Below are 144,179 nucleotides of genomic sequence, written 5' to 3'. Positions count from 1 at the left end.
CTTTAAAAAACGCCATATGTGTCAATTGTATACAACTAGAAAAGGAATATCAAAGCACAATGTGTTGTTATTTTCGTTAACTTTGTTTCTTAAATTTTTAAAGACATCACAGATATTTGAAACATTTAAACACATTTAACATGTATGTATATGTTATCAAAGCGTCATTTCATTATTTTATGGATCATTTTATACTTTTGAATTATAATTATATATATATATTGGGTTTTTATCATAAGTCGTGTCCATTCTATTCATTGATACAGGTTATTTGTTTAACGTCCCGCACATTTTATGGGATATTATTGTATATATTTCTTATTTAATAATAATAGGATAGCAGCTCTTACAAACTATTTCTTTTGTTATACTTCACACGTAGGTCTTACTTTAGTATTCTTTCTCATATCAACTTATATTTCCGAATAAGCAAAAGTCTTTTGAAATCATAGAAACCACTCAATAACCAAAATAACTAGAATTTTTTCTAGAAGTTAATATACAAAAATATGTTATCTCCGTACAATATGACAAGCAACACATCGTGTCCTTTCTATAAGAATATGGAATAATATAAATTATACGCTTCCAAATTTACAGCTATACCTAATTCTCCATATAATAAAAAACATTGAGACATGAAGAAATACCAACTTCCGAAGCAAGGTTGTCGGCTCTCCGAACATTCGCGAAGTCCTGCGTTTAAATTGATTGCCGAGTTTATGAGCTTCGGTCCTTGCTTGGAAGTTGGAAGAAATACATCCACTGACACCGGAATATATTTATTTCTGTTCAGAGATTAAATGTATTTGATTAGAGATTATTCTAGTATATAAGTTGAGTATCTCTGAACAGGTCGAGAACTCTAGATTTTCTGACGTCAGAATATATTTGCATAGTAATTTCCAAAACACAAGGCCAATATGGCCTTGAAAAACTTACCAATCGACTCAATGAACTACAATGCATTGTGGGCTACTACGAGTAAACTACTACTTAAAACACGTGGAATTAGTGGAAAAACAGTCAACTAATATATTGTCTGGGACTCTAATTACCATTGTTTTTATTCTGCAAATATATTTAATGTAAAATATATAACGTAATCTTAAATTTGCATGATCAGATTAAAAAAAAATTGTTTACTGGCTTCACGATTCGACTTTTTTGTTGTTGCCTTGCATTAGTAGTTGAACCGGTTTTGTGCATTGTTATGAATTGAACCTGCATTAATTTCACAACATGAAACAGTGAAATATCCAATGAAGTGACCACTGTCCAATAAGAAAATCATTTGAGCTCTTTTAAACCGGTATAATGTCATTCCAAAATCATTTCTGCCTAGAAAAAAAACACGAATACTTTCAATGAAACTCTTCTTTCTGTACTGAATGTGTAAATTTTTTTATCAGGACCTGAACTAAAAGTAGGAACATCATAATCTTCAGTATGCTAAAAACAAGTGTTATGAAAGCGGCAGGGGTGGATCCAGCCATTTTAAAAAGGGTGGTCCTTACACTCACTACAAACCATTAAAGTCTGAAATGGCCTATATCTGTACTCGACTGTACTGAATTTTACTCGACCAGTCTGAATCGGTCTGACTTTTACTTGACATTACTCGACCCCAGTCTGAACCATACTCAACTGTACTGAATCCTACTTGACCTTTTATCTTTGCCGTTGAAAATAGCCTGAACTATTACTCGACCAGTCTGGAACAGTCTTAACCCATTCTTGATCTGTACTCGACATATTTTTCCAGTCTAAACCATACTTAACCAAAGGTCTGAACAATACTCGACCAGTCTGAACCATACTAGACCAAATAACCTCTACTTTTTTAACTGTTAAAATAAATTTCTTTTTAACTGACATTTATAACAACAGCCAACAAAATTTATAAATTGTTTAACTTTATATAAGAAATATATCTATGATTCTATTTAGGATAAGAAAATAATATATTATATATAATTTATATCAAAAAGGGATTAAATTAAATAAATAAATAAAATTGTTTTTCTGAGTAGTGGTGAAATATTAAGTATAACCTCTGCTTGGGGCAAACTCATAAATAAGATCACACCTGGTCAGAGGTATTAAATTCTAAATAACATTTATTCAAAATTGCAACATCCTGTTTAACTTACAAAAAAACCAAGGCCTTTCGAATATACAAGATAAGTAATAAATGAATTTAAGAAAATGGGGTTTTCTTTTTACCTACTGTAGGTAAAACACACATGTACTGAGGCAATAAGACCATATTAAAGTGCTTAATGAATGCCACGTCTTTAATTTGACAAAAATACTTACATTAATTGAAATAAATTTTTACTGTTACTTTGGAACACATTTCCTTTTTTAAAAATGCTATTAAGGATCGATATGGAAATTCTATTATCATGATTATATTAAATTCTTGGTTTAATAAAACAAAACAATTGGGGTCTCATTTTGTTTTTAATTTATTAAGTTGTTTTATATACTATTTTATATAAATATTAATTAAGAAAAACATTCACTGCATTATTAAAGTCTAACTGACAACATAAATCTATACTAGGCTTAAGTTAATGGTGAAAATAGTCCAGTTAGCATCAAATACTTCAGAAATATTCATAAAATTTTGAATAATATTGAAAATATTAGTCACAATTCATTGTTTAGATTATTTAATCACCTTGTTTTATTTGTATTTTAAGGTTGATATATATTATAATGCAAGTGTTGATTAATATTGTGTTGAAGTTATTTTATGATTGATTATTGTGAAATTTTAATTTCAATACTATATTGAATACATGTACATTTTTAATATCAAGTTGTTGTTCAAATTTCATTTTTATTAAAAATATTCCCGAAATTGGTAAAATTCAGTTGATAGATACAAAGAATAGGTCTAGGTTGGTTAAGACTTGGTCGAGTATGGTTCAGACTAGGTCGAGTATGGTTCAGACTAGGTCGAGTACGGTTCAGACTAGGTCGAGTATGGTTCAGACTAGGTCGAGCATGGTTCAGACTCGTATAAAATTGTTAAGAACTGGTCAAGTACAAATTCAGACTGTTAAGTATGGTTCAGACTGTAGTCGAGTATTATCAAGTAAACTTCAGACCAATTCAGACTGGTCGAGTTAAAATCAGTACAGTCTAGTACAGATATAGGCCATTTCAGACTGTTACTGGTTTGTAGTGACTGGAAAAAAGGGGAGGGGGTTCCAACTACATGTCCCCATCCAAATGCACTGGTCGTCCAAAAAAAAGGGGGTCCATCCCCCGGAACCCCCGCCCCCTGGATCCGCCACTGAGCGGGTACGGTATATAGCTCAATACATTTTTTTTATAGTTTCATCCATCGATAATATCCGTTTGTTGCTAATTTTATCACAAAATATGCCTCAGAGGTTTGTTATCGTTCGGCTGCTGTCCTGTTGACATATATAAAATATCTCCAATATTAAAAGTCTCTGGATCGATTCATAGTAGGTGCCATATTACCTATTATTTTTTTTCTAAAACGTGCTTTGTATATATAAATAAGAAGATGAGGTATGAGTGCCAAATGAGACATCTTTTCAACAAAGACATAATTTAGTAAAGTTTTATATAATTAAGGCCGTTAGTCTTCTCGTTTGAATTGTTTTACATTGTCATATCGGGGCCTTTTATAGCTGACTATGCGATATGGGCTTTGTTCATTGTTGAAGGCCGCACGGTGATCTATAAATGTTAATTTCTGTGTGAACAGCTGTATCATTGGCAATCATACCACATCTTCTTTATATTATAGATCCAACGCTGCAATTTTCACAAAACATATCAAATTTTCCACCTTGTCGCACATACATATGGATTACATCATTACAGCTTATTTCCTAATGCATGTAGAGCAAAACTTTGGTTAGCTTGCTTGCTTTGTTTGTATATTGTACAAAATATAAAATATACAAGTTAAACTATGCCTATATATATATTGTTTAAAAGATGTCAATCTTATTTTCAAAGCTTGTATAAACAACTATACAAACAAAGCAAGCAAGCCAACCAAAGTTTTACTTTGCAGGTATAAGAAATCAGCTGTAATGATTTTATTCAGTTTGGCAAATATCCGAGCCCGTTAAAAAACGAACAAAATGAATCTACAGTTGCTGACTTCACTACATTCAACACAAAGGGAACAGTTTGGAAGTCCAATATACTGAAATGTGACAAAAATAAATACTTATAGATTTTGTTAACACTGCCATGTATGTAAATATTTCTTCGCCTTTTTTACGAACACAAAATTCAAGGATCACACATTTGCCTTTAATTATCTATACGAAAATTGCTGTACTCGTGAATATCAGCACCGGCTGTTATCGACGGCTTACTTTACACTAGTAAGTTTGCTTGTGGGTAATTGTGTTTTTTCGCTGTTGTTTCGTTGCTGTGTGGTGGACAAATACATGAAATATCTGTGCCATCATCAAACATGTTAATGACTATATATCGGGTAATTCAAACCCTTTTTTCTTAGCATAGAAACAACTCTTCGTTAATCTGAGCATGGAAGTAATACTTTATATCACGAACTATAAATGAGGATACACAAAATGAAAAACTAAGCGAAATTGTGAATCCCGCATTGCACGAAAAAATGTGTTGTATTTCAGTAAATAACACGTGTTCTTGGTTGATTGTAAACACGTAGTAGTCTATCATGCATTGTGACTCATTTAGTGGGTTGGTCAAAAACCTAGGTAAAAATAATTTGCGTCACATGTAAATAAACAATTACATGTGCGAGAACATAAGTATGCTAATTTATGCATTTCCATATAAGGTAGTGGTCTCGACCTGCTGAATAGGAATGGAAAATTAAATGACAGAAGACATCCACTAACAAGGTTCCTGGATTTGAACAGAACATACATGTGTGGCATAAACAAGGTGTTTTGAATCAGAACCCGTCCTCATATTGTCAGGATACTTGATAGTTACCGATGTTTAAATTTCACTAATTCATTAAGGAATCAAAGTAGAACTCCCCCAAACAAAACTGATGGAGGAATTGCATGAATATGACCAGTTTCGTAGAAACAGTCGCATAAAATTTGTAAGCAGAGCAAACATACATGATATATAGGTAGAAAAGACGAAAATTATAAAGCCATATTCAGTAAAATTAATACAATCATGAAACTTTTAGGGATTTTTGGTCCTCAATACTTTTCATCTTCGTACTTTACATTTGCTTTATTTGGCCTTTATTGTAGGGAGACGTGCATCTGGCGCAAATACAAAACATAAAACTCCAATACTTGTATCCAAAATTATTTTATTATTAACAGGATACAATCAGATCAGATAACACCTATTGTATTTTAAGATTTGAGACAGCAGAAACAAATCACCAGCAAGTTCAAATAAAGACACCAAATATTTTAACAAATTATTGAAGGTGACTGTAACACTTGTACAGTGTCCATTGCAGACGTACTTTCTCAAAACTCTAATGGAGTATTTCTATTTTAAGAGAACACCCCTGTTCATGAATTCCTATATTAAGAACATGCAAAAAGTTAATTGATAAATTGATATATGCAACCTTCATTCTATGGAGTGGATAGTTAGTTACTGCTGCTAAAAACGCAACATTTACAAGTAGAAAGTTGAAATCGTCACGATTGAAACACTCACTGAAATGTGCATTATAGAGTGACAAGATTGAGTGTTGCTTACATAATATCAAATTAGGAACACGATGTCACCAATATTTCTGACATTGAAGTTAATGTTATGCCTTTTCTTTTCTTCTAGGTTCTGTAAAATTAGGACGTGTACCTGCATCAAACACTAGGCGTTTAGGCGTATATACTTTATGTTCAAAAAGAACATGTATAGTCTTCGAAAGAAGTACACATGATACATGAATTATAACACTTGTGTCAATATTAAGAACACTGTTTCGCGTTCATGAAATGATACAAAAGGGCGTAAAAGAAGTTTTTAGATTCTTAACACCTTGCTTTACATTGTATACAGTGCAGCTAAATTTAGATGAAGGTGTTTCCCGCTTTCCTCCAAATAATTGTTTGTATTCCTGAAATGAGTTTATGCAATGATAGATTAATTTATTAATACTATGACATTGTTTGGTTAATCTCTAAGAATATATTATTTTTTATATTAACAAAAAAATCACGTAAGCTGCGAGCGAGCTTTTCCTTAGTGTTTGCTTTTATTTAAAAATAGTTTTATATAGATATAGGAAGATGTGGTGTGAGTGCCGATGAGACAACTCTCCATCCAAATAACAATTCATAAAAGTAAACCATTATAGGTCAAATTTTATGTTCGTTTGAGGTAAAGAATTAGAATATACCAACATTAAGCTTTTTCCTCTATAAAACTGTTGGGGCACTGTCCCCTAAGGTGTTTATTTGGTAATATTCATTATTATTCTATACAAATATATAAATATCAGTACAACCATACTAATTCTGCAATTTCGAAGAAGTAATATGTTGTTATTCCCTCGACGGAATTCGAATTTATGCTATTTAGATATCGTGACAGCGCTCTATCTCAGCGTAGTAAGAAAACCAGGACCAATTTAAACAGAAAGATAATGAAAGCAGAGAAAACAGTAAACCTTCTTAACAGCATTACTTCATCAAATAACAATACGAATACTAAAAGTCCATTTTGAAAATCAGGAAAAACACTCCGAGGAAAATTCAAAACGAAAAGTCCCTAATCAAATGACAAAATCAAATAATAAACACATCACACGAATAGCTAATTTCATTCAGTCAGGGACCCACGGATGTGTTCTAATATATATGTAGGATTCAAATATATTGATTATCCAGATCCATGACATAGTTGAAATCTATGGCGAATATGACGTCACAAACGCTATACAAATAATAAATGTATGGCAGTTTTTTTTCAAAAAATCTATGACAGATGTTATTAATCGCGTAATCGATCTGGGATAAGAGTTAACAAAATAGGTACCGTTAATGTTATTAAAAATAGTGTCATTATTGAATAACGTCCTAGTATCCAAGACTCAAAAAGAGTTTTATAAACAAATACACGGGTGATTTTTTCCCTTTCTCTCTTGATTTTAAACTGATGAGTCTTTTAAAAACGAAACGCGTGTCTGTCGAAAATACAAATTGTCAGTCCTGGTATCTATGATTAGTTTATTTATTATTGGGTTTTGCCTTTTGTTGGCTAATATAAAAAGGTAATTTCCGGCCGTAAACATGCATTGTAATGGCTTCAACTTGTATAAATTAGATTCAGATAATCTTTTATAAGTAATGTAAGTTTCGGTTTCACGTATTACCAGAACAGATATCATATTTTGCATCATAAGCTTATTGATACGTATTAAAGCCCTGATCAATGTTCTTAGTAAAACACATACAAAACTAAACACTGTACCAACCGTGCGTGTACTCCTTCATATTTTGCATTTATAATTTAGAAAATAGATTTCAAAAATGTGCTGCTGAATAACATTTTTACCTTCAACCCGAAAGATAGGAAGCATGCAACGTAGAAAATTAAGGATGAGACACCTTAAAGTGTGATGTGAACTTCAAGTTAGAATAAATCAATGCAATATTAGTTTACCAATGTCAAAATAAGGAGATGTGGTATGATAAAAGATGAAAGCACTTTCAACCAGTTTGTTTCAAATTGGTCATTTAATAAGGCTAATACAAATGAGGAAATCGAACGAAAAGGAGCTCAACATTTGAGTCGAAAGAGTTGGCGTCTCGTGATATGTATCATTGCTTTGCCGTATAGTGTAACACTCAGTGCATATTACAACACATTCTACAACATCAAAGGTCGATCCTTTATTTATCATGTTTATTCTATCCTAGCTGAGGATTCAATTCAGTATATCATTATTTATTTTTTTGACAGGTAATGATAATTTAAAATATACAATTTGATGAAAAGATAACAAAATTTAATTTAATGAAAAGATTCATAATGAAGATACATAAGCACTTCAAAGTTTACTAACCGATTTCTTCTTCTTATTTGTGTAAGCTAAACTGAGATCTGAGACAAGTATTTGAAAACGTTTATAAATCATTGTATATCCGTTTGAGAAATTAAACATATCTTTAAGTATGTGACTCATCTTAAAACTACATATCTTATGTAAGTATATTGTAGATTTATAACTGGAATTTTTGAAAAATCAATACGTTGTAGTGTCCGTAATATAATTTATTATTACAGAATATGAAAGAAATATATATGATAATATCGAGTAGTAGATTTTAATGTTGTCTTAAATGATAATGAAAAGTCATTGAACTGAATTGAAACCCCTTTACATAACCTCTATAGTCTTGTATCTCCCATAAAACATTTGAAGTTCCAAAAACAAACAAAGCCGTATATGAAATGATTTTATTATTCCAAGGTACCACGAAGGGATCCATATTCCTTATTGGTTTAATCATTGACCTTTTCAAATGACCAAGCTTCCTCTTCTTTCATTTTGAGTATGTAAATAAATGATAGATTTATTGCGTTTATATTTAATGAAACAATTGTTGTGTTTAATCTTATTCTATTAGATAAACCTTAATGACAACATATAAACTTGCGATAAGAAGAATAAATCATAACAATCTTGTCATTCCACATACATGTTTTCTGACCTGTAAGACGGTAAGTTTTGATGTTATCCTATTTAACACCATTATGTTGATTAGTATTCAATTATGTTTTTAATCCAGTAAGAAAGACTACAAAAACTGTACTTTTATCATTTAGTTAATCGTTCTTTTGCAATTCTTTTGTAACGATAATTTTCATTAAACGTTGACAAATATTTTAAAGGGGAAGATTCCACGTTCTAACAGTCCGTAATTAAGAAGAACACCATATTGAATTTCAATTTTTTACTGTGTATGTAATTTCCAAAGAAATAAACAAGGAAGTCACATTTTGTGCCTCAAAATATTCATCTAGTCAATATTGAAACCACTCAAAAGCGTACGAAACGTATAAATACGTCTAGACTAAGTGTTTATGTTGAGATTGAGAGTATACGCATGACATCACATTATTAAGATAACAAAGACAATGAAACAGTTTCGCGGACTTTCTAGTATGACATTTTAATACAAAATATCTATTAACTTTAATTTATTTTAATATGTGGTATTATAATGGAGATAATTGTATTGTACTTTACGCTTGGTCTACTTAAAACTTGATTTTACTGTCGCAAATATACGTTAACATAGCTCTGCTCTGCGTAGCTAGGTAAAATCAGTTGTCGACATTAAAATCTACGTTTTTAGAAAGCAAAGCTTTAAATACAATACAGTTAATTTCCAATTGTTTGTTTCTTATCAACAGTAATGCATTTAATAGATATACGAAAATGTGGTAAGAGTACAAATGAGTCAACTCTCCACCCAAGTCACAATTTTTTAGGTCAAAGTACACGGAGCCTACATTTTACTAACAACTTAGAGAAACTTAGAGAAACATGCGTTGGACATAAGAGGTTTTTCAAAGCCTATAAATGCTTAGATTTATAGGCTGTTCTAACAAGCAAATGTTTGTTTTACATATTAATTTTTCGATTTGGATTTGTACAGATAACATTCTCGATGTTCTGCAAGAATGATACCGTAGATATCTGTTTATCGTTGACGTCAGCAAATAAATATGATTTGGTGTTAAAGAGTACTCAACTTAACTGAAAGGACTTCAAAATAAAACAAGAGAATTTCGTTGATTTTGATATCTTATGGCAGCAATCATGAAAAAGACCTGCATTTTGTTATTTTTAAGTTGGGTCCATAGCTTATATTGTTTGAATCATCCAGCCCTACTTACATGGCAAATTTGAACTCATATAAGGGATATTTGGTGTTTTAGATATGTTGTTGTTGTCTTCTGAGAAAAGGCGGCATATTACCTTTTTATGTTGAGTGAATCACAAATATTTTTTTTAAAAACCAGAACTGCTGCCATGCTTATTTTGACAATACAATTTACCTTGTATAAGTGATATTTCTTGATTTTGATATTGATATTTAATGGCGGCCATCTTTCCTATGCCATTATTTTGCAAAATATAACGTAGGGTCCATAGCTAATATTATTTGAAATATCAAAAACTACTACCATGCCAAATGTGATGCTTTTATCATCAAACCGAAAAATATTTAACCGATCTCCCGGACTGACATTGCACTTATGCCAATTATGCCAGAAACTATGAAATAATTAAATTCATCTGTCATTTTTAAAGCAAAATGAAAAGTAAGCGAGAAACAGTTCATAAGCGCCATTAGTTTTAACTTAATGTTTATATAAATTTATATCAACATCCCAGAGTCTCCAGTTACAATGTCCTATCAACATGATATGCTTTATGTATAGTAACTTTTTCATTTTTCAGGAATAGATATATGAACCATTTAGTAACTATGATTATGGTTTCTATTGCACAACAGAGACATTAATTTCTGAAATAATGGCACCTCTTTCTGAGGAGGAGGAGAATTATGTGCGATTAGCGTTGTTATTGAAAGGAGTGACACCTAGAGCAGTCCGTACTCATTTTGACAGAGAATTTCCACCTACCTCTCTATCCGCAACACTTAGTACAAGCAAAAACACTCTTTGGGACTTAAAATTAAACAGAGTCATAAACCAGGCTCAATGGAATATTTTGTATCCGAGAAATGGTAGGTTTTAGGTTGGAGTAAAATTTCATCAGGTGATGGCTTAAACAAAACAAATGTTTCTTAATCATGAATGGCACCTCCTTTATTTTTTCAAAACTATTTTCTTTGCTGTATTAAGTTCTCTTCTGTAATAATGACCTTTGTATATATTAATTTATACAGCACTGCTCTCTGCGTTGAAGTCATAAAAAAGTGAAAGAATACAGTCGAGGCATTACTTTAAAAAGTTACTTTTCAAAATTGCATGGACTAACGCAAATTAATTGTTCTTGAAATATAAATGGAAATATCCAGGTATATCATAATCATTTACCTGAAATTATGTTCATTCGTGTGTATTATTCAAGCAAATATATTTTGTACAGAATTGGACTGTTAAATAAAAATCTCTCAATGTAATCTTTTGTGTAAGTGTTTTTAAAAAAAATGAAATCTTAAAACAAACAATCGAGCAGATCTTGAAATGTTATTCACATGATTTAATCTTACGGAAAGAAATAACCGACATTGTATATATGTAGTACTCAAATCCATGGTGTTATTTGTATGGAGAGTTGTCTCATTGGCACTCACACCACATCTTCCTATATCTATTGATTCCAAATCTATGGCAGATTCCTAATCTATGGCAAATGTGACGTCATGCCATCCGAAATCTATGGCAGATTTTTTACAATCCTAATCTATGGCAAGTTTTATAATTTCCTAATCTTTGGCGGATTTATGTTGTGTCCAAATCTATGGAAAATGAATTGTAAATTGAAAATAATGCAGTACAAATACGACCATTGACTTGTATTATTTAAACAAGTGAACATGTACGACAACAGAAGCATGTCTTTAAACATTTGTGAAATAAACAGTCAATACTGGTCAACAAAATCATGGCGGAAAAAAAACACGTAAATAATGAATACATAACATAAATACAGACTTCAATCAGACCGTTGGTTTTCCCGTTTGAATGGTTTTACACTAGTAATTTTGGGGCCCTTTATAGCTTGTTGTTTGGTGTTAGCCAAGGCTCCGTGTTGAAGGCCGTACATTGACCTATAATGGTTGACTTTTATAAATTGTTATTTGGATTGAGAGTTGTCTCATTGGCACTCACACCACATCTTCCTATATCTATTCAAGATAGAAATGATGTGCCCCGTAAAAATTAATATTTTCTAATCTGTGCATTTATTTAACCAACTTGTAACTAACGTTAAGTCCATTATCCAACAAGAAGGTAGACTTTTAATTAAAAAAAAAATTGAACAGTTTGAATGTTCAAATAATATGTAATTCATCGTTATGACATCTAAATAAAATTGGTATCCGTTAATTTCATGTGTTTCACTTTATAAGCTTTGCCAACCGTAGACAGTAAAATGTTTACTATAATAACCCCTGTTCTTAAATATAAGTTACTGATCTTTGCAAGAGGTAAATTGTTATTATCTTGCAATGTGTTTGCAATATGTATGCCCCCACCATGACGTAAAGTTCTTTAAGCTTCACCCTCATCTATTCGTCCGTACGTCCCAAAATTAGTTTCCGTTCTGTTACATTCTACTCAACCAAAAATTATAACTATAACTTATACACAATGCTTAAATACCAGCAAACACAGATCAAGGTTGAATGTGGATGGCGTGACTTTTAAAGTTCTTGAGTTATGTCCCTTTATAATCAAAAGAAAAAGTTGGCAAATTTCGATTTCATCAATCTAACTTTATTTTGCCTCAACCAAACGTTATGAAATTAATATATAATGCCTTAAACCACCAAACTTGATCAATATTAAATGTGGGGGCTTCACTCTAATTTTTCACGAGTTATGTCCCTTTACAAATAGAAAAATTGGCAAACTTGTGGTTTCCTCAATCTTATTTTATTTTGACAAAATCAAATGTCATGAAACATATACACAATGCGGTTACTACCAAACTCATATAAAGATGGAATATGTGTGACGTAACTTTCGCTGAACTTTAGTTATGGCCCTTTATAGCTGGTAAAACTGCTAAATTTGCCGTTTCTACAATCTTAGTTTGTCTCATACAAATGTTATTTATTTATTAACAATGTGTATTACCACTAAACACAAAACAAGTTCGAATTTCAAGGGAGTTATTTTCAATGTTCGTGAGTTGTGTTCCGTTTTTTATTGAACAATTGCAGAATTCGCCGTATATTTGCAAGTTGGGGCATCTGTGTCCCATTGACTCACTTTTCATTCATTTTATATATGCTTCCTGCTCAAAGCTACTTATTCTCAGTGTTAAGAGGGAAAGTAACTTACACGTATAGCTGTCTTTATTTCATGTTCAGTCATCGTGTGTGAAAAATCATTTATGTCATGATTGTTGATGAACTGAACAATAAAGTTCTGTAAACCAAAAATGGAGAAGGTCCACTGAGGTCTTCTTTTGACCTGAAACTTCAAGAACATCTGATGACAGATTTTTTTACCTAAGTAAGAGAAAGGCGAAAACGAGCAAAGTGTCAGTGAAACTCATAGATCGAAAATAAACTGACAATCCCTTGGTTAAAAAGAAAAAGACAAAAAGTAAACATTTATAAGATGATAACTTCAGTTGTTTTAATTAGTTTATGTAAATGATTCAAATGAATTGGTGATTAAAGACCCTAAAATCAAAATTGGAATATAAAAAATCTATCACATATGCCACAAAAAGTCACTTTTCATATTGTGACCGCTTTCGTCTTCAGTTTCAACCATTTAATTTGTTATGTATTATCTTCAAGTACCACACATATTTAAATTTTAAGTCTGAACACAAGGACGGCAACTTCCATTTTAGACCAAAAAACATCTAATGATAAGCACTAATACCCAAACTGTGAGGATTTCAGTTATCATAGATATAAGAAGATGTAGTATTAGTGCCAATGAGACAACTCTCCATCCACAGTCACAATTTGTAAGTAAAAATCATTATAAGTTACAGTACGTTCTTCTAAATGGAGCCTTGACTCAGTTTAAACTAATTGAATTAATAATGCTTGTTCCTTGTTCATGTGCATTGTATTGGGAAAAAAACACACCCATATACATTTAAACATAGTTATACGTCTTTCAGAAATAATCGAAAATTAACATATTTAACAAATGAGGTATTTTGGGGCTAAATATGGACTTGCGTGACCGTCTCCTTAAAAACCCTGGCCTTGCATGAACGAAATAGTTAATTATGGCACCGATATATAAAGTATCTTATCTATAGAAGTAATACTTTTATCAATATTTTTAAAGTTGCATATTATTTGTAAATAGTAATACTTGATGTTGAAACTGGAAGGTGAATTACTCCTGGATTTTTATCACATTTAACACCGATATAAGTGATACATTTCTTTTGATATTACAGGGGTTGTAGATTCCAAAACATTCGATGTAACGTTGATGATCTGTTTAATCAGAAACTTGACATCTATCAATCCTCCAATCAATGGATTTGACGCGCTACCACCACCAGGGGAAACAACTCCTGCATCTGATCTAGCCAGGATAAAATGTTACAGGAATAAACTAGCTCATCATGATAGTAATACAATAGACATGACTTATGTTAATGCAGCTTGGAGAGATATATCAAATGTAAGTGTGTACTTGGGAAAATATATTACAAGTTAAATAACTACCTCAATGTCAATGCAACGCTCAGATCAAGTAATATTTGAGAAAGAAATTAATTTCATTTTCTTACGAAGTGAATTAATCCGAGATTGATATGACATCTGCAGACCTTTTTATTGAGCCTGCAAAATTTATGTCACTGAAGCCGGACATATCGATCCTACATTCTGTTGGCAGCATCGTCAACATTTAGGTTCACTCTTTGGTGAAAGTTTTTTTAGACGTCAAGCCTGTATTGAATTTTATGAAAATTTAATTTTTTTTAAAATATGACCAAAAGACAGTATCCAGAGAAAAAACATTGATTTGTTTCATTTCACCGTATTTTACTGATAACAGGTTTTCATTATTGCAGTTAACAAAAAGATTTGTAGTCTTAGTTAAACATTGTTGTACATCACTTACTTTGTCAAACCTTCATAGGTTTTTATAAAACTTTAGCAGAAGCTTTTTTCTGATAAAAAGATAATGACTCAAGAAAAAATTGAAAAACATTTTCTTCATTTTATAGTACTTTACTGATAGATGGACTTATCCTTTTACAGTTAATACTTAAAAACTTTATTGAGTTTTAATTTGTTGACATGATAAATTTGTAAACCTTCATGGATTGTTATGAAACTTGGAACCCTTAACCAACTCTTCATTACTTACTCGTGCATTGGTCCTGAAAGTTCTTTAAAATTGGAGTTTGTTGTCAGATCAGTCTGGGAATAGTCTATCGTGAAATATTTGTAATAAGCTTTTATATTTCAAAATCAAGAAGACCGTGAAGCTATATACCTTGTATACAGAAACCTTATCTTACGAAATAGTAAAATCACAAAAATACTCCGAGGAATATTCAAAATGGAAAGTCCCGAATCAAATGACAAAATCAAAAGTGCAAACATATCAAACAAATGGACAGTTTCCATCAGTCATATGTCATTGTCTTCATTTTCATAGTTCAGCGACAGCTTGCAAACAGTTATAGGTTTTTTCATGGGGATTTCTGATCACTTTTATGAGTAATAGGATAACTACATTTTTTATTAATGTGCCACAATGATTCCATATCTCGCCTAATGAACCACACCATAATAAACAAAGCTTGAGAAGCACTTTGCTTCTGCTGTACAACATTATACTGTGCACATAATTGAATTCGCATTCAAACACAGTGCTTAAAGTGACATTTGACACCTATCAATCACACAGCAGATGTCTTGCAAATAGTAAAATAAAACAAAAATACTGAACTCCGATGAATATTCAAAACGGAAAGTCCCTTATCAAATGGTCAAAAGCTCAAACACATCAAACGAATGGATAACAACTGTCATATTCCTGATTTGGAACAGGCATTTCTTATGTAGAAACTGCTTTTATAGCTAGTAAACCTGTAACAAGTGCAAGTGTTACAAGTAAGACTCTTTGAAATTATTTAAAATGGTTATTGTACATGGACATGATAAAAAATATTTAAAAGAATAAGACCTATCATATATCATTGCATACAAAATGATTCATTTCTAGGCTGTACGTCGATTGGGAGGTGAAACAATGTATCTAGAGTGTCAAGATTTAAAGGTGAAAATCTTAGACCAGTCTAATAGAGAAATTGTATTGGAAATCCAACAATCAATGAAAGAGACGAAAGAACTGAGACATACAGTGGATAATTTGGGGATTGAACTCTCTAGAGTGACAGAAAATCTTAGAAAGTTACAAACTTCCAACAATAATTTACAGACTTCCTACAATACTCTACAGACACAACACTCCAAAATTATGGAAAGTTTGAAAGATCCAGTACCATGGAACATTAAAGGTATTTAAACTAAGTCTTGTTGATGCAGGAAAAAAGTAGAATATCAATTCATAGAGTTTATATTTCCTAAATGTTCAATATCTCATATATTTTTTCATGCTTTAATCCTTTATTGAACTGTTTAACATTTCTCAAAATTTATTTATAATCTAAGGCCACGGAAAATTAATGATGGTTACCCCGAACAGGCCTGATTTTTTTTAAAGATTTTTTTAATATTTTATCTGAAATATAAGTTTTACTCTACAGAGAGTTTGGATGTTTACCTGACAGTCATTTTTTTGTTTTCCTTACCATTGCATGGCAATAGCTGCAAACATGTATGTTACGCCAAAGGAATGATAATTGTTGACAGTGGACACTTTGAGACGATCCTCAAATAATTCTAAAAAAAAATAGAAACCAGAGTAACGTGTTTTCAACTAAAAGAAATTCAAAATTAACCCAGAGGGTTAAAAAACAGCAGAGTAAGAGAAAACACATAATAATTTTTGCATGGCCCAAAACATTCCCTGCTGAAAAAGAGGGCGTATTGCGTTTCCGCTAATTTTTCAAAGTTCCAATACTACGTTACCTGGCAGTAAAGTATAAATATTTAAATGTTAGATAAATTATTTATTTTCATTTCTTTTGGTTTGCCTTTCTTGCCGAACAACAAGAATGCTCTGTATAATTAATATCAGTTAACACATGGGTAAAATCTAGTTGTTCTTGCTGTGCTATAATCTGGATTAACTACCTCAGATATACTGCACAGTTCAAAAGTACTCTGACCTTTAGGGGGCGGACCATAAATTTTGAAAGGTGTGTAATTCAATAAAATGAAAAAACTATCACCGAGTGTAGTGAGACTAAAAACAAGGTTGACGATTTGTTTTCCAATCAAAGGGTGGGACTTATAATATTTTGTGTTCAATGTAAATCTTAAATGAGGGTTTCACAGTCAAACCGAATAATTTTTGCCAAAAAAGAAATAAATTTTGGAATATCCAAATAAGTAAAATCTGATTTAGATTTTTTTTGTGCTCAATGGATTTTATTACACTATTAAGATATGTTTGACTTTTAAGTGACTATTTTAGGTTAGAATTGAATGAGGATTATATCTATGGGAATGGGGGAGGGGTGATTAGTTGCAGACTTTGTTTATATGCGACGTGTTTTCAAAAATAAATACAGTAGAACACAATCAATAGGAGGGAGAGGGGGAGTTAAAGATTGAGAAGAAAAACATTTGTTTTTCAGTTTACTTGATATTAAAAATTTAGGTGCATCTCTCTTCTGTTCATCTCCCTTTAAGCACTTGCATATAATGGAGGAAAAGTGTGACAATTAATCAATAACCCTTTCGTGTGGGTTTTCTTACATATTTAAAAAGTACATCAAACTAAAACTGTGGGAGCGGTAGATAATACGTCGATAAAGGAGCTACCATTTGATTTTATGAGCCCCCTGCCCCAATCAAATCAATTTAATCAAATAGTAGCTCCTTAAGACAGCAATCAACAATAAAAACAAATTCAGGACATCTATAATATAGTAGTATCGGTTTCAACAACAGAAAGGCGTCTACACGATATCGTCACTAATATATATAAATATTGAGACCTTGATATTCAGTTTAACAGAAAAAAATTACAAAAAAACATTTACCATCAAGTTGCAATTCTCCAAATAATGTAACCATTTAGGAAGAAGCCTAAATTTTTTTTAATTAAAATTCAATACTTACCAACCTTCAACGACATAAAAGCGTATTCCCTCCTTTCTTTACCCTATAAGCAACTTTCATAGGAGCTGTTGATTGCATTTGTCCACATATTCTTAAAATGTTCACGTAAATTGATGACGTCATGTGTTAAAACAGTCATTGCCCAATAAAATCGGTATAAATAATTTAATCTACACGCTCAGGGTGTCCCTTTAATCCGATTAAATGATATATACCGGCTTGCTTGGTCAATAGATATAACATGCTGACGATATATATAAATATGAGAACTTTATCTATTAATGCACTCGTTCGAAAATATGAAAAGGAGAAGATAGACTACCTTGTTGAACAAAATACAAAACTTGTAAACGGTGAATGTACTATTGTGGACTTTGTGCGACGTGTTGTCTACAAATATTCTGCCAGAACTAATCTATGAACTCATTTTAAGATTAAGGGCTGACTTTCAAACATACGTTTTAATTCATTTTAATGAAAACTTTCCGGAATCGTTATTATTTTCCCGGAAAAGTTATGTATTTATTTCCGGAAACGTAGACTTTTTTCTTCCTGAAACGTCATCTTTTTTTTCCCGGAAAAGAAAAGCAAATCTGCGGAAACGTAAAAGAATGAGGAGACAATGGGACTTTATGTAACAATCTATCTTTACAATTTTTAACCTCATTTAAACAGGCATAATTAAACTTTTACTTCAGATGACATTGGGAACTGAAGTGACAAGTAAATCTTGTATGCAGATGTATACTGTTCGTTGTTCTTGTCTTATTTTTTTTTTGGTTTAATGACTGAAAATAGACTACAACCATTATTACAAACAGACTGACACTATGTTAAGTACGATAAACACACCGGGTTTTTTTATACAACAGAACAAATTTGCGGCCTTATAATACAATGTTTTTTAACGTCATCGTCGTTGGAAGAAATTTGATTTTCTGACAATAACTTACAATTGAGTAAACAAGGTTCCATAAAACAAAAGGAAGATTGGGATTGATTTTAGCGGTGATGGCCTAAAATGTCAATGAATTAAGGAAGTTCACTACTCAGTTTCAAAATAACAAGCTTGCCATAACACTTGTATATATTAATAGAGAACTAAGAAAGAAATTAAAAAAGCAAAAAGTAAGTAGAGGTCAATATGCTTGTGCATGTTGTGTTCGAGATATTACCCATTGAAATTTATGTTCTCAAAAACTATTGAAAAACATCAAATAAATTATAATCCTGGTACTTTTGATAACTATTTAAACCACTGGGTCGATGCCACTGCTGGTGGACGTTTCGTCCCCGAGGGTATCACCAGCCCAGTAGTCAACATTTCGGTGTTGACATGAATATCAATAATGTGGTCATTTTTATAAATTTCCTGTTTACAAAACTTTGAATTTTTCGAAAAACTAAGGATTTTCTTATTCCAGGCATAGATTACCTTAGCCGTATTTGGCACAACTTTTTGGAATATTGGATCCTCAATGCTCTTCAATTTTGTACATGTTTGGCTTTATCAATATTTCGATTAGAGCGTCACTGATGAGTCTTATGTAGACGAAACGCGCGTCTGGCGTACTAAATTATAATCCTGGTACTTTTGATAACTATTATAAGAATTGTACAGTTGTCCTATAATTATACATGTAAAACAATTATAAAAAGACAAAAGGGGGTAATTGAGCAAACATTATTAACCATTTCAAATGGATAAAACCAGAGGCTTACGAAAATCTGACAAAAATTACAAAACATGACAAGCGAACATCCTCACCCATTATAACACCGATACAGACAAACCCGGACGTTGACGCGTTCGAATCGAGCACACCGTTTTCCACTGAGTTCAGGCAGTGAAGAATTTATGTTTTAAAGAAAATCCAATATCTATTTTTTGGAAATTTAGCTCCAACATATTTGTTGCCATAATTCTGATTAAAAATGAGAATGGAAATGGAGAATGTGTCAAAGGGACAACAACCCCACCTATAAAAGACAACAGCAGAAGGTCATCAATAGGTCTTCAATGCAGCGTGAAATTCCTGCACCCGGAGGCGTCCTTCAGCTGGCCCCTTAATAAATATATATACTAGTTCAGTGATAATGAACGCCATACTGAACTCCAAATTATACACAAGAAACTAAATTTAAAAATAATACAAGACTAACAAAGACCAGAGGTTCATGACTTGGGACAGGCGCATAAATATGGCGGGGTTAAACATGTTTATGAGATTTCAACCCTCCCCATATACCTCTAGCCAATGTAGAAAAGTAAACGCATAACATTGCACACATTAAAATTCAGTTCAAGAGAAGTCGTAGTCTGATGTCAGGAGATATAACAAAAGAAAATAAACAAAATGACAATAATACATGAATAACAACAGACTACTAGCAATTAACTGACATGCAGCTCCAGACTTCAATTACACTGATTAAAACATTATGTCTTCATCATACGAATACCAGGCACAATCCCTCCCGTTAGGGTTTAATATCATACCATCATAACATATATAAGAAGAAGAACACCCCGTGTCATGCAAACAACTGGTGTTTAAGTAAATGTGTGTAGTTCCGATGCAAAGACCCTATAAGGTAATCAATATTAAAACCAAAATACGCAATCTTTAATGACCTGACAACAGTATCGTAACTGTATCCCTTCTTAATAAGTCTATTACTTACTACAAGGTTTTTCAAATATGCGACATTTCTAAAGGCAAACATTACAAAACGCACGAAAAATTAAATGCCACTGATAAAAACATGCTTGGTAATTTTGAATATTCAAAACTTAAGTCTGTCTCTTGTCTAATAGTTTTTAAACCATACATTTCTGAAAATTCTCTTGTTTATAATTAACAAACTTTTAAGTATCGTAGCTTTATGTGGTATTTAGAAACAAAACAATCCACGTTTAAAAGTGTCTTTGTTTTATTTTCATGTTGTGTTCAGTTCGTCACCATTATATATAGATTTTACCACTGAATCAAGGGTGATTTGATATTTATCCAATCGAGAAATTCAATTGTAATACTTACAACGCGAGGCTCGCGTTCAACACTTATTGTGTAATCCACTTCAGTCAGCATACATGTAGTAGGTGATTTTCTATGCGTTAGGGATAAAACCAATGAGAGCTAAGGGTTCTGATGCTTTATTGTACCAGTATATAAATAACAAGTCTGAAATAGCAATACAACATATATAAATAACAAGCTATTTCATATAACATAAATATATATACGTATACGAATATCACAGGTTATATAATACAGAAATATAATAAATAATACTTTTAACTGGTATTAACTAAGTAGCAAGTAAAATGTATTGCAAGTAGAAAATGTTCAATGTTTACATTCAATGAAATTGACATCGGGTGTCACGTGTACTTTTACAAATGCTTGACCTTTGTTTTTTTGTTTTTTTTATCTTTATTCAATTCTTCAACATATATATACAACAGATATATTACATATTACACAAAAATATCACAAGGCAATGTTTTTAAGTATAATCACATATATAATCAGCACAATAATTAGAAATTAAATGTTATGACACCTTCGTTTTCTTGTACCAGAATATTATTCTTTAAAAAGTGTTTCTCAAAAACATTTCTCATACATCTTGCATCACACAAATATTCATACAGGTAAGTTATAGAATGTTTTACAGTGTATTTAAATAGCCTAATAAGATAAACATTACTGTTTAAATTTTTAAGTAAATTCCTTCTTCTGAAGATACATTTTGTCTACACACTAAATCGGAAAATGCTTTGTAACAAACAAATGGAAGTTTTTAACGACCTTGACTGGCTATACAGCCCTTGCACGGTCAGTAATGCTTTGTAATTTACGTGTATCTGTGTATATGTATTAAATACTGGTTTACCTTACAAACGGTATATAATAAATGTTGCATCTACATTTATTAATAATGACTTCATTAAAATATATAATACGTATAATAATTAACTACATAATATCATGCAACAATCATAAAGTTGCAAATATAATAATCATAAAGACTTATGATATCAATATTATTGATTTATTAAAAGCTCCAAATTAACGGGAGGTAACTCGTGCTTACAATACAATATAAACAATACCAAACTATAAATAAATATACTCTTACCACTTGTGGAGTGAGTTGTACTGATACGGTTAACGGCACATCATATAAACATCACACAATCATGCGTTCTACATAATTACATTACATGGAGTCCTGAAACCAAAATACGAACATAAATACTCGGACTCTAATTATACAAATATACAACGTAACAAATATTCTTTACTCATTCATATTTGTACTTGATAAAAACTATTTACTACAAAACTATTACTTTATATAAATGGAAACACTTTTCTGTCTTTCACTTAATAAGCCGTCATTTATGAATATAGACTATTCATGACAATAATCAAATAGTAATGTACGCAAATTAACAATACAATTCTACCGTGACAAATAAACCGTAGATTATAAAATCATATACTTCTAGCTAAATAAAATACTATCATGTACATCTCGTGTACTTGTGTTACATACATGCGATATGAGGAGAACGTTACAAAACAAATAGAAGCTTTACTAGAATATCATTTACGTGAAAAATATAAATAATGTTAATAAAGAAGTAACTTACAGTAATCTATAATAATGTTGTCCAAAATATATAAGGTTTACAGGTAAACTATGTGGTCAAGATAAACAGACATAAATTCAATGGACTGTCATGGCTATCGTGCCGTGGAAATGTACAGGTACAAAACAAAGGAAATTAAACTTGACCGCGAAATATTAACAACCTATCAGATACAATGATTCAAGTAAATCCCTAATGAATATTCATAAAATAACTTGAATATTACTATACATAAAAGTAAGGTTTGCAAGTAATAATTTAAACTGAATATACAATATTCAAAATATGTAATTAAGCTTTATAATAACTATAGTAATTAAATAGATGATTTTTACAATATATAAAATAATCATAAAAATCACTCTGCTACATACAGACCATGCCATTCAGAGAAACTGCATAAGCTAGAGTACATGATGATATAAATGCAGCTTTAGACCAACAGTCATCAGTGGTGTTGGTGCTTTTGGTCCTTTCCGCTGCATTCGATGTCATAGATCACAGAATTCTTCTGGAACGTCTTCCGTTTGGCGAATGGATTAAGTCGTATTTGACAGATAGACATCAGCATGTTGTGATTGGAACAACTACATCGAAGAAATGTCATTTTACATTCGGTGTTCCACAAGATTCCGTGCTAGGCACGAAATTGTACTGTCTTTTCTCGAAGCCAATAGGTACAATAAAACAAAAAATGTGCATGTACTTATGTCCACTGCACATTCATTTTATTTTCATTCAAAAGTAATGTTCACAATTATTTTAAAGACTATATTTCCTTTGTTTCCATATTCAGTTTGTTTTCATGTAATGAAAAGTTCAATTCTATTGTAACACAGGTTCTGCTGACAACTGATAAACCCCTCTTGTATACTTCTATCTACCAAAAGGGTGTTTGAGAATAAACAATATGTCCAAGTTCAGAGAAAGGTCTGTTTATAAATGTATAATTTTCTTCTTTGGAAGTCTGTTCAATAACCTGTAAGTACTTGAAACAAATGTCATATTCAACTTTTCCATGACTATTTTAATGTTACAACAGTAGAGTAACATTTAATATTGAAAAGTTATTCAACAAATCGTCGAAATAGATCTGCAATCATTAATTTTACTCAAATTTACTGTTGTGAACTTGCAATATCCAACGATGCGCGTACCGAGTTATCTCCCTTTGATCCCCGCTTCGCCACGAATAAGCTGACACAATTGCGTATCCGGGGTTTTTGTAATCTGATAGGGTAGAATAAGAATCAAAAAATGGTTTTACTTCATATTTTATACCCCCAACATGTTACCAAACCTATTTAAGGAATTATTAAGGATTTTCCGTGGACCTACGCAAATTTTCAAAAAAAAAGTTTCACTTCACTCGTGAATTTATAACATTATAATAATAATTATATAAAATAAGGAAGCTAATTCAATCAAGAATTCAACACTTTGGTTTTTTAGCTCACCTGGCCCGAAGTGCCAAGTGAGCTTTTCCCATCACTTTGCGTCCGTCGTCCATCGTCGTCCGTCGTAGTTAACTTTTACAAAAATCTTCTCCTCTGAAACTACTGGGCCAAATTTAAACCAAACTTGGCCACAATCATCATAGGGGTATCTAGTTTTAAAAATGTGTCCGGTGACCCGGCCAACCAACTAAGATGGCCGCCATGGCTAAAAATAAAACATAAGGGGTAAAATGCAGTTTTGGCTTATAACTCAAAAATCAAAGCATTTAGAGCAAATCTGACGGGATAAAGTTGTTTATCAAGTCAAGATCTATCTGCCCTGAAATTTTCAGATGAATCGGACAACTCGTTGTTGGGTTACTGCCACTGAATTGGTAATTTTAAGGAAATTTTGCTGTTTTTGGTTATTATCTTGAATATTATTATAGATAGAGATAAACTGTAAACAGCAATAATGTTCAGCAAAGTTAGATTTACAAATAAGTTAGCATGACCGAAATGGTCAGTTGATCCCTTTAGGAGTTATTGCCCTTTATAGTCAATTTTTAACAATTTTCATAAAATTTGTAAATTTTTATTTACATTTTCCACTGAAACTACTGGGCCAAGTTCATTATAGATAGAGATAATTGTAAGCAGCAAGACTGTTTAGTAAAGTAAGATGTACAAACACATCACCATCACCAAAACACAATTTTGTCATGAATCCATCTGCTTCCTTTGTTTAATATTCACATAGACCAAGGTGAGCGACACAGGTTCTTTAGAGCCTCTAGTATTAATGTACGAGTACAAATAAGACGAGTCACAGAAACCACGAGGCAAGCACGTATACAAAAATATCGTAAACTCTGACCTTTTATCACGTGACCAATGTCTTGAACTTAGAAGCCATTAAATCGTTTGCCGTCCAACTGCAATACGACATTCAATGTACTATAACACTAGAAGAGGGACGAAAGATACCAAAGGGACAGTCAAACTCATAAATCCAAAACAAACTGACAACGCCATGGCTAAAAATGAAAAAGACAAACAGAAAAACAATAGTACACATGACACAACATAGAAAACTAAAGAATAAACAACACGAACCCCACTAAAAACTAGGGGTGATCTCAGGTGCTCCGGAAGGGTAAGCAGATCCTGCTCCACATGTGGCACCCGTCGTGTTGCTTATGTCATTACAAATCCGGTAAATAGTCTAATTCGGTAGGTCATATTCATGAAAGGGAAGGGGATTGTAGTTACGACGTAAGGAACATATCCGATATCATTTGTGAAACGGTTATTCCATAACGGTCAACCAACTCGTGATGGCGTCCGTAAAATTTACGAAGGGATGATTTCAACTTCACCATTTGGAACTCTTGGTTTAATAGCTTCCTTCTTACTGTGCCATATTAAGGGGCACAAAAATGGATAACACCGCCACATTTTGTATGTGCTTGTCCGAAGTCAGGTGCGTGTAATTCAGTGGTTAAATTTTAATTTTTTTTGTTCATTATTATTTGCATAAATTAGGCCGTTAGTTATATTGGATAAAAAATGTTGTCAATTTATGGACCCCTCATAGAAATTTTGCAATGATTCTTATAGTGAATAGAGCCTGGTGCTCTCTCTACACGAGGTATTGGATCTAATATTCTTATTCTAACTAGACGTGGGTGCGTACTTTTACATCCCACATAGCTAAATGGGTGCCCCATTTCGGCGAAGGTTTTACTGCATGATTGAAAAATACCAAAGTGACCATAACTATATTCCCCAGTCACCCTTTGGGGTCAATAGTACTTAATCTGTTGGGTTAAACATATATATTATCTGCTTAAACTTTATAGACAGATGTGTAAAACACAAGATGAGAGTAAATTTTACCAAATTCTGTCATAGAAAAAAAGATTTGGCTAAAACGTTTTGCTGTACTTTAAAACCAAATATCATATCCTAATTTTTATGGTGATGTGGTTTAAATACCCGTTGAATTTGTTTTTTGAAAAATCAAAACATAACTAAATATTATAAGTAATTCAATGCATTGTTTTTCATTATTGCTTAAGGTATTGGTACGCAGAAGTCTATGTACGGAAATATATTCAGTATTGTTTACCTCATAAAACGTAGGAAATTGCACCATGTATGCGTTTTGCATCTAGCAATTTTATCAAACGTTCTATACAATACTTTAAACTTGCAACAAAATAAACGAGCATGCACAATGGCATATTGATATATACTCAAATAGGTTCTATAAAGACATTCAAAATTGTTGTCATCCCAAATGTTGTCTTGATTATCGTTTCGAATGCGTCAACGTCTGCACGCATTTGTGTCGGTGTTGTACGGGTTGTTGAAGAGCAAGAAACAAGTTTATTTTGGTTTATTATGTTAATGGACAAAAAAGTTGAGTATAAGTCTATGAATATCTACGAATTTAAACCACAAGGTTCCATACCATAAACGGAATGTTAGGATTGGTTTAAAGGGCTACGACTATTACCATTTAGGAGTTAAGGCCAATAAAAGGGCCGAAAGCAAAATTTTCTTATACTTTGTATTAATTGCTTTTAAAATTCTTGACCAATGTCGATGGTGTGACCCATCTCGTAAAGATCCGGTGATCACAATACGCATACTATCATCTGAATTTACATGTTAAACACGTGCTCAATTTCCATGTTTTTTTGTTGATTTTTTGTCGATTGTTGATTGTTGACAAACAGGTGGCAATAGTTAAACTTCGGCTTCAAAACACGAACTTTAATTACCTGCCATATTTTCGCAACAACACTGACCGATTGAAAAAAAATTAACGATTATACGAAATTTACACGAAAAAAAATGATAAATTCGTGCACAGAAGACTAAGTTTATGATGTTTGTATGCATTGGTTCAAGAATTGGATGAACAATATTTTTCACCAGTCACTCGTTTCTTATGACTTTAATAGTTTGTTTTTTTATTACCTACTCTTACATATTCATTTGATATTTTCAGAGCTGATAACAAAACAAATAGCAGACTGGGAAATGAAAGATAAGATGTTCGTGTCAACAAATGCTAGTGATTATGTCATGGATTGTTTACAGGACAACAGTTGTTTGACATTAACTGCCCCATCCGGAGTAGGAAAATCATTTATTGCAAGACACTCAGCGCTCCTTTTAAAGAAGGAAGGATACGATATAATACCAGTTGATTTACCTCTCGACATTAAAACTTATTATCAACCAGGTAAAAAGACTGTCTTCATTGTAGATGATATATGCGGAAATTTCACTGCCAACCAAATACAGATTGATAAGTGGAAACAACTGTTACCTGTGATTGATATTATTATTGCAGACAAATGTTGTAAGATTATTGTATCATGTAGGTTACAAGTCTATAAAGATGAAAAGTTTAATATTTTATCGCCTTTTAAATCATGTGAATGCAACTTAATATCAGATAAGTTAAGTCTTACATCTGTGGAGAAAACAAAGATAGCAAGTACTTATTTTGGCACAAGCATGGAAGATCTTCATAAGATTTCACAAAAGTATGATTTTTTCCCACTGTTGTGTAGTTTATATCATGACAACAAAAATGTAGATGCAAAAGAATTTTTCAAAAAGCCTTTTGATGTCTATAAAAATGAGCTAGACAAGTTAAGTGAGCGTGTCTATAAAAATGAGCTAGACAAGTTAAGTGAGCATGGTGATGAACATGATGAAGGGAAATATAGAATATGTAGTCTTGCTTTATGTGTGATCTCAAATAATCATCTTGAAGAACAATGGTTCCAGGGTAAACTAACAGAGAGGCAAAAACAGATCATACAAGACATATATGACGTTTTTAAATTCGACAGAGGAATATCCAAGGCAAAACTACAACATTCCCTTGACACCCTAGATGGTACATTTATCTGTAAACAAAATGGTATTTATAGAACTGTACATGATAAACTGTTTGACTTCCTTGCTCATTACTTAGGTCAAAAAATGATTCAATGTTTGATAGATCATGGTGTTAGTGATTTAATACATGAACGATTTATTTGGCAAAAGTCATCACCAGACGACAAGAACAGTTACATTGACTTCATTATTGAAATACCAGATGAATTTTCAGAACCATATTTGAAAAGGTTTATAAATGACTGGTCAGTAGGATATGTGACAGTTGTGTTAGGAAACAATAATTTGAAGGTATCATCATTTGAACAACAGTTATTACAGTATTTACAACAAATACACAGATCAAAACGAGTAACATTAGCCAATACCAAGGATACAGTGATACCAAAGGAGGATTGTGAATCAGGTAATACTCCATTAATACTGACTTGTTATTATGGTTATACTGATATGGTACAGTGGATTTTGCATCATGATGTGGATGTGAATCAGTGTAGAGATAATGGAGGAACTGGACTGTACATGGCAAGTCAGGAAGGACATACTGATATAGTAAAGTTACTGTTAGAGAAAGATCCTAATGTTGATCTATGTTACAAGAATGGCTGTAGTCCTCTGAACATAGCGAGTCAGGAAGGACATACTGATGTAGTAAAGTTACTGTTAGAGAAAGATCATAAGGTTAATAAATGTAACAAGAACGGCTGTAGTCCTCTGTACAAAGCAAGTCAGAATGGACATACTGATGTAGTAAAGTTACTGTTAGAGAAAGATCCTAATGTTGATCAATGTGACAAGGATGGCTCTAGTCCTCTGTTCAGGGCAAGTAATAATGGACATACTGATATAGTAAAATTACTGTTAGAGAAAGATTCTCTTGTTGATCTATGTGATAATGGTGGCTGTAGTCCTCTGTACATAGCAAGTCAGAATGGATTTACTGATATAGTCAAGTTACTGTTAGAGAAGAATCCAAATGTGGATGTCTGTTGCAGGGATGGTTTCACACCATTAATTTATTCATGTGAAAGTAACCACACCAGTATAGTACAGCTATTATTGAAACATAAACCAAATATTGATGCCCAGACCTATGCGGGAGGTAATGCTCTAATGTTCAGTGCACTGAATGGGAACCTAGAGATAACACAGCTACTTGTAAAGAGCAATGCTGACTGTAATGTGTGTTGCTGCAGTAAACAGTCTTTCATAGATACAATTAAAAGTCATTCATCAAAAACGTTAGAAGAAGAAAAACAGGGTTCTTTTGATTATCTAATAAAGAAAGCATCCTCACATGTAGCAGATTATATCAGTAAAAAAACAGTAAACTACGTCTTCGATATCGAGGCTGGTTGTTCTCCATTACACTTTGCCTGCTTTATGAATAGGCTAGATGTAGTCCGTTGTCTTCTGAACCATAATGCTAACATTAACATGACAAACGAAGACGCAACAACCCCATTATTTTTTGCATGTGAATTCGGAAATGAGGATATCGTACGTTTATTGTTAGATAAAGGGGCAGATACACAGATTTGTAGACTAGATGGGAAATCTCCTTTACAGATTGCTACAGATAATGGACATACATCTATAGTAGTACATGTAGTTGTATCAGAACACATGAAGGAGGCAACTCTTTCTTTTGACTCTTGTTCTGTAGTCAGCGGGTCTATATGACATGTTGAAGATAGTCAAGGGATGTTGAAATTCCTTTTTAACGTCATTTTCTTTTGATAGTGGTATCCTCTTCGGTCTTATTCTTTGTTTATTTAATGTTTTACTTGTACCATAGCACTCATATGGTCAGGAAAAGCTTTCTCCTTAAATCTTGTCATTTGGTTAATGAATGTTTTAGTGTACACTAGCACACCTTTCTATAACATGAATATATCTCGCTTTTATCACTTGAATTTAAAAAAATGATTTGATTTAGAAAAAAAATATTTGTTCAATGGATACAACCGCGTCACACTTGGAACATAGTTGTAATTTTATTATTGCTTAGTAGTTTGCAATTACTTCATTGTTTTCTAAAGTCATTTTCATTTCTTCTTCGTGAGTTGGGTCAGTTTTTGTCTTATATGTTTTAATTTCTATGTTGGTTACTGTTTGTATGACATACTTTAGATACTGTTTATGAATCCTGACTATCATTTTATGTTTACTGCTATAGCGGTTTCTCATTATATGATCTACTTCATATACTGCATACAGATAAGTACTTCCATCTTTTGTATATAGCTATAGCGGTAACTGATTGTAAGGCATACTAAATATAATGTATACAAATATGGACTACCATGTTATGTTTATTGATATGATGGTAACAGATTATATGACACAAATTATATACTGCATACAAATATAGACTACCGTTTTATGTTTATTGTTATGGTGGTTACTGACTGAATGCCATAGTCATACTTTATGCAAACATAGAATACTATGTTATGTTATTTTCTATGGTGGTAACTGATTGTATAAGTATAGATTATAACATGCCCTTTTCCATATTGGCCCTGGTATCATCCCGAGACTCCCATATCGGCCTCGAGGCTTTAGCCGAGGGCCGATATGGGTCGAGGGATGATACCCGGGCCAATATGGAAAAGACATGTTATAATCTTTTTATCACATATTTAAGTTCTGCAGAAAAGAGAAAAAAAAACGTAAATTATATCAATTTTATGATACATAAAAGGTAAAATCTTAAGCAAATTATCACAAACGTGTTGTTAATGATGCAATGACGTCACATCATTAGGAACAGGGCACAATATGGATATGTCTTTTTTGCCCCGGGCAATTTTGAGGTTATTGCATATGCAAAACCTAATGTATTCATAACAAATTATGTGATAACGCACCTTATATACTGTATACAAATATAGACTACTATTTTATGATTTTTGCTATGCTGGTTACTGATTATATGACATACTTTTATATACCGTTTACAAATACAGACTACCATTATATGTTGATTGCTATGTTGATTTGTGTTTTCTCTTGTGTAACGTTTTACTGATTGTATATATCAAACTCTATATACAGTATACAAATAGAGACTACCATTTTGATTTTATTGCTGTTGGTAAATGTTTTCTATTGTGTCTGTATTCTCTTAGACATTTTTGCTAACACGGCAAACCCTTATATTTCTTGTTTTATATGATGTTTGGGTTGTGTATTTCAAGATATGTTGCAATGAATACAACTGATTAAATTAACACATTATAACCATACTATCTATAGAAAATATATGGATCTTTCAAATCTTTAGATTCAATATTTCAGTTAAGTCTCACCACTTGTATAGCATTATACATTTCAATATACATATAAAACATTGCGTATAACATGAGAAATTGGATATATAAAACATATTGAATATTAAAACTAACAGTAGAATATATTAAGCTTCAATACTAATACATATACAAGTGTCATTATATTAGTGATACAGGAAGGATGTGTCGTAGAATGTTAATTTGTTATATATATTGAGACCAGCTGGTGTAAAAGGCCGTGTCCGATGTGTCCTTATTTTGGGTCCATTGTCTATTTGTTTAAAAATATATAGCTTTTTTGTTTTTGAAAGATGTTTTATTTGAAACCTGGAAATCAGTATTCACCTTTTTCATTTTTTTCCTTCGTGTCATACATTCCAATTGAAGTCTGATGCCTGAAGCAGCCAATAAAAAATTTATCATAAATAAAATAGGGTTATAAGTTCTGTTTTTAGTATAGTCCCTGTAGATACATTGATAATAATTTAATTTTAATATGTTTGAAATTTTAGATTTTTTTTTTACTTTGAGTGGTTGTATTGGTGAAATAGTAATACTTAGCTAGTTGATAGTTTTTGTTTCTTATCTTATGACCAGCTAGATGTTAGAAATTCTCAAAAAAGAACGAGAATCAAAAATGAACCTAAAATAATCAGTAAAAGAGGAAAGGCATTTCAGTGAGTGCATTCTTCTTTGGGATTCTTTTATCTCTCCTGAAAGTTATAAAAATGACTTACAGATCTGTCCTGTTTTGATTTTTAAAGTGTGGTCTTTACTTGTTGTGTCGTCATGTTGCTGTAGAGTTAATTATATTTAAAACAGAGCGGTCCTAATTTTTAAGGAATGTCTTATAGGGTGAATAATTTTTAAAATATTTTCCTTGTACAATTTTGTAGTTACTTCATTACATTTCCAAATAGTAGCTTCCAAAATATCAATGGAAATAATATATGTCCCTGTTAGACTTATTTTCAAAATTGCGGGGACTGTTTCAAAAAAACTATTACTGCAAAAACTGTTTGTAAGCTGTATATGTATAAACTAAAATGTCCATGAACAAATTATGATGAATGAAAGGACTTTTTCTGTTTCGAATTATTTTCTAGTTTGTCACAATTAAAACGTTGTAATACATCTGTAGGAAATCAATTTATAATTTGTCAGCTTCCGGTACATAAAATATGCACTGTAGCATTCATTGTTAGTTATAACAAATGTTATTAAAACAAAATCAATCTATAATATTGCTATATATTCGTGTTTTCAAATAAATGCTGTAAGTTAGAATTTTCAGAAACAATTTAAACTGAATTTTACTATTTTGTATTGTTTAAGCTATATTGTTCATATCTTATTATAGAAATATATTTGTATATATGTATTAGAATAGAATAAAAGCATAGTAAAATAGTTTGTTGTTTACTATTTTATGTACTAGTATTTGTATTAACTGATAAAAGACCATATAGACGATGTGTTCTTTGTTTGAATTGGACAATAGTCAATGAAAATATGATACATTTGGAGAACGCGTTCTTAATTTTGGTTTAGCAGTTCAGAATCTTTATGACAATATGTGCAATTGACACGGACATGATGATTTAAACCGAGTTATAACAAAGTAAACGTTGCTAAATCATAATTACATCATGATATATGTCTGGGAGTCAGCTTTCTAGTTTCATAGACAAACATTTTGATCCATAATTACCATTTCACCGTTCTTGGTTTGATTATGGTCCATTGGCAACCTATTCTAATTGGAGGATATTGTAGGTCAATATTACAGAGCCTATAAATTACAAAAAAAAAGTTGTGGACACATTGCCTCTTAGAGAAAAGGCCTCTTCAATTGCAATCTTAAGAAACATTCATGAAAACAAAGATTTGTGGTATGATTGTCAAAAGGACAACCATTCAGAGTGATCGAAAACTGGATGTTAGCAGCTAAAGGTTCGACAGTGAGAAAAATAAACCTATAATAAGCTGTAGAATGGCATGACATGATGAATTGTGTAACATTTAAAGCAAGAAAACTAACGGTCTGAATTTTGAACAAGTCCAAAGTTATTAGTCACAGCAGCAATTAATAGACTGAAACTGTGGCAATATCTTCGTTCCAAACAAACAATCAAACAAATGTTATATCCTCACAAAAAAACAGTTCCCTAGAAACGAAGAAGATCACTATTGGTTTTAGTGCAAGTTGGCAATGGTTAAGGTTACGCACCTAAAAACAAACTGATAAATTAGGAAACGGTTTGGTTTTAGGACAATATCTTTTGAGTAATGAAAAATGTTTCTGGTGGATGTGTCTAAGAGTGATAAAAGAGGGTCGAAAGATACTTGAAGAACAGTCAAACTCATTAATTGAAAATAAACTGTAAAACGCCATGGCTCATAATGCACAAATAAAAGAACACAAGAAACAACATAGAAAACTAAAGACTGACCAACACGAACACCATCAAAAACTGGGGTGATCGCAGGTGCTCCTGCAAGAGTTAGCAGATCCTGCTCCACATGAGGCATCCGTCGTGTTGCTCATGTTAATACAAACCCGGTAAATAGTCTGATTCGGTATTTCACATTCATGAAAAGGGGCGGGGATTGTTGTTACGACGTAAGAAACTAATATCTGTGATACGGTAATTCCCTAACGGTCGACCAACTCGTGATGGCGTCCGTAAAATTTAAGAAGGGATTATATCAACTTCACCATTTCGAACTCTCGGTTTAAAAGCTTCCTTGTGAGCAGCAACCCTCTATCAAGGAAATCATGATAGGAAATACCATCGCGGGAATATCGTTTCAATTGGGAGATATATAATCCGTATGCAGGCGCTGCTGCAATGTTGCTACATAGAAATAAAAAGCTCTCAATTGGGAAGCTGAAATCATCTCGTTTTTGTAAAATTTTGTTTCCAAACGACCCTCTTTATCAATTTCTAGATATGAGGCCGACTTAATTACATCTGTTGTATCCTTTATCTCTAGTTAGATGGGATAGGTGCGTTCAACATAAGTCACCAAATTTTGAAATATTTAGTGATAGAACATCATCTATACAGCGAAAAGTAAAGTCAAGTGATATTGCTAACTTTTTTGGGTCAAAGGTTTATTTTAGAGTTGCTCACATTATACATTATACTGAAACTATTATTGCCTCGGTAACAATAACCATAAAAAAAATTGGTATTAAATCAAGACGACCTAATCCAGCTAGTAACCAAATCAATTATCCGTGGCAATGTCATCATTTAGCACACGTTTAGACAACATCAATCATTATTAAGACCTCAGTGTAAGCAAAATTTTATGAAGAACAGCAATAAAATCAAATAATTTATTAAAAATTCCAGTTATATCAATTGGACTATGCAGCATTTAGAAGTTTAACTTCGTACTATTTTATGCCTTTTAATCTTTTTTTATTCAAGTGTCACTGATGAGACTTTTGTAGACAAAACGTGCGTCTGGCTCAAATACAAAATTAAATGATCGATCTAATAAAATGGTCGCCAATGTAAGACTTTTGTTAAAGGCCTTTCAAAAGTCTTAGAAAATAAAATGTTTTTGCTCTTTATTGTCTTTGTTCTTTTCCGTCTTTGAGCATCCGTCAAGATTGAGTGACTTTCTAGGTGTTAGATGATATTGATAGAGATGATATGCTCCAATAATATACATAATATAGTTTTGAGCGAGACAGATAAGCCCTGATGTTTTATGGATGTTACTATTAGACAGTAGTTTGTGTATTCCATTTTCCCATAAAATCATGATTCCACTTGTATATGCTACAAGTGTTGTAATCAATATGAGAGTGTAAATGTGCAAATGTGGTACAAAATACAATGGCTTGACAATCAACAAACATCACTGGTCGAGCGAACGGATAGATGCGTGCAACTACCCATTGAACTACATTTTTTAAACTTTTACCATTTTCCCTACCGATTATGGTGAATTAAATAAGAACAAAAGGCATAAGTTATACCACCACCAGACTTGTTTGTTTCGGAGATTGATGTGGAGTCTGTTTCGCTGAACTAGTATATATTTACTGAAATACGTCTACTTTCCGAATTGTTCAGTATTTTTGTGATTTTACTTTCTGCATGTTCTCGCCAGGCGGAAAACGGTTGACTTGGGCTGTGTTTTCTCTCTGGTCGGATGGTTTCGACACATTATCCTTTTCCATTCTCTATTCTTATTGCAAATATGAAATTATTAAAATATTCTATTTCCTAATTTTACTTAATATAAATATTTCATGACGTCGTGGCGATGCACTAAGTTCAGTTTGCTACCAGTATTATTGTTTCTCAATCGATTTATGACTTTTGAACACCGGTATACTACTGTTGCCTTTATTCTTTATCCTGAACCATATCATAGATTGAAAACAAATGTTTCAAGATCAGACTCACCTTTGTGACAATGTTAACGTCGTTGTTGCGTTCCAATCAAGGAGAGGCATTTTCACTGTTTATTTTTTTTAGGTTTTAATTTGGTGACAAAAAAATTATAAAAACAAATTCTTTGAATACAGGACATCTCGGCACACTACAAACTCGGGACATGTATAACTCGGCATAGTACAAACTCGGCCTATACAAACTCGGCACATTACCTATACATACTCGGCACACCAATGAATATATTTATGGAAATGGTTCATAAAAAGAAATTTTATATAATAATTGCGATGAGAAAAAAATAAACAAATTTTATTTTAAAAATAGGTGAGAAATGGAACAAATTATAGGACAGAAACTCATATGACAAAAAGTCACAAGTTAAATAAGAAAACACTTGATATAAAAAAAAATTGTTTTACTTTTATAAATAAAGCAAATATTTAATTAAATTTTACTTAAATCAATAAGAATAAAAAAGTTGTTTATGCCTAAAATCTTATAAATGTTCATTTAGCAAGGCTAATTATGGTAGGAAAAAAAAATCGGGAAAATTCATTTTTTCTTGGTCATTGATATATGCTATGTGTATTTACGGTGTTGTCCTCGTTTTTTGCGTATCTAGATCGAATGTCTTAAAACTAATGCACATATTAATGAAAACATTCAGTTACCAGAAGGATGATAACTTCCGGAGCACCTGAGATCACCCCTAGTTTTTGGTGGGGTTCGTGTTGCTTATTCTTTAGTTTTCTATGTTATGTCATGTGTACTATTGTTTGTATGTTGTTTTTTTTTTTTCATGTTTAGCCATGTCAGTTTATTTTCGATTTATGAGTTTGACTGTCCCTCTGGTATATTTCTCCCCTCTTCTATAACTGATAGATAGTTATAAAAAATGACGAAAAATCATTATGTTAAGGATGGAAAAAAGGTGGCCATTTCTACATGTCTCTCGGGTGATATAGTTGTTAGTTTGATAAAATAACCAGAAACAACACTTCTTACAGTTTTCAATTAGTCTCATGACTGATAAAATTTAAATGTAATCGACAGCATTTGTGATAGACCTGACAGGATTTTAAATCATCAGATCACTAGAAAAAACAACAGTCTTAACAACTTGTAAAGAAATTAGGGTGCATATGGAAAGATTAAGTGTTCGAGATTTTAGGAGTTATCCATATTCGAATGTTTTCGTGTAAACATATCATGTTCAGTAATTTATTTATATTATCACCATCGCAATAGTAGTTTCATCAAATATGATAGTTTTCAATAAGAACCTATCTTTTCAAAGGAGAGTTGTCTCATTGGCATTCAAACCATATCTTCTTATATTTATTAATCAGACTTTTTTTTTGGTTAGGTTTCAGTGTATTTTAATTGGAGTAGCATGGAGAGAAAATAAAGGTTTATGAATTTTGTTATGATCCCAGTTTCCAAGTTGGTCCAAATTGGGTCAAAATTAAACTTTTATTTAATTTCAACAAAAAATTGATTTCATATAGGGTTCTTTGATACGTTAAAACTGACCATGGCTTTAGATGTTTGATTTTTGGGCACCATTATCAAATTGCTCCACATTGAGGGCAAAAGGGTACAAAATTAAACTTTATTTGAATTCTTGATATACTTTGATACCCTGAATCCACATGATTATGATTTTATACCATAGAAAGTAAACCATTTTTTATCAACTGCAAAAATTGAAATTATTTGGTTGTATATTGGTATCACGTTGGCGTCATCTTTGTTGTTGTCTGGCGTCGTTGTCAGGCGTCGTCGTCCAGCTTCCTAGTCTTTGTCCGAAGACATTTGGTTTTCGCACTCTAACTTTTGTAAAAGTAAATAGATATCTTTGAGATTTAAACACAAGGTTTATGACCATTAAAGGAGGGTTGGGATGGATTTGAGTGTTTTGGTCCCAACAGATTAGGAATAAAGACACAAAATGGCCCTTATAAGCATTTTTCTTGGTTTTTGCACACAATAACTTTATTACAAGTAAACAGAAATTTATGAAATTTAGCTTAAAGGTCTATGACCACAATAGAAAGTTTGGGAATGATTTTCGGAGATCAACAGGAGCATTTTCTGTTGTGTTCTTGCATAGATTGCAAGTAAATGCAATGTCAAGCTTTCCTTTCATAAGACGACGATAGTCTGTTTGAGTTATGCCTGAAAAAGTGATCATATACGTGCTTTTTTTATGTTGAAAATTCGAGAACAAATAGCAATGGAATTAATAAGACTTGGAGCGAGATATGTTTATAGAGTCAGAGTAAAGAGGCACTTTAGTTATGTACTTATGTATAAAGTTTAATATGTGTTTGCCTACTCAGTATTTACTTTAATATATTGAACTACGGAACACTACGCTCTTCTTAGTATTAATATCAATAAAAGGAAGAACATCGGAATGAAAGTAGATGTGTTAACTATATATATACTAGTATATACATATAAGATACATTTTAAAAACAACTATTTCAGATTTATACAGACAAAAAGTACCAAAATTGATAGAAAAAGTAACAATTTATTACCAAGTAATTATCAATATAGCATACATAGTAACAAGTTCTTAAAATATTTTTTTTATTATAAAAAAGATAACTGTGTATTGTATGTAGCATTTTTTCATAAGCATTTTAAGATGAAGATTCATCTAACTAAATGACTAAATCATATAAATGATAGGAATGTTGGTTTCATAAATACACCCTATAAACAAAGTTATTAGATAAAAATTCGTTGAAAAATTGATTTTTTTTTTTAAATTCAATATATTAAAATTTAATTAATATATATACATACCTGTATTACAAACTCTGTGTACCCATCTTTCACAGTTATCACAGGTCAGTGCTTGTTGTCTGGTAGTGACAACACGGGAACACTCGACACAATGGTCCGTGCCCATTTTTGGACGAAAGTATAAAAATATTAAAGCGGATATACAGAGCAATTCGTGAAACAATTTAAAAATATTAAAAGACTATGAAAATATTTTTAGTTTCTTACCAGATATATATGTACTTTTTACGCAATAAATTTAAAAAGAGGCGGTACTTGACATTTTATTTGGTAGGCATTTGTCACATGGAGTTCAGCAGCATTAACTCAAGCTGCTTTACTAACGGGATATCATAAAAATGTTATCAGGCTGTCATTAAATACCGCTGTTATTAATTATCATGTGATTATTATACTGCAATATATAATCAACACCTGTTTCCTGAAACTTCTCTAATTAAAAGGATAAAGGTAGCCATCCTATTTTTTTTTATTGCAGTTAATTGGAGATAATCATAAACCCGTCATAACACCATCAATAAAATGCATAATCTAAATAGAGGAAATAATGATAAAAAAAGTCACTTCACAATGTTACATATTTACAGTTTATTAGAAACGATGAAAAACGGGGATGCAATTTTTAATGTTTATCAAAATTTTTATAGAAAAAGAAAAAAAAAACGGAATTTCACCGTAAAAATATTAAATACAAACACAACTATTTATTTATTCATTATACACATTTATACCCATAGGGGTGGAGGCATATATAAACTATACAATACAAATATATACACAAACAATATATATGCAGAAATCATAACAAATTAAACATTATATATAAAGTAGTATATAACAGTATATGAGAAAACAATAAAATATACCATTTTTGCTAAGCCATTTATAAATTTTTCAGATATTTTACTAAGTATTAATCTCAAATTAAATGAAAATAAGTCTTTATTGGCACAATAATAAATCTGATACATTTTTATTATAAATGTACCGAGTTTGTAATATGCCGAGTTTGTAATGTGCCGAGTTTGCACTATGCCGAGTTGACGTGTCCCGAGTTTGTAATGTGCCGAGATGTCTTGCTTCCATATATAACCACTAATTCAGGAAAGTAATACATAGTTCGCACGAATTGATTCCTACATATAAAAGTTACTTTCAAAATATGCTAAATATTTTGATAATTCTAGTATGAGATAAAGGCTTTATGACCTAGGGTTACAGTTAAACCCTGGTTGATAATAAAAAGGTAAAATGAAATTGAAATAGAAGTGCATGTGTTCTCTGTTTCTGATGTCCTTTTATTTACACTTAAAATAAAATATATGTGTATGTACATTAATATATTTCATAATTTCAATTAATGTGTAATTATCTAATAACACTTGGTTTTTGTTGTCCCCCATTAATTTAAAAATAGTAATATAATTATGAAATTAAAAAGCTAATAAAGACCTGATACAATGAGTGTGCAATACAATTTAGGTATAATAAACTCCTTGACATACATGTACCTTACAATATGTTTGTTTGATTATGTATAACTACTACATGTATCAGCAGTTAGATTAAACTTTGTTTATAGGGAAATGATTTAATGATTTTAATATGAAATTGCAATTGATACATGTAGTATGTGTTTTATAGTATATGTCTCTGTTAGAGTCTTTTTATAGTATTAAGGGAAGATAAAAGTGTAAATAGATAAACTGTTGACACATAGATATGTCTTGATTGTCGGGATAAAATTTAAAAAAAAAATAACTATCTAATGGAAAGCAACATTGTTAATTTTTCAGTCACTAGACCATTATTTAATGTGCAGGTCCTCAAAAGTGTCGAAAAACTCAGATGCACAAAAAGCAATGCAACTTTATCGAAAATATCGTCTATTATAAGGAGCTCTTATTAATATTACTTCAGCAGAAAACTTAACATCGAAAATTGATCCAAAGTCTCAGGACCATGACCTTGGTGACATCGCCTCAAAAAAGTCGTCAATCTGATATATGTACTTTATAGTCATGCAAATGTTTATTAAAAATAGCTGATCTATTGCAAGTAATTCCTAACAAACAAACTTTAGCAGAAAACTTCACAATTGTTGACTATATCATCATCGTCGTCGGAAATGCAATTGTTATGTCACACTTGACGCGACATCCGTCGCAGACGAGACAAAAGCATCAGTTCGTACTTTGCCAAAAAATCGTTTCTATTGGTCTATTATGAAAAAAAAATATGAAAAGAATGTGTCATCCGGAACAAGTCAAGCTACATATTGTGTCTAATTGAGGCTTTTTAGGATTATACGTTTAGAAAAAAAGAACTTTAAAAAGTATAAACAAAGAAAACATTATGAAAGAATAGAAAACAATAACAACAAAATAATTGGAAAAAAGCTTTTATGATTTTGTGAAAAAAAAAATGGGTCACTGTACCATGTGTACATATTTTCGTTTTTATATCAACACATATTTACAGTTAATTCCTCTTAAAAACGGAATAGTCTTGAGTATTTTCCTTTGATAAATTAATTATAAAAAAATGAATCAATGATACAATTTCCTTTTTTCAAATTAATATTACAGTATGATTAGATAACAAATACCTGTTATTCAAATGAAAAGATTTTCAAATAAACAATTGCAAATTTCTGGAAAATCGATCATGTAAACTCACTTATTTTAGATCAGCCTAAACCGATGTATGTTGCAAAAAATAATATATCAACATTAGCACAAACTTAATAAGCAATAAATAATGTTTTATTCTACAAAATCATATTGAATATGTTTTCGTATAAAAAGTCAGGAATAGCATTTTGGAAGGCAAATATTATTCAATTGAAATCTTTAAATAGTGTGATACTATCAATGGATAGGTTAATACATTTCTCTATGCTATGCTGCCTAAGATATTTATAATCTCAAATGGTCAAGTCAATTTCTATGGTCACCACTCCAATCTTAAGTCCGCTTTACTCCATACGTATTTTCCTCCGCGTTTAAAGAACATTTTCTCATCAAAACCACTAAATAACAAAGCATTGTCCACGCCTACGTCCAGTATGGATTTGGAGGGGTCTTTGTTGCCTTTAGTGCAGTCTAGAAAACGCATCTGTAATAACAAAGACAAGTGCATATTTAGGAGTTTTGACTTAATGACTTTGCGTCAATATTGCTGATTAACATTTAGTCATGTTTTTAATATGTTTGAGTATTTAGACATTTCTTTTATCGTAAAAATATGTGTTATGTATCTCTGTATAAAATCCGAGACAATTTGTTTAAAATAGTCTCAATATAAATGCAGAATATTGTTAAAACATCATCCCTTGCCTAAAAATAATGTTGGTTGTTTTTTTTTTTGGTGATTTTTTTTTTGGGAGGGGGGCATTCATTTAACAAATCCTAGATTATAATAGTAATCAAAGGTACCAGACTTCTAATTTTATACGCCAGACGCGCGTTTCGTCTACACAAGACTCATCAGTGACAATGAGATAAAAAAAAATGTTCGAAAGCCATTACAAGTATATAGTTGAGGAGCATTGAGGACCAAACATTCAAAAAAGTTGAGCCAAATACGGCTAAGATAATCTATGCCGGGGATAAGAAAATCCTTAGTATTTCGAATAATCTATTCCCCATTTTAAATTATTATTATAACCAGAATACTTACATATTCGTCCAGGATGAGGTAGGAGTTCCTCATCTGAAATATAAAACTCACTATAAACAAAAATCATTCATATATTAATAAGTAGTTCACCAGTTCCTGCTTTTCCTGGAATAATTAAAAACATCTCTTTTTTTTTTGTAAAACTGAGTTCTCTACCGATCTTCATTTTTAATTTCTTGGTTTAATGCTATGACATTATATAGGAATATATGTTACGGTTTATAGCGATGAGACAACGTTCCACCACAAGTTAAATGAAGTAGAAATTAGCAATTACAAATCACCGTACAGGCTTCAACAATGAGCAAAACCATATCATAGTAAGCACTAAAATAAAGGCATCAATTGAAAACAAGAGGCTCTCAAGAGCCTGAATGGCTCACCTGAATTTTTTTGGTTTAATCTCTCATCAATGATTATTTTGGCTTTTCAATTTATTTAAATGTTCTTTGAATCGTCCTATTTTCTTCAAAAGCAAAAAAAAATCATTTTCTCCTATGTTCTATTTTAGCCATAGGAGCTATGTTTCTTGACATACAAGGAAATGAAATATAAAATTTATACTAGATACTCTGAAACTCTGAAACTCATTTAGCCTAAGTTTGGCTGAAATTGATACAGCAGTTTCATAAGAGAAGATTTTTTAAAGTAAGTCAACATGATGAACAAATTGTGAAAAAAGTCTTTAAAGGGCAATAACTCCTAAAGAGGTCAATTGACAATTTTGGTCAAATTGACTTATTTGTAGATCTTACTTTGCTGATCATATTTGCTGTTTACAGTTTATCTTTATCTATAATAATATTCAAGATAATGACCAAAAACTGCAAAATTTCCTTAAAATTACCAATTAAGTGGCAGCAACCCAACAATTGGATGTTTGATTCATCTGAAAATTTCAGGGCTGATAGATATTGACCTAATGAACATTTTTACTCCATGTCAGATTTGCTCTTAATGCTTTCGTTTTTGAGATATAAGCCAAAAACTGCATTTGACCCCTATGTTCTATTTTAAGTAACGGCGGCCATGTTTTTTGACGGATCAAAAATCAAAGCACACACTTTGTGCAGGATAATCTAAGGAACAACCATGCTAAGTTTTAACCAAATCCATTCAGTAGTTTCAGAGGAGAAGATTTTTTAAAGTTAGCAAATATGATGAACAAATTGTGAAAAATTGTCATTAAAGGACAATAACCCCTTAAGGGGTCAATTGACAATTTTGGTCATATTAACTTATTTGTAGATCTTACTTTGCTGATCTTTTTTGCTGTTTACAGTTTATCTTTATCTATAATAATATTCAAGATAATGACCAAAAACTGCAAAATTTCCTTAAAATTACCAATTAAGTGGCAGCAACCCAACAATTGGATGTTTGATTCATCTGAAAATTTCAGGGCTGATAGATATTGACCTAATGAACATTTTTTACTCCATGTCAGATTTGCTCTTAATGCTTTCGTTTTTGAGATATAAGCCAAAAACTGCATTTGACCCCTATGTTCTATTTTAAGTAACGGCGGCCATGTTTTTTGACGGATCAAAAATCAAAGCACACACTTCGTGCAGGATAATCTAAGGAACAACCATGCTAAGTTTTAACCAAATCCATTCAGTAGTTTCAGAGGAGAAGATTTTTTAAAGTTAGCAAATATGATGAACAAATTGTGAAAAATTGTCATTAAAGGACAATAACCCCTTAAGGGGTCAATTGACAATTTTGGTCATATTAACTAATTTGTAGATCTTACTTTGCTGATCTTTTTTGCTGTTTACAGTTTATCTTTATCTATAATAATATTCAAGATAATGACCAAAAACTGCAAAATTTCCTTAAAATTACCAATTAAGTGGCAGCAACCCAACAATGGTTTGTTTGATTCATCTGAAAATTTCAGGGCTGATAGATATTGACCTAATGAACATTTTTACCCCATGTCAGATTTGCTCTAAATGCTTTCGTTTTTGAGATATAAGCCAAAAACTGCATTTGACCCCTATGTTCTATTTTAAGTAACGGCGGCCATGTTTTTTGACGGATCAAAAATCGAAGCGCACATTTTGTGCAGGATATACTAAGGAACAATCATGTTAAGTTTCATTCAAATCCATTCAGTAGTTTCAGAGGAGAAGATGTTTGAAAAATTGTTAACGACGACAGACGACGACGACGACGACGACGACGTCGACGACGACGACGACGACGACGGACGCCAAGTGATGAGAAAAGCTCACATGGCCTTTTAGGCCAGGTGAGCTAAAAAGTAGTTGTGGTAGACTTAATTTGAAAAGTTTTACGTTCCCGGTTAAGGTAAATCCAGAAAGGCTATTCGAACGCACCAAATTCGCATTTATCACAAAAAGTATATTGCGGACACATTCACTAAGTTTGATACTGTGCTTAAAACATTAGATAAAATAATACGGTGTTGTTTTATCGGCCGGATCGTAAGATGATGTAACAAATCAACGATAAGTTTGACAGATTTATTTAACATAAGATTACCAACTAAAAAGAAAAAGAAAATTTGTTTTCTGGAGTAAAGGAAACTTACAAAATCGTTAGATTCTGGAGTACAGGGAACTTACAAAATCGTTTAGATTCTGGAGTAAAGGGAAGGTACAAAATCGTTACATTCTGGAGTTCAGGGAACTTACAAAATCGTTTAGATTCTGGAGTAAAGGGAACTTACAAAATCGTTAGATTCTGGCACTAAACAAGACACAGGACTATGTCTGGTCAGGAAGTTTTTAAAATCGTCGTCTGACACAACAAAAGACTCCGCATGCCTGAGGGCTTCACTTCCGGCATTCTCTCCTCCAATCAAAAGACACTGAAACACCTGAAATAAAGTAATATGTCGTAGTAAGCTTTTTTTTTATCGTTTATGCTCTGTGTCAACAAAAAGTAAAATCACAATAATACTGAACTCCGAGGAAAATTCAAAAAGAAAAGTCCCTAATCAAGTGCTCTCCAAACTTTCTATATTGAGCTAACATTTTAATGAATACTTCACATGGCTTTGAAGCACTTGAAATTTCAATTGGAATCGCTATCATGAAACGAAATAAGTCCTGTAATGTATACTTAAGGTGGCTCGGGACTATTCGACTGCGCATAATTTCACGCATGAATTACAAAAGTATTTGTCGTAAATTCGATATAATTTTTTTAAATATTTTGATTGATTAGAAATGTAAAATCATTGTAGTTATGTGACTAATATTATCCATATTTGTTAAAGGGTCAAAATAAAATTTCACCCATTTTCACCATTTTCCCGCCAAAATTTGGTTTTAAGGAAAAATAATTTTTTTTTCCTTATCGGTGACCTATGTTTTTTATTTGCTCATTCTATGAAGCTATAGTTCCGCTTTTTATATTACAGTTTTGGACCAAGTGTCAAAGAACGTTTTTTTTTATATTCCGATAAAAATATGTCAACACCTCTATTTTCCCTATCATGTCATTGAAAAATGGTCCCTTTTACATACCTGTTTAAAAGTAAAATTTTGATATTGAATGGTCCGTGACCCCCTATTTTTTTCGATCAATTTGATACACTTTCTGTAAAGAATAAAATAACAAAAAATACGGCACTTCTGATAGAAACTTCGAATAGGCCCGAGCCACCTTAAGCAAAAACTAAATTTAATTTAATTTATATTTATAGTAAAGAATCTGTTTTCAAGTTTATTAACGTAAATAGTTATCAAAGGTATACCAGGATTATAATTTAATACGCCAGATTTCGTCTACATAAGACTCATCAGTGACGCTCAGATCAAAAAAATTGTAAATGCCAAACAAGTACAAAGTTGAAGAGCATTGAGGACCCAAAATTCCAAAAAGTTGTGCCGAATACGGCTAAGGTAATCTATTCCAGGGATTAGAAAATTCTAAGTTTTTCGAAAAATACAAAGTTTTGTAACAGGAAATTTATAAAAAATGACCATACAATTGATTTTCATGTCAACACCAAAGTGCTTACTACTGGGCTGGTGATACCCTCGGGGGATAAACGTCCACCAGCAGTGGCATCGACCCAGTGGTGTATATGGTTATCAAAGGTAAAACATGACAAATTATTCAAATATTTACCTTCCAGCGACAAGGATTCAACTCTTGTATCGGTTCAGTCATATCTTCCTCTTGGTTGTAGGTGTTTACAACTGTGTTAATCTTAAAAGCAATCTGTTAAAATATATTTACATTTTATTATTTAGAAGTTATTAACAGGAAAGCATGGATTCTTGTTTAGAAGAAGCTGTAAAATTTTTTTCTATATATGCTTCAAGGATTGAGTGTTTTTTTCGTTTGTTTTCTTTTTGACGGATTTTTTTTTATTATTATTATGAAGGAAGAGAGGGAGGAGTCATTTAGTTCATGCTGTATCTAATTCTGTGGCCTTCTCTGTTACGTTTGTTGTGTCTTCAAGATACATTGTATATAGTCTATATCAATTTAAGTATAAAATAAAGAGATAGGTTTATTCAATTGAATAGTTTCTAAACAAAAAAATACTTAAATATTAAGTTGTATCTTTTATGTTGTAGTTTTCCAGAGGAAATAGATAAACAATTTTCAGCGCATAGATCATATTTGTTCCCTTTCACTTTATGTTACACAACACTCCATATGCCATATTAAGTTTAGTATTGCGCAGCAAGTATAAGGAACGGATTTGAACTCTGTGCCGGAGATTAATAAATTACGTGCGTGGTATATCTAGATATTTACTTTTAATTGTCAAATCAACATTTTGTACTGAAATAAAAATGAAAACAAATAATTAGAATAAAAAGTATGGGTTAAAAAGGCAATGGATGTTCAAAATAGATTTAAAGATGATTAACAGTTTAGGTCTGGATTTCTTTTCATGAGGGGGGGGGGGGGGGCAAGACCTTTTTCGGGATGTCGGGATCGGGTGTTCTTAAGCTCGGGATTTCGGGATTGACCCTTTCGGGATCCGGGATTTCTTTTTTCGAATTTCGGGATGACGGAATTTAATTTTTTTTCAAAATTCGGGACCTCGGGATTTCATGTTTTTAAGCCTTGGATTTCGGGATCAGGACCCCTCCGATCCCAACCCTCCCCCAACCCTCTTTCATCACAAAATGTGTACCCACTCAAGCTCATAAAATGCCTTATATAATAAATCTTCTTTTATTTTTTAATTATGTATCATACTTTTACTTTTAAAGCTTTAAGAAAACGTTTATTTGGAAATACACAGGATAAAATACGATGTTTCATTAAAAAAAAAGACATCAACAATATCTTCTCTCTCAAACTCTTATTCTTAAATGTACATAAATATGGCGCATTTTTTTCATGTCTAATTCAATAACTGAACAGTTTGGTCATTCAGTATCAAGTCATGGCAAACACCACCCTTAAAATTGATAGAGACAATTGATTGACTATGCTTCTGAATAATTGTTAGAAGGTAAAAAAGATTGTGAATACACTATACAGGACAGAAGAACCAAGGACATTTGTATCAAATACCGACAATTTATCAGGCAGGCATTCCAAGTTAAGAAATACGTATCTTTTCCGTCTTATTGGGCTATTTCAACTGTAAGATTATTATTCAGTTGTAAATTAAATGCGAATACATATGTTCAAACTCTTTTAGGTCATTTTTATTACCACTAAACAAAAGAACTATGTGAATTGGCCATGCTTTGATACTATATCTGCTCTTGAATTTTTATTAGATAACATTTTTGTTCGCTTTGGAGATTCCGTATGTCGTCAAGTTATCGGAATTTCAATGGGGACTAACTGTGCACACTTATTGCGGACCTGGTTTTGCATTTCTATGAGTTACAATGTATGCCTAAAATCAGCAAAGACCCATCGAAACAACATCTGATACAAACATTTAATAATACTTTAAGATATTTGGATGATATATTGGCTCTCAATAATGACGACTTCAGTAAGTATACTAAAGAAATTTATCCGGTTGAACTTACTTAAAATGAAGCTAATACTAACAATGATCACTGCCCTTTCCTCGATCTTGATATCTATATCATTAACGGGAAGCTTAATACAAAAATTTATGATAAAAGAGATGATTTTTCATTTCCTATCGTTAATTATCCATTTTTAGATAGTGTCGTTCCCTTGTCACCAATTACTGTGTTTATATATCTCAACTTGTACGATTTGGTTGTGTACGTAACAACGTTTTAGATTTTAGCGAGAGAAATGTATGTATTACTGAAAAATTATTACACCAGGGTTTTCGATATCAAAAACTAGTCAAAACATTTACTAGCATTTATTATCGGTAGAAGGACATCATTCTTAAATATAGCTCAACATGCAGACTTCTTATACGTTCAGGTATTTCACATCCAATCTTTTGAGGTAATATTCTTTACAAAGCACAAAAAAATGTCAGTATTCACCTCAGAAGCTAACAAACCTTTAAACAGACTTAAGAAGGAATAAAGTTACGATACTGTTGTCAGGTCATTAAAGATTGCATATTTTGGCTTTAATATTGATTCACTTATAGGGTCTTTGCATCGGAGTTAAACACATGTATTTAAAACCCAGTTGTCAGCATGACATGGATTATGTTCTTCTCATACAAATGTATATTTGATGATGGTATATACTAAACCCCTAACGGGAGGGATTGTGCCTGCTATTCATATGATGAAGACATAATCTTTCAATCAGTTTAATTGAGGTCTGGAGCTGGCATGTCAGTTAACTGCTAGTAGTCTGTTGTTATTTATGTATCATTGTCATTTTGTTTATTTTCTTTTATTACCTCTTCTGACATCGGACTCGGACTTCTTTTGAGCTGAATTTTACTGTGCGTATTGTTATGCATTTACTTTTCTACATTGGCTAGAGGTACAGGGAGAGGGTTGAGATCTCAAAAAACATGTTTAACCCCGCGGCATTTTTGCGCCTGTCCCAAGTCAGGAGCCTCTGGCTATTGTTAGTCTTGTGTGATTATTAATTTTAGTTTGTTGTGTATAATTCGGAGTTTGGTATGACGTCCGTTATCACTGAACTAGTATGTATATTTTTTTAGGCGCCAGCTGAAGGACGCCTCCGGGTGCGGGAATTTCTCGCTGCATTGAAAACCTATTGGTGACCTTCTGCTGTTGTATGTTCTATGGTAGGTTTGTTGTCTCTTTGACACATTCCCCTTTTCCATTCTCAATTTTATTGTCAGGACGAGGACGTGTTATTGTAATATAATTATTTATTCTACTTTGTGCGAGACCAACAAGCTGATTCAGATTTTTAACTTGCTAGTTCACAAGGTAAAAAGTCTGCAGGAAGACATGTCACCATATTTCAAAGCATTATTCTGACTCTGAGCCGACCAGTCTTTCCTCATACTCATTAAGGCGGCATGCTAAACGGAGAAACAGCAAATGACAATTTTAAAGTCTTTGGTTAGACTCAGCCCCGTTTCTTGGCAATAAGAAAAACTTTCCCGATGTTGACAACTTAGAAATAGAAGGATTGAATTAAAAAAATGACAAAATTTGAAACATTCAATTATCTGATACTATCTCCCACTTACTAAAATTGGATTACTACTGACCTAATAATACCGGCTGGATCTAATAGTTCACCTACAGCAGTGTTTTAATAAAAAGAGGGGGAAAATCACATTTTAGTTGAACATGTCCTAATAAACTCATCATAGATACCAGGATTACAATTTTATATTAACGCCAGACGCGCGTTTTGTCTACAAAAGACTCATCAGTGACGCTCGAATCAAAAAATGTTTTAAATGCCAAATACGAAGTTGAAGAGCATTGAGGACCAAAAATTCCTAAAAGTTTTACCAAATACAGATAAGGTAATCTATTTCTGAGGTAGAAAATCCTTAGCGCATATCTGGATTTAATGTCAAATTACCTTATACTGATAACACCATTCTCTAACTTGTCTCAGTGACTGCAGATGGTTCTTGTTTCCTTGTTGTCGACCAATTTTTTCATTAACATCAGGATTAAAGCTGTCACAAGATATCGCTAAAATATCAAGATATTTACCTGCAAATATGTTACGATATAATTTATTTCTGTAAAAGACACAAATATCATCTCGCTTTAACAACCAAATACGGTTATGGCAAGTTTCTTTTTTCGGGAAAGCACATGATACTGTTGTGGAGTTTCTTCAGCCGTCAAACCTATTTTGCCTTAGTTGAAACATATTAAAAGCTTATCTAAAACCCTGTTATTTATATCCGCTCAAAGAAAACTTAGATATACATAAGTCCAAAATATACCGAATATAATTTGACATGTGCTTAAACAATTAATTAAATGGTGTTTTGTTGGTGTCCAGTAGCAAATATTTCATGCATGTAACTCATTATGTTTAGGACGAGAACAGTGTATAGAATCTGTGTTACAAATTTCCATGAAAAAAAAGAGTCAAAATCGGAAATTTTTATCGGAATTTATAAGAGTGTGTATCACATTTAAATTATTTTACAATAATTTATCCAAGTGGTAAACATTATTGATGAAGACAGATTTAATACACTGTTGTAAATTTTAAATGTTGGGTTGGTTTTTTTTTTTGCATCCATAACGAAAATGAATAATCTTTATCTGAAAGACAAAACATAGCTTTACATCCCACAGTTTTGAGTTGAGTACGCCAAAATGTTAAGAGCATAAAATTACACGTGGGATGACTATGCATATCACCAAAGATTGAAAACCTTGTGAAATTATATAAATGTTGTGAATTAAATTCAGGGGAAATTCATCTTGATTCGTAATATTGTTTCAGTTATCTAAACAAAGGGTGCAGATGTTTTACTATTTCCTTCCCTCAGCTATCCAAAAACCGGATTTAGATTCGAAACTAGTTTCCTTCCTTAACTTTTATAATATTTTCAAACAAAACCATTGATTTTGGTCGATTTTCTGTTTGTGTTCGCTTAATTAATTTGTTTATTATTCACAACTTCTAACACATGCATCGACAGACTAAATCCTATATTTGAATTAATTTACTAGAATAACATGAATGTTTTGTATTTATTTTTACTCTTTCAATGTAAAATTCCTTCAAATAGAAATGTTTATGCTATTCTTTGATTGTTTAGAGATTAAAGTTCCAAGTATTCCATACGGCACAAAATCAGCTCAGTGAGTGATACCAATGATACATTATTTAAAATTAATCATGTAAGGACTGGGTAGGGTTTAAAGAATAGAGTAAAACGGATTTAAAATGCAGAATAGAGGGCAACAGAATGGAATGGAAAAAATAAATAGAGAATAATAAGACACAAATATGTACAGAATAGAGAATATTGGGATAAATTGATAAAGAATAGAGAACTATCATTTTCTAGGTTCAATGGACCGTGAAAGAGGGGGGAAATCTTTAATTTCGCATTAAAATTAGATCATATCACAAGGAACATATGTGCTAAGTTTCAAGTTGATTGGACTTCAACTGCATCAAAAACTTCTTCGACCAAAAACTTCAACCTCGACCAAAAACTTAACATGAAGCGGGACGGACGAACGGACGCACATACCAGAAACCATAACGCCCATAAATGGGGCATAAACATTTTTAAAAGTTATAAAGAAATGAAAGGACCCCACATTCATTCTCTCGTGTATATAATAAAGGATAAAGAAATGAAAGGACCCCACATTCATTCTCTCGTGTATATTATAAAGGATAAAGAAATGAAAGGACCCCACATTCATTCTCTCGTGTATATAATAAAGGATAAAGAAATGAAAGGACCCCACATTCATTCTCTCGTGTATATAATAAAGGATAAAGAAATGAAAGGACCCCACATTCATTCTTTCGTGTATATAATAAAGGATAAAGAAATGAAAGGACCCCACATTCATTCTCTCGTGTATATAATACAGGATAAAGAAATTAAAGGACCCCACATTCATTCTTTCGTGTATATAATAAAGGATAAAGAAATGAAAGGACCCCACATTCATTCTCTCGTGTATATAATACAGGATAAAGAAATGAAAGGACCCCACATTCTCAAGCGGCAATCCTCGGGTGATTCCGGCAATCCTCGGGTGATTCCGATACTCTCCTTCTGAGGTACGGAATCGGCCGAGTTGTGACGAATGCCAACATTCAGTCATTCGTGTATATAATAATGTTATTCGTACTCACCATACTTTTCAAACCATTTCTCTGTTACCAAACTTCCATTGCTTACAATAGTAACACTCGGCAGTGCCAAATCTATCTTACAAAATCTACATAGTTCACCAACAAAGTCACCACGTTTCACTATAAAGGGTTCTCCACCAGAGAAGTTAATTTTCTCCATACCTGTGAGAAGTAAAAATAAGTATTTACAAACTTAATACAATCTTGGAAAGGACAAGGTACGATAAGGCCCGTTTTTGCCCCCCACCCCCCCCCCCCCCCCTTATTTTCTCATTTTCTATATTTTTGTTTTGAAAAGCTACTAATCAAGTTAAAATATTCCCTTAGGTTTGAAGTTTGCTTGGATGAACTTCAAAACCATTAATTTCAGAAAATGGGTGAGGTTAGGGGTGTAAAAGAAGCGAAAAAAAAAAAATTTTTGGCCATTGTTTCTTAAAATTTGATAGTGTGCGCCTACGTGACCCGGCAATTTAGACAGCAAAAACAGTTCTCATGACATTGCAATTAAAAAAATCCTGGGTCACGTTGGCGCATTCATTAAAAAATAAACAAGAATGTGTCCCCAGTACACGGATGCCCCAGTCGCTCTATCATTTTCTATGTTCAGTGGACCATGAAATTAGGGTTCTAATCAGAATTTTAATTTGACATTAAGATTAGAAAGATAATATCATAAGGAACATGTATACTAAGTTTCAGGTTGATTGGACTTCAACTTCATCCAAAACTACCTCGACCAAAAACTTTAACCTGAAGCGGGACAGACGAACGGACGGACGGACGGACGAACGGAACGACGAACGGACCAACAGACGCAAAGACACGAAAACATAATACCCCTCTACTATCGTAGGTGGGGCATAAAAATTGTTGTGAAATCACCTCTAAAATGAATAATAATTAGAATATTTGAATAACAGCAGAAAGTTAATCCCCCTCACCTCACCCAGTTGCGAAAATCAGGGCTTTGAAGTTCATCCAAACAAACTTCAAACACCAGGGAATGTTTTAACATAATAAGTAGCTTTCCAAAACATAATTTGAAAAATGAGAAAATAGGGGGACCATTAACAGGCCTTATCGTATCCTGTCCTTTAGTTAGCTACCAGAATGACAAATGTCGTTTTGTGACAGCCTCCCCCTTCTTCCCCTTCTTTGAGCCCTAAAACAGAAGAAAAAAAGCAATATTGTCAAAATATGGTCTTTAACTCCCAATTCTCAGGAACACCCTCTTTACACGAAATCTTGCATGATCCACTGCTTGATCTCTAATGCCTTCTGGTAAGTTAGTATAAATCACATTATTTTCCGTTTTAATATAATAATTTTATTTGCAAAAATACACCCATATGGGTCAAGCAAACACAAATACAACATTTAATACAGACAGTGAAGAATTACAAATATAAACATAAAAAAAACATAGTAATAAATGGTAATTAATGTAGCCTTTGATGAACATGGACCTCATTTTCGCAATTCTAATGATTGCTTTATAAAGTCACCAATTTCTGTCAAAAGCTCAGATTTAGGATTTAAAAGTTGTTTTAGCTTTAAAAGTGGTTGATAATTTGTAAAATCAGGATTTAAATTATTAATCTTTAAAAATAAGCAATCTCTTAAAGTTGAGTTTAGTTTGCAGTATAGTAAAAAATGGTATTCATCATCAATTTGATTACAAAGTTTACATAACCTTTGATCTCTGGGTACATTTTTATATCTTCCCATTTCAACTTCTAGGTTATGGTCACTAACCCTTAATTTAGAAATTAATTGTCTGGTTTTAAAATTTGATTCTTTTAATAAATAATTTTCAATTTTTATCTCAGTTTTTATTTGACCATATAGAAATAATTTCGAACTGTCTGTTATAGAAGAAAGTTTATTCAAGACTTTTTTTGTATAAAATTCATGTGATACCTGTTTAAACTTCATCTTTAAGGAATATTTAATTTTATTGTATGGTTTATCACAAGTTTCAAAATCTTTAGCATTTAATCCAGTCTCTTTAAAAATATTTAGAGCAAATGTATACCAACTATGAAAACCATCATTATGCAGGGACTTATTTAATTCATAGGCTTCTTTTAACAGAGGATTAATATCATTGGTATGAAATCTACAGAAATATAGCATAACTTGTGGTTTAATAAATGAAGCCATAGAAAATCTGCCCAGTTCTGTTTTGGCTGAAATATTACATGCAGTTTTTCTAAGTCCTAGGACAGATTTACAGTATTTATTATGAATCATTTCATAGCAAAATTTATCTTCTAACGACAAAGTATCACAAACAGAACCATGTTGTTCTGAACGTTTCAAAGATTTAAACATGGATAAATAATCTTCCATAAACCATACCTCACTATTATATAATAAAACAGGTCTTATTAAGACATCAAAAAGTTTGCATGATAAATTAACAGGGATGGATTGAAAGTTAGAAAATCTACTTTTTAAAGCAAATAGGACCTTCAATCCCTTTTTTGATAACTCTTGGATAGCATTTTTAAAATTACCCTTATAGTTAATAATGTTTCCTAAAAAATTGTATTCTTTAGTCTCATTTAATTGGATGTTTTTATAGCATACCACAGGGGTGGGAGAAAATTTATTCTGAAACGTCATAAATTCAGTTTTTTTAGTATTAACTGTTAATTGCCAGTCATAGCAGTACTTCTCTAGTTTATTTATTGCATTCTGCAGTCCTATATGTGAACTTGACATTATTACCAAATCGTCTGCAAAACTCAATCTGGACAATTCAGATTTTTGAAGGACTAAAGGTTTACAAGTATTGTCAAAAATCTGATGTATATCATTAATAAAACAATTAAAAATAGTAGGGCTTAAACTATCCCCTTGCATAACACCTCTTTCCAATATGAAGGATTTAGAAATTTTATTATCAATTTTAATAGAAGATTCTGTTAAGTTATACATATCACTAATTACCTCATAAAATTTTTTCCCTAGCCCATTTTTTATGAGTTTGTATCGTAACCCATTATGCCACAAAGTGTCAAATGCTCTGCGTAAATCAACAAAGCAGGCAAATATCTTTTCTTTCTTTTTATTAACATATTTTGAAATTAAAGATTTTAATATAAACAAACTATCTGTGGTTCTATGCTATTTGTCTCGCCGCAGATGCAAAAAAATGGGCGGCCGGGAATAAATCTTAATTTCGTCGAGTTTTAATTGATTATCAACATAATTCTTTACAAAAAAGGTATTTTAAGTCTTTTAAGTTTCTGACCCTTTACCAAAAAAACAAAGAATACCCCCTTTTTCCCCATTTCTTCTGGATCCATCAATTTAGTTCGTTAGCTAATGAATCCGTTTCTTCGCCGATCAAGATAAGGGTATTAAATCAAAGGTGATTAGGCAGTGAAAGCAAGTAAACATTTGTTACCTTAAAGTTATTGCATTTTCTTACCCTTTTCCTTGAGTAATTCGAGTCCTCTTTTAGCTTGTTCCAGTGGGAGGACAAACGACGTCTTGGCTGTGTGGAAACAAAATCCACAATTATAGTTACACTGTCGTGTGAAGTGATAATTCACACTTAAAGGTTTTACATTTAATTCACTTTGCGGCATCCTTTCCCCTCCTGATTTTGTCTCTCCATCTTGTTCCTCCTTGTGTTGGTCCGATTCTCCGACAGAAATATTGACTGTAGATATTTTTCTTTTTTGTGCATATTTCCTTGTCCCTATTCTCTGCACCACGAAAGTTGCTAATAATATGAAAACTACAACAAATACGCAAGAAGCAGTAATAACTGCAAGAAATAATTCCATTTTTGTCTAAACACCTGCTATTATACGTCTTGTGAAACAATATGAATTGATTTCATGAAAACATTGTATATTAATGTCATTAAAAAATTCTTGACCTGGAAATTCTTAACCATTTTCAAAAAATGGTGAATATTATATCGATATGATACGAGTATTTTCAAGAAAGTGTTACTAGTCACTTGTAATATTTAAGATTCAAATGATGAGTCTTTTTTAATAATAAACTGAAACATATAAAACAGATTTTGAATATTATACGAGAAATCATACGGTAACATCTGAAACTAACATATCGTGATAGCTAATAGTGTAATGTAACATTCGAGTTGAAAGTGAAAGTACAATTGCAATCAAGTTTCTGAAAAATATACTTCCGACATGTAAACATATTTAATATAGCTATGAACTTCAATCGTCTATAAAATGATATGATATCGGATCTATTTACTACAAATCAACTTTTTAAAAGTCTGTTCTTTTCAAATCGGTCAAGGTAATTTTTGATAAATGCATTTAAAAAGGACAGAAATCAAAATAGGTTATCTATAAAGAATCTATAAATATTTTGTACTGTATATTTTGTCTATAAATCGTGATCAATCTTGTTGATACTTTTGATTATATTTGTTTTGTTTTTTTTATTAACAACTTATATAATTTTTGTCATATATGTATAATACCTTGTATTATGCTAAAGCAATGTTGTTGCTAATGCAATAAAGATTCATTCAATATCATATGCGGTGACTATCCGTACACCATATTTCAATATTAAATATATGTGTTATGCAGTTAAGAAAAAGCTACGCTTGAAATGCTTATAAATGCATTTCAAATTACTTTTACAGAATGGATTAGCTATTTAATTGAAACTTTTACATGGTTTATTTCCAATCATGTATGGAAAATCAAAACTCTTTATCAAAGAAACGATTACTAAGTTGTAATTGGGATATGTCAGTTGAAATATTCTTGAAGATTTCTGATAAAGCTGTACAGTAATACTTTACAAATCATTACAAGTGTGGACACAGATCAGTGTGGATAGTACTTGTTATGTTTTATGTTGTTAACTGTTATGTAATGTGTATTTATTATTCGTTATATATGTTGCAGGGTTTAATTATTACATGCAGTGTGAATAAAATCATTAAGAACCCTAGTCAGTGCCTATTGTTCGTGGTTGAGCTTTTTGGCTATAATGGTTTGTTTATCCTTGGATGTAAAATATTGTACTACGTAATACTTCCATCGTTTGACAAGCTTTTCCCCAGAAACTTCTGTATTTTCTACATTATTTCGTATATGTCGCTACTGAGATATCGTGATACCAAATCGCTTGCACTGTATCCGACGCGCTAGACCACTCGACCACCTTGGCTTCACATAAATAACGCTTTCGGTGGTCGGATGTTACCTTTCCTCGTCAGTTTTAATCTAGCGTCGTAATATACATATATGACACACTTAGCATATTTAGATAGAATTAAATAATAAAATAAATAAATATAAATTATATATGTTAGTATCGTATCTCACTATAGAAACAGAAAGTAATTATTATATTGTATATATAGTGATCTAAGAAAACATGCCAGGGAATAAATATTTTTGTTCCTAAGGTTGCAATTATCTGAATACTGTGGATTCATTATTATTCGTGGGTTACCAATTTTCGTGTATTTCATTGGTATAGGTGAACCACGAAATTAAATTTTCATGAAAATGCAAATTAACCTTAATCCAAGAAAATTGGAACGACGAAAATAAATGAATCCACAGTAATACACAGCAACAATCGTGTAATCAGTGGGACAAGAACGTGAAAAAGGTGAACGTAGAACCTCTAATAATAACCAAAGTCGTCAAGAAATACAAAGAATGGAAGGAAGTGGTGTCACAAAATCATTATAAAAAGACAATTGAGAAGGAATGAGACGGGTTGATTTAGCTCAGATCTTTGGAATTTGATGCGACTGTCATATAAGTGAGAGGTTTACTTAGCTATAAAATCAGCTTTATTCCACAGTTTTCTACATAAGAATATGTCTGTACCAAGTCAGGAATATGACAGTTATTATCCATTCGGTTGGTGTGTTTGAGCTTTAGATTTTGCCATTTGATTAGGGACTATCCTTTTTGAATTTTCGTTGGAGTTCAGTATTTTTGTGATTTAACTTTTTATCAATTCTCAGGAAGAGAAGAACATATCCACAAGGAGAAGAATGAATTAGAAAAGCAAGTAGAGACAGAGTTAGGAAAGAAGAGATCTTTGCATGTTACCAATGCATACAAGATTTGTATAATAACTCTGTACGTAACGAAAAAGCGGGATCGATACAAACAAAAAGAGGAAGTGGAAGGGCATCTACCAGAGACAACCAACGACGACAGGCTATAGGAAACTGCGAAAGGATAGAAAATGTATCACAATCAGAAAAACCAATGAATATAAAGGAACTTAACATGGAAAAAAGTGGCAGATGTAGAGGGAAAAGTTTAGCACAAGGACCAACTGGTAGCTCGAAAAAGGACAATAAGAAGTGTACATACATTTTGAAACGACCTTATGGCACTTCACAAATATTATATCATATTCGAAAAATGAAAATTTTAAATGCCTTCTTAGTTAAAAAAATATATGGTTTCTAAGGACTTTTATGTTCATAACAAGTGGTTGCTATGGACAAAAAGCATTCCTAAGGATACAAATATTACTACCAGTATCGAAAATGTCATATGTACTACTCATAGTATTTAAAGTTAAAAAAAAAAGTGATTGCTAAGGACTTACAGGTCGTTGCTAGGGACAAAAATGTCATTTCCAGTATTAAAAACTTCATATTTATATTATTCATAGCCTTCTAAGTTCAAAAATATATGGTTGCTAAGGTGTTTTATGTCGTTGCTAGGGACTTGACCTCTGACCTTGACCTAACTTTGTAGATCTTATTATGCTGAACATTTTTGCAATTCAAAGTTTCTTTCTATCTCTAACCACTTTTGAGTTATAAGCAAACAATCATCATTTCGAACCCCAAAAACAGTTTAGGTGCCCTTGTTCCATATCAGTTGGTCCAATAATTTTAAACCCACATAACAACTGTAGATCTCGACAAGACACTCATTTTCTCCGTTACATTTTAACAGCCATCTTTTACGGTTATTGAGTAAATCCGATAACAAGCTAAGGTCAAAATCTAGGTCATGACCTTGACCTTTGACCTTGGGTCAATTTTCATGGTCACGTGAATTGATGATCATTGGTGAGGGTTTGGATGGGGTTAAATGATTAAAGAATAATGCCCTTAAAAAATGAAGATTAGAGAATAATGGGCAAAAAATATGAAGATTAGAGAAAAAAGGGGTTAATTTTTTTAAGATTAGAGAAAAAAGGGTGAAAATTAAATGTTTACAGAATAACAGACCCCCCATCCAGACCCTCATTGGTGATGATCCTAGGTGGCTACAACTTACGGTTTCTGAGTTTTAGTGGCCAACCGACATTGGTTAATTTTCAAAGGGGCATAACCCTACCAATGCGTCATTGAATCTTTTTGATCCAAATGTAACGAAGAACCAGGGTCTGTTCTTGAACAAATTCCACCCTTTGTTTTTTTCTACCTATTATGGTTATGGAGTTAGAATGATATCAAGGTTTTCGGTGTAAGGGGAGATAACCGCTATAAAGGAAATGTTACGGGGTCGTGCTCTCATCACAAGAAAGCTTTTGGTCAACCGATACTAGATACCTAATATCATTTCAACATGTCGCGTACTTTTTTAGGGAAATTTCGTTAAAGTTGGGCGGAAAGAATAATAATAATCAGGAGAAGAAGAAATACAGTAAGGTCTTTCCTTATAGAAAAAGGAAAGACCTTAATTAGACGTAAAGTTGTTTTTACTATTAATGAATGCTGAATTTACAAATTATTCAGTTGGAATTGGATAGTGTTTCAGTAAATGAAGTCTTTTGCTTTCGCCACTAAAACTGTATAATGCAGACAGAGGTAGATGTTTGTGTTTTTAAGTTTATAATAAAAAGCAGCTTATCACACCCGATTCAAAAAGCAAATTGTGTTATTAAGTTTATCATAGCAGTTAATAGTAAAAAGCAGCTTTTCACAACCGATTCAAAAAGCCAAAGTGAACAAAAAAGAACTTACAATGTTTCCGAATGTTCCATCTCATCTCAATTATTTTTATTATCATCGGAAAGAATATGATATCTTAATCTGGAGATAGAGCAACTACAATCCAAAAACATCAACTTACATTGGGTATGCACCATCCACTAGAGAGTTCATGGATTTAACCATTACTACAGATATCCACGTCCAGGCTAAATAGTTATTAGTGCCCTGAAATAGATTTTATCGTGGGCAAGGCTTGCTTTTAACCTACCGAAGTCTAGAGCTATGATGATAAAGAAAAGTAAGACCAAACACCAAGTTGAACTGGAGGCACAAGGAAAACTCATTCCATCCATCATTGACAATTCCATCGAGTGCTTAGAAAAGTGGTATGATGATTCTTTAAGTGACAAGAACAAACCAGGAGAATCGAATATCAAGAATCAGAGGGAATGGGGTACATCGACATAAAAGGTCTACTAGGAAATTAAAGGCATTGATAACCAACACAGACTCCTACTAAAGATAGCATGGTCACTTTTGAGTAAGACATTACATTGACAACAGTTGAGAAGCTTAGAAGAACCATCAACAAACATCTAAGAAAATGGTTAGTTTTACATACTAGTATAAAGGATTACACACTAGTAATAGTATATAGGATTCCACAGCAGGACCGCCAAGATTCATCTATCATTACATTTCTTAGAAAAATTCAAAGTTTTTAAAGCTCTTCATGTTATGACCTCTAAGTAAAAACAGGACGAATGCTGTCAGTCCCTAAAGCAATTTCAGAAGCAGATAGTAAGGAACAGATCCTCAATGCTCTTCAACATCGTACTTTATTTGACATTTTTAGCATTTTTTTATTCGAGCGTCACTGATGAGTCTTTTGTAGACGAAACACGCGTCTGGCTTAAATATGAAATTTCAACCCTGGTTTCTATGATGAGTTTATAATAAAGACTGGTTATTGGTACATTGAAAGCTGCTTCTTGAAAAAAGCTAACGCTCAAAAGAGTCGAAATCTAATTCTAAAAGAGATAAAATCTGGAAATCAAGAAGATGGGACAAAATAATACTGGGAATCACTGGGAACATTTGAAATGCCAGAAACTAACAGAACAAGAGATAAAAATAGCAGAAAACACCCACGGGGAGAAGTACTATGAATCAGAGGGAATGGGGTACATCGACATAAAAGGTCTACTAGGAAATTAAAGGCATTGATAACCAACACAGACTCCTACTAAAGATAGCATGGCCACTTTTGAGTAAGACATTACATTGACAACAGTTGAGAAGCTTAGAAGAACCATCAACAAACATCTAAGAAAATGGTTAGTTTTACATACTAGTATAAAGGATTACACACTAGTAATAGTATATAGGATTCCACAGCAGGACCGCCAAGATTCATCTATCATTACATTTCTTAGAAAAATTCAAAGTTTTTAAAGCTCTTCATGTTATGACCTCTAAGTAAAAACAGGACGAATGCTGTCAGTCCCTAAAGCAATTTCAGAGGCAGATAGTAAGGAACAGATCCTCAATGCTCTTCAACATCGTACTTTATTTGACATTTTTAGCATTTTTTTATTCGAGCGTCACTGATGAGTCTTTTGTAGACGAAACACGCGTCTGGCTTAAATATGAAATTTCAACCCTGGTTTCTATGATGAATTTATAAGAAAGACTGGTTATTGGTACATCAAGTTGAAAGCTGCTACTTGAAAAAAGCTAACGCTCAAAAGAGTCGAAATCTAATTCTAAGAGAGATAAAATCTGGAAATCAAGAAACCATACAAGAAAATACATTAGACTCAGGGGGCTTAAATGAATGGTCAAGATGGGACAAAATAATACTGGGAATCACTGGGAACATTTGAAATGCCAGAAACTAACAGAACAAGAGATAAAAATAGCAGAAAACACCCACGGGGAGAAGTACTATGAATGCAAGCTATGTTGTAAAGCAAAATCTAGAATCCTGACATTGAAGAAGTGCACACAAAGTAATGCATATGCCTAATACTACTTGAAGAATAAACCGAATTACTGACGTATGCAACAAAGATGAAACATCAACAAACGCCAACCAGAAAAGAAGTATGCAGTATATGACATTTTACTTACATATCCAGCCTTAAATGTAAATATACATGCAAGATCAAATAGATATGTACAGAAATATTTCGTATGAGTGCTAATGATACACTCTCAACCCAAGTAAAATAAAATAAAAAGTAAACCATTATAGGTCAAGGTGTCTTCAGCAAAATGTATTGACAAAATAAACGAAACATACAAATGCATACCCTGTACAATACTAAAAGAAGAACTTAAGCTTCAAGAAAACATCATCAAAGATCGAGGTATTGTAACCCTCACATGAGTATTGGGGAGAAAATAAAAAAAATAAAACATTTTGCAATGCAGATTCAAAACAACGATCTAACACAAAGCCAATACCTAAACCCAACATGAAACAATAAAAACTCGAAAGCCCAACTATTCATTTACTTACTGAACTAAGAGATAAAGAAATCAAGGTGGTGTATTTAAAGATGGAACAAGGCAACCAATGAGCTACAAAAAAAATCAGCAGACTCCAAATTACCAAAAAGAATATAGCATTATAATATCTGACCTATCAATGCGAATACCGAAATATGCTGGCAATAGGCAAAATATAGACTATCATACGGCTCATCGTCGACATTTGAGGTCAGATACTGCATCATACTCTACAACCAAAATAAACAGAACTTAGTGGCAAAAAAAATATTATACCAACAGAACGCCATTTTTAGTCCCCGATGGTATCACTAGCCCAGTAGTCAGCACTTCCGTGTTGACATGAATATCAATTATATGCATGGTAAATTTTATAAATTTCCAGTTTACAAAACTTTGAATTTATCCTCAGGCAAAGTTGACTTTAGATGAATTTGGTTATTTATTTTAGGTATTTTTGACATATAGCTCTTCAACGGTTTCGGTCCTTATACATCCTCGGATTTCAAATGTTTGGCTTTGAGCGTTCCTGATGAAGGTAAAACCAGAAAAGAGCTTCGGACGCATGAAATTATCAAACGTGTTGTTTTCAATATTTTACCTTAGTCGTATTAGGCACAGCTTTTTAGAATTTTGGATCCTCAATACTCTTCAACTTTATACTTGTTCGGCTTGATAACTATTTTGATCTGAGCGTCACTGATGAGTTGTATGTAGACGAAAAGCGCGTCTGGCGTATTAAATTATAATCCTGGTACCTTTGATAACTATAAGCACTACAAAGCCTAAACATGAACCGTCTGTAAAAGACAAAACAGTCGACAAAACACTATTAGTTTAGTTTAGTTTACACATATTTATTTATAGTGGATTGGAAAACAAGTTTTGCAACTTATATTAATCCCTTTTCACTTTGCGGGTGCGACTGCTCTTTTTCGAAATCTACAAGGGTGATTTTTTACGTGCAAGAGATATGGCTCTCTTTTAACACGGGTCAGCCATTTATCGACCCCTTCCGACGGACTATCATCATTTCCTCAAGACCATTGTCTCATTCAACTGTAAAACATAAACACATGTGGACCAATGATAAACAACTTTTACAAAGTTACGATATTATCGTCCGTCATTCGGGATCATTGGTTGTTCCAAACACAGCTATATCTACTCGGTGAACTAAACGAACTATATAGACAGGGGGTTTAAGAGTACCAATACGTATCCCTCGAGGATACGAAGGAGTAGCCATCATATGGGGAAACATTATCACATGATAAAACCAACAGACGGTCGGAAATAATATAGTGTATACAAATCAAGGAAAACTACTACCTTGACTATTATACATGTCAGTAAACTAGTCCCATATCTAACATACTCTTAACATTAGTATACCTACCAGCAAAAAATGTGTAAAGACCATCTGTCAAAATATTAAGACGAAAATTAACCTGTGATAAATTTATTGCAGTGTAGTTACATTCGTGTTAACCGCAGTTCATAATTATATTGTCATGTAATAGGTGTGGTAGGTTTCCTTTGTTTTTCTGTGGTTAACATGTTGTAATTTACTATTACAAATGTATATTATTTGTTAATGTATATCTGTCCTGAGTGTTTTTTTGTTTATCTGTACTGTATTCCTGGCACGTAATGTTGTTATTTTAGCGTTATTTTTAACATTGACATATAAGTGGAGGTTTTGCTAGCCAAAAATTCAGGTTCAGCCCACCATTTGTTTGAAATGACCTGCACCAATTCAAGAATATGGCAGTTCGCTATTATGTTTGTTTGCGTTTGTTTCTGTAGCAGTTCAGTGTTTCTGTTATTCCGTTGTTATCTTCTTACAGTTGATGTTTTTCCATCGGTTTTGGTGTGTGATACGGGTTTTTTTTCTTGCTTAATCGTTTTATGACTATTGAACATCGGTAAACTTCCGTTGCCTTTATTTATCAACTATATATATATATATATAACAAAAAATACCAAGAAATCCATGACAAGAATGTGTCCCAAGTACACGGATGCCCCATCCGCACTATCATTTTTTAAGTTCAGTAGACCGTGGAAATGCAATCGAATCTCTAATTTGGCATTAAAATTAGAATTATCATATCATAGGGAACATGTTACCAAGTTTGAAGTCAATTTGACTTCAAATTAATCAAAAACTACCTCGACCAAAATCTTCAACCTGAAGCTGGACAGCCGGACGAACAAACGGACGGACGCACAGACCAGAAAACACAATGCCCATAAATAGGGCATAAAAATACCATAGGAGATACAAACGAGGATCTGAATGAACAAACAAGCACAATCTATACATGTGAGACTTTACAAACGAGTGCTGAAGTATAAAAACAAGGCAACAACTTTTGTTAACTCACCATGACACTGAGACTACTGTTATAGTAGTCTCAGTATGACATAACCATTTTCTACATATGAAAATGACTTTACCTAGTCAGAAATATGACAGTTGTTTTTCATTCGTGAGATGTATTTGAACTTTTGATTTTGCCAATTTATAAAGGACTTTTCATTTTCGTTTCCCAAGTTATCTACAAATTAATACTCTAAATTCATTGATTTATTAGCAGAAACTTGGGTATTTTCAAGAAAAAAATACAGAACATATTTATTTGAACAAGAGTCCTCAAATTTTATTAACTCTTTCACTTACAAACAATTGAAAATCTGGATGATTATAAAAATATATATCCTTTTCATCTATCTGTGCAATTAATTTTACTAGATTATGTCCATAGGAATTATCCATAAAATGCTTCATGTAAATTTGTGTTCTTATATGTAACTAAGTTTTCAATAAATGTTAATTGAATAAATAATTAACCATTATCTCATTGCTTTCCAAATTCATTAATTACATGATGCAAACATTGGTTATGTTTGTGGTAAAATATTACCTTCACCATGTGGAAACTGGTACATGCTACATCTCCTAGGTCACAGGCATTCACTGTATCTTTGGATCCAGAGGAAATATTTTTACTTTTGACTTAGTACTAACAATTCTGTATTAGCACACTATGTTACAACCATATCTGACATATACCTTTGTGAACTGTTTTTCATGATTTAATGATAGACTCAACCGATTAACTCTTTTAGCAATTGTTTAAACCTCTTACATCTTCACCAAGAAACAGAACGCCAAAGTATTGTGTGTATATAAGAAAACAGAAAGCCTAAGTCTTGCGTTAACCCCAGAAAACAGCAAGCACAAGTCTTTTTTTACACCAGAAAACAGCAGTCGCAAATCAAGGTTACACCAGAATACAGCAAGTCAAAGTTTGTTTACCTCAGAAAACAGCAGACCAAAGTCTTGTGTTAACACAAGAAAACAACAAGGCTAAGTCCGTGTTTACACTAGATAATAGCAAACCCCAGTCTGTGCTTACACCATAAAACAGCAGTCCTACGTTTTGTGTTTACACCAGAAAACAGCAGGCCCAATTCTTGTGTTTACACCACAAAATATAAGCTCGAGTCTTGTGTTTACACCAGAAAACAGGAAGCCAAAGTCTTGTATTTGCAACTTTGTTACATGTTAAACAATGGTCTATAGGGCTTTAGAGATTTGAACAAAATATTCTATAAAAAAAATCAACAATTTAATGGTGCTAACAATATATATATATAAAACATGATACTCTACAAAATGTGTATGATATAAAAATCACTTAACAATTTAGATTAAGACCATAAAAAATAAACAATATCATTTACAATACAACTTCTTGATAAATTTAGGAAATGTGCCAAATCCCTCTGACAGGCAAATTTGCCATTAGATGGTTTGCTTAGTATAAAAAGATAATGTATGATTACCAATGAGACAACTCTCTTTAAGGGGGCTTGCGGGTCTAAATCATTTTTTTTATTTAATATAAGATTTGGCTATTTTTTTCTATAAATGAACTTTACTTATACCTAATAGAAAAAATAAAATAAAAAAAAGAGGGGTCACCGATCATTTACACTCACAATCTGCCTTTGAGAGAAGCATACATTTTTGTAAAGGTACTTTTTTCTGTTGAACTAATAGGAGAAAAAGAGGTAATATAAAATAAAAATAGAACTTAATTACAGCAATCGCTTAAAATTTTACAATTATTTAGTTTATGTATAGCTTATTTGAAAACAATAATAAAAAATATAGGTCACCGATGAGTAAAAAAAGATATTTCAATTGTAATGCCAAAAAATAGCATTTTTCCACCCAAGGGAGATAATTTGGAGCTTTTTCAATGACATAAACATTTCAAAAGTCATCTGGGGCCAAACCGAATCGATTTTTTTGGTTAATTTTTGAATCATATCATAAAGTAACAACTAATAGTGTAATAAATAAAATTTGTTATCAAAACAAATGTTTGATTTTTTGCTGAAATTTTTGTACCCGCGAGCCTCCTTAAGAAACCAAATGACACAGATATCAGCAACTATAGGTCATCTGTCTTCAAGGTATTTTTTGGTCATATAGCTATTTTCAATCCTTATGCATTCTCGACTTTCAAGTATTTGGCTTTGAGGGTTCCTGATGAAGGTAAATCCAGGTAAGAGCTTCAGACTAATGTGATGTTTTCATTTTTTAATTACATATACATATTATATGAAGTATAAAAAAATATAATTTTGCTCTTTATTCTGCATTTTTTCCATTATTCTCTTTTCTGATTTAAACTCCATTCAATAGTTTCTGATAAAGAAAATATTAAACAGCTGTTTTGTTTAATGTTACAATTTATATAAAGATGTGTTATGAAATGAAATATTATGTCACAAAATAATTAAAAATTATGTTTTAATAAAACATGTCTCTACTTCTCACATACTATTAAAAAAAAATGAAAGCACTGGTTTAAAACCATATATGAAAAATAAATATTTATAAATGATATGTATGAACGAATCACATAAATTATAAATCAATCATGTCAATGAAATTATATTACAATAAAGTAGTCTGAAGTATATATTTAAATATATAGATATAATTGATAAGTTTATATATACATGTATATATGAAAAAAATACAAAAATAACAAATATTATGTCACATAAAATTCATTAAATCACAATCAAAGACATATAACTTAAAAATAAACTATAAATAACTGTTATTGCTTAGATACATACACCAAATATAAAAGGGAAAAAAAGAACCGTAAAATGAGAAGTTAAGGTGCACATTTATTATAGCAGATCTTTAAACATGTAAAATCTACTGTGAGTTAATCATTATTAGTGGAATACCAATGTTTGTGTATTCCTTGAGTACATTTTCAACCATGAATATAAAGGTTTAAAGAATTATAAAACTTCTAAAGGCCTAAATGCTTACTCAAGCAAATTAAACTATGAACTTTAATATCAACTAAATTGCAAGTAGTCCTCAAAACATGAAAATCAGTACCCACAAAAATAAAGTTTGCAAAGATTTGTGGAAAAATGTCATTACTAAAATAATGAATGTGAGTTTTATTATTGCGATCCTTATACATCATAATTTCCTAATCATTGAAAAATATAATTTCTGAATTTACAGTACTGAACATGCTGAAGACTATATTTCAGAAAAATTTGTTATGTGTGGGTTAGATTGGGATGCTTAATAAATACACCCAATGAGTTTGATAATGGAAAAAAACTGAGTTAGAATAGCATAATTTCTAACCATTCCTGTTGCATTTTTTTCTAAAGTAGGTCTGAGCAATTTGAATGTCATTTAAGCACAAACAAAAAAATCACAACTCTTTTACACTTTCATACATGTACATACACTAGGTCATGGATTCACAGGACAACCAATTCAAACGTAGCAATTCTGTGGGTTCATTGATATTTGTTGGGTACTAATTTTTCATTGATATACTGTGGATTTATTATTATTCGTTGAATATCAATATTCATGAGTTTCGTGTGTACAGGTGAACAACGAATTAAAATGTTCAAAGAAACACAAATTTCTGTAAAGTTGTATCCAGACTTTGGCAGAAGCACAAAATCAAATATCCTCGAAAATGCAAGATTTCTGCAATCCACCAAAAAATTAATACCAACAAATATAGAAGAATCCACAGGGAAATAATGAATTTTAATGATGCAATAATCCTTTTATTCTGATTCCTCTTTTTTTTTAATTTTCGTGGTGTTTCTAGGTTTGGAAACCCCTTTTCAAAATGGATGTATTCACACATTGTACTGACTCTGATAAATGACTACATGCTTGTGGTAAAAACTTATTGTCAAACCACCTAAGCAAATATCCATAAAAAAAAAACGTTTTTTTCTCTAGATAGAAGAAAATCAGTCCGCACAAAATTAAATGAATCCCTAGTATTGTATATTCAAACACATTTTCGCAGTCATAAAATAAATGAGATGTAAGATATATAAGCAACTGTTTGTCTACTTTAAAATAAGATTTATATGTTTATAGTACATCTGCACCGTCTTTATGTTTAGGGTCAACAGACCATAGTTCTTAAAAACAAATCAACCGATTTACAACCTTAGTCCATAGCATGCAGGTAGACGGATTGACTACCCTAGTCCATAGTGTAAAGGTAGGTCAATTTACAACCATGGTCCACAGTATACAGGTAGTCAATTTACAACCCTAATACATAGTAAATAAATACAATTTGGCCGACTTACTACAATAGTTACCAATATTCCAACAAAAGAGTGAATATGGTCCAATATATCCGTCATATGATAACAGTTTAATTATCTTCCATACAAAATACAGTCCTAATTGAAATATGGTGAAAGATTGCAGTGATAATCATATTCGCTTGTTAATCATCTTCGCTATACATAACATAGTCCATATTGACAATGGGCCAAGATTGCAGTGTAATCATCTCGCATCTTCCACAGAGAAAATAGTCCATCAAGTTAGGGTCCATTATTGCAATTTAACTCATCCTCTCCATTGATACAGTCACTAAAAGTATCACAATGACTTGATAGTGGTATACAAATACCATTGTTACATGTAAACTGGTTTGACGCACAACCTAAAATAAACAAATATTACTTAGGATATGAATAAATTAAGCAAGTGAATCTAATGACCAACAACAAATGATCAATGAACCATGAAATCTATTTTAACAATGTCATATACATGTACTACAGAGGGATCTAAAATTGATGGTCTTATAACACAGGTTTTTGCTTAATACAGGTGATTTCTTGAGCAGGTTTATAAAAAAAGAAGATGTGGTATGATTGCCAATGAGACAACTCTCCACAAGAGACCAAAATGATTGACTGTATATGGTTTGAGCATCAAACTTTCAAATGAATATCTGTTTGCTCTTCATCTGACAGAGATGTTCTCTGAATCCTGTTCTAGACGTCATTTTGAAAGTGCAGTTGCAGTCAAGTTGAGTTTTTTTTCTTCTCTTTCTTGTAGGCCTTAGTGGTTTTTAGATGGAATAATGGCAGTGAAATATTTCTTTGATATGTGGTTTGCTGCTTGAAGGGATCGTGTGACATACTACTATAGAGGGTGTTGAACAACCTTGACCACCCATGAGGGTCACAAAAGGTTGGTTGTGTGTCATGACTAATGTGTCATGACTAAAATACATTACTTTAAACTTAGCTTATTTTTATTTCAAAATTTAGCTTATTCTAGCTGATTAACAGCAAGTTGTTTTTTTTCAATTATATATAGTTTTCTTATGCATATCAGAACCACAAGCTAAGTTATCATCTATAACACCATCATTATGATGATTTTCTGTACATACCTGTAGATGGCGTTGTTTCTGTTGGTGTTTCAGCAGTAGCTGTAGTAACATCTGGTTCGCTATGCGTTCCTGAAAACAGTAAAAACAAACGTTGTACATGTATTAGTGACCAATAATGAGAAGCTGAATTGAAAAAGACTAAGTTTTTTTAAGAATCAATCTGATGTTCAGTAGTTGTAGTTTGTTGTTGTTGTTTCTTGTTTCTCGTTCTTTTATATGGATTAGACCCTTTACTGTTTAAATGGTTTTACACTTGTACTTTTTTGGGGCCCTTTAAAGCTTGCTGTTCCGTGTGAGTCAAGGCTCTGTGTTGAAGGCCGTACCTGACCTATAATCAGTGTTCTCCCCAGGCCAATATGGCGCTGCAGCACCGCAGCGCCTTCATAATATTTTCGTTAATCCCGCAGCGTCTTAATTGGCCGCTGTCCCTTACTACTTGATCCCGCAGCGTGTTAATTTTCACATTTTAATTATAAATGTTGGTTAAAATTGACAAGTTGCTGATCACCGCTGAGAGGTCGGTCAGTGTTACGCAATATCTGATAATATAGTTTTACCTGAGCCACGCCTTATCTCAGCCTTATCGGACTATGTTATCATGTAATAGCGTAAATGATCATCAAGAAGATAGATATTTTCAGAAGAAAATTAAAAACTTCAGTGCAGAAATTGAAGAAATAGATCGCAAATACATTGTATTTAATCATCGTGTGTGTGTGATTACTTGACCATTTATATAACAAATTTTTTCATTGGTCGAGAAGAAGAATCTATTTAAACACGACCAATGAACGTGTTCAATATACGTGATAGATTTGAATACACATTGCTAAAGATATTTACGATGAAAATTATGAATGAGAGCAGGAACATAGATATACTGTTCCCAGATGAGAGTATTTGTAGTTGAAAAAATTAAAATAAACTAAATGATTAAAGAAAACGAGAAGTGATTTATTTTACTTGAAAGTGAAAAATGTTGCTTGCAAGGTAAATTCGTTTCAAACTGTCATATTTTTAGAAATAAAATGATCATTGAACATCGATCATGAGTCCGTGCGTCAAACATTTTATGTGACAATCAACACAGGTATGGAATCGCCGCGGCTTCTGTATAATGTCACTAGTAAATAATTCCAATGGTCTTAATTTTAACGAAGTTTGGATTATATCTACCTGCCAAAGATAGGTTTTAACAATAATGCACACGGAAGCGTAAATAAATGTCAAACTACGGAAACTTGTCAGCTGTTCATTAAAATATTTTTGTTTTAAAAAGTTGTATACCAACTATCTTAACCATATTCCATTTATTAACTCTGAATGAACATGTTCTCTGCAAATCACAAAGGGTGAATTCTAAGCAAAAGACATGATGGAAGTAGAAGGTCTTTTTTCAGATCAATGACTTCTAATGAAAAGGGAACTGATACACCTCCCTCTACACTCAGCTGTCAGTATAAGCAAATGTTATAATTGCTTCTCCTAATCCCAACTGAGCTAAAGTTTTAGCAAGTGATAACAGCAAGCACCATGTTTCTGGTTTCAGTGACAAGTGGCTGACTGAGTTTTCATGGCTTAGAAATGTTAAGGGGGGTATATAAGCAAAAGTTATTATGAGAGGGAGTTTTCAACCCTGAACATGCTGAACCCTGAAGAGGATTAAGACAACTTTGAGGAACAGACTGTCCAACAAAATAACACTTTCTTGAAACAATATCCCTAGAAGTAGCAGAGAGTACAGAGATGAATATTTATAATTTGACTTCTTTAATTGACTGAATATAAATAACTTTTGTGTTTAAAATCAATTTATTTCATATATAGTATATTCTTGTATAAATTCATTAATACTCTGCATTATTAAACACACAACACAAAGCAATATTGCATGTTAATATTTATGACTGATTGATACAGATCACAAAAGTTCACTATAGAAAAGGAGTTACGCGCCCTTGAATTTTGCGCCTTAAAAAAATCCTGGGGAGAACACTGATAATGGTTTACTTTTATAAATTGTTACTTGGATGGAGAGTTGTCTCATTGGCACTGATACCACATGTTCCTATATCTATTATATATGTTGAATAATTAGAAGTATTTTGTTTACTTCTTATCTATAGGTTGCTGTCTCATTTATATCTATCCTACATCTTTAATTCATATAGTAGAAAGTCAATAACTCTTGAGTTTTATGCCATGAGATTTGCTCTGAAAACAAAAACACTCACCACATAGGCCATCTCTTAATGATATATCATCTACAGCTATGTCTGCATCCTGTATAGAAAGAGAATGCCGATTGGATATGAAAATAATAGACAGGTTTTGATTGGCTGGTAAATCCACACATCCTGATAACCATGGTTCTCCTGAGGATTCATTATGGAACCAGATTACATTTTCAATATCTGATCCATCTACTTTAGTGGCTATCTGCAGACCTCCAGTCTTGGTGTATTGTGCCAAAAACATGTGAAAGAAAAATGTAAGACTCTGGTTGGTTGTTGTCAAGAAAAAAATGGACGCCATTCTTGCTTGGTCTCCATGGGTACCATCATTGCCTTCTGCATACATATAATGCCCTAAAAAAGGAGATGTTTGTCATTACAAAACTGCACTTTTATATATACACATTTTCAAATCAACAACTTCAGGTTTAGAAGTTAAACAAAATAAAATTACACACAGCTTACCTTCCGGAGCACCTGAGATCACCCCTAGTTTTTGGTGGGGTTTGTGTTGCTTATTCTTTAGTTGTCTATGTAGTGTCATGTGTTCTGTTGTTTGTCTGTTTGTCTTCTTTTAATTTTAGTCAGGCGTTGTCAGTTTTTTTTTATCTATGAGTTTGAATGTCCTTTGGTGAGGGGGGGTAGGACCTTTATCGGGACTCCGGGATCGGGTGTTTTTAAGCTCGGGATTTCGGGATTGACCCTTTCGGGATCCGGGAATTCTTTTTTTCGGATTTCGGGACGTCGGGATTTACTTTATTTAAATTCGGGAACTCAGGATTTCGTTTTTTTAAGTCCGGGATTTCGGGATCAGGACCCCTCCTATCCCCCCTCTTTGGTATCTTTCATCCCTCTTTTATCATTCCCTGGGGCTTTTCTAACAAAAAATCGTACAACAAAAATTGATCCTTAGTTGTACTGTAATGTTCATGACTTACAAACTTTTTTCTCTTTAATTTTTTTGTGAAATGAGTTGCTGGTCTTTAATAAATTAGAAATAGAAACAGAACAAACACTGTTAGCAGCAGCCCTACATGCCTAGCCTTACTATGTAAATTAATAACCAGATTTTTCCTTTCTTAAATTTTTTTTCTTGGGACAGATAGATTTTTTTCAGCTTAAATATAACCTAATAGAAGGTTAGAAGCACTTGACTGGTTCCAGTATAATACATACCTTGAGGTGTTCCTGTGGTGTGGTCTGTCTTGGGACCAGTATAAAAAGATGGCGTTTCACCGGATGTCCACAACCATTTGTACTCATTTGTTAGTGAACTGTTAGACAATACTGTATATCCACAGAGATAAGGACTTTCAAAGATACAAGACACTGCATTCATAGGATCTGAAATAAATCATTGTATATTCATGGGTGAAAGTAATTAGATGGTGCAAATAAAAAATGTCAGATAAGTTCAATATTTTGCAAAGAAATATTTATAGACAAAACTATCAAAATCTAGAAACTTACAAATTCCTGAGAACCTTAAAGCTTAAAGTATCCATTTTTGTCTGCATCATTTTTTTTTAAATATTTCGAGCCAAAAATAAGTAATAAAAGCAAAAAGTTTGTCATCTTTCTATTAAAAGTCATTAGGCATCATCACCTTTTTTTGCGACGTCATAATATTAAACCAGAAGAAAGCAATGAAATTTGATAATTATATTAAACATTGATCAATAATTGATTGATTGATGGTGTTTTTATGCAACTTTTAGGCTTTTTCCAGGCGGTCAGTTTTTATGGGTGGAGGAAGCCAGACTGCCAGTAGAAAACCACTGACCTTCAATAGGAAAACTGACAATCCTAGTCAATTAAGATTGGAGTTGAGTGCACCCGCACAAGATGGGTTCGAACTCACAACCTCAGTGCAGACTGGCTAGTAGACTGGCTAGTTATTACAGCAGAACTACTTAGACCACTTGTCCACCAAGGCCCTCTCATTGATAAAGAACTGAGATCAAGCAAATCACACATTGATTATTAAAAAAATAAATATTCATGATAGATATTAATCAGGTGATAATTAGAGAACAGTAAACTTACCACATATATCTCCCTCATCTGAGCCGTCCAAACACTGACCAATCCGATCACACTTCTTAGATAATGGTATACATCTCCCACTATTACAACGGAACTCATCAGCGGTACAATCTATTCAAGAATAATTATGTAGGATTATAAACATATTATATTAGTACCGATAATAATGACAATAATAAATTCTTTATTTAAAAAGTGAACATTTGTATAATGTTTTATAGTAAATAACTACAAACATCTCCTGACATTGTCTGAAAGAGAAATAATTTCAATATTTACTTACTTCCAATTTCTTAGTTCTATATATAATCGCTTTAAAATAAAAAGTTTAAAACGTGTACCAGATTTTCAAATTTTCACTTTTAATTTTGAAAACTTACTGCAGTTGATTTCATCTGATTCATCAGAACATTGTAGTTTTCTGTCACATTTCTCTTCAGGGGAATAACAAAAATTCTCATTACCACACTTACTCCAATTCTCAGGACAACCTACAAAACAAGATATTGTGTTATCTGAAATTTCTAAATTATGAATTGGTTGATTAATTGTTGGTGTCTAACACCACTTCATCACAACCAGCTATATTATATAATACTTTATGCCGAAAGCAATACAACTTATAGGATACATAGCAGCCGGATTTTATTGATGGAGAAAATCAGAGGAACTCATAGAGAACTAAAGACCTTTGCCAGGAAAACCAGCAATGCTAGTTAATAAAGATAGCAGTTGAATGCACCTAACCATGAACGCATAACCTCAGTGTTAATAGGTAAGTGAAGAGTGTTAATTTTTTATGATGTTCAAATCTACCAATTCAATTAATAACTAAATTGGCCCCTCAAGTCTGTTTTGTTCTGTTTTAAAATCTTTTATATTTATCTTAAGGGTAAAACAAACTTAGGCTAAAAATGAACACATTGTTTCGCTAAATAGGCCCTACTCATCCATGTATTCAATATTTCAGAATCAAATGAATTATGGGTAATTTTTCCAAAAAAGCATACACCAAAACCTTTTACCTGGTTAAAAAAGTCCCAAACAATGGAAAGTCAACCAATGATGTGACTTTTCAATTTTGTTAATACAGTGTAACCTGGGGAGCAGAAAAAAATGTTGAATTAAGCAGGGTGTCAGAAAGCTCAGTTTTTTTCCCCAATTTTTAAAAGTCTGAACCTACCATAATCAGGACAAAGTCCATTGGATATCTGAATATCATCTAGGGCCAGATGTGGTTTGTAGTAACTATGGATAGCAGGTGTTTCAGTAACAACAGTGAATTTAATAACAGCATCATTCATTGGTGGAAGTTGCATCTGGGCTTTGGTCCAATCTTTTGTGGTTCTGTCTGTGAAACTCATTAGATTCATTACAGTTGTATTGTGTAGGATGTCAACCTACAAATTATTAAAAAGATAACAATTTATTCACAATTGTCTATGGTTATTGTCAGTCAAGCTTGTTTTTTTTATTACTGTCAATTCCGAAATTACTGTGATGTTTTAATAATTGTGAAAAATGTGACAGGATTGTAATCGCAAAAATTTGAACTCGCATTTTGAAATTTTTTATGTGAATTAAACAGGATTTTTCTCAATATTGCAAATATCAAAATCACAATAATAAATGCACGCAATAATTTCAGAATTAACAGTATTATATTTTCATAAACCAGTTTATTTTCTCAATTTGTCATTTCCAGGTCTTTATAAGATGATTATATATACTGTTTTGATTTTGCTCATTGTTGAAAGCTACACCGTGACGAGTGATCCATAGTAACTTACATACACTTTACATCATCTTTAGTGGATATATGTATACTATTTGTTTCTGATGACTTGACTGTATAAATGATTGGTAATAAATTACATGTTCTTTGTAAGAACTCAACTTTACCTTATCAACTGCATCAATGGAAAAGTAAAAAAAACAATGAAAAATCCTACATCAAAATGAAACTCTATGAAAGCTCTATGACAACTGAAATGAGGTTAATCTGAACTGTTAATTCTAGATGAAGGAAATCCTGATTTATGATAAAAAAAAATTATTCTAGATGAAGGAAATCCTGATTTATGGTAAAAAAAAAAAGAGACTTTTTCAAACTTGGATCTTCTCTAACGTAATTACTTTTTTTTCCAAAATAAGTAAAATGGCAAAAACATATCGCTGTGAGGTCACTTGGAAAAGACTTACTGTGAAAGTAAGTTGTTTTACAGTAATATAAAACTGACCTTGAAAGTAGCCTCTGTCTTTGACCTATACCAGAAAGTCAAACAGAAATCTTTGTCTTGTAGTGATACATCTAATGTCATGGCAACAAATTCTGACCTCATCAAAAGGTTTGTCATTAAAAACAACATATAACCTGAAAGCAGAAATTCATAATTATATAATTCATTAATACTGTCACCAGTTTAACTGTTAACTTTTAGTCCGGTCCTCTCTGTGATAAAGTTAAATTGTGGACATAAAAGCTTTGTTTCAATTGTTAAAATATTTTAACAGATCCTTCTTTCTCAATATTCATTTATATTACATACAACTTTTTTGGAATAAAAATATATTCGTTCATACACATATCTACCATTAAATGGTCTAAACTGAAATAGGGACAAAATTAATCTCAATTTATAAGGTTTAACACTGTGGTTTTGAGTTTGAATCAGGTGTGTGTCAGATGTGACCAACTCAAATCTTAATTGGCTAGGATTGTCAGTTTTCTTACAGAGGAGTGGTGGTAATCACTGACTTCCTTCTCCAATAAAAACTGACCTCCATTAAAAATAGCACACACAATATTGCTGAAAGTAGCATTAAACACCAATGAAATAATCAATCTATCAAAAAGTTTGTTTACCGTAATCTGTTCCCGTAGTGTGATCTGGGAAAGATTCACTTTATAATACATATGATATAGTATAGGTCTGTTAATGATCTTACCTTGATCTGTTCCTGTAGTGTGATCTGGGAAAGATTCACTGTATAATACATATGATCTAGTATAGGTCTGGTTAATGATCTTACCTTGATCTGTTCCCGTAGTGTAATCTGGGAAAGATTCACTGTACAGTACAAATGATCTAGTATAGGTCTGGTTAATGATCTTACCTTGATCTGTTCCTGTAGTGTGATCTGAGAAAGATTCACTGTATAATACATATGATCTAGTATAGGTCTGGTTAATGATCTTACCTTGATCTGTTCCTGTAGTGTGATCTGGGAAAGATTCACTGTATAATACGAATGATCTTGTATAGGTCTGGTTAATGATCTTACCTTGATCTGTTCCTGTAGTATGATCTGGGAAAGATTCACTGTATAATACATATGATCTAGTAAAGGTCTGGTTAATGATCTTACCTTGATCTGTTCCTGTAGTGTGATCTGGGAAAGATTCACTGTATAATACGAATGATCTTACCTTGATCTGTTCCTGTAGTATGATCTGGGAAAGATTCACTGTGCAGTACAAATGATCTTGTATAGGTCTGGTTAATGATCTTACCTTGATCTGTTCCCGTAGTATGATCTGGGAGAGATTCACTGTATAATACATATGATTTAGTATAGGTCTTGTTAATGATCTTACCTTGATCTGTTCCCGTAGTGTGATCTGGGAAAGATTCACTGTATAATACATATGATCTAGTATAGGTCTGGTTAATGATCTTACCTTGATCTGTTCCCGTAGTGTGATCTGGGAAAGATTCACTGTATAATACATATGATCTAGTATAGGTCTGGATAATGATCTTACCTTGATCTGTTCCTGTGGTGTGATCTGGGAAAGATTCACTGTATAATACATATGATCTAGTATAGGTCTGGTTAATGATCTTACCTTGATCTGTTCCCGTAGTATGATCTGGGAAAGATTCACTGTATAATACATATGATTTAGTATAGGTCTGGTTAATGATCTTACCTTAATCTGTTCCCGTAGTATGATCTGGGAAAGATTCACTGTATAATACATATGATTTAGTATAGGTCTGGTTAATGATCTTACCTTGATCTGTTCCCGTAGTGTGATCTAGGAAAGATTCACTGTATAATACATATGATCTAGTATAGGTCTGGTTAATGATCTTACCTTGATCTGTTCCCGTAGTGTGATCTGGGAAAGATTCACTGTATCATACATATGATCTAGTATAGGTCTGGTTAATGATCTTACCTTGATCTGTTCCTGTGGTGTGATCTGGGAAAGATTCACTGTATAATACATATGATCTAGTATAGGTCTGGTTAATGATCTTACCTTGATCTGTTCCTGTGGTGTGATCTGGGAAAGATTCACTGTATAATACATATGATCTAGTATAGGTCTGGTTAATGATCTTACCTTGATCTGTTCCCGTAGTATGATCTGGGAAAGATTCACTGTATAATACATATGATTTAGTATATGTCTGGTTAATGATCTTACCTTGATCTGTTCCCGTAGTATGATCTGGGAAAGATTCACTGTATAATACATATGATTTAGTATATGTCTGGTTAATGATCTTACCTTGATCTGTTCCCGTAGTATGATCTGGGAAAGATTCACTGTATAATACATATGATTTAGTATATGTCTTGTTAATGATCTTACCTTGATCTGTTCCCATAGTATGATCTGGGAAAGATTCACTGTATAATACATATGATTTAGTATATGTCTGGTTAATGATCTTACCTTGATCTGTTCCCGTAGTGTGATCTGGGAAAGATTCACTGTATAATACATATGATTTAGTATATGTCTGGTTAATGATCTTACCTTGATCTGTTCCCGTAGTGTGATCTGGGAAAGATTCACTGTATAATACATATGATTTAGTATAAGTCTGGTTAATGATCTTACCTTGATCTGTTCCTGTAGTGTGATCTGGGAAAGATTCACTGTATAATACATATGATTTAGTATATGTCTGGTTAATGATCTTACCTTGATCTGTTCCCGTAGTGTGATCTGGGAAAGATTCACTGTATAATACATATGATTTAGTATATGTCTGGTTAATGATCTTACCTTGATCTGTTCCCGTAGTGTGATCTGGGAAAGATTCACTGTATAATACATATGATTTAGTATATGTCTGGTTAATGATCTTACCTTGATCTGTTCCTGTGGTGTGATCTGGGAAAGATTCACTGTATAATACATATGATTTAGTATATATCTTGTTAATGATCTTACCTTGATCTGTTCCCGTAGTGTGATCTGGGAAAGATTCACTGTATAATACATATGATATAGTATAGGTCTGGTTAATGATCTTACCTTGATCTGTTCCCGTAGTGTGATCTGGGAAAGATTCACTGTACAGTACAAATGATCTTACCTTGATCTGTTCCCGTAGTGTGATCTGGGAAAGATTCACTGTACAGTACAAATGATCTTACCTTGATCTGTTCCTGTAGTGTGATCTGGGAAAGATTCACTGTATAATACATATGATCTAGTATAGGTCTGGTTAATGATCTTACCTTGATCTGTTCCTGTAGTGTGATCTGGGAAAGATTCACTGTACAGTACAAATGATCTTACCTTGATCTGTTCCTGTAGTGTGATCTGGGAAAGATTCACTGTACAGTACAAATGATCTTACCTTGATCTGTTCCTGTAGTGTGATCTGGGAAAGATTCACTGTACAGTACAAATGATCTTACCTTGATCTGTTCCCGTAGTGTGATCTGGGAAAGATTCACTGTACAGTACAAATGATCTTGTATAGGTCTGGTTAATGATCTTACCTTGATCTGTTCCTGTGGTGTGATCTGGGAAAGATTCACTGTACAGTACAAATGATCTTGTATAGGTCTAGTTAATGATCTTACCTTGATCTATTCCCGTAGTGTGATCTGGGAAAGATTCACTGTACAGTACAAATGATCTTACCTTGATCTGTTCCCGTAGTGTGATCTGGGAAAGATTCACTGTACAGTACAAATGATCTTGTATATGTCTGGTTAATGATCAACCATTCTCCATTGTCGAAGGTCTCCTGTTGAATATCACAGAGGACACTGTTCTCAAACTCACAACTATAGTGGCGCTCAGAATCTAAAAAATATATCACTCAATATATATATAAAGTAAATTAAACAAATTATTGTGTTATTTCGCCAAAGAGGAAAATGTTTGATTTCTGCAAATTTATTGGTGAATGATTACTCAAAGTATTCAGTACATATACATTTATAAAACATCTATATTTTTTAATAATCTAATAGGAATTATGGGTAATGAATACTTACGATTGCAGTTAAGTTCATCTGAATGGCAATCTTTAACAACATCACACAGGGAATTAAAGGTTATACAGGCATCGCTTCCAGCTTCTGATGTACATTTATACTCATTTGAAAGGCACACTAAAATATAGGTCAATGAATTTTATATTTTTTATACAGTGAAACCTGCAATAAAGGTCTCCTCTTTTAAGAGAAAACCTGTTTTATCAGGTCTGCCTATTTAAATTTATAAAAATCTAGGAAACACATGCAAAATTTTTTTTATGTCAGGAGTAGTTTACGAGCTTGCAAAGCTTTACAAAAAATCAAAGCGCTGTAAGCGCTGAAGGCAGTTAACCAAAAACCAAGGCAACCGTAATTATGAAAACTGTGGCAAAGTTGCCTCAACATTAAACATTCATATATACATGTAGTACATTTATGTTTATCTAATGATTAATTTATTAAGACAAATAATTTATATGTTATCAAGGTTTCAAAAGCAATGCATATAGCAATGTATATTTTTTATGGTGAGTCTGCAGTGGTACAAGTTCCCAATGATTGCAGTTGTTCTACTTGGTAGTTAACCTTGGTTTTATTTGAATGCTAGAAGTTCAAGTTGACTTAGTATGAACATGTAATAGTATGAATGGACTGGTTTCCCTGGAAAGAAAACTGAATTTGTGTTCTATAGTACAAAAGTTATGAGACACAAATCAGACAAATGTTCACTACAACAGGGATGAAAGGTGAGGTCTGACTGACTTGCCCATAGTAAATGTAAATGATTTGTTATTTTGTCCCATACATATGAATGTATATATAATTTAGGGGTGGTGATCTCAACGGTTTTCAAGTTCTCAAACAGGTAGGGTAGGCAGAGGATTTAGGGGGGGCGCCCCCCTTTTTTTTGGAAAAAAAATTGGTTGCTTATATAGGGAATCACTGAAGCGTATTTGGAGCTGGCCCCCTCTTAGGTAAGTCAGTGGGCCCCCACTTATGAAAGTTTCTGGATCCCCCACTGAGGGTAGGGTGACCCTAGGGACTTCCCCTACATTTCATTTTATTTGTTATATTGTCCCATACATAAAATTCATATATATGGTTTAAGGGTGGGGATCTCATTGGTTTCCAAGTTCTCAAACATGAGGGTTAGGGTGATCCCAGGGACTCCCCCTATATTTCATTTAATTAGTTATATTGGCCCATATATGAATGTATATTGTTTTGGTGTGAGGATCTCGACCGTTTCCAAGTTCTCAAACAGGAGGGTTGGGGTGACCACAGGGACTTCCCCTATATTTCATTTTTGATTTGTTATATTGTCCCATACATGAGTATATATGGTTTAGGGGTGAGGATCTTGATCATTTCCAAGTTCTCAAACAGGAGCCCTAGGATGTACAGTGACCCAAGGGACTCCCCTATCTTTCATTTGAATTATTATATTGTCCCGTACATGCATATATATGGTAAAGGGGTGGGGATCTCAACGGGTTTCAAATTCTCAAACAGGAAGGAGTAGGGTGACCCAAGGGACTCCCCCTATTTTTCATCTGATTTGTTATATTGTCCCATACATGAATATATATGGTTTAGGGGTGGGGATCTCGACCATTTCTAAATTCCAAAACAGGAGGGTAGGGGTGACCCCCAGCGACTCTTCCTATATTTCATTGATTTTTCATATTGTCACAAACATGAATATATATGGTTAAGGGGTGTGAATCTCGACCGTTTCCAAGTTCTCAAACAGGAGGGGGTGGGGTAACTCCAGGGACTCCCCCTATATTTCATTTTATTTATTATATTGTCCTATACTTGAATATATGCAGGGGCTGATTCAGGCGGAAGGGGGGACGGGCGTGCACCCCCCCCCCCCTTAAATTTGCAAAGCATGAGTTGTTCTCATTTATTCTAAAGAATATTCTTAATAAAGAATATTTTACCTCATATTTTTATTAGCCTCACTCTGCTCGGAGAAAACTTTAGTTTGCGCCCCTCCTAACCTAAAATCCTGGATCTGCCCCTCATATGGTTTAAGGGTGGGGAGCTCGACCGTTTCCAAGTTATTAAACAGGAGGGGGTAGAGTGGCCCAAAGGATGCCACCTATATATCTTATGATTTACTTACATTTAGGTATATATAATATAGTAAATAAAGAAAGAAACTTTCAGCTACTTTAATTGACCCTTCAAAATTGAGATAAAAAAATAACCCTTCGAAATTGCAGTAACATGTTTACACTTTAAAAGCATCTCACATGCATTATCATCATTTATCACTGATAAAGAAAATTAAGACTGTGACCATGAACATGTATATTCTTAGATATACACTATTCCCAGCTGTCACGTTGTATTGGATTTTTAAATTAAAATTTGTCAAAAAGAATTTTGAGTTTCTGTATAAAATATTTTTCTGCTTTTTCTTTCCTTTACATATATCTTTTGGTTTACAATTCTAGTGTTTATATTCATTTACCATGCATAGATGTATTTTTTCACCTGTTTGGATTAATTTTGTAATTGATCGCCAAACCCGGAATTACCCTTATCCGCTTCCGGAATCGGATCCGATATTGTAAAATTTTGTCTTCACGGCCGCCATTGTTATGTGTTTACAATGTTGTTTTTGTCAATCAGATACGATTTTACTCGAATTTATACAATATTTGTCGGCGATTTTCTGTATAAAGCTAGCGGTTGAACAAAATGAACATCGCTGTCATGAATAATAATGATAAAATAAGTTTTTAGCTCGTTCAATTGGAGACTTTGGTGAACATGGTGAAAAGGTTTGCAAAGTTAATTCTTATTTTCTTTCAAGTAGAAGGTGACTACGTCAGGCGTAGCTAGAAACCAACTATCCTAGTCGAAATTCCGCTTGCAAAAGTGGAAGGTCGCGGACCTCGGACCACCGCTAATTTGCACACCTGCCTCCAAATTGAAAAGATACGAAAATTTCTTTTTCTAATTTGAAATTGCCGCCAACAGCATGTACAGTTGAACTTATTATATAATAGACTTCTGACGTAGTTGTACTACGTATTGATGACAAACAATATTCCTACGACTTTTGACATTTGGGAAATCTAAACTACTTGTCTTAAGAGATTTTCGGCGATTAAATATTTCATACAATTGTTCTTTGACATTTTGGCCAAAAGCACAAGTCATAATGAACTACACAAGGATTCTTAATAAGCACTACTTCCTATGTGTAACTTCAAAACTTTTGGATAAATCAACGATCATTTAAGGTTTTTCTGGTCATATTTTTTGTAATCCAGAATAAAAAGTATTAAAAAAGTGTTCAATTAGTCATATATAACATAGTAGCAAGCTAGATAATAACAATGGCAAGTATTTCAGCATTTATTGGGTAGAACACAAATCTAGGGTGCTCGCATAATGCAGCTTAACTGCATAAAAATATGAGAAAAAATTACTTGCAAGTCATGAAAAATTCATAACATAAATAATTCAATTTTTGGCGTAAGAGTTTTTTGTGAAAAGAGCACTAATCTTTTGTGGTGTAATTTTACCTGATTGAGAACACATTCCATTGTGCATAGCTACATCATCAACAGCTACCTGCATCCCGTCGTTGGCGATAAACGCTATCTCATATGTCCCGATACTCAGATCAATATATCCCAGTCTCCACTTGTCTGTAAATATACCTTCTCCTGATGCCCATACCTGTTGCCCTGGCAACCTGTCTCCTGATGTGGAGAAGGTGTACATTCGAACCTTCAAGCCTGCATTCAGGTCTCCACGGAGATTGTAGAAAAATCTGATACATGTAGAACCTTGTATTGTAAATTTTGGTGAGGTTAGCCTCCCCTCACTTCCTGAAGATGATGGGGTTTTTCCCGCCATATAATATCCTGAAAATATTGAGGATTTTAGTGAAGTTGGTTCTATCCCATTGGCTGGGATAATAGGATTTCAACGTATAAAAAATAATATAAGTGAAATAACAATTCATAATTTTATCATATATCATTTAGCACATCTTTTAACAAAGATAGATATTTTTAAAAATACACAAAACAGTCAAATAATATATCTACAGATAAAGCATCCAGTAAAAAAGTAAATCTACTGAAACCTTTCATGTGACAAAAGTCAAAATTTAGAAATCAAAATATGTCAGAAGCAATGATATCGATATCAACAAAACAGTTAATTTGTAAAAAAAACATGTGAAGAAAATTTTTAAATAAAAGTTATTTGATTTTTATGGATGAGTGTTTAAGTGATAGCAATATGTTTATCTCTGAGATAAAAATCATGTCCGTATTATTAAAATCTCTAGATTACCTGGATAGCGACCAAAGGTGTGGTCAAATGATGGTAAAGTTGTTGGGTCCTGAGAATTTAGAATTTGTCTTTGTTGTTGAAATCCTTCAATACCATATCCACACATGAATTTGTCATCAAAAGTACAGTTCACAGAAACATCTGGAAATTAGACAAAATACCATAAATATTTTAGTATTTCTATAAAAAAATTACTAAAATCAATGGAGAATGTGTCCATGGGACACAGATGATGCGCCCAATCGCATAAACGTTATAAAGGGACATAACTCAACCAGGTGCTCCGCAGGGCGCAGCTTTATACGACCGCAGAGGTCGAACCCTGAACAGTTGGGGCAAGTATGGACAAAACATTCAAGCGTGATACAGCTCTGAATTTGGATTGTGATCAAATTTTTGACATTACATGGTTTTTTTTACACAAAACAAATGTCAAGATTTTACAAATCAATTAAAGATTTCTTCTTATTTAAATCTAAAATTAAATAGTTGACACAGCATAGGTTTCTGACACAGAATGAATGTGGTCTAATGAACTTAAAAGTTTTTTTTTGCCTTTGAGCAATTCACTATGCTGTTGAATATTAATCCTCTCAAAAAAATGTTTGAAGAAATTTTCTTTTTATTTATGAAATCTGAAATGAGAAAAATTTAACCCCCCCCCCTTTTTTCACATCCCCGTTTCCCTTTTTCCAAAACTGATATCAATTCAAATTTCTAATGGAGTTTGCAACAATAACTACTCTTTTAAATACATCATAAAATATTAAAATGTAAAATAAAGTGCTTGTTATCACTGAATGGTAAAGATTGGTTGGTAGTAAAAGTGAATATACATTGTTTATTGTATAAAACAATAAAAAAAACTTCATCAGCAACATTTTATATTGGCAAATTTCCAATGAAGTTATTTACATAAAGTTATTGGCAAATAAAAATAGAAAATGACATCATAGTCATGTCTGGCAAATGTCCAACATACATTATCTAAAAACATTTTAGATAAGATAAGGAAATAAGATGTAAAAAAACTGCTTGTTATCACTGAATGGTAAAGATTATTTTAATTTATCAGTTGGTAGTAAAAAGTGAATATACATTGTATATTTTATATAACAAAGATTTAAGTTGATTCTGGACAAAGAAAGATAACTCCAATTAAAAAAAAATCTTGCTATTGCACAATATTTTGCAATCAGATATTTCTTGCTTACTATTCTGGACAAAGAAAGATAACTCTAATTAAAAAAAAATTTGCTATTTCACAATATTGTGCAATTAGATATTTCTTGCCATTGCGCAATACTGTGCAATTGAAAAGACTTGCTATTGCACAATACTTGATATGGAATCCTGATTTGGACCAACTTGAAAACTGGGCCCATAATCAAAAATCAAAGTACATATTTAGATAAAGCATATCAAATAAGCCCAAGAATTTAATTTTTGTTAAAATCAAACTTAGTTTAATTTGGACCCTTTGGACCTTAATGTAGACCAATTTGAAAACTGGACCAAAAATTAAGAATCTACATACACAGTTAGATTTGGCATATCAAAGAACCCATTTATTCAATTTTTGAAGAAATCAAACAAAGTTTAATTTTGGACCCCCATTTAGACCAACTTGAAAACTAGGCCAATAATTAAAAATCTAAGTACATTTTTAAATTCAGCATATCAAAGAACCCCAAGGATTCAATTTTTGTTAAAATCAAACTAAGTTTAATTTTGGACCCTTTGGACCTTAATGTAGACCAATTTGAAAACGGGACCAAAAATTAAGAATCTACATACATAGTTAGATTCGGCATATCAAAGAACCCCAATTATTCAATTTTTGATGAAATCACACAAAGTTCAATTTTGGACCCTTTGGGCCCCTTATTCCTAAACTGTTAGGACCAAAACTCCCAAAATCAAACCCAACCTTCCTTTTATGGTCATAAACCTTGTGTTTAAATTTCATAGATTTCTATTTACTTATACTAAAGTTATGGTGCAAAAACCAAAAATAATGCTTAATAGGGCCCCTTTTTGGCCCCTAATTCATAAACTTTTGTGACCTCAACTCCAAAAATCAATCCCAACCTTCCTTTTGTGGTCATAAACCTTGTGCTAAAATTTCATTGATTTCTATTTACTTATACTAAAGTTATTGTGCGAAAACCAAGAATAATGCTTATTTGGGCCCTTTTTTGGCCCTTAATTCCTAAACTGTTGGAACCAAAACCCCCAAAATCAATCCCAACCTTCCTTTTGTGGTCATAAACCTTGTGTCAAAATTTCATAGATTTCTATTCACTTAAACTAAAGTTATAGTGCGAAAACCAAGAAAATGCTTATTTGGGCCCTTTTTGGCCCCTAATTCCTAAAATGTTGGGACCAAAACTCCCAAAATCAATACCAACCTTCCTTTTGTGGTCATAAACCTTGTGTTAAAATTTCATAGATTTCCATTCACTTTTACTAAAGTTAGAGTGCGAAAACTAAAAGTATTCGGACGCCGGACGACGACGACGACGACGACGACGACGACGACGACGCAGACGCCAACGTGATAGCAATATACGACGAAAAATTTTTCAAATTTTGCGGTCGTATAAAAACAGTAAAAGTGATGCTACCCACATTCGAACTTGGTCTGTGTTTGATAACATTTGGTTGAGGCAAAGTAAAGTTAGAGAATGGATGTACGGAGGTACAGACATACAGACAGACAAGGGTAAAACTTATTGCCACCTTCCATACAGCAGGGGCATATCAAATAAACATTGTCCTAAATCCCAATTTTTCATTTAAGACACATTTAGGACAAATAGCTTTCAGTTTAGGACTTGGCTGGGTAATATGACCGTTTCCCGACCCTTGCTTTAGCCTAATAGTATAAGAAGAAATTTCACAGCGAAATATAACAATTACTCACCACATTGGTCTATCTCATCAGAATTGTCTCCACAGTTATCTTCCCTGTTGCATAGCAACTGACTATCATAAATACATTTCCCATTTCTACATTTGAATATACACTCTGAAAAATATATTACAAAATTATTTTTGAATAATTTCAAAATAAAATGTAATCTGATATTAAAACTTTTAACCCAAATATGGATACCATTAATAATTTGATTTATCTGACTCTGAGATATGTCATGTAATGATTTCAATACAACTTTAAATCTTCTTTCACTAGTTTTATTGTTTAATCATTAGGTAAATTATTACCTTAAAAATGTATTAAAAAAGTTATTTATAGATGCAAAGAACAACTTATTTTAATAGCAGGAAATTCTGTTATGGTATTTTCTCTAATTCTATGGAAATTTATCCCTTTCCGGACCCATTGTATAAAAATATTTAATCAACGTGTGGTTGCCGGTGATCTCAGAAGATCATCGGATGATTTTAAGGTTCATGACCTTTTTAGCTAACTGGATGAATCAAAATATGCTATAACAGGTGTTAGTGAAATTGACAACTTCCTGCAATGTGAAAGGGATGGGGATTTTCGGTTAACAAAAAAAGAAAATGTATTTTTTAATCATTAGAGAAACAGATTCTTACATTGTTACTCGTGGATTATCGGATTTATCCAATTTAGATAGTTAAATTATAAACTTTAAAGTCCTCACCGAGGCTTGGACTTTTGACCTATTGATTATGCTATTTGATAACAGACTTTCTGTTTTGAGTTTTCCTTTGAGTTTAGTATTTTTGCCTCTTGCAGCATAGGAAACAAGAACGTATCCATAGTACACAGATACCCCTTTCACACTATCATTTTCTATGTTCAGTGGACAGTAAAAATTCTACAAATGTGACCATTTAAGAGACATATAAATAATTCCTTACTTGTATTGTTGTTTATCCATCCCAGGTAAGTTTGTACATCAGTGAAGACGTTTGGACGATTTGTCATATTACAGTAGTTAGCTACATAGCTCGCTATTCCTTTAAGGTACCAGTTATTCTGATTATCTTGACATACCATAGGGCCTCCACTGTCTCCCTAATAAAACGAAATATATAAAGGTTATAAGACATACCATTGGTCCGCCACGTACTGTCTCCCTAATAAAACAAAATACTAATATTATACTGTATAAAATTGAGAATGGAAATGGGGAATGTGCCAAAGAGACAACAACCCGACCATAGAAAAAAAACAACAGCAGAAGGTCACCAACAGGTCTTCAATGTAGCAAGAAATTCCCGCACCCGGAGGCGTCCTTCAGCTGGCCCCTAAACAAATATATACTAGTTCACTGATAATGAACGCCATACTAATTTCTAAATTGTACATTGTTGGCTGTTTCCTCCAGAAAGTAAATAGATATATTGGTTACCACACTATTTCACTTGTTTCTATAAAATAATATATAGGGCTTCAGTGACCAAGTGGTTAAAAAAGTTCATCTCCTGTATATCTAGGCTGTCTACACCAAATTTTTAGTTTGAAACCGCCTTTGCAGGGCTTTAAAACTAAAATCTCAATTGACTAGGATTGACAGTTTCCCTGCTGACTGTTGTGGTGCCTTCCACCAAGACAATCTGGTAGCAACAAAAAAGCAGAATGTGCCAAAAGTGGCATTTAACACTAAATATTATTAAATCAATATTATATGATTTTGCAATGAAATATTCATCATGAGTTGAATCATTTTAAATCATTTTCAGGAGCTGAAACGTCTTGATTCATTAATAGAAAAAATTATAACTTACTGAGCACATAGATCTAATACCAGACTCATATCCACCACATACATAACCATGGGCTATTTTACCATTCCAAGCTTTGCTTCCATTACATTTTTCTGTCTTCCAAAGTTTTAATTTCAGTTCTTGTAGATCATTAGCAAATTCACCTAAAAATTACATAACATATCTGGTTAAAATGGTAGATATTTCAATAAAAACAGAGTTTTAAACTCACTAATTACCCAAATATTCAAGATAACTACTTTAAAGCTATAGAAATTATACAAGGGTACTATCTTTTTGTCAATCTTTAATCCTTCACGCTCTAGCTTCCCCCCATCCCCCCCACACACACACACACAAAAAAGTAAAAAATAAAGTAAAACATAGCAAGATTGAAATGAAATATTTCTGAATTGGAGAACCTATACAAAAATGTTTATAAGGGTAAATTCAATTGAGATTCGCATAAGTTACAAGATAGCCAAACAATTTCATACAACTCCTGATTAATAAAAACACAAATAAAACCCATTTAATCAAATTCATGAATCTGCACCTGCCATTCCTAATCTGTTTATACCTTACCATTTTTATCCCCAGTCTACTGCTCCCAGCCTGTCTCATCACAAACATCTATCATTTGACACTTGAAATGACATTTTAAACCAAAATTTAATATTTTTCATATCAAAATAGATCTTTCCAGGTACAAAGTCCTTCAATTGTTCTCTGAACAATTTGTTTTTATTTACATAAGATTTGTTTATACAGTTATGAAATCTTTTATACCTTACCATTTTTATCGCCTGTCAACTGGCCCCAGCCTGTCCCATAACAAATGGCAGTGGTGGGCGTCACATCTGATTCTGACGGTAAGCATATTGGTTGGATGTATGGTGTATACTCTACTGTCTGTTTTAACTGTAGTAGAGTTATGTCCCCTGACTGGAAGCTATACCATTTATCATCAAATCGGTTAATACGTTCAACTTCATAGGTTTTTGATGATGCACCAAGATTATTCCTATTGGCAGCACCAAGAATTACACGGTATAGTTTAACATCAGTGTATTCACTGAAATAGATAGTATTTATTTTATTTCATAATTATACAGCTATTATAGAATTAAACCCATTGAGCATTGTAGGCACTTCTTGTAAGAACCAAACAACCCATAATATAGAACGTTCATTTTACTTTTATTTTTAAAAATTCAAAGGAAAATGCAATCACCCACAATAATTCAGGAACAGTCCATCTATAATAAATAGTGTCAACACTAGCAAGTAATATGCATTCTAACTATTGTTCTTGGATCCAATATAATTATTACACTAAAGTATGTAACATCTGACCATTAATTTTACATTTGCATGAAAATGTTCGGTAAAAAATATTCAGCACAGAAACAGTTGGAAATTAATTTTTATATATTGATTTTTCTATCAAATAAATAATGTATAATACAACAAAGTTATATATTTCAGAGATTTAAGTTGTGATCTCTAGATTTTCTTTTGAAATTCAAATATATAGATAGATGTTAAACAAAATAAAAAAAAATACATAAAAATTAGAACATATGATAAGGTTTGCCAGGCAATTATATTTTCTGTAAAACATAGCCCAGGAAACTAGAGGCTCTAAAGAGCCTGTGTCGCTCACCTTGGTCTATGTGCATATTAAACAAAGGACACAAATGGATTCATGACAAAATTGTATTTTGGTGATGGTGATGTGTTTGAAGTTCTTACTTTACTGAACGATTTTGCTTCTTACAATTATATCTATCATGAACTTTGCCCATTAGTAACAGAGAACTATATTTGGTAAAAATTTACATAAATTTACCAAATTAATGAAAATTGTTAAAAATTGACTATAAAGGGCAATAACTCCTTAAGGGGTCAATTGACCATTTAGGTCATGTTGACTTATTTGTAGATCTTACTTTGCTGAACATTATTGCTGTTTACAGTTTATCTCTAACTATAATAATATTCAAGATAATAACCAAAAACAGCAAAATTTCTTCAAAATTACCAATTCAGGGGCAGCAACCCAACAACCGATTGACCGATTCATCTGAAAATTTCAGGGCAGATAGTTCTTGACCTGATAAACATTTTTATCCCCTGTCAGATTTCCTCAAAATGCTTTGGTTTTTGAGTTATAAGCCAAAAACTGCATTTTACCCCTATGTTCTATTTTTAGCGGTGGCGGCCATCTTGGTTGGTTGACCAGGTCACGCCACACATTTTTTAAACTAGATACCCCAAAGATGATTGTGGCCAAGTTTGGATTAATTTGGCCAAGTAGTTTCAGAGGAGAAGATTTTTGTAAAAGATTACTTTAATTTACGAAAAATGGTTAAAAATTGACTATAAAGGGCAATAACTCCTAAACGGGTCAACTGACCATTTTGGTCATGTTGACTTATTTGTAGATCTTACTTTGCTGAACATTATTGCTGTTTACAGTTTATCTCTATCTATAATAATATTCAAGATAATAACCAACTAGAGGCTCTAAAGAGCCTGTGTCGCTCACCTTGGTCTATGTGCATATTAAACAAAGGACACAAATGGATTCATGACAAAATTGTATTTTGGTGATGGTGATGTGTTTGAAGTTCTTTCTTTACTGAACGATTTTGCTTCTTACAATTATATCTATAATGAACTTTGCCCATTAGTAACAGAGAACTATATTTGGTAAAAATTTACATAAATTTACCAAATTAATGAAAATTGTTAAAAATTGACTATAAAGGGCAATAACTCCTTAAGGGGTCAACTGACCATTTTGGTCATGTTGACTTATTTGTAGATCTTACTTTGCTGAACATTATTGCTGTTTACAATTTATCTCTATCTATAATAATATTCAAGATAATAACCAAAAACAGCAAAATTTCCTCAAAATTACCAACTCAGGGGCAGCAACCCAACAACCGATTGACCGATTCATCTGAAAATTTCAGGGCAGATAGATCTTGACCTGATAAACATTTTTATTCCATGTCAGATTTCCTCAAAATGCTTTGGTTTTTGAGTTATAAGCCAAAAACTGCATTTTACCCCTATGTTCTATTTTTAGCGGTGGCGGCCATCTTGGTTGGTTGACCAGGTCATGCCACACATTTTTTAAACTAGATACTCCAAAGATGATTGTGGCCAAGTTTGGATTAATTTGGCCCAGTAGTTTCAGAGGAGAAGATTTTTGTAAAAGATTACTTTAATTTACGAAAAATGGTTAAAAATTGACTATAAAGGGCAATAACTCCTAAACGGGTCAACTGACCATTTTGGTCATGTTGACTTATTTGTAGATCTTACTTTGCTGAACATTATTGCTGTTTACAGTTTATCTCTATCTATAATAATATTCAAGATAATAACCAAAAACAGCAAAATTTCCTCAAAATTACCAATTCAGGGGCAGCAACCCAACAACCGATTGACCGATTCATCTGAAAATTTCAGGGCAGATAGATCTTGACCTGATAAACATTTTTATCCCCATGTCAGATTTCCTCAAAATGCTTTGGTTTTTGAGTTATAAGCCAAAAACTGCATTTTACCCCTTTGTTCTATTTTTAGCCGTGGCGGCCATCTTGGTTGGTTGACCAATTCATGCCACACATTTTTTAAACTAGATACCCCAAAGATGATTGTGGCCAAGTTTGGTTTAATTTGGCCCAGTAGTTTCAGAGGAGAAGATTTTTGTAAAAGATTACTTTAATTTACAAAAAATGGTTAAAAATTGACTATAAAGGGCAATAACTCCTAAACGGGTCAACTGACCATTTTGGTCATGTTGACTTATTTGTAGATCTTACTTTGCTGAACATTATTGCTGTTTACAGTTTATTTCTATCTATAATAATATTCAAGATAATAACCAAAAACAGCAAAATTTCCTCAAAATTACCAATTCAGGGGCAGCAACCCAACAACCGATTGACCGATTCATCTGAAAATTTCAGGGCAGATAGATCTTGACCTGATAAACATTTTTATCCCATGTCAGATTTCCTCAAAATGCTTTGGTTTTTGAGTTATAAGCCAAAAAATGCATTTTACCCCTTTGTTCTATTTTTAGCCGTGGCGGCCATCTTGGTTGGTTGACCAATTCATGCCACACATTTTTTAAACTAGATACCCCAAAGATGATTGTGGCCAAGTTTGGATTAATTTGGCCCAGTAGTTTCAGAGGAGAAGATTTTTGTAAAAGATTACTTTAATTAACGAAAAATGGTTAAAAATTGACTATAAAGGGCAATAACTCCTAAACAGGTCAACTGACCATTTTGGTAATGTTGACTTATTTGTAGATCTTATTTTGCTAAACATTATTGCTGTTTACAGTTTACCTATATCTATAATAATATTCAAGATAATAACCAAAAACAGCAAAATTTCCTCAAAATTACCAATTCAGGGGCAGCAACCCAACAACCGATTGACCGATTCATCTGAAAATTTCAGGGCAGATAGATCTTGACCTGATAAACATTTTTACCCCTGTCAGATTTGCTCTAAATGCTTTTGTTTTTGAGTTATAAGCCAAAAACTGCATTTTACCCCTATGTTCTATTTTTAGCCGTGGCGGCCATCTTGGTTGGTTGACCGGGTCACGCCACACATTTTTTAAACTAGATACCCCAATGATGATTGTGGCCAAGTTTGGTTTGATTTGGCCCAGTAGTTTCAGAGGAGAAGATTTTTGTAAAAGTTAACGACGACGGACGACGACGGACGCCGGACGCAAAGTGATGGAAATAGCTCACTTGGCCCTTCGGGCCAGGTGAGCTAAAAACAGCAAAATTTCCTCAAAATTACCAATTCAGGGGCAGCAACCCAACAACCGATTGACCGATTCATCTGAAAATTTTAGGGCAGATAGATCTTGACCTGATAAACATTTTTATCCCTGTCAAATTTCCTCAAAATGCTTTGGTTTTTGAGTTATAAGCCAAAAACTGCATTTTACCCCTTTGTTCTATTTTTAGCCGTGGCGGCCATCTTGGTTGGTTGACCAGGTCACGCCACACATTTTTTAAACTAGATGCCCCAAAGATGATTGTGGCCAAGTTTGGATTAATTTGGCCAAGTAGTTTCAGAGGAGAAGATTTTTGTAAAAGATTACTTTAATTAACGAAAAATGGTTAAAAATTGACTATAAAGGGCAATAACTCCTAAACGGGTCAACTGACCATTTTGGTCATGTTGACTTATTTGTAGATCTTACTTTGCTGAACATTATTGCTGTTTACAGTTTATCTCTAACTATAATAATATTCAAGATAATAACCAAAAACAGCAAAATTTCTTCAAAATTACCAATTCAGGGGCAGCAACCCAACAACCGATTGACCGATTCATCTGAAAATTTCAGGGCAGATAGATCTTGACCTGATAAACATTTTTACCCCTTGTCAGATTTGCTCTAAATGCTTTGGTTTTTGAGTTATAAGCCAAAAACTGCATTTTACCCCTATGTTCTATTTTTAGCCGTGGCGGCCATCTTGGTTGGTTGACCGGGTCACGCCACACATTTTTTAAACTAGATACCCCAATGATGATTGTGGCCAAGTTTGGTTTGATTTGGCCCAGTAGTTTCAGAGGAGAAGATTTTTGTAAAAGTTAACGACGACGGACGCAGGACGACGGACGCAGGACGACGGACGCCGGACGCAAAGTGATGGGAAAAGCTCACTTGGCCCTTCGGGCCAGGTGAGCTAAAAATCAGAAGATTTAATAAACAAGTGAAACTGCGAGCTACTGTTCACTGATGATAACCCTGCCGCAAGTGGATAATATTAATAGTGTAAAAATATGCAAGTGTTCGGTAAACAGGAAGTGATGAATCTGAAAACGCATCACACGGTATAGCTGACTTATATAAATCCTGAAACAAAATTTCAGAAATCCTTGTATTGTAGTTTCTGAGAAAAATGTGACGAAAATTTTCAACTTTGCTATCATGTGTAAAATCATACAAGTGTTTGGTAAACAGGAAGTTATCAAGTGATCAATCTGAAAACGCATCACACGGTATAGCTGACTTAGATAAACCCTGAAACCAAATTTCAGAAATCCTTGTATTGTAGTTCCTGAGAAAAATGCGACGAAAAATATTCATGGGACAGACGGACTGACGGAAGGACAGACAGAGGTTAAACAGTATACCCCTCCTTTTTTAAAGCGGGGGTATAAATATTTCATAAAAGTTAGAAACATTCGGAACACTGGGATGCATTTATAAATTTATTGAAATTAAACTTTAATTTTTAATTCATGTGATTATAGACTTACTTGACACAATGTGTAGCTGTTAACACAAAGTTTGGTGATATAAGCACTCCACCACACAAATGTTTACGGAATGTTGTTGTTCCTGTTACTTGTAATTCTAGCGCTGCCTGCCATGGCCATGCCCCTGGAGCGGCAGTGTACCCGTTGACAATATATCCAACCATTCCTCCCCCTACAAGCTTCTGACCACAACCTACGTAAAGTACAAATAATCATATTTATCACAATCTATCTAAAACACAAATATTCAGCCACTTCTATTGAACCAAACATTGTAATTGTTTCAAATAAAATATTCAAATATTTTTCCCACTACTGGGCACGGAATTTTACAATTTCAGACTGTGATCTTCAAATATTCAAACAATTAATTACTTCAAACAAAATGTATTCTTTTACAAGTGTAAGTGAACCAACGGCTGGTGAATCTGTAGTATGGTAGAGTCCATAATTTATTCTTGATGAATGTGTTTTTTCTTTAATTTATTGCATTTTTTTTCCTGCCTCATTTGAACTTATATCTTCCATCTTCACTTTATACAGACAAACCTAAATCAATCTCACCTTTAGGAACACACTGTAATGACACAACCTTATTATCTTTACAAGTAGACCTGTAATGAAATAAAACAAATATATGAACTCTTCCTGCAATCAGCCAACTATAATACAAATTATAAATCAAAGAGCTGAAAGCTCTGAGGAAAAATGACGCCACTGTCTCTAATATTGGGATAGTTTTTATGCAAGTCTTGATTTTCACATACCTTAATTAGTTTAACAATTCAACATGTCTCGTAAGCATATAATTGATATTTGTATATGTGTGTGTGTGAAGTGAAGGTGACAACTGGCTGTGGTTTTTTTAAGACAAATGAATAGGTCAAGACTACCTGAATTGTACAAATAAATACCGTAGAAAGGCTTGTATATTTCTCACTGGTACATAGTCTGAATCCGTGTCCGTACGCGCCCATTCACGTTTGCGCCCACTCATGTTCGCCCCCTTTCACTTTCGCACCCTACATGTTCGCACCCAATCTTAATTGGTTTTGTGTTTAATAACTCTGTAAGCAAGTGTTTTCTTATAAGTATAATTGTTGTCATTGTCACAAAAATAAAGTGTTGAATAAATCTTAATCATGTTTTGGATAGGGTATTGTTAAAAATAATAATAATCCTTTCTAAATAAAGTGGTATTTTGTCAACATTTTGTTTTGTGTTGAATAACTCTTAATCATGATTTGGTTAGTGTATTGCTATAACTTTGTTTCATTGACTTGTTTCAAAATGAAGTGAGATTCTGACTATGTTTTTTTCTGTGTGTTGAATAAATTTTATCATGTTTTGGTTATAATAGTGGATTGCTATATTTTGGTTCCTATATTTTATTGCTTCGTTGTTTCAGATCAAAGGGACCAAGCTGTTAAAAACAATTATCTTTTGTGTTTTTCCTTTAAAATCTTCAATGTTTTACTCATACCAAGCTATAAATACATTCAGTATTTACACCAAAGCAATTTAAAACAACAATCATGATTTTCCAATTATTCAACTTGAATTTGAATTAAAATTGGGTGCGAATGAGTAGAGTGCGAACGGACCTTGGGTGCGAATGTGCGAGCTGCGAACATGTAGGGTGCGAAAGTGTATTTGGCGCGAACAGACCTGATACCACAGTCTGAACCCCCTTCTCCCACAAAATATTAAGTACATAATCTTTTTGTTACTGTTATCAAAGGTCTAATGAAACTCAGGTAATTTCAAACATTTGTCAAAGAATTCTAGTCAAACCAGTACCTGGTTAAATTGGCACCTGGACAAATCAGCACCTGGTTAAATCGACACCTGATATAGTCAATTCGTCACCCATGTTAAATATATATTTTCAACAGTATTTTAAGCAAAAAGAGTAAAAATAACTAGTATCTCAATTGTTTGTAAAACAATTGAAAGGTCTTTCCTGTAAAAGTGATGTTTTCGTAATGTTCTTTGTACGACCATTCGTTTGATATACGACAAGCATACCTTCTGAAACTTTTCGCTTTTTACACTTAATGACCTCATCTGCCTACATTTTTGAGATCGGAAGTATGATAAATGTAACACAGGGTAGATGAGCTTTCATTTGATATGCAACAACGCCATGTTTTAAAAAGTTTGATTTTTGCACTTAATAACCCCATCCAACCAATTTTTGGAGGTTGGGAATTTGATATTTCAAATGTATACATCATGACCTTTCATTTGATATACAACAACCCTATCGTAAAAGAAAATTTATTTTTTGCACTCAATGACCCCATCCAACCAACTTTTGGGGGACGTCAATTTGAAATTTGAAATGTACGCTTTATGTTCTTTCATTTGATATGCGACAACCTTACCATCTGAGAAATTTGAATGTTTGCACTAAATGACCCCACCCGTCCCCCTGGGATGAAAAGGGGGTTTAAAATTTTCATTTTTAAGTAGACTTTATTAAGACCTTCAATTTGATATATCAGATGACCCCATTTGACAAAGTGCAAATAATAATGCAATATCAACTCTATAAATAAAAGTTATGAAACTTACAAAGTCAATGCAAAACTTGAAAATTTCAAATTAATTTTTTGGTGTTTTTTTCCATGGAATGTTTTTGGTATTTGGGCAAACATATAACTATATTAACCTCTTCAATTTCTAAAACATTTTAAGTGGTAAGCTCTTGTTGATTCAGAAATACACGCCTCCGCTCGCAAAACTTCAAACTGCATTATCTCTTAAACGACAATAGATATCTCAAATCTGTTAAATGATAAATGATCTACAGTTGAAGGACAACATTATAGAAAAAGATTTGGGACAATTTCAAAGTTCACCAAGGTCACAATTAATCATCAAATATATGATGCAATACTAAACTTAAGAACCGGAAGTCGTAGAGACATGGGATTAGCACCATTCAACTCAGGACCACTTAACTTTTCAACTATCACAAGGTCAAGGTCATTGTATACTGTGAAGGTCAAGGTGAAATTTCATCATGACCTGACATTGACCTCAAATTGAAGGTCTTGAATTACTGATCATTTTTGCACTTTATAGTAGGTTGATATCTGTTACATTTAAAAAGATATACACACAATACTATATTTTTAAGAATCATCCCGTTGTAACTTTTGAACAGACGGTCGGACATTTTTGGGCTTATTGTATAAAATGTAGAGCTCGTCGAGAAGAACATTTTATGCGCTGTATGTATGCAGCAAAGTCTTATCGTTTTCCTAATATGTAAGCTTGAAATTTCAGCGTTTTTTTTTTGCACTCGGTGACCTTTGACCTTAGGTGCATATTAAAGGTCATATGAATTCAAGATTATTGGTGAAGGTTCCAAGTCTCTATGACTTCTGGTTCTCGAAATAGAACTTTTCAAAAAATATTTATAATTTTTAAAGGGAAATAACTCCTTATCAGGCTTAGTAACAAATTTATTGTTTATGTTTATAAACATTGCCATCTGTTCTTGTATATGCTGCCATTTTCAAATCGATTCTATCTCTAATACTTTTAAAGAAAAATACAAATAAAAGAAATTGCTTCAAGGGGATATAACTCTCAAAGGGGATAATGAAATCCTATGCAGCCTCATATGGTAATACATCATGATAATATCTACCTATTGTCTAAATAAGGTCATGATATCTTTTAAAACATTTAGGGGGGGCCATGTTGAAAAAAATCAATAAAAGGGAGATAACTTCTTAAGGGGATGATGAAATCCTACAAAAGTTCATCTGGTAAAAGTTCATGATGAGGTCTATCGATGGTTTAAATTTGGTATTGATAACTCCAATAGAAGCGGTAGGAGAGCGTGCCAAACAAATGCTGGAAGGAAAAAAAAACGAAAAACTAGTATCTCAATTGTTTGTAAAACAATTGAAAGGTCTTTCCTGTAAAATTGATGTTTTCGTAATGTACTTTGTACGACCTTTCGTTTTATATACGACAAGCATACCTTCTGAAACTTTTCTCTTTTAACACTTAATGACCTCATCCGGCTACATTTTTGAGATTGGAAGTATGATATATGTAACATAGAGTAGATGAGCTTTCATTTGATATGCGACAACGCCTTGTTCTAGAAAGTTTGATTTTTGCACTTAATAACCCTATCCAACTAATTTTTGGAGGTCAGGAATTTGATATTTCAAATGTACACATCATGACCTTTCATTTGATATACAACAACCCTATCTTAAAAGGAAATTTATTTTTTGCACTCAATAACCCCATCCAACCCATTTTTTGGGAGACGTCAATTTGAAATTTGAAATGTACGCTTTATGTTCTTTCATTTGATATGCGACAACCTTACCATCTGAGAAATTTGAATGTTTGCACTAAATGACCCCACCCGTCCCCCTGGGATGAAAAGGGGGTTTAAAATTTTCATTTGTAAGTAGACTTTATTAAGACCTTCAATTTGATATATCTAATGACCCCATTTGACAAAGTGCAAATAATGATGCAATATCAATTATATAAATAGAAGTTATGAAACTTACAAAGTCAATGCAAAACTTGAAAATTTCAAATTGATTTTTTGGTGTTTTTTTCCATGGAATGTTTTTGGTATTTGGTCAAACATATAACTATGTCAACCACTTCAATTTTTAAAACATTTTAAGTGGTAAGCTCTTGATGATTCAGAAATACATGCCTCCGCTCGAAAAACTTCAAACTGCATTATCTCTAAAACGACAATAGATATCTCAAATCTGTTAAATGATAAATGATCTACAGTTGAAGGACAACATTATAGAAAAAGAATTGGGACAATTTCAAAGTTCACCAAGGTCACAATTAATCATCAAATATATGATGCAATACAAAACTTGAGAACCGGAAGTCGTAGAGACATGGGACTATCACCATTCAACTCAGGACCACTTGACCTTTCAAATATTACAAGGTCAAGGTCATAGTAAAATGTGAAGGTCAAGGTGAAATTTCATCATGACCTGACATTGACCTCAAATTGAAGGTCTTGAACTACTGATCATCTTTGCAGTTTATAGTAGGTTGATATCTGTTACCTTTAAAAAGATATACACACAATACTATACTTTTAAGAATCATCCCGTCGTAACTTTTGAACAGACAGTCGGACTCTTTTGAGGTCAGTGTATAAAATGTAGAGCTCGTCGAGAGGAACATTTTATACGATGTAAGTATGCAGCAAACTCTTATCGTTTTCTTAATATGAAAGCTTGAAATTGCAGCGTAATTTTTTTTTTGCACTCGGTGACCTTTGACCTTGGGTGCAAATTAAAGGTCACATGAACTTAAGATTATTGGTGTAGGTCCCAAGTCTTTACAACTTCCGGTTCTCGAGATACAATTTTTGAAAAATTGTTTATATTTTTTCAAGGGAAATAACTCCTTATAAGGGTTAACAACAAAATGATTGTATATGTTCATTATCATTGCCATCTGGTCTTGTACATGTTGCCGTTTTCAAATCAATTCTATCTTGAATACTTTTTGAGAAAAATGTAAAAGAAAGAAATTGCTTCAAGGGGACGTAACTCTCATAGGGAATAATGAAATCCTTAGCAGCCTCATATGGTAACACATCATGATGAGATCTTACTGTTGTCCAAATAAGGTCATGATATCTTTAAAAACAACGAGGGGGGGGCCATGTCGAAAAAAACAATAAAAGGGAGATAACTTCTAAAGGGGATGATGAAATCCTACACAGCCTCATCTGGTAATACTTCATGATGAGTTCTACCGATGGTCCATATTTGGTCTTGATAACTCCAATAGAAACGAGGGGAGGCCATGTCAAAGAAATGCTGGATGAAAAAAAAAAAAAAAAAAAAAAAAAAAACTAGTATCTCAATTGTTTGTAAAACAATTGAAAGGTCTTTCCTGTAAAAGTGATGTTTTCGTAATGTACTTTGTATGACCTTCCGTTTGATATACGACAAGCAATACCTTCTGAAACTTTTCGCTTTTTACACTTAATGACCTCATCCGCCTACATTTTTGAGATCGGAAGTATGATATATGTAACACAGGGTAGATGAGCTTTCATTTGATATGCGACAACGCCATGTTCTAGATAGTTTCATTTTTGCACTTAATAACCCCATCCAACTAATTTTTGGAGGTCGGGAATTTGATATTTCAAATGTACACATCATGACCTTTCATTTGATATACAACAACCCTACCTTAAAAGAACATTTATTTTTTGTACTCAATGACCCCATCCAACCCATTTTTGGGAGACGTCAATTTGAAATTTGAAATGTACGCTTTATGTTCTTTCATTTGATATGCGACAACCTTACCATCTGAGAAATTTGAATGTTTGCACTAAATGACCCCACCCGTCCCCCTGGGATGAAAAGGGGTTTAAAATTTTCATTTTTAAGTAGAGTTTATTAAGACCTTCAATTTGATATATCAGATGACCCCATTTGACAAAGTGCAAATAATGATGCAATATCAATTATATAAATAGAAGTTATGAAACTTACAAAGTCAATGCAAAACTTGAAAATTTCAAATTGATTTTTTGGTGTTTTTTTCCATGGAATGATTTTGGTATTTGGTCAAACATATAACTATGTCAACCTCTTCAATTTATAAAACATTTTAAGTGGTAAGCTCTTGATGATTCAGAAATACATGCCTCCGCTCGCAAAACTTCAAACTGCATTATCTCTAAAACGATAATAGGTATCTCAAATCTGTTAAATGATAAATGATCTACGGTTGAAGGACAACATTATAGAAAAAGAATTGGGACAATTTCAAAGTTCACCAAGGTCACAATTAATCATCAAATATATGATGCAATACAAAACTTGAGAACCAGAAGTCGTAGAGACATGGGACTATCACCATTCAACTCACGACCACTTGACCTTTCAAATATCACAAGGTCAAGGTCATAGTATAATGTGAAGGTCAAGGTGAAATTTCATCATGACCTGACATTGACCTCAAATTGAAGGTCTTGAACTACTGATCATCTTTGCAGTTTATAGTAGGTTGATATCTGTTACCTTTTAAAAGATATACACTTGTTACTATAGTTTTAAGAATTATGTTGTTGTAACTTTTGAACAGACAGTTGGACATTTTTTAGCTTAATGTATAAAATGTAGAGCTCGTCGAGAGGAACATTTTATACACAGTATGAGTGCAGCAAACTCTTATAGTTTTCTTAATATGGAAGCTTGAAATTGCAGCGTAATTTCTTTTTGCACTCGGTGACCTTTGACCTTGGTGCAAATTAAAGGTCACATGAATTAAAGAATATTGGTGAAGGTCCCAAGTCTCTACGACTTCCGGTTCTCGAAATATAATTTTTCCAAAAATGTATAATTTTTCAAGGGAAATAACTTCTTATCAGGGCAAATAACCTACAATTTTTTTATGTTTATTAACATTGCCATCTGTTCCTGTACATGCTGCCATTTTCAATTCTATTCTATCTCTAATACTTTTTAAGAAAAATGCAAATAAAAAAAGTGCTTCAAGGAGATATAACTCTCAAAGGGGATGATGAAATCCTACACAGCCTCATCTGGTAATACGTCATAATGAGATCTATCGATGGTCAATATTTGGTCTTGATGACTTCAATAGAAACGGGGGGAGGGCATGTCAAAAAAATGTTGGAAGAAAAAAAAACATTAGAAAAACAATAAGGTCTTTCCCAGGTAGGGGAAAGACCTTAATAAGGTCTTTCCTCGCGGAGAGGAAAGACCTTAAAAAACACTTGTATCTCAATTGTTTGTAAAACAATTGAAAGGTCTTTCCTGTAAAAGTGATGTTTTCGTATTGTACTTTGTACGACCTTTCGTTTGATATACGACAAGCACAGCTTCTGAAACTTTTCGCTTTTTACACTTAATGACCTCATCCGTCTACATTTTTGAGATCGGAATTATGATATATGGAACAGAGTAGATGAGCTTTCGTTTGATATGCGACAACACCATGTTCTTGAAAGTTTGATTTTTGCACTTAATAACCCTATCCAACAATTTTTTGGAGGTCGGGAATTTGATATTTCAAATGTACACATCATGACCTTTCATTTGATATACAACAACCCTACCTTAAAAGAACATTTATTTTTTGCACTCAATGACCCCATCCAACCCATTTTTGGGAGACGTCAATTTGAAATTTGAAATGTACGCTTTATGTTCTTTCATTTGATATGCGACAACCTTACCATCTGAGAAATTTGAATGTTTGCACTAAATGACCCCACCCGTCCCCCTGGGATGAAAAGGGGGTTTAAAATTTTCATTTGTAAGTAGACTTTATTAAGACCTTCAATTTGATATATCAGATGACCCCATTTGACAAAGTGCAAATAATGATGCAATATCAATTATATAAATAGAAGTTATGAAACTTACAAAGTCAATGCAAAACTTGAAAATTTCAAATTGATTTTTTGGTGTTTTTTTCCATGGAATGTTTTTGGTATTTGGTCAAACATATAACTATGTCAACCTCTTCAATTTCTAAAACATTTTAAGTGGTAAGCTCTTGATAATTCAGAAATACATGCCTCCGCTCGAAAAACTTCAAACTGCATTATCTCTAAAACGACAATAGATGTCTCAAATCTGTTAAATGATAAATGATCTACAGTTGAAGGACAACATTATAGAAAAATAATTGGGACAATTTCAAAGTTCACCAAGGTCACAATTAATCATCAAATATATGATGCAATACAAAACTTGAGAACCGGAAGTCGTAGAGACATGGGACTATCACCATTCAACTCAGGACCACTTGACCTTTCAAATATCACAAGGTCAAGGTCATAGTAAAATGTGAAGGTCAAGGTGAAATTTCATCATGACCTGACATTGACCTCAAATTGAAGGTGTTGAACTACTGATCATCTTTGCAGTTTATAGTAGGTTGATATCTGTTACCTTTAAAAAGATATACACACAATACTATACTTTTAAGAATCATCCCGTCGTAACTTTTGAACAGACAGTCGGACTCTTTTGAGGTCAGTGTATAAAATGTAGAGCTCGTCGAGAGGAACATTTTATACGCTGTAAGTATGCAGCAAACTCTTATCGTTTTCTTAATATGAAATTGCAGCGTAATATTTTTTTGCACTCGGTGACCTTTGACCTTGGGTGCAAATTAAAGGTCACATGAACTTAAGATTATTGGTGTAAGTCCCAAGTCTTTACGACTTCCGGTTCTTGAGATACAATTTTTCAAAAATTGTTTATATTTTTTCAAGGGAAATAACTCCTTATAAGGGTTAACAACAAATGATTGTATATGTTAATTAACATTGCCATCTGGTCTTGTACATGTTGCCGTTTTCAAATCGATTCTATCTTGAATACTTTTTGAGAAAAAAGTAAAAGAAAGAAATTGCTTCAAGGGAACATAACTCTCATAGGGAATGATGAAATCCTTAGCAGCCTCATATGGTAACACATCATGATGAGATCTGACTATTGTCCAAATAAGGTCATGATATCTTCAAAAACAACGAGGGGGGGCCATATCGAAAAAAAACAATAAAGGGAGATAACTTCTAAAGGGGATGATGAAATCCTACACAGCCTCATCTGGTAATACTTCATGATGAGGTCTACTGATGGTCCATATTTGGTCTTGATAACTCCAATAGAAACAAGGGGAGGCCATGTTAAACAAATGCTGGATGAAAAAAAAAAAAAAAAAAAAAAAAAAAACAGGAGAAAAACAATAAGGTCTTTCCTCGCGGAGAGGAAAGACCTTAAAAAGGGGTTGCCAGAATTTTTTTCAGTATTTAAGCAAAAAGAGTTAAATACTAACTTTCTCATTTTTGGGTGTTCATGTACATTTTGTATATATTTATTTTTCTCAACTAAATGACTTTTTTGGGGTATTTTTAATGATATATATATATATGAGTAGTCCAAATAATTATTACGTCTGGCAAGGCTTTTTTTATTTCATTCTGGGACACCTTCCTATGACCGCAAGGCTATGTTAATTTTTTTCTGGGCACCCAGAAAAAAAAATATATCCTAGCCAGACGTCATAATTATTTGGACTAATACATGAGATATTGGATATTTTTATGCATTATTTTAACCAGTTGAGCATTTTACAGGATTGTTGGTTTAATGCTGTTTAAATTTTACTGAAAAAACACCTTAAATTTGCTTATTATTTGGCATGAAAGTTTGATTTATTGAAAGGGACTTATAGTTTTCCATCATAGATGCCGAATTGACGTCAAATAGGTGCCGATTTGACTAGATACCAATTTAACCAGGTGCCGACTTAACTTGTACGTTTCAATTCCTCTGCGATCGTTTGCGGTATTTTCTTGAGAAAACCTATTTTCCATCATCAAAGAGAAGAAGAAACTGCTTGAAAATGATTCTGGAACGCTTCATGATTGTTAAAATAAGTTTAATTCACTCAAATAACAATTTTGAAACTTGCGATGTTTAAACAGGAAGTTTCAAAAGCACGTGTAAAAGAAGAAATTAACCGGTGAGAGTGGAAATCCGTACATGACAGATATCACTATAGTACGACTTTGAAAGTAAAACAGTTCCATCCTTTTGTAAAACAGTCTTTAATATACCTATCACATTAATGTTTGAAGGGTCTTAAGCTTATTCAAACCATATAAGTCGGTATGAAACACCAAAACGGAATGAACAATAACCGATTACGTTTTGTAGTTTACAAATTCTAAACTGGTTCCCGTCAAACTACAACACTTTGTTCGAGTGTAGTGGAATACAAGCAGGAACCAGTTTGTTTGTATAGTAAATTATGAAACCGAGTGTAAACTGGTTCCTGGCTGATAACTACACTATGATCATGCATAAAGATAACACAAGCAGATTCCAGTTTGTATGGAAAATAGTAAATACGAAACCAAGCGCGGTAGGCAGAGAAATGTTATGAAGTTCAGGTCGGCAGTAATGGAACAATGACTGCGTCATTTTCCAAAAATTGTCCTGATTCTACTTAGCTTTTACAAATAAATTTGATATTTTCTGACAATGCAAGACATAGTGAATATATATATTGTTTCTAAGTCTTATTGACCTGCATTTTCTGATATCTAGAAAATATTGTCACATGTGTAGATTTCAAACATTACAAACTAATAAAATGATAGAAAATATCTTTTAGTGTTAAAAGTTATTGTTTTCATAAACCACATAATAAAAGAAAATAAAGAGTGGTTTCAGAATATTTTTTTTCTATCTAAAACAAAACTTACTTTGCAACTAAGTAACCAAATTGTGAAGGATATGCACCTGGTTCATTCTCTGGTACCCCCATTACAAGATGTGCATATGTCCTGGCTGGAAAATCTACACCAGAAGACGACGTAAAGTTTCTGAAAAAAATGAATGTTAATTAGTTTTACATAGAAAATATGCTTCTCTGAATCTTTGATGATTTTTCTGTTTCTCTGAATCTTTGACGATATTTCTGTTTCTCTGAATCTTTGACGATTTTTCTGTTAATTTCTTTTAAAAACTCGTTTATACTTTTGGTATTAAGCTGAATTTTGTATTTGAAAGACCTTATATATGCTTTGTATTACCTTATATCATCAAGCAACAAGCAATTTTGAAGTGTGAAGTTAAAGCTTTTATGATCAGCAGATAGTATTGTTGTTACTGATGGTCAAAAATTGAGTGTGACGCTTTTGCAAAAACAACAGACAAATATTTGCAACCTTTTAATTAAATTCAACAAAATTTTGAAATCATGGTATGTAGTATGATTTACCCTGGTTTTAATTTTCACAGAGTTAAATTCATTGAATATGCTGAATAATACATAATGCATGATTAATAGCACAATCAAATGACTGTTGCTTTAAGGTTTGAATTTTAAAATAGATATCTAAAAAATAATTAAATTAAATGTTGTTTACTTACTGGTTGCCAAGAACATATGTACATGTATAATAACCGAATGTGTCTGACCAACTGTCATAACATAAAGGTACGTGGTAGTCTTTATAATTGACCATCAATACACCAGGTACTTGCTCATTCAGACGGACTACAAATAGAAAAAACACAAAAGAATAAACTAGTAGACAAATGATACTGAATATTTTTCTAATGATCGGGAGGACAACTTTTGAAAGTATTGCAGATACTTTTTTTTATTGAAATGTGTTGATGCATAGAGCACCTTCAACTATTTATAAAAATACAAAAAGTACTGATTTTATCTTTTTATTAATTCATTAATACAAGCAAGCATACCCATGGTATACAAGTTAGATATTACAATACCTAAAGAATTTATAGCTGTATCTTTGGTTCACTGAATTGTATTACAAAATACATTCTTGTGATATTTTCATTGGTTTACAGTAGAGAACTTCTAGTGTAAGATTTTTTTTTTAACATATTGTTATTTTTCTATCTCACTCCATTTTTTTATTAAATTAAAATACCTCTTTGGAGCAATGGTATTTATCACTGTTCATAACGCATACAATAAATTATTATAAGGGGAGATAACCCATTGCAATCTCATTTATTTTTACTTTTCAGGGAAGTAACTCCCAACAATCTGTTTAATCTGATCTGTTAGGGTGTTCTACCTAACAAATATTCCTCTAGAAACTTTGTTATAAACAATGTCATAATAACTGTTCCTGTTGGAACAAATATTCTATACCATTTATTTCATTAGAACATTATACTGCAATATTCATTCCAGTGGAAATATTATTCAAGAATACTTTTTTCCATTTGGAACATTATATTGTGATTACTGAAGGAACTTCTTTTTTCGTGACAAGGGGAGATAATTAACTATTTCATCAATTATCTGTTTCCTCAGAGGAAATATCTAAACACAATCTCATTTATTCTACTATTCAAGAGAGATAACTCATAATTACTGATATGTAAGGGGAGATAATTAACTACTTTATCTATCATCTGAGAGCTCAACACAGTCTCACTAATTCTACTTAAATTATCAAGAGAAATAACTCACAACATGTGTTAGGGCAGGTAATAAATAACTTCATCGATCTGATTCCTTAGAGAAAATAATACACAACAGATCAATTCATCATATTACTGATTACTGTAAACATAATATCTTTCATCTAATTTATCAGGATAGCCAACTTTCCAGATTTTGTTTAATTAATTTGTCAAGAGAGATAACTCACCACAATCTCTTTCATCTGATTTGTCAGGACATGCTGCCACTGTATCACATCTTTTAGATCCAGCTATGCAAGTTCCATCTTGACAGGTAAACTGATCAGCAGAACATTTTGCTACAAAAAAAAATAGGTTAGAACTTTGTCAAATAAATTTAATACTTGCCACTGCAACAAATACACATGACAAGACTATTCAGAACAGTTAGAATTAAAATGGGTCAATTAGGCAATTAATTGTATGATGTTGCCTACCAGTGCCTCATAGGCATATAAACCACAGATTTTTGGAAACTGTTAATTTTATAAACAGTAATTTGAAGTGAAAAACTTTAATGGCATTTGAATTGATTTGAAAATTCTAAAAAAAAGATGGAAAAAACCCACTTACTACAATTTTGTTCATCCCATTTGTCTGAACAATCAGCCTCTCCGTCACACAACCACTCGGACATAATACAGGAGCCGTCAGGACACGTCTGTTGTCCAGTTAATGTACAATCTAGAAAATAAAAACTTTAATATACAACGGCTATCACAGCAAATATTACTGTCAACAATTTCAATGCTTTTATAATTGTTAAAATTGCCAAGGGAAAGGTCATGGAAATATGAATAAACTCATATTTTAAAAGAATTTTTTTTTTTTGTGCAACAATTCCTAAAATTGAAATAATTACTCTGCTTTCTTTGTACATTTTTCCCAATGACAATAAAATAAATGCAAGCATTATTTAAAGGTATACAACACCTCAGTCAGTAATTTTTATTCGGTCATGTATAAAATTCTGATAGACAATAGACAACAAGATATTTTATGGTGATATCATATCATTCAGTGTTTGCAGAATAACAAAATATTATATAATTTTTGCAGCTATTTTTATATACAGGTACATTTGTATGTACAATGCATTAACCACTTTCTTAGTCTTAAATTATTGTTAACATCTGTATATTATGGAGGACCTTTATATTACTTTTTTTTTTTCGGTTACTGTCTCACAGACAAAGAATTGACATATACCTGTATCTCCTTTAATTCATTATATTACTAAAATACTTACTTGGCAGCTGTGTTTCTGTATCCATGGGAACACAATCAGTTTCTGGCAGATAAGTACAATTAAAAAAGCCTAGGAATTGACAGTCCTTCTCAACCACTGAAAATATAACCTCAATTTGTCAGAGATAATTTCAAGTTTTCAAAGCTATTAATTAAATAAGATTGTTCTATTGGTTACTGGTGTTTAATGCCACTTTCATAACTCATTGCAATATCATGGCAGTTAAGTATTATTGTTGGATAACTGGTATCAGGAGAGACCTTCTGCAGGAAAACAAGCAATCTATTAAGTCACTTTGGATAGGAATCAAACTTATCTTGCCAGGATCAGGATTCAACAAGTTTTGAAAACTGCTTCTGGATGATAAAACCTAACTGATAAATGCTTTATACTTTACAAAATAAATTTCTTATTGATTTAATGTGGTCATTTTTTTTGGTTCTTGGGTGTCAATTTTCAAGGTCATCAATTCTAAACTCATAATAAAAATAGTATATACATGTATACTGTGGATTCATTATTTTTTCGTTGGATATCAATTTTTCAGGATTTTGTAGATGCTGGTGAACCATGAATTTAAATGTTCCAACGATTTACAAATTTGTCATAGACTTAAATGCAGACTTTGGTGAGACCACGAAATAAGATATCTATGAAAAAGTGAGTTTTCCTCAATCCTCCAAAATATTAGTACCCACTAAATTCAACAAATCCACAGTAAATGCCCCCTTCTACACTCACCTTCACACAAGCTACGACATGGAAGCTTTTTAACACATTTATCACAATGATGAAATGCTCCACTACACCCCTCCCCCAATTACACTCACCTTCACACAAGCTACGACATGGAAGCTTTTTAACACATTTATCACAATGATGAAATGCTCCACTACACCCCTCCCCCAATTACACTCACCTTCACACAAGCTACGACACTGAAGCTTTTTAACACATTTATCACAATGATGAAATGCTCCACTACACCCCTCCCCCAATTACACTCACCTTCACACAAGCTACGACACGGAAGCTTTTTAATACATTTATCACAATGATGAAATGCTCCACTACACCCCTCCCCAATTACACTCACCTTCACATAAGCTACGACACTGAAGCTTTTTAACACATTTATCACAATGATGAAATGCTCCACTACACCCCTCCCCCAATTACATTCACCTTCACATAAGCTACGACATGGAAGCTTTTTAACCCTTTAATCACAATGATGAAGTGCTCCACTACACCCCTCCCCCCATCACACTCACCTTCACATAAGCTACGACATGGAAGCTTTTTAACCCCTTTATCACAATGATGAAATGCTCCACTACAACCCTCCCCCCATTACACTCACCTTCACACAAGCTACGACATGGAAGCTTTTTAACCCCTTTATCACAATGATGAAATGCTCCACTACAACCCTCCCCCCATTACACTCACCTTCACACAAGCTACGACATGGAAGTTTTTTAACCCCTTTATCACAATGATGGAATGCTCCACTACAGAAAAACTTCAGTGCATGACTTGAGCATTGCATATCTACAATAAATTGGTATGCTGCCATAACCTGGACGGCCATAGTATGGTTTGTGCTGCTCCACATACCAGGGAATAACGTGGAGTTACTGAACTGTTGACATTCTTTATACGCCACTTTTTCACACAAATCTAGAAAAGAAAGAAAATAACCAGCTTCTTGTTAATTTCTAGTAAAGTGTATAAAATAACAAAAATATTTTCTGGCCAAAAGTTTTAATTTTTCAAAATACTGTACTTCAAAAAAGAACAAACACAAGAAATAACTTTTTCAGTCATTTGACACATGTTACATATTACACGTATAGTCTACTTAAGAGTTCCATAACTCAACTCTAACTTATCTCACTTTTTGCACCAAATGATCTGAATGCCAGAAAATTAAATCAAACATGGTCCAGACTAGATATAAATATAATACAAGCAGACGTCTACTCTTTATAGAACTGTAGATTCATTGAATTGTTTGGTAACTGGTATTGATACTGCAGCTAGCACATTTCTTGTTGTCTTCATTTAAAACATAGAGTGAAAAATGTTACTTTGTGCAATGCTGATTTCATATCAGTATTGTCACATCACTTTTCTTCTAAAAAAGGGGCTAATTATGGGATGGAAAATAAGTTTGACATCTGTAAAATATATTGAGTTGAAGCAAATCTTAGTTCCAGTATAAAGATAATATAAGACAAATAGGCTCTTCATAGTTTCTAAGCCACATACAAACAAGAATGTGTCCACCGTACACAGATGCCCCACTCACACTATCATTTTGCATGTTCATTGGACCGTGAAATTTGGTAAAAAATCTAATTTGGCATTAAAATAAAAATGATCATACCATAGGGAACATGTGTACTAAGTTTAAAGTTGATTGGACTTCAACTTCATCAAAAACTACCTTGACCAAAAAATTTTACCTGAAACTCCCATTTTCATTTTCTATGTTCAGTGGACCGTAAAATTGGGGTCAAAAGTCTAATTTGGCCTTAAAATTAGAAAGATCATATCATGAGCAACAAATGTACTAAGTTTCAAATTGATTGGACATCAGCTTCATCAAAAACTACCTTGACCAAAAACTTTAACCTTAAGCGGGACAAACGGACAGACGAACGGACGTACAGACGGACGAATGGACCCACAGAGCAGAAAACATAATGCCCCTCTACTATCGTAGGTGGGGCATAAAAAGTTGATATATTTCTGACATTGACCCAATATTTTACATTTACCTGTTGTTTGAGTTGTTGTTGATGGTGTGGTGGATACCTGTGTTGGTATTGGTGAAGGAAGTGGTTCTACACAGTCCAGTTCTGGATAGAAACCACTGTTACAGCTTTCCTGACTGGCAAGTCGCACATCAGAACCACATTCTTTTAAAGCAGCTATAAAACGAAAATAAAAATTAAAAATGATGGCTAAATGTGTTGGTATTTAACATTCTGCTTCAAATATTACATTTATTTCAGGAAAAGAACATGTTAATGTAATTTAAAGATTAATCCTGCTTACTAATCAACTGACAACAGAAGAAAGATTTTTAATGTGCTAGATCAAACAGTAACAGTCCACTACAATGCATAAAAGAGGGACGAAACATACCAGAGAGACAGTCAAACTCATAGATTGAAAATAAACTGACAAAGCCACACCATGGCATAAGTGTTTTTGTAAGTTTCATAATTCTCAAGTGTTTTTTGTTTCTCGTTTTTTATATAGATTAGACAGTTAGTTTTGCAGTTTAACTGGTTTTTTAGGGCCCTTTATATTTTGCTCTTCAGTGAGCTTAGCCTCCTTGTTGAAGACCATACTTTGACCTATAATGGTTTTTCTTTTACAAGTTATCACTTGGATGGAGAGAAATGTCTCATTGGCACTCATACCACATTTTCTTAAATTTATATACCAAAAACTATAACACCTTTTCAACTCCCAACAGACCAGTCTTTGCACTTCCTTCAAAATTCTTTAAGGAGGCTCGCAGGTATAAAAATTTCAGAAAAAAATCAAACATTTATTTTTTCATTACAAATTTTATTTAATACTTTATTAGTTGTTACTTTATCATATGGTTCAAAAATAATTCAAATAAATCAATTCGTATTGGCCCCAGATGACTTTTGTATCACTGAAAAAGCTCCAAATTATCTCCCTTTGGTTGCAAAATTTTTTTGGCATTTTTTGGCATTAAAATTCAAATATCTTTTTTAACTCATCAGTGACCTATATTTTTTATTATTGTTTTCAAATAAGCTGTACTTAAACAAAACTATAGTAAAATTTTAGCGATTTCTGTAATTTAGTTCTTTTTTTTATTTCGATATTACCTCTTTTTCTCCTATCAGTTCAACAGAAAAAATGATCTTTTACAAAAATGTATGCTTCTTTCGAAGGCAGATTTTGAGCGTAAATGAACGGTGACCCCATTTTTTTAATTTTTTTTTTCTATTAAGTATAAGATAAAGTTCATTTTATAATAGAAAAATATAGTGATATCCTATATTAAGAAAAAAAAATGATTTGGACCCGCGAGCCCCTTAATATATGCTTAGTGGATACTAATTTTGGAGTCTTTTGTTTTACTTTCATTGATGATATACCTACTATTGATAGGAGATACCAATTTGCATTGATTTCGATTGTATAGGTAAATCATAAATTTTAATATTCCACAAATCAAGTTTTTGACTTTGGCACAACTACAACTTTGGTACAAATTCAACATCCCAGAAAATACAATTGTTCCTCAATCCACAAAGATCTACAGTTATCCATTATCTTTTACCTAAACACAGACTTTTACATGGATTCTGTTTGTGTCCCTGATCACAATGTGGGAAAAATGACGAACAATAAAACAGCGTAGCATTAGCTGAACAGGTATCATTGATATAACTATTAAATGTCTTTAGAGCTTCATCCTGGCTGTTTTGGCTGTAGAAATTAGGAAAGGTTGTCTTAGTTAAACCAACTGGATGACAGACATTGGCTTGTACAGCTTCACACTTCTCTACAAGTAAACATAATGGTCATATCATGACATAAAAGAAACGTTTGTATTAACTTCTTAATATAGAATTTTGTGAGCATTCTTTGAATTTTTTATTGTAAGTAGTAGACGGAATCTATATATTCAAGTATAATCCATCATTTAACCATTGTCAATTTAATTTTATAACAAGATATGCTCTTCTTTACAAATAAATTATTTTGAATTCACATCCTGAATTAACTTTTTTTTATTTGAGTGTCACTGATGTGTCTTTTCTATACAGTTGGGTGCAGACCAAGCATTACATGTAAACGGGCCTAAAAAGTTGACGCGGCGTTTACTCGCGTGCACTTCATGTACACGCCGCGTTAACTCTGCGTTAACTACGAAATTTTAGTAGACATAAATAGTAAACGGGCGTTTACTTTCGCGTTTACCTCCGCGTTAACGCGAAAACCGTGTGTCTTCTAATTTTGTAAAGAGTAAACGGGCGTTTACTTTCTCGTTTCGTTGAGTTAACGCGAAAGAGGCGTATCTTCTATTTTTGTAAAAAAAAGTAAACGCCCGTTTACTGTTTGTAGTAAACGCACGTTAACGTAGATTGTACTCGTATCCTTGATACACTGACCTAATATATCACATGATAAGGTACATCAAAATATCCATCTGTCCATTTTCGATCAACATATTGACGATTGCATTTAATGAAATGACACTTCTTTAATTAATTTATTGAAAATTTTTTTTTTTTAAATATGCCAGTTTAATTGTGAGTCGATATTTGTACATGTAAATTTTGAACAGAAAAATAGAAAATCCGCTGTTAAAAGTTTTTGGAACTGACTTTTTTTGCAATTAATAAATGTTTATATTTCTAATAAAAAGTATTTTTGATTGTTAAGGTTCAAAACACATATACGTAAAATATTAAGTCATTTCAACAACTAAATAAATGTACAAATGCATCCGACAATTATTTTATAATATACACAATTAGTTAACGCGAAAAGTAAACGCGCGTTTACTCTCAAGTGCATGTAAAAATACAATTAAGAAATCTGTAGTAAACTTTTACGTGCACGTAAAATTAAACTAGTGAAATCTGAAGTAAACGGCCGTTTACTACTGACTAAACGGACACAGAGTAAACGCGCGTTTACTCGAGTAGACATTATAAATTTCCATTTTGACCGCGTTAACGTAAATGAAGTAAACGGGCGTTTACTAGTAAACACGAAATTTAAAGTCAACTAACGAAATATGTGCACGCCGCGTTAACTTGCGTTTAATTTATGTAATGCTTGGTCTGCACCCAACTGTACATAACGAGCATCTGTTGAAATACAAAATTTCAATCGTTGCATCTATGATAAGTTTTTTTATGGCCTTACCTGTAGAAGTGGTAGTTTCTAAGGTTGTTGATCGTGTTGTTGATGTTTCTGTTGGTGTTGGAGGTGAGGGTAATGGACGAACACAGTATCGATCGTTAAACAGGTTACAGTCTTTCTCGGTAAAAAGCTGTAACGCATTGTCACCACATTCTCTCATGGCAGCTGATAAAATAAATTATTTTTGACGAAATCTTTAAAAGCTTCAACAATATGTAATTATTCTTAAATACATTCATATATAAAAATATACTTTTACAAATTGTTATTTGGATGGAGAGTTGTCTCATTGGCACTCACACCTAATCTTCCTATATCTATACATTTATATACTTAATGTATATAAATATTCTAATATACTTATTGCCTATTTCAAAGGAGTTTTTGAATGCGTCATATAATAAAGAAGCTTTTTCAATTGTTGCAAGTACTATCCAGTTCACAATTCTTTGAATGTGACATCCGCTTATGAACATGAGCAACACAAGGTCTGCGATATGTAGAGCATTTCCTGCTCACCCTTTTAATGTGCGTATTGTTATGCGTTTAATTTTCTGCATTGGCTAGAGGTATAAGGGGAGGGTTGAGATCTCACAAACATGTGGTAATTTCTCGTTGCAATGAAGACCTGTTGGTGCTGTTGTCTGCTCTATGGTCGGGTTGTTGTCTCTTTGGCACATTGACCATTTCCAATCTCAATTTCATATAATATTACCTAAACACAAATCCTTGCATGGTTTTTCTAATGCACCTTTGTCACACCTGGGGAATAATGCTGCACAGTAAAACAAGGTAGCATTCTCTGAACATGTATCATTGATGAAATCATTAAAAACCAGCAACGCTTCAAACTGAGAATTCTGGTCAAAATGATTAGGAAATGTTGTCTGGTTTATACCAACTCCTTGACACTGAACTGCTTGTACATCTTCACAAAGTGCTAGAAATAAAAAATATTGATTTCATACTATACAGTAATCATGGTTATGATACACCATTTCAGATACTATTGTATGTTATATAATATTCTAATATGACGTTCTTCTTTAGCTTTGGGTACAAAGCCATGTTCTAATTGGAATAAAACATGGGCTGCAAGTGATTGACGTCACAATTGAAATTGCAACGTCAGATGGATTTTGAACAACGCCAGAGATCAAAATAGACATTTTTGTTGGTGTTGCTCGCTACGAAATTAAATAAAAACATTCTAAAAGTAAGTTTAAATGTTTCTGTTCTTTTTTTATTGATAAACTGTTGATTTTTCTATAACATTTTTGTTCATCAAATCAAAGTGGCGACATTTGGAGCGTCTACTATAGGTCTGCTTCGAAGTACAAAAGTTTAAAATATTCCTATTAGAATCGAAATAATTCTATCATGCCATGCTCTATGCTCATTTTAACATGGGTAGGCAATTAGGCATTATATTTGTAAACATTTAATACCTCGCTAACGCTCGGTATTAAGATATTAACAAATATAATGCCTACCCATGTTAAAATGAGCATAGAGCATGGCATGAAAGAATTATTTCTTAAATAATAATAATAATGTTTTAAATTTATATAACATGTATAATAAGATATCAAGCATATTTATAAATAATTTAATTTTGGATGTCAGGCGTCTTCTGATTGGCTGACGTTATTTTGTTATGAGCCCATAGACATAATTTAGTCATGTGACCGTGACGTCATCAATGTTTTTTCATGGGTTTCTACGGTTTAAAATGGAATTTAGAATTAAATAATAAGAAATGACTGTAATAATTTTTCTGTCTATTCGAAATAACATAAAAAATGTGGTGCACACTGTCAAATAACCCGCTACGCCCGTTATTCAGTGTGCACCAAATTTTTAATGTTATTTCTTCATAGACAGAAAATATATTAGTCCTTCCTTAATTACAATACACAATATATACGGTACATAAAGACAATACTAACACATATATGGTAAAATATATTGGCATTATTATGAGTGCAGTATCCTAAAGTGTATGAAAAAATTTGCTGATATCTTATCAGGGATAACCGATAAAATCTCTAAAGCTTGTTTCCAATGGGGTCCCTTCATGTAAACGGCTTATAGTTTCAACATACAAAAAAAGATAACACACAAATTAATATGACATAAAAATTCATATAAAATTAATTTATATAAAAATATGATTAATAATATAAAAAGGAGTCTGATGAAGCCACACTATAACTTTTGGTCAAGTGATCTTTGACGCTAATTTTGAATTCCTTTATTTTCTTGATTCTTTTAACATTAATTGCAAACATATTCCAATCTTGTATGCCATTAAAAATAAAATGTGTCTTTTTGTTGACTCTTAACTGGAGGAAGCCAGAAGTTATATTCACTATATTTAGACCAAGATTTATTCACAATTCTTATTGGACTTGACCTAGCTTTCAGTAATTTTTATTACTCTCAGATCGAAACTTTATGTACTAAACAGATATAAGAAAATGTGGTATGAGTGCTAATGAGACAACTGTCCGTCCAAGTCACAATTTGTAAAAGTAAACCATTATAGGTCAAGGTATGGTCTTCAATAGGGAGCTTTAAAGGATCCCAAAACATATGACTAGTGTAAAACCATTCAAACGAGGAAACCAGCAGTTGTTTTTTTGTGCTTTGTGCTAGTTTGATCAATCAAGGAATTTACAGCTGATTTTTAGTATATTTTTATGTTGTGCCTTAACACCATTGTCCCAGATAATCAGGAGTGTTGAGTACTAAACATGTATAACTTTGACTCATTCTATATTCGTATCTATTTTTAGTCATGATATTCAGTGGTTTTTGTTGGTTGTTCTTTTGTCATATTTGTTTTCCAATTTACCTTATCTCCTCCCCTGATCAATGATTATCTTACATTCATTTCAACCAAATAACTGATAATTCAGTGCAAACCTTTTGGTGTTGTTGATATTGGTTCTGTTGTTACTGTTGTCGTCTCTTCTGTAGTTGTCATGGTAGTTGTAGGATCTGTTGTCATGGTAGTTGTTGTGGCTTCTGTTGTCATGGTAGTTGTAGATTCTGTTGTCATGGTAGTTGTTGTGGCTTCTGTTGTCATGGCAGTTGTTTGTTCTGTTGTTGTTGATGTGGGCATGGCTACAGTTAATAAAAACAAATATAAATTTCAATTTACTAAGGAACTATATTATGCAAGTGTTTATCTAAAATAAACAAGTTGTTTGCCCAATGTTTTCTTAATTTAAGGACAAATAACATCTCAAAAGTAGGCATTTAATGATTAAAATGGTGTATCAAGTTTCTGCAAGCATTATAAATATATTATTATATTCATGACATTTCTGCAACTTAGAATTTTTCACTATCTCGTAATTGAGAGTGGACACATACTTCAAGCATGGCTGAATCAAAAATCACCATTAAAGGGAGAACAATAAATGTAGATTTAAGATTTGGACAAAATGGCTTGTTTGTAGTCTTGTAGATCTTATCTTGTTGATCATTTGGGCTACTTACAGTTTATATCTATCTATCTAAACAAATCAAACAAGTTGAATATACAAAATTATATATACTTTTTCACTTTTTTGGTCTTTTGGAAATTGTTGTTAAATGTGCTATATTTAGACCCATCTACAAAGATGCAATTATAGGTTTTCACATTGTTTTCTATTATAAAAATAATAATGTATATATAAAATCCAAACTTACTTAGACATATGTTACGATCAGTAGAATCCTCAAACTGAGAACAATCAATGGAGGCTGAACATTCTGTTTTGTATTCTGAAATATAAAATGTCAGTGTTATTATTAATTCTACAAAATTTCAAAGACATATCTTTAATGGAATGTTTAATAATTATAGTACAAGCTTGTCTTTAGTTTTTGGAAGTTGTACAATAGTAAGCTGAACTTATGTTGTTGTTTCCTATTTATGTTAAATCATTGGATGTATGGTAAATCACTCAAAGAAATTAATGGATATCACTAATCATACTTACGCTGACAAACACTTCTACATGGTAGTAATTGTCTTGCTTTGTTACAACTTGGAAAATTAAGACCACAAAGGAATAATGAGGTCAGACTAGAACAACCACTGTCAATCACGGGCTGTAAATCATTCTGGAAGTAGGTCACTGCATCCGCATAAGTTTTATGTTTATAAAAGTTCGGGAAACTTGTTGCATTATAAAATGATGAACACACATTAAAATCCAATGATATACATTTAGCTGAAAAATACAATGTACACAAAAAATGCATGAAAAAACAAAAAAATCTATAACTTTCATATTTGCTTGCACTGATCAACTTTTTTTGGAGCTGATTAGATTAATAATTCATTTCTATTGTTTACAAAGTCTTATTGTTATTGTTGCTGCAGAACCATTCCTCTAAGATTCTTTAATATTTGGATCTGCAGCTACTAAAAAGGCAAGAATTTTAAGAAAGTCATTTGTTAAAACTTAGAAATTTAAAGCAAAATTTTTAGTACTTTACTAATTTTGTTGATGGTTTTTCCCCTATGATGGAAAACTTGGTGTTGGTATCTAATACTGTGTTAATTAAGTGGCTTATTTTCACAGAGAAAACTGAGTGCCTCTGTTCTACCATATTGCAAATGTAGGCCTTGAAATGTTCAAATCTATATAGTATTTGAATAAAAATAATTTTTGAAATTTGAATTCAATTTAGTAATACTTATACAAAAGATATTGACAAATATAATATAATGCCTATATACCCATGTTAAACTACAGAGTAAAGCATGCCATGAAACAGTTATTTTTTAATTATACATAGAGATTAATACATGGCCTTTACCATATCAGCCTGGGTATCACCCCGAGACCCCCATATCAGCCCGAGATGGAGTCGAGGTGCTGATATGGGCCGAGGGATGATACCCAGGCTGATATGGAAAAGGCCATGTATTAATCGCTTTATCATATACTTCCGACAATAGTTTTATGTAAGGCAAATAAACAAATGCAATAACTAAAATAGTCAAAAACTTTATAAAGAAGTTAAATTATGAATGAAATATACCATAATTGTCCAACAACAGCATCACTACCTCCATATATATGTATGGTAACATTTCCTATAGAGGCCTTTCGAAACATTGAAAATTTGGAAGAGTTTTATGATCATTATTACTCCATGTTTGTTGTACTATACAATGATTCTTAATTGTCAATGGCATTTGTTAGCAAGTACTAAACTATCCCAACAAAAGTTACCGTAAATTTTGACGTCGTCATAAAAATATCTGACGTCACAATGGAAAAGTAAACAATCAATACCAGAAACACCGGAAGTAACTTGCACAAGAAGCACTGTTATGGGTTTTTGCACGAGACGTCCCTGATATGGGTTATCAGCCCGGGTGGGAAATTATGGCTTGTGTACTTCCGCTCATTACACATATGCAAAAGCTATCATATCAATGCTAAGTATATGATAAAATCAAATATCTCATGTGTGCATTCATCAATGTAATTCCTTTTAAACAACATTCCCGCCAATTTAATTTTAACATAAAGTTTGAGGATGTTTTAGCATATCATTACACCAGAAAATAGAAAAATGAGTTTTATGAACTTCAATGTTGATCCCTTTGTATATGTACCTTCATAATTACAATATATTACTGTGGATTCATTCACTTTTGTGGATTAAGGAAAACTTACATGTTCATGGATAATTAATTTCATGGTTTTGCAAAAGACTGCACACAAGCCGATAAAAAATTAGCTATTCCTTGAACATTTAATTTCGTGGTTCACCACCAAATCCATGAAAATTGGTATCCTCTTATAGCTGACTATGCAGTATGTGCTTTGCTCATTGTTGAAAGCCATACGCTGACCTATAGCTGTACATTTCTGTGTCACTTGGTCTCTTGTGGAGAGTTGTCTCATTGGCAATCAAACCACATCTTCTTTTCTATATTCAACAAATAATAATGAAACCACAGTATTTCCTGAATTTACAATATTTAGATAATGAGGCCCCTGAGGTTTACATAACTTACCGCTTACATAGATTTGTCTGGTATCTATGAGTAAAGATGTTTTCCCTAATGAGGCCCCCTAAGGTTTACACAACTTACCGCTGACATAAATCTGTCTGGTATCTATGAGTAAACATGTTTTCCCTAATGAGGCCCCCTAAGGTTTACACAACTTACCGCTGACATATATCTGTCTAGTATCTATGAGTAGAGAAGTTTTCCCTAATGAGGCCCCCTAAGGTTTACACAACTTACCACTGACAATAGATTTGTCTGGTATCTATGAGTAAAGATGTTTTCCCTAATGAGGCCCCCTAAGGTCTACATAACTTACCGCTGACATATATCTGTCTGGTATCTATGAGTAGAGAAGTTTTCCCTAATGAGGCCCCCTAAGGTTTACACAACTTACCGCTGACATAAATCTGTCTGGTATCTATGAGTAAAGATGTTTTCCCTAATGACGACTCTAATCGAATAATGTCTTCTATACCATTTGATAAATCAAAAACATCGAAAAATAATGTCTCTGAGTACACATCTGGTCTAAATGAGATCTCGGAATGGACAAAGATACTGCCAGGGCTAAAAGTCAAATAAAAACATGTTTAGTGGACAATGTATAGTATACCAATACAACTAAGCCATTCACTTCAATATTGGTCAAATTGTCCTAAAAATAACATTCAATTGAGTTTAAAATGTCTGTGACATGCTTATTATCTGATTGCCTTACAAATAGTTGTGGCCTTTTGTCTTCTTTTTTCCATTGAAAATAAATGAAATGGATTAACTTTTTGTGTAATAAATGAACTATTGATCTCAATCTCATATTTCAATTTCATATGGACTGATTTCAAGTAAATCTTATTTAGATCAAACGTAAGTGGCCCAAATTTGAGTAACTCAATTTCATGTGGCTAAAAATGGTCTAAGCAACAATCTAAATAATTTCATCTGGTTCAAGTGGCTCAATCATAACTCAATTTGAAAATTGGCTCATAGTAATTTCATGTGGCTAAATTTCATGTGCTTCAAATTCATGTAAATCTAAATTTTAAGTCATGCAAATTTAAAACTAGAGGCTCTAAAGAGCCTGTGTCGTTCACCTTGGTCTATGTGAATATTAAACAAAGGAAGCAGATGGATTCATGACAATATTGTGTTTTGGTGATGGTGATGTGTTTGTACATTTTACTTTACTATTGTTCATCGACTTACCTGAAATCCAGTACCCTGACACCAAGATAATATTGTGATACATTACTATTTTGCATGAGATTGTCAATCTGGAAAGACAAATGGACATATTTGATTGGTTAATGGTTAAATATCATTTCTAAAATGTATTTTTAATGAAACACTTAAAAAAAAAAAACCTCCAGTGATGTTGTGGTAGTGTACTTGGTTAAGAAAGTGACTGGGAGAGTTTGGGTTTTGAAACGATCCCAGGTTAAACCAAAGATTTGTATTAGTTTATTCTCCACAAAGAACACATCATTTAGGAGAATGACCACAGGAAGGTTGGCCTGGACTCAGAATAATATATCCAAGGAAGGTGACACATCGTTCAGGAGAATGACCACAGGAAGGTTGGCCTGGACTCAGAATAATATATCCAAGGAAGGTGACACATCGTTTAGGAGAAGGACCACAGGAAGGTCGGCCTGGACTCAGAATAATATATCCAAGGAAGGTGACATGTCTTTCCCTGTACTGTTAACCTTGTGAACTAGCACATGAAAAATCCATTTCAAAATCGCAGTCTACCATAGTACAAAACAGGGTCCAAATTCATATCCGATCAACATGCAATCGTCCTGAATATGCATTTAATGTGTCACTAGATATCAAACTGTATTCTATCATCAGTTTAGAATTTCTGTAAATCATATTTTAAAATTATTCTTCAGATTTTTAAAAAAATGTATTGATGCAGATCAATAATTAAGAGGTATTTTCTTTGACATATTGGTTATAAGTATTGTCTCACATACATCTCATATGCATAACATTTCCATAAGTCATAATTATTAATGAGATGAAATATCAATTTACAACATTGTTTGTTTACATAACATAAGATAATTCAATGTTCTATTGACTTTTTAAAATATGTATGTTAAATTTAGCCATACTATTCAAAAACTCTAAATTAAATTGAACCGAAATCCCCCCACGTCTTGATAGTATTACAGCATCATTCAATAAATAGCAATACAGCCCCTGAGCACAATGAACATATTTTTTTGAAGAATTAATGGATTAAACGGGAAACCCTGTCATCCCATTTACTTAATTACTGTCAACTCTGTAGTGAAAAAAAAAATCTTCAGTTAAATGAAAAAATCTACCTGACATGCAGAATATGTTTATCTGTCTCTCTTTATTTAAAGTATTCATGAAAGAAAAAATGCCTTTTCGATGGTCATGTTATAATTTCATGTTGATGCTTGACCTTTTCATATATGTTCATTGGTCTTGAGAGAAGCCACTTTTTTGTAAATCATTGGCTTTAAGGTGGTACCCAACACTTTCACTAAAATTAATTTGGCTCGTTTAATTTTCATAAAATTTTGTCAAAGTATTTACTTTGACCCTTTAACAAAAATATAAAAATTTCCAAAATTTAGAACCAACCGTTTTGTCAGAAAAATTACAATGGTTATATAGCAGTTTGACAAACACACATGTTGATCAGTGAGAAGCTTAATATTCCCTTTACAACACAACGTAATTAAAACGTTTAGCTGACTTTACAGAGTTATCTCCCTGTAGTGTTAGGTACCACCTTAAGAAGTCAATGATCTCTCTGTAGATTACATAATGATAAATTTACTTCTTGAAGTCATAGTTTGATTACTTCTTAAGGTCAGTTTGGTTTAACTTAAAGGGAGATAACTCATGTTAAATATAGATTAAAACCTCCGAGTCAAAAGCAAAATTAGACTTCTGATGTCTGAGCTGAGACTGATGAAGCTGTTTATTCTTTGTCAATTAATTTCAATTTTTTTTCATATATGATGTTTCTAAGAAAAAAAAATATTTTAAAATTTAGCAGTGATTGCATTTTACAGTTTTTTGTTCATTGATGTTTGTGTGAAAATATAAATATATACGTACCTCTTGTGTATAATTTTTTGACAAAGTTTTATAAAAATCAGATGAAGAATTGTATAATTGATTGGACCAATCATTCTTCAGCTTCACACTACTATCTAAAACTATGTTACCTAGAAATAAAATGAAGTAAAACATTCAGTTACTATTAGATATGCCTCTGACATAGCTATTCTTAAATCAAGTGTATTTTATATGGTGACTAAATTACGGTTAAATAACATTCAGTGACTCTTACAATTACAGGCCTCTGACAAAACTATTCTTAAATTAAGATTGTTAACTTGTATGGTGTAAATTGCATGTACTTATAACATTTCTTGAAATGAAATACTGTAAATTTAGAAGAATTATTGTGAGGTTTTTATCATTGGTAATACTGTGACCGGGTGAGTATCCCAATTATAAGACATTGCATTCTGATATCTTTAATTTATATACATATATCTGGATGCAGATTAAGCTGAAAATGCAATAATTATTCTCGCAATTTTGTCCATTCTCCAAAAAAGGCAATAAAAAATGTATGTAATAATTCTTTTGTCTACAATACTGTGATTACGCAGTTTATACTGTGATTACGCAGTTTCAATTCAAAGTGATACTTCATTTGTGAAATAAGACCCTGTATTTAATTCCGCTCCTCTAATGTTGTAACAAATTCAATAGGTGTTGTCAATGACACTATATCAACATGAAACAAGAACTCCTTGAGAAAGGTAGAGCTACCTGTAACCTCCTTTTCTCCTTTATTTACATGAATGAGGCTAGGAATAGGGTACCCTGCATGATGAAATAGTGGTTTTATTGACTTTAACAATAAATATTTTTCTCCATTAGATGCTAACAGTCACTGCAATATGAGGTTTGAAGAATGTTGATAAAAAATAAGGGTCATATGAAGCTAAAGTTAGCGAAAAATGGACATCTGACAATTGATTGTAAAAGGAATTCCTACTCTTATTAATGATGGCAGATCCAGCCATTATATACAGGGGGCTCTTAACCCAGAACAAGGGGGGGGTGTTCCAACAACATGTCCCCATTCAAATGCATTGATCGTCCAAATAAAAGGGGGGTTCAGACCCCCAGACCACCCCCCCCCCCACTGAATCCAAATAACAATCAGAAAATATTTAACTCTTGACCAAGCAACATTGATTACTTACTTTTAAAACCAGACACAATCACATATTAACATGTTTTTCAGTAACATTTTACCATTATATATATTTAACATTCAAATTTGAGTAAGAAATGATTGAGTATTTCGTAGGATGGTTAAACAGATGAAAATAATAATGGAACCATTCTGAACATCTGTTCAATAACCAGAAAGAACTGCTGGATTTCCAAGAAAACTAGGTTACTATAATTTCAAAAATCAAAAAAAAATTAACCACAAAGTCCGGTTTCTCCCTAGTTTATCAGAAAATTTGGTTTGTTTCATCAAAGGTTTGAACCTGTATTCTTGTATCAAAGGTTACAAATGATTGACTAGCTACCTAAAGGATTGTCATTTTGAAAAAAGTCTAATCATGTTTTGGGGTTAATGTATTTATATACATGTGGCAACTAAGTCATGTATATGTAAGTGTAGAATAGTATGCACTTATAGATTCTTTGACATGTTTGTCCAAAATCTGGAACTAAATGTACCACATGAAGTCATCTATAAGTCCTAGCCAAAATTGATGATAATAATTAGCATATTGTAATTCAAAGGACATAATAAATGTCCTTGTCATAGTATTGTTTTGAGTATATTTTAAAGTATAGTTCATATTTCGATGTAGATTAAGAGTCAGACTATGACTACTATGTGAACTATAAATTTTATCAGGAATAGATAACCATAGATTTGGGAAAGCTTTTAGGAAATTTTGTTTTTCAATGCTCTTCAACTTCGTACTTTATTTGGTCCTTTTAACATTTTTATATATTCAAGCGTCACTGATATTTTGTTGTAGATGAAACAAGCGTCTTGCGGAAATATAAAATTTCAATTCTGTTATCTAAGTTGAGTTTATTTGTAGTAGTCAGACTAACATGTTAAGACTCCATTACACAAAAAAAAAATATTTAAATAACAGAATTGGAAGAGAACAAAAGAAACCAAGTAGAGAGGAAATGAATCACAATACATTAACTGATCTGATTTCAATTAAAATACTTTTTATATGTAAATGTAGGTTTTGTTACGACCACAACTAACACACAGAGTACATGACAAGGTAAACATGGCAATCATTAGGCAAAAAAAAAAAGATGTGTGTTTCCTATTACCCTATCCTCCCCATTTTTCCAGCTCAAAAATAGCCTAACCTAAAAAAAAAAAATTGTCATTTTTCAATAAGCACTTTTAAAGTCTGAATGTCCCTCTCATAGACTCAACATGTTCAATGTAAAAATATTGTGCAGGAGGCTGTGTCCAAATCAAAATATTTTTAATGTTTTATGTAGTCACATATCAAAACCTGTATGTTTAGTGATTATTGACCATGCACCAGATTCTGCTTGTCAATAATCACTAAACATACAGGTTTTGATATGTGACTACATGTATTATTAGCTCAATCTATAATTCATGTTTTTTTGTCAAATGTATTTCTATTTTTTTTTTCTTGTGTATTGTCTATTATAATTGTGTGATAAAAAATCAATGTACTGATTATGCCTATAATGGGTCCTCTATTGGAAATAAAATATATCTTATCTTATCTTATAGGGAAAATTTTTTAAAAATCCATACCTACATTGTACATACCCTATTATTTTCAATGATGTATAAGGAAAAACACATATATTTTTTTTGGCCTAATGCGAATAGATCATGTCATTGAAACACATGTTAAACAATATAATAGACAAAACTCAAACAAGCTAATTGTCATCCCTTTAAACTAACACTCATCCTTAATGTATCAAGTGTAATTTATATCCTTTTGGGTATGTTTAAAATTATCATGATAATATGGATACACTATTAAATTTGTTTTTCCTGATTGTACTTTATAATGAGGATTGCATTAGAATAAGAAGTATAATTAAATATTTTAAAATTCTATCAATTTACAATTTTTTAACTGAATATTTTAGCACCACAGACAAAAATAATACCACAATGCTAAGACTGATAGAACCATGTTAAAAAATAAAACTTTGTGGGGCCCGATCCCTTTAGGGCATTGGGAGAACACTGCACTTGAGCAATTCATTTCTAGATACATTGAAATTCTTGCTATTAATTGTCAACCTGATTATTAACCATTATTGATCTGACAAAACCGTTTAACCATCTTTGCATGAAATTTTCACAAAAATGTTTATTGCCTGAGAGTTCAACAATCTGTTGCTATATTATACTACTGACAAACTACTGATGGACTATCAAGAATATTGACAGACTGCTGTCACAGACAAGGATCATCTTCTGATGAACAACTGACATACTAACAAGGCTAATGATAGACTTGTGAACCAGCTATGACAGACTACTGACAGACAGGTTACTAATAGATCGCTAACAGACTAATGACGGACTACTGACTGACTTTTTACAGAATGCTGACAGACTTCTGATAGACTATGGACAGACTACTAACTGCCTACTGATAGGCTAAAGACAGACTACTGACAGACAGGTTACTAATAGATCACTAACAGACTAATGACGGACTACTGACTGACTTCTTACAGAATGCTGACAGACTTCTGATAGAATATGGACAGACTACTAACTGCCTACTGATAGGCTAAAGACAGACTACTGACAGACAGCTTACTAATAGATCACTAACAGACTAATGACGGACTACTGACTGCATATTGACAAACTACTAACTGACTTCTTACAGAATACTTAGACTTCTGATAGACTATGGACAGATTACTGACAGACTTCTTAAGACTATGGATAGATTACTGACAGACTTCTGATAGACTATGGACAGATTACTGACAGACTTCTTAAGACTATGGATAGATTACTGACAGACTTCTGATAGACTATGGACAGACTTCTGATAGAATATGGACAGATTCCTGACAGACTTCTTAAGACTATGGATAGATTACTGACAGACTTCTTAAGACTATGGATAGATTACTGACAGACTTCTTAAGACTATGGATAGATTACTGACAGACTTCTGATAGACTATGGACAGATTACTGACAGACTTCTGATAGACTATGGATAGATTACTGACAGACTTCTGATAGACTATGGACAGATTACTGACAGACTTTTAAAGACTATGGACAGATTACTGACAGACTTCTGATAGACTATGGACAGATTACTGACAGACTTCTTAAGACTATGGATAGATTACTGACAGACTTCTGATAGACTATGGACAGATTACTGACAGACTTCTTAAGACTATGGATAGATTACTGACAGACTTCTGATAGACTATGGACAGATTACTGACAGACTTCTGATAGACTATGGACAGATTACTGACAGACTTCTGATAGACTATGGACAGATTACTGACTGACTTCTGATAGACTATGGACAGATTACTGATAGACCCTCTGATAGACTATGGACTGATTACTGACAGACTTCTGATAGACTATGGACAGATTACTGATAGACCCTCTGGTAGACTATGGACAGATTACTGACAGACTTCTGATAGACTATGGACAGATTACTGATAGACCCTCTGATAGACTATGGACAGATTACTGACTGACTTCTGATAGACTATGGACAGATTACTGACAGACTTCTTAAGACTATGGATAGATTACTGACAGACTTCTGATAGACTTTGGACAGATTACTGACAGACTTCTGATTAACTAGACTAACAAAACTAGTCATGACTGTCAGTTCATGCACTGACTAATGGTGTCTCACTATTGAAATGCAACATTAATACTGCAGAGGAAGTTATTCTATAAATTAAAAGTAGCACTTGAAAGGAATTCATTAAGTTTTTTTGAAAATTGAAAATTTTAATCTGAGTCATTTTTTTTATATGAACAGGAAATTTTGAATCATTCAGGAAAAATATTTGTTGATAAAATTCCCAATTCCTGAAAAAGCATTTTATATTATATGTAGGTGTTTATCATTACTTGATAATCAAATGATTAATAACTGTTGTTTAAAATTATGACAAGCCTTGTTAAAAAATAACTGCTATGAGTTATTAGATTGGACAAATAATTCATAGTTTTATAATATATACATGATATAGTCACTTGAAATTTATCAGTAAGTGTTTTAGTGGAAAATAATCATCAAGAATTTTCTTTGTAAATGCTGAAAAATCTGTACAATGTATCATGGGGACCACAACCTAAAACTATTACATATATATCTATGCATTTCACAAATATCAATAACAACAAACTGCATGAAACATCCAGTCAATCACTAAAAGGCTAGGATGAAATTTGAAAAAAATAGGCAGGACAGGAGTTTTGAGTAAAAAAAAGGCAGGATGAGACACTTGCAAAAAAAAGTCAGGACGACAATTTAGATAAAAAGGCAGAATAAACTAAAAAAAAAAAAGGCAGGACCGAACAGAGTGAAAAATAAAAAGGCAGGACAGAGATTACAGCTAAAATAAAATGTAGGACAAAATTTTTCATCCTAGTCCCCCCCACCTACACCCCCCCCCCCCCCACCCCACCCCATAAAAATCAAATGGTAGCTCCCTAAGTTAACATTTTGAAAGTGCCTCCTGTTCCTCACACCATTGACTAAAAGTTATCAGCAGGGAATGACAGATTTGCACAAATTGTCTTCAACAATTTTTTCAACTGTAAAAACCGTGATGTACATGTACAATGTATTTGTAAAATATGTTGTAAGAAAATACTGTCTTCATGTTTACTTCAATTGGCTATACAAAGCTGTACCATATAAACATACATGTACATTTATATATACATTTGTGTGGTAACCAGAAAAGGCACATTGAAAAATGGGTTAATAATCTGTAGACATGGTAGAGACAATTTTAGATTTTCAGTGTATGAAACATTCAGGAGGCACAGCAGTATTGGGATTCCAGAATTTAGGTTGCTCTTTTATGCACCTTTCTTAAGTCAATGTATCCACTGAATATACTTTCCCAAACTGAGGGATGAATCAGGTGTAGACAAATATAAAATAAGTTTACATACATGACATACAGGTGAAAATGAATTTTTGAATAACAAAAAAATTGTATTCACTGCATGATAAAAGACATAAAAGCACTATTGCCGTGGCCTCAGGTTTCTAGAGATAGATAGCAAAAAAGGTAAATGGGCATGACATATATTTAAATTTATTTCTAAATATCATAATGAAAGTACTTTGGTTAAAAGTGTATGTAGAATTTTGGGCAGTGTTAGAAAGTGGTGAAAACTCTAAAAATGCTATCATTATCCCTATGGAAATACTACTGTGCCACCTACAGATGTTTACTCAAAATAAATACATTGTTATTACTTAGTTGATCTGTTAATGATATTTTGAATAGAACTTTGTATAACTTACTTTGAGTTGTAGAGACAGAACTTTGTGTAGTTGTCTCAGGAGTTTGATCTGAAACAAGCAGAATATGTTAGTATAGCAATATACTGCTAAGCTTTTATTAATTAATATATTGATAAGGAATTGGTAAGGTATTGGTATTTCTACAGTCCATTATTATTATTTTTCCAAGGGAATTAAAAGCATGAACTATGTTGATAAAAGTATCTATGAACTGCCAGCTGCCAGAATCATTAACATGATAAAGGTAAATCTAAACTGCTGAAGCCTTTGATAACATTTAGCTGGCCAGCAACTTACTAAATTGTTATCTAATAAGAAACATCCATATAAATCGTAGAGAATTTACAATATACCATATACATACATGGTATATCTAGTTTTTAGCATCAGATATTGTTTTTTGAACGCACAACGATTTTCGCAAAAAACAAAAGTTTTTGATGGAGGCATGCATAGAGCTTGTAATTGCATGTATAGTCTATTTCAGGTAAACTCAATAATTAACTGTTGTATGTACGAAATGTTTAAAAAGGGATAAACCTTGTAAAATCCAGTGAAATTTTAATGTGGTTAACTGTTAGCTTTTCTTCAGCTGCCATTGCTGCTGGGAACAAACCAAAAATTAAAACACATGTATGCCAAAAAAACGTCATGCTATACAAGTATATAAGTTTGCATGTCTATTTGTCAGTACATGTATTATCATATTACATGGCTGTCCATTTCCTTTCAATATTAGTACAATGAACAGAGCAATATACATTGTACAGTAATGATAAAGCTTTGTTGTTATAAGTTTTTTTGTGTAGTTAAATTGCTGTTCTTCTGACATAAACTATACAATACATCTCCTTTTGGTTGGTGCATCGTCATTGTCATGCAGGTGCTTATAAATGTGCTTTATGTGTGATTTAGTTTATAGTATCTTCCAGACTAGTGTATTGTATGTGTTCAAGGATTATAACAGTTTTCCTGTGTATATACATGTATCTTCTAGTCTAACGTTATGCATGTGTTTTGTGTGTTTTATGTGTGATGTTGCTTCTCATGATTATAGTAATTCTCCTGTGTATATATATGTATCTTCCAGACTAATGTTATGCATGTGTTTAAGGATTTGCATAGTGAGAACACTATAGTCTATACAAAAACTTTGACTTTTGTCTTTGATGAAATGATGTTTAAGGTTGATGTGTACCCTGTGGCTAAAATGGCTGCATTTTCACCTCAAAATTTACTCTGAGTGCAGACAAACCTGTGCATCTGGAAACGTTTTAAGGCATAGCATGCCCTAGATAAATAGAATTCAAATGCATTGTATGATTTAGAATATTCATAACATAACTGGATTTTGCAGTGCACTTTTTTTCGTCCCTGCAGAAGATGATAAAATTAACAAACAGGTACACAGTTTAAATCACCAATTATTGTCAGGTATCTATTGCCTATGTCAATTAATACAGCTCACTGCAATTATTACCTGTGGGGAAGTTCTCAAACCTCTTTCCCAGCTTAGTTTATTTTTGGCTCCTTCTGTGTGAATGAAAAAAAGTGCACTGCAAAATCCTGTTAAGTTTTCTTTTTTCTAAAACATATAAAATATTTGAAATTCACATATTTAGGGCATGCTATGCTTTAATAATTCTACAGATGCACAGGTTTGTCTGTACTCAGAGTTAATTTTGAGGGGAAAATACGGCCATTTTAGCAAAAGGGTCCACATGAACCTTAACTGCTTAATGTGATGCAATATTGATTTCCCTCAAAATCTGATTGGCATTTGTCCTCCTCCAAAGGTAACATCTGCTATATATTAGCCACATATATATATATATATATCTGATATATGGATCTGATTGAATAACCGAGAAGAAGAGCAAGAAAGAAAACTGAACCAAAATAAATTATGAATCCCAACACTGCAACAGAAATCAGTCATTCTGTTTCTGGTCTGACACAGCAATCTATCTGACAACCGGACGGGAAATTAAAGTTTACTAATTAGAATGCTTGGAATATATTACTGAAATGAATAGTGGGGAGCAGTTAATATATCTGTTACTTTTCTTACTGTTTAAAACAGGTTTTTTTCAAATTTTCACTTTTTACTTTTTTAACTTTGTTTGCATCGTCTGTAACTTCCGGTTTGTAAAATATTCAACCCAAATACGGTTAAAAAAATCCCGGATTATTTCGACAGGACTTTTAAATAGGTATTTTATAGATCTTTAAAGTAACTATTCAAACATTTGTTTTAGACAAGGATTTGTATAGTAAGACTTACTATACAAATCCTTGTTTTAGATAATATTTCACTTACCTAAATTTAAAAAATAAAACACTACTATCACAGTTATGCCTGCTATAAGTCCTAATATAATCACTATACACATTATTATTAAACATATTTTTCTAATTTTTAAATGAGATGGCGGATTCTCGTCCGTCGGTGAAGTCCGTGCACTTTCCACTCGTTTAGCTTTGGATTTTTCTGAATACACAGCACTATCTGCATGTGATATGACAAACACATCATCATTGGCCGGATTTATATTGTCTTCATCAAAATTTAATTTTAATGTAGAAGTTCTATTTGCAGGTACATTGTCCTGAGAGGAGGCTGAAAATGCCAAGTTTCTATAATAATTTCCATTTTCAGAATCTGTAGGTGATGGTGTCACGTCATAGCTGGCTTTATATTTCTGAAAAATAGAGAAAAATAACTGCGTGATTTGTTTTTATTCAAATGTATTTGAAACAATCTTCTTTGTATCGAAAATAAGAAGATATGGTATGCATACCTAGCCGATAAATCTCTCCACCAAGGTGGACCAAATGGTGTAGAAGTGAAAAAGTGTAGGTCACCATTTGGCCTTCAACAATCAACAAAAACCATACCTCATACAAAGATATCAAACGCCCCGAAATGACAAAAGTAAAAAAATCCAAACGATAAAACTTTTGGCCAGATTTGTGTACAAAACAATAATTGGAACAAACAAACATATGATATGATAGAGCAATAAACGAAAACAGAATTACTGGATCCTAACTTGAGAAAATCCCGCACCCGGAGGTGTGCTTCACGGCTGTCCCCTATAAACAAAAAATGTGTTCTTGTTCAGTGATAATGGACGACATACTAAACTCCAATATATAAATGAACTGTTTAAAATCAAACAAAACTAACAAGACTAGAGGCTACTGACATGGGACAGGCTCTAAAATTCGGCGGGGTTAAACATGTTTTTATTTTATATCTCAACCCTCCACCTATACCTCTAGCCAATGTAGAAAAAAAACAGCAATTCGCACAGTAAAACTCAGTTCAACAGAAATCCGAGTCCGATGTCAGAAAGGTTTGTTAACTGCTTGTGCTTATTGAAGAAAATTATAACAGTTAATAACAGTTACTAGTCGCGTCCGCTATTATATGCTATTATCTGTTTTTGTCACATTGTTTCAATTATTAAAATGCAATACAAACAACTGATATCAATTTATTTTTTGTCTTTCTATTTTTTTTCTATTTTTCGTTCCCGCTGTTTGTTTTTGAAATGATAAGTATTTCTTAATTCTCACGATGCACATTGAACAACTTTGAGCATTTTTTAAACCATTGCTTCTAAGATCTTCTAATGTGATTAAAATTCAAGTTTATCTTTAACTTGCGTCATATTATATATAGAAGAAGAAGAAGATATGATGTTATTTGTTTTTAGGATTGCCAAATCAGAGCTAGACTCTATATTTCAATTCCATTGACTTTGCTTCCTATATTGTTATTTTTTATATCTAAGTGACTTAAATAAAAATGAGAATGGCCACTGGACGTTAAGAAAACATCAATCAATCAACCAACAGTGACATTTTAAATATGCCGAGAGATTTAACCCCGTGTTTTTATGCCTCATTTATGAGCATCATGTTTTCTGGTCTGTGCGTCCGTTCAACCGTTCGTTCGTCCGTCTCTCCGGCTTCAGGGTAAAGTTTTTTTGTCGAGGTAGCTTTTGATGAATTTCAAGTCCAATCAACTTGAAACTAAGTACTTATGTTCCATATAATATGATCTTTCTGTATTTTAATGCCAAATTAGAGTTTTAACCCCATTTTCACCGTCCACTGAACATAGAAAATGATAGTGCGGATGGGGCATCCGTGTACTAGGGACACATTCTTGTTTATTTATGTTTTGCTTCAAAACGTTTGGTTTGTAGTAGTTATCACAATTTTGAAAAATAATGCAAATTTACAATTTATTGTAGACTTACCCTTTGTCTGACATCTTGTTGACCGGAGAAAGACAACCTTTTCGATGGTCGAAATTCTTGACCATTTTTATCAGTTTTAATTTGTTTGTCTCTTCTTACCTTGGAGCATGTATTATCATCCTTTAATTTATCGCTACCATTAGAGTTATAATAAATTGTCATTATTATCAAAATTTAACTTGTTTTCAAATAAACGTATTAAAGTACATGTATGTAAAATATTCGGCAATATTTTTATATCGGACTTTGTAAAATATCCATGCAATTCGAAACTCCAGGAATCCAATTTGGAAAAAAAATCACCAAGTCAACGTGTGTGTGTGTCATGAAACTGTAAGTTCAAAGGCTTCAAAGTGTCAGGTGTGTGTACTTCATATAAACATTACGGAAATAGTCGATTTTTGTTTCCTAAATTTACCGCCAAGTCATAAAGTATAGGTCTCCCTACCTATAAAAGTGTTAATACTATTGAAATAATCATTATCAAAGTACAAATGACCGTATACAGGGTACGACTTTCCGCTTTAGTATTGTTATTTCCTATTTCCGTGTTTTCATAGTACGGTCACAAGTATTGTTAAAAATACATATCATTTTCATTTTTTTTTATAGCTTGGACGTCATACTGTACTTGCACCCAACCAAACACGGTCTAAAGTAACCTTTTTTTTAAAGATTATCTTATATTTTTTTTCTTTCCTGGAAGTAAACATCTAAACAAATAATAATCCTTATATGTTTAAGTACACAGCTCAGCCTCGAGTGTTTTTGTTGATTCAAACGTCAGACATAAGTTTAATTTGGTAACAGTACATTTTTTTCTTTATTTTTTTTTCTTCATATATTACATTTATAATACGGTTTTATCTGACCTCTATCATAAATGAAATAAAGCCAGTTATTCTAGAGAGTCGAAAGATATATACCAAAGGACATTCAAACTCATATGTCGCAAATAAATAAACTGACACAGACATGGCTAAAAAACAAACTAAAGACTACATGAGCAACACGAACCCAACAATAACTGGGGGTGATCTCATGTGCTTTAGAAGAGTAAGCAGATCTTGCTCCACATGTATAGCAACCAGTGTGTTGCTCACATTTCAGTCCCAATCAAATTCACCTTATTAACAATGGCATTTCATCTCTCGGCCTGCCTCTGTTTACTGTTAACTTGTTTTCTTCCTTAACATGCATGAAATATTTGCCACTGTACGTAATGCAAACATCAACCAATCAGCCAATCGTGACACTGAGAGAGTGACCCCTCAGTTTGTTTTTAGAAATGTTTTGTTTAGAGTATTTGGTTAGTAAGACTTTCAGAGATCTTGGCTAATGTTGGTACATAACACTACAGGGAGATAACTCTGTAAATAAATTTTAGTCAAGATGTTTGGTACCATCTTAATATAAATTTAGAATTTTATTGTAGACTTACCCTTTGTCTGACATCTTGTTGACCGGAGATGGACAACTTTTTCGGTGGTCGAAATTCTTGACCAATTTTATCAGTCATTTTGCAATAACGGTTATTCTCTTCACTCGAATTTTAACTTTTAACTTTTCAACACTAATTCGTAATATTCTAGTTATTTCATCTATTTTTGATGCGACCTAAGTTTGTCAAATGAATCACCTGTATATTTTACCTTTGGTCATGACATGAATATCCCGTTTGTATATTTACATTGCATATTACCTATGTTTAACTATTTACAACCTTTCCTTATGACGTTTGACTACTTTACGAATCCTTTACTGTCCTTCCCTTTACCAAAACCAGCAAAGCATTTATAATCCTCATTTATTTTCACAAATACTTGAATTACAAATAAAAGATTACACAGTGTGACGTTCCTTTGCACCAGAACCGTTAAAATCAAGAAAAAAACATCGCGTTGAAATCTAGTAAAAACATCGCATTGAAATGATAGTAATCTCTCAGTTTAATTTCTCACACTATAAAGAAAAGATGGTATAATTTGTCCTATTACATGAAACAGTATCTACTATACTAGTGTATAATGTAGTGTCAATCCCAGGTGAGTATTCACCTGAGGTTTACATATATGTCATATTAATTTCAATACGTTTGTAAATAATTTGATGTTTGATGTTGCCTATATTTGCGGTTTCGTTACTATATTGAGCTTGAAGGGTTTATCGTTGGTCCAATAGGGTCGTTTGTTGATGTGGTGGACATGACACTAATTCGTTATTGTGGTTAGATAACCATCATTAGAAATATGACGACCTGAGTCGATAAACTGGAATGCACTAAGATAATTGAACCTTATTGCTGCCTTGTGTTTCACTGTGTACAATATTATATATATCATATATGTATAAACAGGGGGTGAACAAGCCATTTTCGACAGGGTGGGTTCCCAAACCCAGGATAAAGGAGGGGGAAGGGCTGTCCAGCCATATGTGCCCATTCAAATGCATTGATCGTCACAAAGGGTGGTCCCAACCTCCGGACCGCGCCCCCTCTTTCCCCCGGATCAGCCACTGATAAAATGCAAAGAGAAGCAAAATATATAAGTGATACCCTATATTATCCCTTTATGTGCATAATTACGACGAGGATTTTGAATTTTTAATCAATTTATACTCAGAAGTTTTATATTCAATTTGGAGTCATTCTTATTAAAAGTCATTAACATCAATCTAATAAAAATTCAGATCCGGCATGTTAAAATTGACTATGGAAATGGGGAATACGTCCAAGAGACAACAACCCGACCATAGAGCAGACAACTGGCGAAGGACACCGATTAGTCTTCAACGCAGCGAGAAACTCCCGCACCTGGAGGTTGTCCTCAGCAAGCCCCTAAATAAAATCAAGTTGTAAAAAGCTTAGAAACAGGAGCTGTTTTGTAATCTGATTGCTTTAACACCGCAGTGGAAAATAATAATAAATATAGATGTGGTATGGTCGTCATTAAGACAACTATCCACAAGAGACCAGCAATGAGCAAATCCTATACTGTATAGTCAGCTACTGTATAATAGGCTGGTGTATATCTATGAGTTTGACTTTCCCTCTGGTATTTTTTATGTCCCTCTGTTGCTGTTCGATGTGAGCCAAGGCTCCGTATTGAAGGCCTTGACCTATAATGGTTGTGACTTGGATGGAGAGTTGTCCCATTGACACTTATACCACATCTTCCTAAATCAATTGTTATATATATTAAAGACAACACAATGGGAAATAATTCAAAAGAGAAAACCAACAGTCTAATTATAAACATACTTGCTAGTAATATTTCAAAAGTAAGAATGTTTAGTTTGGCGCGCCTGCATTGAGCATGAGAAGTCTTTACACACCAAGTACATGCATGGAAGTGCAATGTCCCAACTAAAACTAAGAGTGACAACAAATGGAAGTTTTTAACGACCTTGACTGGCTATACAGCCCTTGCACGGTCGGTACTTCTAAGAATTGACACCGAGCTAATTATAGTAAATGTCCAAGTGCAAAACTTAGAGAGTGGTCTCCATGGCCGACTTATCATTTATTGCATGTACATGAATATGAGGTTTATCATGCATGCAGGCATACGCTAGGTTAGATGGGACACCGAAGTCATCCACATCAATAAATCTCAACAATTTTTATAAATATCTTAGAGAAATAAAGGCTCGAGAGCGCTTTCTATGCAGTTTTCCATATATTTTAGATTTCAAAGGGACATAACTCTCTCAATATTTGATCGGCACTGATTTTCCATCTCATCTGAAACATTGCAAGTATAAATTTTTGATATAAATTTAAAGCAATTTGACAGGAATTGCACACGTGATAGTGCGTGCAAGACTCAACAACAACGGAACAAGTCATTTTGGTTTTTGGTCTATACTATTGTATTCAAAATTTAACCACTGTAACTAGAATGTCAACCAAAAAATAATAACAGCATTTATAATATACACAGACATTTACTTATACCCGTTATAATAATATACAATTTCTATGTACAAAAAGGTGAAACTTAAATGATTTACGACGATCAGATGTTGTTTTCCTCGTTATTACGTAACGGTAGAAGACAAACAAACATATGATTTATTGAAATAATTTAAATTTTACATAAAAGCCAGACGCATTTAAAAGTCTTTTAATAAATAGTGTGACATAAGACATGTGTAAGTACTAAACCACCTGTGTCACAAGGAAATTTTAAGAATATATAGGTACAAATAAAATAAGCATTTAAACTGAATTATAAAACGCATTTTCACTAGTATAATATTGGTGACTGTCGTCTATAATCATCATGAGAAAAGTAACTTTCAAGGACATAAAAGTTAAAATGCTTTTACCAAATGTGTGTACCGTTATTCACTATCAAATGTAAAGAAAATGAAACATATATATATATAAGGTATCTGTTAATAACATAGCAAGCAATTATCAAAACTAATTCCTTAAAACAACATCGACTTTTGGCAGCAATGCTGCAAGTCTTCGACAACAGACATGTATTTACACAAAATATTAGGATCTTAATCGTCCCTGGTCCGATTATGTTGTTTGGGTTGTAAACCCACTTCTCTTTTTATTCGCAGTAGAACATTTTTTTAGTAAAAACACCGTTTTTGTAGAAAATTTATGTCTTTAACGTTCAGTACTAAAAACTGTTGTCCTTATTCACAATTTAGCATCGAGAACATCATTCATAACCCTTTAAAATTCCACTGTGTAGATGACTATGATGAAGTTATCTAAATGATCCTAAATATTAATCGAGTATTCCAATTTTGTAATGGAAAGAAAATACAATCCACTTTATTTTTATTTGATAAGAATAACTTCAAAATTGTTGATATATATCATATTTAATAATCTCAAAATCTTCACGTTCCAGTGACATCATATTTGACGATGACCAACCGCAGTTTATTACGATCAGGATGAACTCATCCATTTTATGTGATTTGCGACAAAATATTGTTATACTGTTGCTTTATTTGTATTGAGGAGACACTTTAATTTATAAATTTGTAAAAAATCGGGGAAATTTGAAAATAAAATTGAGTGGAATGTGACTGAGCTCTAACGAGAAAAACTTATCGTTTGTGCGTCAAAATTACTTATGACAAACCTAGGAAGCGTTAGTTACTTTGTAGAATAGTTGTAAAGGGGATTATAAAGCTATAATTTGCGTTTCAAAATTACTTATTAAAAACTTATGTAGCGGAAGACAATTTGTAAAACAGAATATAGGAGGATTTAAATAAACGTCTTCTGCAATCACCGTGCGTCAATGCAACTACATTGGGGACCATTCTCGCATATATAATTATATATACATATATATGATATATATTTCATGCACGTGTTTCCCTGTTCCCTCTTTTATATGTGTAATCCTTATGATTACACTGAAAAGGGTGTGTGGGATAAGACTGCAGAACAACTATACGTAGATAAGACACGATATATATGGCATATATATAATTTTTTTTAATATTATATTTATGAAGCCCAGGTGCTCGTGTGGTCTGGCGCGCCGGTTACAGTGCAGGCGATTTGGTGTCACGAAATCTCAGTAGCATGGGTTCGAATCCTGGCGAGGGAAGAAAAAAACATTTGCGATAGCAAATTTACAGATCTACTATTGTTGGGTTGATGTTTAGACGAGTTGTATATATATATATATATATATCTTCATCTCAAATCATATCTATGAGAAAACGTATATGTACACTTTTTTAAACCGTGACTTTGTCACTTTTTGGGGTATATATATATAATTACAAAAAGCCGGGTTATAGCTGCTCTAAATGACCTACTTATCTATTTTAACTACTTATATAAATCAAAACATACCCGCTTTCCGTTTAATTTAAGATCCATGCTGTTTAAATCCTAGATGAGGAATAACTTTAAATCTCAAACATGTTGTTTTTATATAAACAGTCTGATTCAGATGCACAAAAACGCTCCCCTTGAATAAAATATCAACAAAGTTTAAATTCTTCTTTACGGTTAACTGGTTTTGTATACCCGAAATAGCAATAAATCTTTAAACCATAAAATAAATAAAGAAAATTCCCGCATGTCACTACTTCTGTATCAATCTAGTCTGTATACGGGTGCTCTTTTTATTACGTAATTTTAAATTATGCCGAAATTGTTTTCCAAAATCATCGGGTATTCAATTTAAAAATTCAAAAAATGCTCGTTGACATTCCATTGCGGTTAACATCAACACGTAAAAAGATCGTCCTGACTTAGTGTAACGTTGTGTTACGGGACATTGATTTTATTCCCTTTTATGGATCGATTGTGCCTCAGAGATATCTAAAGAAAGTTAAAAACCATTTATTATTTTTTCATCAAAGTATTTTTCAATGATTGTATAATGCTTGTGCTTGTGCACTGCGTCGTCCTAAACATACATGCATGAAATATATGCCACGGGACGTTTGGGGATTTCCAATCAATGCAAATAGTATATGAACGATAATTATTTAGGGACGGTTTGAAAGGTCTTAGCCTTTTTCGTCTGTACAAGATTTATATATTCTTCGCAACCTTAACGTTTGTTGTGAGTTTCTTTGAAACTTTATATTTCATTCAATGATGCACATAAACAGAGAAAAAAAATTAATCACGGATGGCTATAACTTCGTGACCTCTGATTAAAACTGTTACAGTGTAAAAAGTTGAAAGAAAATACGTACGACAGTGGTTGAGGGGTTGGTCCCAGCTATTAATCCCGACGATTTTCTTGTTAAAAGTAAACCCAAGAGGAAAATCAAACCTAAAACATTTGACAATTTTGTATGTGCCAATATAGTGACAAATTCAGTAAAGAACAATTCTAAGGCACTAGATACTATTCCAAGCAACACCGATCCCTATAAGAACTCATTCTTCGTCAAGAGTGTACTACATTGGAACCAACTAGAGGATCGTATTGTATGCGCAGATACAGTTGAGAGCTTCAAGGCTGCTCTCCAACACCGCCAATAGGTGTCTCTCTCTCCCGTTGAGTAAAAGCCAGAATTGGTATCTTCAACGTACACATACAGATACAGATACGTACGACAGTTTTATAAAACATAACTCGGAAATCAACTTAATTTATTTGTGATAAAATATTTCCTTGATTTTATTTTTATTTAAGCACTTCCTTTTTTCATTCATTTTTGTGTGTAAATTCCGAATACTAATTATGTTAACTGATAAGTTTCAGAACTTAAATATGTTATTTGCTTCTTAATATTATAGTTCAGTAATGATCCTACTGCAGTATTGAGACGTTCTTTTTTTCAATTTTTTTTTTGCGTCGTTGGGTTGTTGTGTCTGACTTTTGTACCCCATATATTCTTTTATTCCTACGAGAACAGAAACACTTAATATAACAATGTAAAAAGCGGTTCTTCTATTCGGTCAGGTAATGCTATAAGTTGTCTCAAATGTTTTGTTTACCATGCATTATGGTATACCAAAGGGGTTTGTTTCATACGGCACATAAATTGCGATTTACTATAAAAATTGAACGATGTAAATGACTTTGTATTCATACAATATACACTGATGTAGTGTAAAAACAGGAGAC

The 144,179-nt window shown here is 32.6% G+C and overlaps 3 protein-coding genes across 8 annotated transcripts; 1 reads left to right on the top strand and 2 right to left on the bottom strand.

The window, feature by feature from the left end:
* The first annotated feature begins 26,816 nt into the window (after nt 1-26,816).
* Nucleotides 26,817-29,636, top strand: LOC139497394 (uncharacterized). The gene has a single exon (XM_071285607.1). The coding sequence runs from the start codon at nt 26,934-26,936 to the stop codon at nt 29,634-29,636; it is 2,703 nt and encodes a 900-aa protein (XP_071141708.1). The 5' UTR covers nt 26,817-26,933.
* A 6,044-nt stretch (nt 29,637-35,680) lies between these two features.
* LOC139499656 (S-adenosylmethionine-dependent nucleotide dehydratase RSAD2-like) lies at nt 35,681-64,312 on the bottom strand. Its single transcript, XM_071288410.1, has 10 exons — nt 64,203-64,312; nt 62,937-63,033; nt 55,793-56,104; nt 52,354-52,515; nt 50,086-50,222; nt 46,276-46,368; nt 44,867-45,016; nt 42,169-42,201; nt 39,457-41,604; nt 35,681-35,789 (listed from the first exon to the last, which is right to left on the bottom strand). The coding sequence occupies exons 1-9, from the start codon at nt 64,224-64,226 to the stop codon at nt 41,440-41,442; spliced, it is 1,173 nt and encodes a 390-aa protein (XP_071144511.1). The 5' UTR covers nt 64,227-64,312; the 3' UTR covers nt 35,681-35,789; nt 39,457-41,439.
* Nucleotides 64,313-69,243: 4,931 nt separating this feature from the next.
* Nucleotides 69,244-142,588, bottom strand: LOC139499630 (uncharacterized). 6 transcript variants are annotated; one of them, XM_071288378.1, is made up of 37 exons: nt 142,442-142,588; nt 134,652-135,033; nt 132,332-132,379; nt 125,824-125,933; nt 123,922-123,989; nt 123,113-123,285; nt 120,683-120,916; nt 120,390-120,464; nt 119,616-119,816; nt 117,403-117,627; nt 116,691-116,852; nt 115,093-115,317; nt 113,540-113,692; nt 112,206-112,436; nt 110,754-110,849; nt 110,078-110,188; nt 109,693-109,803; nt 108,431-108,557; nt 107,761-107,880; nt 97,029-97,078; nt 96,465-96,657; nt 90,938-91,218; nt 90,165-90,307; nt 89,295-89,451; nt 88,366-88,470; nt 85,440-85,580; nt 84,659-85,003; nt 81,132-81,248; nt 80,773-80,937; nt 77,117-77,250; nt 76,060-76,276; nt 75,257-75,367; nt 74,877-74,987; nt 74,007-74,174; nt 72,831-73,184; nt 70,597-70,665; nt 69,244-69,855 (listed from the first exon to the last, which is right to left on the bottom strand). In XM_071288378.1, exons 1-37 carry the CDS (start codon nt 142,466-142,468, stop codon nt 69,734-69,736), a joined length of 5,862 nt encoding a protein of 1,953 aa, XP_071144479.1. In that variant the 5' UTR covers nt 142,469-142,588; the 3' UTR covers nt 69,244-69,733. The 6 variants fall into 6 exon arrangements, with proteins under 6 accessions (XP_071144479.1, XP_071144477.1, XP_071144474.1 ...); XM_071288376.1 differs by lacking the exon at nt 142,442-142,588 and adding an exon at nt 138,044-138,734; XM_071288373.1 differs by lacking the exon at nt 142,442-142,588 and adding an exon at nt 136,603-136,952.
* Between the last annotated feature and the right edge of the window lie 1,591 nt (nt 142,589-144,179).

Source organism: Mytilus edulis, chromosome 12 (genome assembly GCF_963676685.1).
Source record: "Mytilus edulis chromosome 12, xbMytEdul2.2, whole genome shotgun sequence".
In the NCBI taxonomy this organism is placed as follows: Eukaryota; Metazoa; Mollusca; class Bivalvia; order Mytilida; family Mytilidae; genus Mytilus; species Mytilus edulis.
The sequence above is the reverse complement of the archived record's forward strand: the minus strand, read 5'-3'. Positions and strand labels throughout refer to the sequence as shown.

Bases quoted from the DNA above. Each gene is read 5' to 3' on its own strand.
- LOC139497394 (XM_071285607.1), top strand. From the start codon at position 26,934: ATGCATTGGTTCAAGAATTGGATGAACAATATTTTTCACCAGTCACTC.
- LOC139499656 (XM_071288410.1), bottom strand. From the start codon at position 64,226: ATGGTCTTTACACATTTTTTGCTG. The intron at 63,034-64,202 runs GTAGGTATACTA...TTTTGGTTGTAG, and splicing joins TCTTTACACATTTTTTGCTG to AGTATGATGCAGTATCTGAC. The intron at 42,202-44,866 runs GTAAGTTCCCTT...TTTATATTTCAG, and splicing joins TGCCAGAATCTAACGATTTT to ATGAGGAACTCCTACCTCAT.
- LOC139499630 (XM_071288373.1), bottom strand. From the start codon at position 136,764: ATGACAATTTATTATAACTCTAATGGTAGCGATAAATTAAAGGATGAT. The intron at 96,658-97,028 runs GTGAGATTGATT...TACTTTACGTAG, and splicing joins ATTACAGTGTGTTCCTAAAG to GTTGTGGTCAGAAGCTTGTA. The intron at 88,471-89,294 runs GTAAGGAATTAT...TATATTTTTCAG, and splicing joins ATGGATAAACAACAATACAA to AGTGTATATTCAAATGTAGA.